The following is a 144,179-nucleotide window of genomic DNA, read 5'->3' as shown; positions in this document are numbered from 1 at the left end:
GCAAAGGATGGCTATTTGAAGAATCTCAAATATAAAATATAGTTTGATTTGTTTAACACTTTTTTGTTTACTACATGATTCCATATGTGTTATTTCATAGTTTTGATGTCTTCACTATTATTCTACAATGTAGAAAATAGAAAAAATAAAGGAAAACCCTTGAATGAGTAGGTGTGTCTAAACTTTTGACTGGTACTTAATATATTTATTTATTTATTCGGGCCATGTGGCCAGTTTTAGACATGTGTAGAGTGTCAGGGTTACAGTGCCTTCAGAAAGTATTCACACCCCTTGACTTTTTCCACATTTTGTTGTGTAACAGGCTGAATTTAAAATTGATTAAATAGCCATCTTTTTTTCTACTAGCGTACCCACAATACCCCATAATGTCAAAGTGGAATGATGTTTTTCCACATTTTTCCAAATTAATAAAAGATGAACAGCTGAAATGTCTTTATTCAACCCCTTTGTTATGGCAAGCCTAAATAAGTTCATTTTTGAATGATTACCTAACCTACAGTTGAAGTCGGAAGTTTACATACACTTAGGTTGGAGTCATTAAAACTTGTTTTTCAACCACTCCACAAATTTCTTGTTAACAAACTATCGTTTTGGCAAGTCGGTTAGGACATCTACTTTGTGCATGACACAAGTCATTTTTCCAACAATTGTTTACAGACAGATTATTTCACTTATAATTCACTGTATCACAATTCCAGTGGGTCAGAAGATTACATACACTAAGTTGACTGTGCCTTTAAACAGCTTAGAAAATTCCAGAAAATGATGTCATGGCTTTAGAAGCTTCTGATAGGCTAATTGACATCATTTGAGTCAATTGGAGGTGTACCTGTGGATGTATTTCAAGGCCTACCTTCAAACTCAGTTTGATTGACATCATGGGAAAATCAAAATAAATCAGCCAAGACCTCTTCTCTGTGTCACAGAGGCTCTCCGCACTGCTAAAGCTAACTCTCTCTCCTCTGCTCTTATCCTTGTAGACCTATCCACTGCCTTTGATACTGTGAACCATCAGATCCTCCTCTCCACCCTCTCCGAGTTGGGCATCTCCGGCGCTGCTCACTCTTGGATTGCGTCCTACCTGACAGGTCGCTCCTACCAGGTGGCGTGGCGAGAATCTGTCTCCGCACCACGTGCTCTCACCACTGGTGTCCCCCAGGGCTCAGTTCTAGGCCCTCTCCTATTCTCTCTATACACCAAGCCACTTGGCTCTGTCATGTCCTCACATGGTCTCTCCTATCATTGCTATGCAGACGACACACAATTAATTTTCTCCTTTCCCCCTTCTGATAACCAGGTGGCGAATCGCATCTCTGCATGTCTGGCAGACATATCAGTGTGGATGTCGGATCACCACCTCAAGCTGAACCTCGGCAAGACGGAGCTGCTCTTCCTCCCGGGGAAGGACTGCCCGCTCCATGATCTCGCCATCACGGTTGACAACTCCATTGTGTCGTCCTCCCAGAGTGCAAAGAACCTTGGCGTGACCCTGGACAATACCCTGTCGTTCTCCGCTAACATCAAAGCGGTGACCCAATCCTGCAGGTTCATGCTCTACAACATTCGCAGATGTCACGCCCTGGCTCTAGGGACTCTTTTAAGTTGAGCCAGGGTGTGTAGAGTTTATGTTTTGTGCTCGTTGTGTCTAGTCTAGTTTTTGTATATCTATGTTGGCCAGAGTGGTTCTCAATCAGAGGCAACGAGTGTCAGCTGTTGCTGGTTGTCTCTGATTGGGAACCATATTTAGTCAGGTGGTTTTCCCACAGTGTTTGTGGGATCTTGTTCCGTGTTGGTTTGTGTTTTGCACCTGTGGACATCACGTATCGATTTGTTGTTTTGTTCGTGTATCATTTAATAAATAAGTATGTTCACCTTCCACGCTGCACCTTGGTCCTCTATATCCGACGATCGTGACAGCAGAGTATGACCCTACCTTACTCAGAAAGCGGCACAGGTCCTAATCCAGGCACTTGTCATCTCCCGTCTGGATTACTGCAACTCGCTGTTGGCTGGGCTCCCTGCCAGTGCCATTAAACCCCTTCAATTTATCCAGAACGCTGCAGCCCATCTGGTGTTCAACCTTCCCAAGTTCTCTCATGTCACCCCGCTCCTCCGCACACTCCACTGGCTTCCAGTTGAGGCTTGCATCTACTACAAGACCATGGTGCTTGCCTACGGAGCTGTGAGGGGAACGGCACCTCCTTACCTTCAGGCTCTGATCAGACCCTACACCCAAACGAGGGCACTACGTTCATTCACCTCTGGCCTGCTAGCTCCCCTACCTCTACGGAAGCACAGTTCCCCCTCAGCCCAGTCAAAGCTATTCGCTGCTCTGGCACCCCAATGGTGGAACAAGCTCCCCCACGACGCCAGGACAGCAGAGTCACTGACCACCTTCCGGAGACACTTGAAACCCTACCTCTTTAAGGAATACCTGGAATAGTATAAAAGTAATCCTTCTTCCCCCACCCCCCATAAAAAAAAAAAAATGCTATCATAAGTTGAATGCACCAATTTGTAAGTCGCTCTGGATAAGAGCGTCTGCTAAATGATGTAAATGTAAATGTAAAAAAATGTGTAGACCTCCACTAGTCTGGTTCATCCTTGGGAGCAATTTCCAAATGCCTGAAGGTACCACGTTCATCTGTACAAACAATAGTACGCAAGTATAAACACCATAGGACCATGCAGCCGTCATACCACTCAGGAAGGAGACATGTTCTGTCTCCTAGAGATGAACGTACTTTGGTGCGAAAAGTGCAAATCAATCCCAGAACAACAGCAAAGGACCTTGTGAAGAAGCTGGAGGAAACCGGTACAAAAATATCTATATCCACAGTAAAACGAGTCCCATATCGACATAATCTGAAAGGCCGCTCAGCAAGGAAGAAATCACTGCTCCAAAACCACCATAAAAAAGCCAGACTACGGTTTGCAACTGCACATAGGGACAAAGATCGTACTTTTTGGAGAAATGTCCTCTGGTCTGATGAAACAAAAATAGAACTCTTTGGCCATAATGACCATCGTTATGTTTGGAGGAAAAAGGGGTACTTGCAAGCCAAAGAACACCATCCCAACCGTGAAGCACGAGGGTGGTAGCATCATGCTGTGGGGGTGCTTTGCTGCAGGAGGGACTGGTGCACTTCACAAAATAGATGGCATCATGAGGAAGGAAAATTATGTGGATATATTGAAGCAACATCTCAAGACATCAGTCAGGAAGTTAAAGCTTGGTTACAAATGGGTCTTCCAAATGGACAATGACCCCAAGCATACTTCCAAAGTTGTCGCAAAATGGCTTAAGGACAACAAAGTCAAGGTATTGGAGTGGCCATCACAAAGCCCTGACCTCAATCCTATAGAAAATGTGTGGGCAGAACTGAAAAAACGTGTGCGAGCAAGAAGGCCTACAAACCTGACTCAGTTACTCCAGCTCTGTCTGGAGGAATGGGCCAAAATTCACCCAACTTATTGTGGAAAGCTTGTGGAAGGCTACCCGAAATGTTTGACCCAAGTTAAGCAATTTTAAAGGCAATGCTACCAAATACTAATTGAGTGTATGTAAACTTCTGACCCACTGGGAATGTGATAAAAGAAATAAAAGCTGAAATAAATCATTCTCTCTACTATTATTCTGACATTTCACATTCTTAAAGTAAAGTGGTGATCCTAACTGACCTAAGACAGGGAATTTTTACTAGGATTAAATGTCAGGAATTGTGAAAAACTGAGTTTAAATGTATTTGGCTAAGGTGTATGTAAACTTCCGACTTGAACTGTACACTTTGGATGGTGTATCCCAGTCAATTAAAAGATTCAGGCATCCTTCCTAACTCAGTTTCCGGAGAGGAAGGAAACCGCTCAGGGATTTCACCATGTGACCAATGGTGAATTTAAAACAGTTACATAGTTTAATGGCTGTGATAGGAGAAAACTGAGGATGGATCAACAACATTGTAGTTACTCCACGATACTAACCTAATTGACAGAGGGAAAAGAAGGAAGCCTGTACAGAATAAAAATATTCCAAAACATGCATCCTGTTTGCAACATGGCACTAAAGTAATACTGCAAAACATTTGGCAAAGTAATACACTTTTTGTCCTGAATACAAAGTGTTGTGTTTGGGGCAAATCCAATACAACACATCACTGAGTACCACTCTCCATATTTTCAAGCATAGTGGTGGCAGCATCATGTTATGGGTATGTTTGTAAATCGGTAAGGACTGGGGAGTTTTTCCAGGATAAAAAAATTAATGGATGGAGCTAAGCAGAGGCAAAATCCTAGAGGAAAACCTGGTTCAGTATGCTTTCCACCAGACACTGGCAGATTAATTCACCTTTCAGCAGGACAATAACCCAAGAAGACAGTGAATGTTCTTGAGTGGCCAAGTTACAGTTTTGAATTAAACTTAAAAATGGTTGTCTAGCAATGATCAACAACCAATTTGACAGAGCTTGAAGAATTCTCAAAATAATAAATGGGCAAATGTTGCACAATCCAGGTGTGGAAAGCTATTAGAGACTTACCCAGAAAGACTCACAGCTGTAATCGCTGTCAAAGGTGCTTCTACAAGGTATTGACACAGGGTTGTGATTGTGAATACTTATGTAAATTAGATATTTCTGTATTTCATTTTCAATCAATTAGCAAACATTTCCAAAAACATGTTTTAATTTGGTAATTATGGGGTGTTGTGTGTAGATGGGTGAGGGAAAACATCAATTTAACCTTTTACTGCAGTGGACTAAATCAGGGTCACAGAGTGTTTCTTGGTAGTCAAACAAATCTACTTGAAACAAAAGTATACACCTCACACACGGTTATGGGCTTAAATAAAGAAGACACCTGTACTACGTCAGATATAGAGTTGAAATGTATTCAATTTCGAGTTTGCGTCCCAATATTGCACTTTATATACATCACAGAAGACTGAAATATAACAAAACCGTTTGACATAGAAACACTGGATTCCTGGCGTTTAATTTTTCTTTATGTTTATTAATTATGAAGTAATGAAAAATATTAATAACATTCCACCCATGAGGAAACTAGAGGGCGATTTGGTCAATTGACTGCAGGAAAAGGTTACGCAATTTTGAATTAATGTTATAACACAGCAAAATGTGGAATAAGTCAAGGGGTATGAATACTTCCTGAAGGCTGTGTTTGAACAGTACATTGTGTAACCACAGTTAGCCTTGTCTTCAGAGTTGAGTCTACTGTACTTGGAGGAGAGGTTTTGGGGACGTCATCTGTGTGAGGACCTCCCCTCTGTGTTAACACCAAGGTGTGTTCTCCTCTGTGATCTGGCATCGTGTCAAAGCAGATTGGGGACAAACCTTGACATAGTAGAAACATCTGTGTGATCTTTCTGGTTAACACATCTTAGCAGTAACATTGGACTGTCAATCGTACAGTTAGTGTGTACAACTTAAACAATACATCTGAAGTACATCTGAGTGTCACATTACATGAACTTTACAGTATCTCGGTTAGTTAGCTTATGTCATTAAAGTTAGTATATTCTGCCCTTCAGTCTAGAAATCAGAATAGGAATGATAACAGTGCCTCCCTTTGAGACTGCAGCATCTTCATGTACCCCGTAAACCAGTCTATATACCACCATCCATCGCCTTTGTCTGCCCTAAACCCTGCCACACTCTCCACACTGAGACACCTGTGCTGTTTTAGATATACAATACTCAGAGATAAGCTTTGTAGTGGTTCTAGAGCAATAGGTGCACATCAAGGCATGCGTGTGATGATGACCACATCTCAACACTCAACATACACTCCACAAAACTAATGTTCCACTACAACAGCATATGCATACTCACAGTACAACACATACACACACACACAAGTGTAAGCAACTTTCACGCTCTACTCACTCCCCCTCTCACACTAATTTTCCTCACCCTCTTTCACTCTCCCTCCAGTCGTTGTCAGTTTGGGCCGAAGGACAAGGAAGAGTTGAAGATCATTGAGCACCAGACCCAGTACCTTAGACTGATGCCTCACCTGGCCACAGCTCTGGCTCTCACCTTCACCACCAGATACTGTTAAAGAGATCTTCCGGTACTTTGTATACTTTTTAGCCAGTATACTTTTTAGCCAAAAGTGGTCCCCGAAAATGGCGTACTCCATCAAATATGTGCAGATATGTGCACCACGTCAATGCTCTCTCTCTTGCTCTGCTGTGGGTGAATCATGTGCTTCTTGCTAGCCGTCACTGAAATGGCGAGGGGCTGAAGCTCATTGGTTGAACTGACATTGCTAGGGGGCTGGCCCATGTGAGAAAGAATCGCTGAAAAAATCTCAGGAAAATGGCGTAGCACAGCTTCCGGAATAACAGTCGCTTTCAAACTAGGGATTTCGTGGCTAATTGAGGTAAGACAATAATTCTGCTTAAACATTATGCATGTATGAACTACACATTGACACATCCAGCCCAAAGCAGGAGGTTGAAGAAATACTTAGTAGTCGCCAAAGTTACGGAGCATTTCTTTAACACCAATATCAGGGAAGACCATCATCATACACCACTTGAAACTGCCTCCACTCTCAGGGCTATACACTGGGCTATATATGACTGACTTAGTGGTGAAAAGAGCACTGGTATCTGATGCCACTAGATGGCAGTCTTGCTACTATGATGATGCATTCTGAAATCAAATCAAATTGTATTTGTCACATGTGCCGAATACAACAGGTGTAAACTTTACCATGAAATGCTTACCTACGAGGCCTTTCCCAACAATGCAGAGTTAAAAAGTACGAAAATATTAGCAAAAAAAAAGAAATAGTAACATAATAAAATAACAATAACGAGGCTATATACAAGGAGTACCGTTACCGAGTCAATGTGCAGGGGTACGAGGTATTTGAGGTAATTGAGGTAATATGTACATGTAGGTCGAGGTAAAAGTGACTAGGCAATCAGGATAGATAATAAACAGAGTAGCAGCAGCGTATGTGAAGACTGTGTGAGTGTGTGTGTGGTGTCAATATGTATGTGTGTGTGTGTTTTGTGTGTGAGCGTATGTAGTGTGTGAGTGTCTGTGTGTTTGTGTGTGTGTGTGTATGTGTGTGATGGAGTGTCAGTGTAGTATGTGTGAGTGTGTGGGTAGAGTCCAGTGAGTGTTCATAGAGCCAGTGCAAGAATGTCAGTGCAAAAAAATAAAAAAAGGGGGTCCATACAAACAGTCCAGGTAGCCATTTGATTAACTGTTCAGCAGTCTTATGGCTTGGAGGTAGAAGCTGTTCAGGAGCCTTTTGGTCCTAGACTTGATGCTCCGGTACTGCTTGCCGTGCGGTAGCAGAGATCACATTTTTAGGGCCTTCCTCAGACACCGCCTGGTATAGAGGTCCTGGATGGCAGGGAGCTCGGCCCCAGTGATGTACTGGGCCGTATGCATTACCCTCTGTAGCGCCTTGCGGTCGGATGCCAAGCAGTAGTCATACCAAACAGTGATGCAGCCAATCAACATGCTCTCAATGGTGCAGCTGTATAACTTTTTGAGGATCTGAGGGCCCATGCCAAATCTTTTCAGCCTCCTGAGGGGGAACAGGTGTTGTCGTGCCCTCTTCACGACTGTGTTAGTGTGTTTGGACCATGGTAGGTCCTCAGTGATGTGGACACTGAGGAACTTGAAGCTTTTGACCCGCTCCACTACAGCACCGTCGATGTGAATGGGGGTGTGCTCGGCCCTCCGTTTCCTGTATTCACGATGAGTTCCTTTGTCTTGCTGACACTGAGCCCTCCGTTTCCTGTAGTCCACGATCAGTTCCTTTGCCTTGCTGACGTTGAGTGAGAGGTTGTTGTTCTGGCAGATGTGTGTGTGTGTGTGTGTGTGTGTGTGTGTGTGTGTGTGTGTGTGTGTGTGTGTGTGTGTGTGTGTGTGTGTGCCTACGTGCAGACGTGTATGTGACGCACATTATTCCAATCTTATCTTAAATACCACTACTCCCCAGTCATCTGCTAACCATGTTGTTTTCATTTAAAGACCCAGGCCCATTGTCTTGTTGTGGATCTTGTGCAGAGGGTTCTTGGACGTCATTTCTGTCTGCACAGTTGATGCAATACTGCTGTTGTAGAGGATGGTTTCATTATATCAAGTCTCTAATAATGTGATGAATAGGTTTGAGTGTTTCTTGTTGAGGTGATGTAAGGGCAACTTGGGAAACCACCTTGTCATGTGGGAGTGCTCGCATCTCTTGAGTGTCTGATCCTACACAGACCGCACTTTGTAGTGACATCGTCTGACATTTACCTGCTCATTTCACTGCTTTCAGTTTTGCTGTTTGATTTATGGTTTTTGAATTATCTGTGAACATGTTTGAGACTAATTTCTCAAAAGTCTGAATATTCAAGGTTGTAATGTTGATCTATTATTTAATTGGTCAAATATTTGTCGACGACCCTGCTGGTCCCTGTACCATGATTTGCTGAATCAGGTGTTCTACTGCTGGACTGGAATAAAAGCCTACATAATCTGTGGCATTTTAGGACCAGGGTTGCTGACCACTCATTTCATTTACGTACTGTACGTGAACAGCTAATCATTGCTACCCGGACTATTTGCACTGCCCCCCCCACCCCCACCCCCCTCTTTTACGCTGCTGCTACTCTGTATATTATTTATGCATAGTCACTTTAACTCTACCAACATTTACATATTACCTCAATATACCTCGACTAGCCGGTGCCCCTGCACATTGACTCTGCACCGCTACCCCCCGGTATATAGCCTCCCTACTGCTATTTTATTTTACTGCTGGAAGTGTATAGGAGATGTTGTGCCCACTGTGAATATTAAAACCTACCCTAACCGTAAACCGTGGATAGATGGCAGCATTCGCGCAAAACTGAAAGCGCGAACCATCGCATTTAACCATGGCAAGGTGACTGGGAATATGGCAGAATACAAGCAGTGTAGCTACTCACTCCGCAAGGCAATTAAACTGGCAAAACATCAGTATAGAGACAAAGTGGAGTCGCAATTCAACGGCTCAGACAGAAGACATATGTGGCAGGGTCTACAGACAATCACGGACTACTGAAGGAAAACCAGCCACATCGCCGACACGACGTCTCGCTTCCAGACAAGCTAAACACCTTTGTCCGCTTTGAGTATAACACATGCCACTGACGCGGCCCACTACCAAGGACTGTGGGCTCTCCTTCTCAGTGGCCAACGTGAGTAAGACATTTAAGCTTGTTAACCCCCGCAAGGCTGCCGGCCCTGACGGCATCCCTAGCCGCGTCCTCAGAGCATGCGCAGACCAGCTGGCTGGTGTGTTTACCGACATATTCAATCTCTCCCTATCCCAGTCTGCTGTCCACACATAATTCAAGATGGCCACCATTGTTCCTGTACCTAAGAAAGCAAAGGTAACTGAACTAAATTACTATCACCCCGTAGCACTCACCTCTGTCATCATGAAGTGCTTTGAGAGACTAGTCAAGGATCATATCACCTCTTCCTTACCTGTCACCCTAGACCCACTTCAATTTGCTTACCGCCCCAATAGATCCACAGACGATGCAATCGCCATCACACTGCACACTGCCCTATCCCATCTGGACAAGAGGAATACCTATGTAAGAATACTGTTCATTGACTATAGCTCAGCATTCAACACCATAGTACCCTCCAAGCTCATAATTAAGCTTGAGGCCCTGGGTCTGAACCCCGCCCTGTTTAACTGGGTCCTGGACTTCCTGACGGGCTGCCCCCAGGTGGTGAAGGTAAGAAACAACATCTCCACTTCGCTGATCCTCAACACTGGGGCCCCACAAGGGTGCGTGCTCAGCCCCCTCCTGTACTCCCTGTTCACCCATGACTGCGTGGCCAAGTACGCCTCCAACTCAATCATCAAGTTTGCAGACGACACAACAGTAGAAGGCTTGATTACCAACAATGACGAGACAGCTTACAGGGAGGAGGTGAGGGCTCTGGGAGGGTGGTGCCAGGAAAATAACCTCTCACTCAACATCAACAAAACAAAGGAGATGATCGTGGACTTCAGGAAACAGCAGAGAGTGCACCCCCCTATCCACATTGACGGGACCGCAGTGGAGAAGGTGGAAAGCTTCAAGTTCCTTGGCATACACATCACTGACAAACTGAAATGGTCCACCCATGCAGACAGTGTGGTGAAGAAGGCGCAACAGAGCCTCTTCAACCTCAGGAGGCTGAAGAAATTTGGCTTGGCACCTAAAACCCTCACAAACTTTTACAGATGCACAACTGAGAACATCCTTTCGGGCTGTATCACCGCCTGTTACAGCAACTGCACCGCCCGCAACCACAGGGCTCTCCAGAGGATGGTGTGGTCTGCCGAATTCATTACCGGGGGCAAACTACCCGCCCTCCAGGACACCTACAGCACCCGATGTCACAGGAAGGCCAAAAAGATCATCAAGGACATCAACCACCCGAGCCACTGCCTGTTCACCCCGCTATCATCCAGAAGGCGAGGTCAGTACTGGTGCATCAAAGCTGGGACCGTGAGAATGAAAAACAGCTTCTATCTCAAGGCCATCAGACTGTTAAATAGCCATCACTAGCACATTAGAGGCTGCTGCTGCCTATTGAAATCACTGGCCACTTTAAGAAATGGAACACTAGTCAAATAACATTTGATTTGATTTGATTTGATTTGAAAATAGCTGTGCAGCGACACTCCCAATCCAACCTGACATAAATCTGAGAGAATCTGCAGAGAAAAATGGGAGAAACTCCCCAAATACAGCTGTGCAAAGCTTGTAGCGTCACACCCAAGAAGACTCAAGGCTGTATTCACTGCCAAAGGTGCTTCAACAAAGTACTGAGTAAAGGGTCTGAATACTTTTGTAAATGTGATATTTCCGTTTTTTATTTTAATACATTTGCAAGAATTTCTAAAAACCTGTTTTTGCTTGGTCATTATGAAGTATTGTGTGTAGGTTGATGAGGGAAAAAAACAATTTAATCAATTTTAGAATAAGGCTGTAACGTAACAAAATGTGGGAAAAGTCAAGGGGTCTGAATACTTTCCGAATGCACTGTACACACTGAACTATGCTCAACTCTGCTGTGCTGGTCCAGCCATCCTTCCAGAAGCTTTGCCTTCACACAGTCAGCCCACTCTGTGGTGTCTGTGAGATCCTAAATCCAGCCAGCCATGCAGAGAATGCAATGATAAAACTGGGGGGGACAAAAATGCCATTTCAGAATGTGGGGGGGACATGACCCTCCTGCGCCCCTGGTGCATGGTGATCTTAGGCTTGTGTGCGGCTGCTCAGCCATGGAAACCCATTTCATGACGCTCCCGAAGAACAGTTATTGTGCTGACGTTGCTTCCAGAGGCAGTTTGGAACTCGGTAGTGAGTGTTGCAACCGAGGACAAACGATTTTTACGCGCTACGTGCTTCAGCACTCGGCAGTCCCGTTCTGTGAGCTTGTATGGCCGACCACTTCATGGCTAAGCCGTTGTTGCTCCTAGACGTTTCCACTTCACAATAACAGCACGTACAGTTGACCGGGGCAGCTCTAGCATGGCAGAATTTTTAATAACTGATTTGTTGGAAAAGGTGGCATCCTATGACGGTGCTCTTCAGTAAGGCCATTCCACTGCCAATGTTTGTCTATGGAGATTGCGTGGCTGTGTGCTCGATTTTATACACCTGTCAGCAAAGGATGTGGCTGAAAACAGTCGAATCCACTAATTTGAAGGGGTGTCCAGGTCCACGTACTTTTGCATATACAGTGTATATTCTGAACCTTTCAATACTGTTGTACAATATGGTCACTATTTTCCTTTGCTTCCTATACATCAAAGATAAGATGTATAGGACATGTAGTGCAAATTCAAGTACGAAAAATCGCAGTAGGAAGGATCGCAGTGTGAACTTGAAGTCAAACATAATGCCATTTGTATCTGCCTGAATCTTGACAACTAAAGTGTCTGTCTGTCTGGGCTGCAGTCACAAGAAGAGCGGAGGCTCTGTCAGCTGAACTCAACTCAACCCTCCACCAGTGTCCCCACTGCACCCCACTGTCTCTCTCCCTAATGAAGATAACAGTCCCCAACCACAGTTAATCAGTTTACTACTGACCTGAAAACATGAATCAGACCACAACCAGACCCAAACAGATCCAATCACAGCTGACCCAAACTGATATTCTGTGTTTGAAATTGGAAGTTCACAACTACTTACCCAAATTGAATCATGAACGGTGTGCCAGATTGTATAGGATCTCTCTTTCACACTTCCAAAAGTGGACTTCCCCCTTTATGACATACATGGCTAGTGTGTCACCTATCATGAGATGGCAATTAACATCCAGCTCTATGTTGAAAGGCATGACTGTCTGGTAATGCTACTGTATAAACAGTTAAACATGTGTGACTTGATGCTTGATATAGAGCGTTTCAGTACAGTTTAGCTTCTCCCAGCCTTGTTTGTCATAGTGAATGTGGACAAGCAGGATATCTATACATTTATCCAGATGAATCCTGATCATCCGCTATTGTCCCCATTTATAAATATATGTAGCTGATTGACAAGTCAGCATTCAAGCACTCAACCTTTAATCTCTGGCCTGCACCAGGTGGTGGTGAAGAGGCTGGGAAACAGTGTGGTGGGCGGACTCATCACAACATGGACCAGCTCAGTGTCTGACAGCCTCAGAACCAGGTCAGTTAATGCCACTCAACGCAACAATGTCAATGGACAGTTATATATTGGCTACACCGAAGAAAATGGGTTAAAAATGTTTACACTGCTTGTTCTGCCACTGTCTTCAATTCTTTGTGCGTCAGACAAGTAAATTCACATGAGCTATTTCTTGCTCGTGGGGACAGTTTAAGACGCACTAAACACCCATTACCCTCTAGTAAATCAGCCCTTTAGTGTTAAGCTGTATTTAATAGCCTGTTCAAACCGAGTCTTCTCTACAACACAAATACCCAGAAATAGGTCCACACTCTCAGCTTCTCTCAAAGACCTTCTTTATTCACATTTATTCTCATATTCCTAAATAACACTAGTAGGGGAAATCACATATATTTTCTCACATGCTAGCACATGAACTCTTTAATCTTATTGTGAAGTGGAACATTAAGATATATGCTCTTCTAAGATGCTACAGTTTCCCAGAATAGTCTCCCCTTCATTTGACACAATCCCTGTTTTTGGCTGGTTATGAGATCATCTTAAAAGTTCATTAGAATTCTTAATGAAAGGGCAAATTAAAGAACATTAACAATGTGGTCAAACGCATCTGAAAATGTAAGGTATCTTGCTATAAGGAGTTAGATCAAATAGGTCACTTGGGTGGGACGGGTGGGGTGGGATGGGATTGGTGGAATGGGGTTTGGGTTTAATTTAGGGTTTATTTTCTAATTCGTTTTTTTGTTGTATGGTGGAATCGATTAGCATAGTATCTATTGTTGCTTGGTAGGGTGTGCATGTATTATGAACTTTGTTTTACTCAATATAATGTGAAAATGTGTTGGAGGTACATTGACGATGCAATTGTTATTTGTCCAATGCTGTTTATTCTGCCTATTTGCTTGAACATACAGTATAATAAAAACTATTAATAAAAAAAGAGCCCCTTTGTGGAAGGGTCAAAGGGTGTGTGTGTGTGTGCTTGCGTTAGTACACTAAAATAGTACACTAACTGCCCCGTTGCATCATGTCTCTAGAATGATGATATAATTTACACTGAGTGCACAAAATATTAGGAACATCTTCCTAATATTGAGTTGCACGATTACGGATAGTGCTGAATGAATCGTGAATAATGATGAGTGAGAAAGTTAGACACACATTATCATACCCCCATGCGTCTGTAATTTATTCACAATTCATTCAGGACTATCCGTAATCATGGTAGCATCCACATTAATGTAGAAGTGTTTAGAAACATATTCTATTCTTATTTACAATAAAAGTGACACTACATTATTTACCATTCATTTCTATTGGGCACAAAATAATCTGAAACACAACCAAAACGAACAGCAAATGCATCAAACAAGTTAATAGAGTCACAAACTTGATGTAATCATTGTGTGCTAGGAATATGAGACCAAATACTAAACTTTTGAATACTTGGTAACGCTTCCTTTTAAGGGATCCTTATACTGTTACAAGTATTGTAGTTAGCAGTAATAACTCATAGTTACAATGTAATAACAACATGTACCTGGTAGTAATTGCAGTCTGTAATTACAGAAGTGTATCAACTAATGTTTGAGACCATGCTTGTTACAAATGGTCAGGTTTTCACTAAATTCATCAACTTAGTGTTTCACTTCTTCTCAGCTGCAGCCGATTTACTAACAACTGAGATTAAGGTTGGGAAGGATCCCTTGTGGATGCGCTGGGTGTCTGAAAGATTATAGCGTATGCTCAATAAGGCTGTAATAACTTAATCATGAATGTGCACTGTTCAAAATATAGCTCCAGTTAACGTTGTTGCTAGTATTGCCCCCAAAATAAAGCGTACCATCTGAGATAACTTGGTTTAGTTTACGAAAACAGATTTAATAGAGTGTCATCCCAGATGAGGAATAAGACACTATTTCAAAGCACATGTAATGTTTGCCAAAGTACAATGTAATTACTAGTTGTTACACAGGATTTAGATAGTTAAAATGAAGTGTATCTTGAGAGGTAATTACTTGTAACTAATGTGTACTTATATAGAACATTACCCATCCTGACAACATGGCCCTCATTTTAAAGCTTGTATAATTTCAGCCAGTAGTTTTGAAAGTGGACCTCATGAGCCAAAAGTGGTCCCCATTTTTTGTGTACTACATCATCAAATTGTGTACTACATCATCCATTTCGTATGATATGTTACGTCCTGCAAAAAATAAACAATATATATTTGTGTGTGCAATTCGGATGATATGTTACGAATGCAATTCATACTATATGTTACAAATTTGTTGCGCTTAAGATCCTGGAGTGCATCTTTAAGTACCGGTACTTTAGTTTAAACCACTGCCGATAGCATCCCAACACACCATATTTCAAACTGCACAAACCCCATGATAAGTGTTAGCCAACTGAGAACCGATCTCCTCACTGACACAACTCTGCTTAGATCGCCAGGTAGTAAGTTAACTTTGGTTGTTTTGTTTACTAGTTCAGCGAGCTGGCTAATGCTGTCGCTGCTGGCAAGTACTGAACTAGCCTAGCTAGCTAGCTAGTTGGCTAATAATGTTAAGTATACATACCTTCACAATCAGTTAAATAAAATGATATGTAGAATTTAAAGCCCTTCTCCAATTTGCTTTTTTGGCACTAATGGGCAAATCTGTGGACAATGTTAACGGTCAACTTCGGCAACTCCTGAAGGCACCGAGAGAAAACCTCTGCCATTTTCACTCACTGAGCGACGACTTCCAGCTGTGCCGGAAAAAGTGGGTACTGTTTATTAAATACAGAAGTAACGTTCTGCATCGAGCCTATAAAGGGCACTGGAGTCTGATTCCCAGGCCCAGGTCAAGCTTTTGTTTCAAATTAATGGACGCGTATGAGCGTAATGGCAAAAACGGGTTCACAAACGGTTCACATCAAAAAATAGTTTAAATTGTTAAATCATTTAACGGTGTATTTGACAGTGGGTCAATTGCTTTACCCATCAATTACATTTTGTTAGACACATTAATACACAGTTATGGTTAAAATTGTGAGATAGTCATTTGTGCTTGCCAAATTGTAAGCTTTGTTGAATAATGGTTTATAAATGCACTTAAAATTGTCATAAGACTCTAATTCCATCATGTAACCTTGCACTGTTGAAGAACATTCTCACTTTTGGATGTGATGCATTTGTGCAATTATTTATTTATCCAAGGAATTAAGGTTTAATGTCTGCCCATCTGCACAACATGCTCGAACAACGGGGTAGAGAAGGTCAGTGTTCAAAATCTAGACATGATAGATTGGCGCGAAAGAAAGAAAGTGTTGTAGCCTTCACAATAAAAGTCCCCCATTGAAAGTGATGCAAACGGAGCACACCCAGTAAGCTAGCTACGTGTGCCAACACACACCATGAGTAACATAAGTTCCTTTTGAATGTAGCTAAACACTAACTAACTTATTAGCGTTAGCACAGATAGAACAATGGCCCAGATCTTTCACCGGAAATATAAATGTGAAGCATCCAGTTGGAGTTTCCTCTCCCCGCCAAAAATGGTGGACAGCGGAAGCTCAGTGGCCGGCAGTGGGAGAGTATGGAGCAAGATGGAACTGAGCTGACATTCTGACGATTTTCTCATCGATGAAACATTTGATCTCAATACAGTATTCTGTTCCCAAAACTAGAATATTTTATGAACAGAGTGGACTCCCTTTGACAAAGTTGTAAAAAATTGCGATGTTTAGAAGGAGTGCAAGGGTGAATTGAGTTATTGCACATGCACACTTCACAGACTAGGCGATCCTTAACGGAAATATGCAAATACATGCTAGAACATGCCAATATGATCTTGCTAGCTCATGCTTAGCTCTGCCCACGTCCTTGCTTGTTCTGCCCACTCGACTCACTAGCTTCCTAATGGAAACAACAGGGTGTGGTCTATTTTGGGTTAGTTATAAAAAATCTTTGGTGTTAGCATGCACTTTTATAGCTATCTGGATAACACAATAACTAGCCAGGTAGCGAGCTAAGCCTAGCTAGCTATAGGCCTAAACTATAGAAAGCATGATGATGATAACTAATATAGGGTAACGTAGTGTCTAATGCTAAATTGTCATACATTCTTCTTCTCTACCACAGGTTTCCACAATGTCTCAGACTCCAGGATGGGAAATGTTTACAAGAAAGAGACATATGAAGACAGAGACAGAGTTGCTGATTTCCATTGTTACTTGTAACGTTAAAAAGGAGAGAAAAAGACAATCCCATTTTTCTAAATTAGCTATCTAGGCTACTCACCATTCTATAGACTACAGTCACCACTAGAATAGCTATTTTTGTTATATCTTTGTTTAACCTAATTAATCACATTATTCATCTAACAATACAAATCCTTATTATTTTGTAAGAAATGTAAGGTCTTTTTACGTTTCAATAAAGTTGACTAAAGTAGAAACTCATCTATTGTTTGTAGGTATTTTCACTTGGTAATGAGTAGGTAATTCGCTAAGTAATTATATAGAAATAGCTAAATCCTGTGTAACACCTAGTAACTACATTGTATTTATGCAGATATTACATGTACTTTGTGGTTTAGCTCTAGTGTGTTTATTTCTCACTTGGATGGCACTTTCAGAAGCTGACAATGAGATTGTCAGGATGGGTAACTATGGTGGTGTATTGCTGCCACTCCTATTTTTATTTATATAATTATTATGATATTGTAACGTATACGCGGGGAGTCAGGAAGCAGGTGCAGAAGGTGAGTTTGATAATAATAAACATTAAGAAAATACCAAACAGGAGAAGCGTACTGAACGTTACCAAAACCAATACTGCCTGACGACAGAGGCTACTGAGGGCTATATGAAGGAGAGTAATCAGGGTGGTGATGAATTCCAGGTGTGCGTAACGATGTGGAGCCGGAGGGAGCAGGAGTAGGCGTGACAGATATAAAGAAAGATAACGTTATAACGAGAAAGATGTCATTATTACAAAATAATCCAGTTGTACATTATTATGACTATAGCCTATGCCTTTATTATGCTCAAACGTTAGCATAGGCTACTTGGCAAGCTTGGCTTCCTCTCAAGCACAGGTTGACATTATGTCCGGTTTCCTTGAGTTGATCAACTTTTATTTTCTCCTTGGTTTGAGCCATGGGGAGATATACAGTATATTAGTGTCATTGAGCAATATAGATGGTGTTGTCATTAGTTACCTACATTGTGGAGAAATCTGAGTTCTCTATGGCTCTACAGTAGACGGAAAAAACGATCAGACCTCCTTGACATAGCGTTATTCCTTCTTGATCAACTGGACGGACATGGAAAGCTTTATGGATACAAACTAATGGATCTTAAATGCATCCAAATGGGTTATGTGGTGACCCAAAACACAGTCAGGCATTTACTTCATATTCTAGACCCCCAGGGACTGCACATTTGGGCAGAAGTCTCTGGAAAGGAGATTAGCTAGCTACCTTACCTTCAAAACCAAAAGGACATAGAGGAACAGCTTAGGTAAGCGTCCTTTCTGTCTTGTAATTTCACATTTGGAAGGAGCACTGAAACAATTAGCTAGCATTATTATATCATTTCGAGCACAACCAACTAGTTAGCTAGCAAGCTATATCTGAATGATACACTGAAATGAGCTACTCTCAAGGGGATCACTATGGTAGCTATGGCTATTCTCAAGTGCACGCAAGCCCCTATCTGAGAAGCATTTCCGACTGATCGAGCGTACTCAATGAGCTCTGGTATCATCAAAAGTGCATTACAGTGGCTTGGAAATACAACGACATTGCAAAATGAGTCAAATAACTAGTAGGAAAACCTTTAGTCATCATTTGGATGTCGCCAGATTGACTTTAGATGCAGTATAACATTGAGGGGAGACCATCTCTGATTTTAGCTAGCTAGCTATTATTGACTAACTTTGTTAGCTAATGACAACATTGCCTGCTGAGGAGTGACAGACTCCATTCTAGCTAGAGGGGTGCTCTCATCGTATCTATCAACATAGACAGGGCTCTAAATCCTCTAGCTCCACAATGAAATAGGGTGCAGGCCAGGCAGCAGGCTGTTAGCCAGCTTGCCAGCTTAGTGGAGTCTGCCACTAGCACAGTCAGTGTAGTCAGCTCAGCTATCCCCACTGAGACCGTGTGTGTGCCTCGATCTAGGTTGGGCAAAACTAAACATGGAAGTGTTCGCCTTAGCAATCTCACTGGAATAAAGACCTCCGCCATGCCTGTCATTATTGAAAGCGATTGTGATATCTCACATCTCAAAATAGGGCTACTTAATGTTATATCTCTCACTTCCAAGGCAGTCATAGTCAATTAACTAATCACTGATCATAATCTTGATGTGATTGGCCTGACTGAAACATGGCTCAAGCCTGATGAATTTACTGTGTTAAATGAGGCCTCTCCTCTTGGTTACACCAGTGACCATATCCCCAGCGCACCTCGCAGAGGCGGAGGTGTTGCTAACATTTACGACAGCAAATTTCAATTTACAAAAAATAAAATGACTGTGTTTTTGTCCTTTGAGCTTCTAGTCATGAAATCTACTCAGCCTACTCAATCACTTTTTATAGCTACTGTTTACAGGCCTCCTGGGCCGTATACAGTGTTCCTCACTGAGTTCCCTGAATTCGTATCAGACCTTGTAGTCATGGCAGATAATATTAACATTTTTGGTGATATTCACATGGAAAAGTCCACAGACACACTCCAAAAGGCTTTCGGAGCCATCATCGACTCAGTAGGTTTTGTCCAACATGTCTCCAGACCTACTCATTGCCACAGTCATACCCTGGATCTAGTTTTGTCCCGGGGAATAAATATTGTGGATCTAAATGTTTTTCCTCATAATTCTGGGCTATCGGACCACCATCCTATTACGTTTGCAATCTCAACAAACAATCTGCTCAGACCCCAACCAAGGATCATCAAAAGCGTTGCTATAAATTCCTAGATGCCCTTCCAGAATCCCTCCACCTACCAAAGTACAAATATCGGTTAACCACCAAACTGAGGATCTACATTTAACCTTGCGTAATACCCTAGATGCAGTTGCACCCCTAAAACAAAAAATATTTGTCACAAAGAAATTAGCTTCCTGGTATACAGAAAATACCCGAGCCCTGAAGCAAGCTTCCAGAATATTGGAACGGAAATGGCGCTCCACCAAACTAGAAGTCTTCCGACTAACATGGAAAGACAGTACCGTGCAATATCGAAGAGCCGTCACTGCTGCTCAATCATCCTATTTTTCCAACCTAATTGAGGAGAATAAGAACAATCCCAAATGTATTTTAGATACTGTCGCAAAGCTAACAAAAAAGCAACATTCCCCATGAGAGGATGGCTTTCACTTCAGCAGTGATGAATTCATGAACTTCTTCAACGAAAAGATCATGATCATTAGAAAGCAAATTACGGACTCCTCTTTGAATCTGCGTATTTCTCCAAAGCTCCGTTGTCCTGAGTCTGCACAGAACTGCCAGGACCTAGGATCACTCAAGTTTTTAAATCCTGTATCTCTTGACACATTCATGAAAATAGTCATGGCTTCTAAACCTTCAAGCTGCATACTGGACCCTATTCCAACTAAACTACTGAAAGATCTACTTCCTGTGCTTGGCCCTCCTATGTTGAACATAGTAAATGGCCCCCTATCCTTCGGATGTGTACAAAACTCACTAAAAGTGGCAGTAATAAAGCCTCTCCGGAAAAGCCAAACCTTGACACTGAAAATGTAAAAAAAACTATTGGCCTATATCGAATCTCCCATTCCTCTCAAAAACTAATTGAAAAAGCTTTTACGCAGCAACTCACTGCCTTCCTTAAGAGAAATAATGTATACAAAACGCTTCAGTCTGGTTTTCAACCCCATCATAGCACTGAGACTGCACTCGTGAAGGTGGTAAATGACCTTTTAATGGCGTCAGACCAAGGATCTGCATCTGTCCTCGTGCTGCTTTTGACACCATCGATCACCACATTCTTTAGGAGAGATTGGAAACCCTAATTGGTCTACACGGACAAGTTCTTGTCTGGTTTAGATCTTATCTGTCGGAAAGATATCAGTTCGTCTCTGTGGATGGTTTGTCCTCTGACAAATCAATTGTAAGTTTCGATGTTCCTCAAGGTTCCGTTTTAGGACTACTATTGTTTTCACAATATATTCTACCTTTTGGTGATGTCATTTGGAAACACAATGTCAACTTTCATTGCTATGCGGACAACACACAGCTGTACATTTCGATGAAACATGGTGAAGCTCCAACATTGGCTACCCTGGAAGCCAGTGTGACAGACATAAGGAAGTGGATTTTTTACTTTTAAACTCAAGACAAAACAGAGATGCTAGTTCTAGGTCCCAAGAAGCAAAGATATCTGCTCTTGGTTCTGACAATTAATCTTGATGGTTGAACAGTCATCTCAAATTAAACTGTGAAGGACCTTGGCGTTCCTCTGGACCCTGATCTCTCTTTTGACGAACATATCAAGAATATTTAAAGGACAGCTTTTTTCCATCTTTGTAACATTGCACAAATCTGAAACTTTTGGGAGCCAGGTCCAGCCAATCAGAATGAGTTTTTCCCAATAAAAGGGCTTTATTACAGACAGAAATACTCCTCAACACCCCCCCTCCCCCTCCCGCAGGTGAAGAAGCCAGATGTGGAGGTCCTGGCTGGTGTGTTGTGTGACAAAACTGCACATTTTGGAGTGGCCTTTTATTGTCCCCAGCACAAGATGCACATGTGTAAAGATCATGCTGTTTAATCAGCTTCTTGATATGCCACAACTATCAGGTGGATGGATTATCTTGGCAAATGAGAAATGCTCACTAACAGGGATGTAAACAAATTTGTGCACAACATTTGAGAGAAAGAAGCTTTTTGTGTGTATGGAACATTTTTGGGATCTTTTATTGTAGCTCATGAAAAATGGGACCAACACTTTACATGTTGCGTTTATACACTGCTCAAAAAAATAAAGGGAACACTTAACCTCTTCATCACTAGGTACCTGGCTAAAGTGCCTGCCTCAAAAGTGCATGCCCAAATTGAATAGAGTATATCTCCAAAACGACAAGGGCTATCAACATAATATTGGTAGCAAAAGAAAGGTAACACATGTGAGATGTATCTTGAAGTGAAATAATTAATGTGGGTATTACTGTGTCAGAGTACGTGAAGCTAGAACACAGCATAAATTGGGAGGTTTTGATTCCGCCTGAAAGTAACTTCAGGTTTTATAGGGAATAATTTATTGGACTTATGCAGCTGCAGCCCCTAAACACTATGGGACCATAGCCCAATATCTGATGAGTACTTATGTGAAGTTTGATGCCAATAAAGTAAAGTAAACCAAAGTTGTAGGGGTTTTAGTTGAAGTATGTTTAGGCGGATTACCAAATGGAGACATTTGGGTAGATTTGGGCACCATCAGTGCCATTTGACTTTTATCAGGTACCAGACAGCAAAAGGCATTTAATTTCACTAACATATCACTATATGTGTACATTCCATCAAAATACAACTGTTTTGATGTTGTTTCCCATGTTCTCCCAGACCTCTATACGTGTTCCCATTAAAATAAACCATACAATGGGAAAGTTTGACTCCAAACTGAGCAGATTTATTCGAAACTATAAACAACCAATTTAAAAACAAAAATTACACACATCCCAAAACTATAAACAATGATATGGTGTCCTTGGGTGGGTTGTCACACAAAATGTAGACCCTTTTTTCTCTTCTCTATTATGCCACCTATCTTCTTCTTCCTCTTCTTCCTCCCCGACTCTTGGAGTGGCAGGCCTACCTCCACCACGCTGACTTTGAGAAAGCTTTTCCTTTTCTTTTGGGTTGAGGGCTCTTTACAGGGGACTCAGTGTCCGATGAAGACCGTGGCCGAGGGAGGGGAGCAGAAGTGCGTTGTCTAGACAAGCGGCCAGGCTGAGGAAGAGGAGGCTCTGCCTGAGGAAGGGGAAGCTGTGGCTGAGGAGGCAGATGCTCTGGCTGTGGCTCATACCCCTATAATCATCTTCACTGTACAAACAAGACAAAAGAGAAAAGAAAATCATGACTAAAACACACTTGTATTCATTCATTGACAAATCTGACTCAAAACAGTCAGATATATAAAATAAATAGTTAGAACTATGAGAATGTTGACTAAAGTGATAATTCAGTGACAAGAAATAATACACATAGTGTTCTATTGTAAGTCAATTTGCGTGTGGGCCTCTAAGCTAAGCTAGCTAAGCTAGCGCTAACTTACGTTGAGCTTCAGTTACTCAAATATATATTTTAGAATGTATGTTTTGTACTCATACAATAAATTAGTAATAGTAGTATTAGAAGTAATAAATAACAATGGGATTACATACTCTTCTGATGCTTGAGTAGGGCCCTGGACACGATAACCTTCGTTCTCGTCGTTGGGGTCTGGTTCGTCCGGTCTAAGCAGGTCCTCATCGTCTGATTCAGAGTCAATGGGGATACATGGAGTCCAACTTTCATCTGTTACAATTAATAACGCCTCTGTAACTGTATATTTGTTACTAGAACCTGCCATATTTGAATAAACTTTGTGTTTTACCTCCAAAATTCTAGTGTTGTGGTGCGCTCTGCGTAACCGTGCGTAATGCAGCAAGTCAATATGAGACAATGGGGTACGCACTAGGATATTTCAACAACCGGTTGGTCGATTTTGACATGTGACCCCTCTATCAAAAGCTCTGGATCTGTAGAATTAAATGAGAACAATGACAAACCACCGGGATTGCATCATATATCCAGAAGATGGCGACAAAACAGTGCCTGTTGTGATTGAACCAAACTACTGACTTCATCTTCAAACACATTGTTGGCCATGTAAAATGATGGAAACTCATTGAAATCGACTCGGAATGAGAGAGAGACCCTAGAGTATCTTTTCAAGTGGTTTTATTCGATCAGACACTACTTTTGGTAACAGAAACAACAAAGGTAAGACGCAGTTTGTTGTTGTAACAAAAAAAATGGAAGTTTGTTATTGACGTTCTTTGATTAATAGTTTAGTGAGTGTTGGTAATAGAGGAACACGGCTATCACTGTTGGAATCTGTGAGGTAGCAGCTTTTGAATGGTGTATCGTTTGTGTAGATAGGTTGAGAAAAATACGTTATCTGTCTACGAATATACGGACATGCACGGTTTCAAAATACAGTACTGGTTTTGCTATATGCTTATATATTTGCTTGGAGTCGGAATATTATTTAATTTGGGCAACAACAGTTTAGCTAGATTCACAGTTGAGACGCTTCTCGTTCCAGTAGTGTGTAACATTCAGGTATTCACACATGTTTAAAAACCGTACTATGCCATTGTTTGAGATTGCGGGAGGAGTACCCCGGATATGGGGAACCTCGTGATGAAGAGGTTAAACAACACAATGTAACTCCAAGTCAATCACACTTCTGTGAAATCATACTGTCCACTTAGGAAGCAACACTGATTGACAATACATTTCACATGCTGTTGTGCAAATGGAATAGACAACAGGTGGAAATTATAGGCAATTAGCAAGACACCCCCAATAAAGGACTGGTTTTGCAGGTGGTGACCACAGACCACTTCTCAGTTCCTATGCTTCCTGGCTGATGTTTTGGTCACTTTTGAATGCTGGCGGTGCTTTCACTCTAGTGGTAGCATGAGACGGAGTCTACAACCCACACAAGTGGCTCAGGTAGTGCAGCTCATCCAGGATGGCACATCAATGCGAGCTGTGGCAAGAAGGTTTGCTGTGTCTGTCAGCGTAGTGTCCAGAGCATGGAGGCGCTACCAGGAGACAGGCCAGTACATCAGGAGACGTGGAGGAGGCCGTAGGAGGGCAACAACCCAGCAGCAGGACTGCTACCTCCGCCTTTGTGCAAGGAGGAGCAGGAGGAGCACTGCCAGAGCCCTGCAAAATGACCTCCAGCAGACCACAAATGTGCATGTGTCTGCTCAAATGGTCAGAAACAGACTCCATGAGGGTGGTATGAGGGCCCAACGTCCACAGGTGGGGGTTGTGCTTACAGCCCAACACCGTGCAGGACGTTTGGCATTTGCCAGAGAACACCATGATTGGCAAATTCGCCACTGGCGCCCTGTGCTCTTCACAGATGAAAGCAGGTTCACACTGAGCACATGTGACAGACGTGACAGAGTCTCGAGACGCCATGGAGAACGTTCTGCTGCCTGCAACATCCTCCAGCATGACCGGTTTGGCGGTGGGTCAGTCATGGTGTGGGGTGGCATTTCTTTGGGGGGCCGCACAGCCCTCCATGTGCTCGCCAGAGGTAGCCTGACTGCCATTAGGTACCGAGATGAGATCCTCAGACCCCTTGTGAGACCATATGCTGGTGCGGTTGGCCCTGGGTTCCTCCTAATGCAAGACAATGCTAGACCTCATGTGGCTGGAGTGTGTGAGCAGTTCCTGCAAGAGGAAGGCATTGATGCTAATGTGCTCTATTAGCATGCTCTAATGTCCAATGCCAAGAGTGTTCAAAGCTGTCATCAAGGCAAAGGGTGGCTATTTGAAGAATCTCAAATATAAAATATATTTTGATTTGTTTAACACTTTTTTGGTTACTACATGATTCCATATGTATTATTTCATAGTTTTGATGTCTTCACTATTATTCTACAATGTAGAAAATATTACAAATAAAAAACAACCCTTGAATGAGTAGGTGTGTCCAAACTTTTGACTGGTACTGTATATGATTTCTAAATATGGTATATTCAAATTATAAAACTACTAACTATAATATTTCACCTTCTTTATAACTGTAAAATAAATATTTGTATGTTTAGTGTTAGAGAAAATGTGCATCTTTTCTAAAGGTCTCTCTTGATCAAAGCATCTGCCCCCACCACTGAACGTCACAAAAAGCTCTAGCTTGGCTTCCTGAACTGTTTAGGATCTCACCTTTCATATCATATTAAACTTGTCCATCTATGACAAACAGAAAGTGTTTTTTCTTTCAAATCTATTAATTATTTTAGATTAATGGCTATAAATCGATCTCTGGATGTGCTATAGTGATGAAACCACACTCCTGCTGCGCTGTAAGGATTGCACTCATGTGTTTTGTCAATGGTTGTGACATAGGGTTCAGCCAGGATTTGATGGACAGTCGGAAAAGCGAATGAAATGGTAGGAGGGACATCCCAGCTTCAAGTTCTTTCAGATTTCACACCCAATGTCACACAGGAGGACAACATATACTACTGTTTCCGTGGGATCCAGTGCTATCGCTCAATGCAAGCCATTTCAAATCTATCTGTCCACAAATAGATTTATAAGCAAAAATGTCAGTCGGAACTGGTTCCAGAAACACGGCAGTCCCCTAAACAGGGGACTTTACATCTATACTTTTTTTTTGTCCTTCTTAAAAAACCTCATCCACTTTAATGGGATTTCTTCAACATTCTAAGGGTCCCATTGTGACATCATGACTTCCAACGTTTACAGTAAACAATGTAACCTTTGACACAAATCAGCTACTTTAACCACTTTCCCAACAAGTTGGACAAAAGGTTAGAGGGTACAGATGCAGGATCTTCATTTGATTAATCTTGTTGCTGAGAATGCAGAAAGTGCAAACTTGTAATTTCCACTTTAAAACTTCAGACTTTATTTTTTCCTAGCAGAAAATGTATCAACACCTACAAAAAAATTCCATTAATTATAATACACATAATAATTCAAATTCCCTGTTGCTGCAGCCAACCAAATAATGTTACCTTGTCACGACGAACTGACGACATAAGCTTTCATACTGGTTTCGTACTAGTTACGCAAGAGCAATACGAATCTTCAAAGTGAAAGACCCATTTTGGTTGGTACAACGTAAGTTGTTTACATTGTAATTTTGTTGTCAGTACGTTGTGACAATGTTACGTATTTAAGGTTGCCTATTCGTCATTTGCTAACCAGCATTGTAGGTATTTGGTTATGCCATATTGGACTGGCCATTTTTGCCATCTCCCGCTTTGTGTTTATCCAACTACTCACCCACAATTCCCTGCTCTCTTAAAGGTGCACAACACATGTAAGTATGATCATCACACAACCCCTGCCCCTTATCCAGATAGCGCTGCAGTTAAAGCTCACCAGTCAAGAAATGTTTTCTTCTAGCAGACCGTTAATTAACAAACACATTTAGCATCTCCTGTATTCCACACATTCCACCACTGATGCAGACCTTTGGAACATTTACATTTTAAAAAGTCTAATAAATCCATGTAAAATAGCCTACACCATCACAATAAATCCATTATTTATTTTAGACAGGTCTGAAGAAACATGATATGAAGAAAATGTAGTCTATTTCAGAAGAACAGAATAGCATACTCTGCATTGTCCTTATGTTAGGCCCTGATCAGTCTATGCCATATGGCTGTGGGCTACACTAGTTCATTTAGCAGACAAGATTTGCTTAGAATTCCGTGGCATTATTTTCTATTATTTTATAGTATGAAGAATAAACAGTCACATGGAATTTGACTGCCATCTTGACTCGTGACCGCCGGTGTAGCGGTAATACGGTCACTGTAACAGCCCTAGGTGTGAGGGAAATTCCCGTCTGACCAAAGAAGACGTGGACCCACCCAGACCAGACTTTTACTGTGAGCTGCCCGGGGGAAGATACCTGATCTGCGAACCTCTGAGGGACACGTCCACTGAATTTCAGTAAGTCAATTTAAATGAATTTGTATGAAATAAAATAAATAAATAAAAAACAATAAAAATAAACATAAAAATGAAGAAAGGTACCATAGTCTTAGAAGAAGGCTAGAGATAGTCTTAGAAGAAGGCTAGAGTGAGGGCAGGAAAAGCCCCACTGACAATTGTCTGTAGACATTTATGACTATTGTCTATGTGGTTTGAGAACCACTGGTAATAGCACAAGGTGTTATTGAGCACAAGGTGTTACTTTATATGTATAGGAAGTAGCGGCAAGAGAATCGTTGAAGATACATATGTATGCATAGGAGGTAATGACAAGAGAATCGTTGAAGATGCATAAGGAGTAATAAGGGAGATTACTGAGTGTGTTTGAGAATAGTACTAAGTAAATATGGATGTGAGTATTATGTGATTGACTAATTGACTGAACAGGGGTTTAGCCCTGGTGTGAGAGTTGTGTGAGTGTGGGATAACGTGTTAAGCTGGAAGTAAAAAAAGTTAAACAAAGGGTTTTATTATGGGAAAGGGAAATAGTAAGAGTAGGATGGAGGATCCGTGCTGGGAGCCAAAACAGCTGTGTAGTGTGATGGCCCAAACATTTGGTAGGGGGGTACTGGACCAAACATAAGACTGGACAAGATGGACAAATTGAGATTTCCCTGCTGATGGGACACTGAGCACAGAAAAACGGGAGTCTGTGAGAGGCCAACTTGAAAGAAAATACAAGAAAGTTAAAGTGAACGGGGGACGATTTCAGAAAGTGGGAGAGAGAAGCAGAAAATTAAAAAGATTAAACTGTAAGACGATTGATGGTAAAGCAAGTGGAACCGGAGAAGAAAGAGGAAGAAGGACAAAATAAAAAGAAGAAGCCTGGCTGGCCTTTCTCCGAGGGGAACCCTTTCATGGGCCCCCCTTACATTTACATTTAAGTCATTTAGCAGACGCTCTGGATATCCGCCACTGCCAAATCCTCCACCAGCAGACAGAGATGGTGGCCTCCCACTCCCTCGTACAGGAGCTGTTGGAGGAGCTGCAGAAGGTGCTGGAGCTGAAGACAGAAAGCAACCAGCCAAGACAAGAACCAGAGCAAACGATCAGAGAGAAAAAGAGGAGAGAGAACGTGAAGAAGAAGAGCACATTTACATTTACATCATTTAGCAGACGCTCTTATCCAGAGCGACTTATAAATTGGTGCATAGAGGAACGTCGAAAAGAAAGAGAGGAACGGAAGAGAGAAGACGAAAAGAGAGGACGGAGAAAAACGCGAAGCCGAACACAGAGTAAAAGTAGAAAGAATGATGAGAGTGAACAGGAAGAATGTAGCAGTCAAGAAGAAGAAGAGGAAAAGAGAAGCAGCAGTGAGGACAGCAACGAAGGAAAAAGCAGAAAAGACAAGAAGAAGGCCAAGGAGAGTGGCCATCCCCACCTGTTGGCGTGCAGGTGGACAACCCATTTGGAAGAGGAGGTGGACAAGTGGGCTACCAAACATAGGATGAGGCGGAAACAGAAGAAGAAACAAATGAAGAAAACAATAATGAAGAAACAGAAGAAACCTGTCAAATGCTCAAATTGACCACCATGTCAACCCAAAACCACCTCATTTACATTTTAGTTAATAAACACAAAATTCCATTTTTGGGCCGCGGTCTCAGTGTTTAAAATGTCTGCCCTGTCTGCCCCCCCCCCGAATAATGTTTGACCGTACCCCTGGACGTGGAGTGAAGAGAGGGCAAATAGAGACACCGATTCCTATACTCCTCTGCCTGCCCAGTACATTTATTAGGAAGAGATTTGATGTGTAAAATGATTTTATCTGTTGCCTGTACTGAAGAAGGCTTGTCATTGGGATCGAGAGAAAATTGAATCTTCCAGTGCCTGATGAACTGTTACTATGCTTGGCACCTGACTGATCAGCATGTTGAGGGGTAGCTGAGAGAGCAATCCCTCTCTTCCCCATTGCATGCTAACTGGGAAGTGTCTGAACACCTACATTGTACTGCTGCTGTTCCCTCATGCGAAGAGGACCCTGAATACCAACAGAGATGGTAAAAACGAAAAGAGAAAGTTGAGATAACCATGAATGGGATATACAGAGGAGAAGACATCGTAGCAGCTGGAGTGTTGCTGATGGATACTAAGATGAGTCTGTATGAAGTCCCTGGCTCTGTTCCCCATTGTAGCTTATCAAAAGCCCCTGGAACACAATGGAAAGATGTGGGTGTTTGGATGAAGAAAGTTATGGAAGCAACTGATTGGGTGGCCTGGGAAGGAGAGGGAAAGTGGTCAGCTTCAACAGCAACTTTCTATTCCCCATACTGGGCTACTGCAATGACAATACCAAGAAAATAACAAATTCCCGTTGAAACCATGCCTGTGGTATTACAAGATAATTCACACATTGATTGGCTAAAAGATACACCTGAAGAACTGTGGACTAAATCAAAGACCGACATTGGACGCATGAAAGGAGCTGCGCCAGTTGTGGTCGTTCCAAAAAGCACTCACAGACCTTACAAAGCTCTTAGCAAAGAAGCCGAAAAGGGTATCATTCCCATTCTAATGCGATACTTGAAAGAGGCACTCTGGTTCCTTGCCCAAATTCGCCCTGTAACAAACCATCTGGTGATTATCGTTTTGTGCAAGACCTTAGAATAGTAAATTATGCTGTATATGCTAGAGCACCCCTGGTGCCTAACACTGTTACCATTTTATCCCAGGTGCCCGTAGGTAGTTGTTTTTCAGTAATTGATTTAGCCAATGCTTTCTTTAGCATCCCTGTGTCTGAAGAGTCACAGGAGTGGATCTCGTTTATATTTCTTGGTAAAAAAAATGCCTCAAGGCTACGTTGAATCACCTGCCATCTTTGCCCAAGAAATGTCTCGAAACCTAGGCGGTTTTGTTGCTCCTGGAGGGAGTATTTTGGTTCAGTATGTTGACGATTTGTTGGTTTGCTCACAATCAGAGGATATATGTCACGAGGACACTCCAGCATTGTTGATTTTTTGGGCAGAAAATGGTCATAAAGCTTCCCCCAGTAAGATGCAATTATGCCAGAGCTCTGTTAAATATTTGGGTCATGACATTACTTCTGAGGGTCGCGCCCTCTCCAAAGATAGATTAGAGGCAATTAAAGCTTTGCCTAAACCTGTTACCAAGCAGCACATGATGTCTTTGTTGGGTGTGGCTGGTTACTGTCGTCCGTGGTTGAAAGACTATGCAGAGATAGTTCAACCGCTGCAGGATTGTATTTATGGGAGAAAGATGGAGGTGAGTGAAGTTGTGATCTGGATTGATGAGGCTGAGGTGGCATAGGTAAAATTGAAACAAACATTAATGTCTACCTCTTGCTTGGGTTTGCCAGACCATACTAAACCCTTCCATCTTTTTGTTTCGGAGACAGGTGGGTTTATGTCAGCAGTTTTGACACAGTATCATGGGGTGGGATATAGACCTGTTAGTTATTATTCTAAAAGACTGGATACTGTGATCAGGGGAATGATTTCCTGTTTGAGATGGCTATTTTGGCATGTTCTGATATTGTGGCAATGTCTCATTTAACCGTACATGTGCCCCATGCTGTGCACGCAATTATTACACAGGAAAGAACAGCTCATTTGACCCCTGCGAGACTATCAGAACATTCTGTTGACAATGTCCCATGTTACTCTGAAACGATGTACCATTCTTAACCCTTCAACTCTTCTCCCTACAGCAGGCCGGTGAAGACCATGACTGTGACTTAGCTATTGAAGTTGACTGTAGCCCCAGGTTGGACTTGAGAGACACCCCGTTAGACAATCCGGACTTGAGTTTTTTGTAGATGAGTCTGCTCAGAGAAATGAAAAAGGGGAACCATTGGTTGGTTATGCTGTTGTGACTGTTTTGGAAACTGTGGAGAGAGCTAGACTCCCCTCACACTTATCTTCCCAGGCTGCAAAACTATTTGGCTTGACTAGAGCTTGTATTTTGGCAAAGGACAGCTCTGTTAACATTTACACTGATAGTAGATATGCGTTTGGTGTAGTGCATGATTTTGGAACATTGTGGAAGAATAGAGGGTTTTTGCACACAGTAATCTTGTTTTGTCTCTGTTACAGGCTGTCCAACTCCTCTCCTCTATTTCTGTAATCAAGTGTCAGGCACAAACTTCCTCTAAAGATAAAATGTCTCTGGGGAACGCTAAGACTGACTGCATGTCACTTTGTATAATGATTAGAAGACAGGCGCAGGAATACGTATTAGGGGTTTTATTTACTCCACCCAACACAAGGTACATAATGGAAAACAACAGGGAAGAAGCCCAAAACAAACATGTACAGTTGAAGTTGGAAGTTTACATCAAATCAAATCACATTTTATTTGTCACATACACGTGTTTAGCAGATGTTATTGCAGGTGTAGCGAAATGCTTGTGCTTCTAGCTCCGACAGTGCAGTAATATCTAACAAGTAATATCTAACAATTTCACAACATATACCCAATACACACAAATCTAGTAAGGAATGGACTTTAAGAATATATACATATATGGACAAGCAATGACAGAGCGGCATGGACTAAGATACAGTAGAATATTATAGAATACAGGATATACATATGAGATGAGTAGTGCAAGATATGTATTATTAAAGTGACTAGTGTTCCATTTCTTAAAGTGGCCAGTGATTTCAATAGGCAGCAGCAGCCTCTAATGTGCTAGTGATTGCTATTTAACAGTCTGATGGGCTTGAGATAGAAGCTGTTTTTCATTCTCTCGGTCCCAGCTTTGATGCACCTGTACTGACCTCGCCTTCTGGATGATAGCGGGGTGAACAGGCAGTGGCTTGGGTGGTTGATGTCCTTGATGATCTTTTTGGCCTTCTTGTGACATTGGGTGCTGTAGGTGTCTTGGAGGACGGGTAGTTTGCCCCCGGTAATGCGTTCAGCAGACCGCACTACCCTCTGGAGAGCCCTGCGGTTGTGGATGGTGCAGTTGCCATACCAGGCGGTGATACAGCCCGACAGGATGCTCTCAATTGTGCATCTGTAAAAGTTTGTGAGGGTTTTAGGTGCCAAGCCAAATTTCTTCAGCTTCCTGAGGCTGAAGAGGCTCTGTTGTGCCTTCTTCACCACACTGTCTGTGTGGGTGGATCATTTCAGTTTGTCAGGGATGTGTACGCCAAGGAACTTGAAGCTTTCCACCTTCTCCACTGCGGTACCGTCAATGTGGATAGGGGGGGTGCACCCTCTGCTGTTTCCTGAAGTCCACGATCATCTCCTTTGTTTTGTTGACGTTGAGTGAGAGGTTATTTTCCTGGCACCATACTCCCAGAGCCCTCACCTCCTCCCTGTAGGCGGTCTCGTCATTGTTGGTAATCAAGCCTACTACTGTTGTTTTGTCTGCAAACTTGATGATTGAGTTGGAGGCGTGGTGGGCCACGCAGTCATGGGTGAACAGGGAGTACAGGAGGGGGCTGAGCACGCACCCATGTGGGGCCCTAGTGTTGAGGATCAGCGAAGTGGAGATGTTGTTCCCTACCTTCACCACCTAGGGGCGGCCCGTCAGGAAGTCCAGGACCCTGTTGCACAGGGCGGGGTTCAGACCCAGGGCCTCGAACTTAATGATGAGCTTGGAGGGTACTATGGTGTTGAATGCTGAGCTATAGTCAATGAACAGCATTCTTACATAGGTATTCCTCTTGTCCAGATGGGATAGGGCAGTGTGCAGTGTGATGGCGATTGCATCGTCTGTGGATCTATTGGGGCGGTAAGCAAATTGAAGTGGGTCTAGGGTGACAAGTAAGGTAGAGGTGATATGATCCTTGACTAGTCTCTCAAAGCACTTCATGATGACAGAGGTGAGTGCTACGGGGCGATAGTCATTTAGTTCAGTTACCTTTGCTTTCTTGGGTACAGGAACAATGGTGGCCATCTTGAAGCATGTGGGAACAGCAGACTGGGAAAGGGAGAGATTGAATATATCCGTATGTTCTGAGGACGCAGCTAGGGATGCCGTCTGGGCCGGCAGCCATGCGGGGGTTAACATGCTTAAATGTCTTACTGACATCGGCCACGGAGAAGGAGAGGCCACAGTCCTTGGTAGTGGGACTCGTCGGTGTTATCTTCAAAGCGGGCGGAGAAGGTGTTTAGCTTGTCTGGAAGCGAGACGTCGGTGTCAGCGACATGGCTGGTTTTCTTTTTGTAGTCCGTGATTGTCTGTAGACCCTGTCACATACGTCTCGTGTCTGAGCCGTTGAATTGCGACTCCACTTTGTCTCTATACTGATGTTTTGCCAGTTTAATTGCCTTGTGGAGTGAGTAGCTACACTGTTTGTATTCTGCCATATTCCCAGTCACCTTGCCATGGTTAAATGTGGTGGTACGCGCTTTCAGTTTTGCGCGAATGCTGCCAACTATCCACGGTTTCTGGTTAGGATAGGTTTTAATAGTAACAGTGGGCACAACATCACCTATACACTTCCTGATAAACTCAGTCACTGTTTCAGTGTATTCGTCTAAATTGTTTTCGGAAGCTACCCGGAACATATCCCAGTCCGCGTGATCAAAACAATCTTTAAGCGGGGATTCCGATTGGTCAGACCAGCGTTGAATAGTCCTTAGCATGGGTACTTCCTGTTTGAGTTGCTGCCTATAGGAAGGGAGGAGCAAAATGGAGTCATGGTCAGATTTGCCAAAAGGAGTGCGGGGGAGGGCCTTATAACCATCCCGGAAGTTCGAATAGCAATAATCGAGGATTTTAGCAGCGCGAGTACAACATTCGATATGTTGATAGAACTTCGGTAGCCTAGTCCTCAAATTTGCTTTGTTAAAATCCCCGGCTACAATAACTGCAGCCTCAGGATATGTGGTTTCCAGTTTGTATAAAGTCCAGTGAAGTTCTTTGAGGGCCGTCATGGTATCAGCTTGAGGGGGGATATACATGGCCGTGACTATAACCAAAGAAAATTATCTTGGGAGATAATACGGTCGGCATTTGATTGTGAGGTATTCTAGGTCAGGTGAAGAAAAGGACTTGAGATCCTGTATGTTACTACAATTACACCATGAGTCGTTAATTATAAAACACACACCTCCGCCCTTCTGCTTTCCGGAGAGATATTTATTCCTGTCTGCGCGACGAACTGAGAACCCATCTGGCTGGACCGATTTCAACAGAATATCCCCAGAGAGCCATGTTTCCGTGAAACAAAGTATGTTACAGGCCTTGATGTCTCTCTGGAAAGAAATCCTTGCCCGGAGCTCGTCGACCTTGTTAACCAGAGACTGAACATTAGCGAGTAGTATACATGGAAGCGGTGCGTGGTGTGCGCGCCTCCTAAGTCGAACCAGCAAGCCGCTCCGAGTGCCTCTCCTCCGCCGGCGATATTTTGGGTCAGCCGCTGGAATCAGTTCAATTGCCCTGGGGAGAACAAACAAAGGATCTGCTTCGGGAAAGTGTTGTGGAAATTAATCACTATACTTTATTAAAAATCAAATATCTTTTTTTTTTGTTGAATCAAGATTTACTTGATTGAATTTCAATAAAAGGAAGCTGGTCTGCAGAGTAGCCCCTCCTCTTCCTCTCTCTCTCCATCTTATATAGTGCCCTCCACACACCCTAGCTTTAAAATCCCTCCTTCTTCAGTTTCCAGCTCTTTTATTGCTCCGCCCACTCCCTTTGTCTATGGTGGCGGCTAAATTCGACTTTCATTCAGTTCAGAATCACATAGTACTACAATAAATCACTCCCCTGTCTTGCAAAAACACTCATGTTTAGTTTAAACTCTGTTCAACCTTGGCTCTCCCGGGCTTGACCTGAAGACTTATTGTTGGACATGATAGGTCCCTACTCTAATCTTTCAACCATACACAAATGCTGTAATCTATCAAGAAGATAGCCAAGGAGAGACAAAGGTCTAGCCCAAACTCCATTCAACCCTGGTGCCACTCCCTTCACTGTGTTTGAAGAGAGAAACAAAAGGCCACAAGCTAGTTTCAATCTCTGATGAGATAAGACAGCCATGGATTTAAGTAAGAGCGAACAATTTGACCCTAGGTCAGATTGCCTCTTTACCCCCACACACACAGTGAAATGACCCAATTAAATTCCTGGCCCAGTAACAAAGAATTCTAACTCTATGTTCGTGATTAACCCAGTTTTATCTCATAGTCCATTAAAAATACACATCAAAAGTCGTATTCCTGGTCGTAATGCTAGTGAGTTACCGCCACTCTGATATCCAATAGTTTTTCCCGGCTGTATGTAATGATACAAAACACTTTCTGAGCTAATAATGTAAAAAATTATACATGAAAAAAACAAAAAAACACAAAGTTTCCTAAGAGCTAGTCGCGAGGCCGCCATCTTCGTCGGTGCCAGGAACACTTAAGTTGGAGTCATTAAAACTCGTTTTTCAACCTCTCCACAAAGTTCTTGTTAACTAACTATAGTTTTGGCAAGTCGGTTAAGACATCTACTTTGTGCATCACAAGTAATTTTTCCAACAATTGTTTACAGACAGATAATTTAACTTATAATTCACTGTATCACAATTCCAGTGGGTCAGACGTTTACATACACTAAGTTGACTGTGCCTTTAAAAAATTCCAGAAAATGATGTCATGGCTTTAGAAGCTTCTGATAGGCTAATTGACATCATATGAGTCAATTGGAGGTGTACCTGTGGATGTATTTCAAGGCCTACCTTCAAACTCAGTGCCTCTTTGCTTGACATCATGGGAAAATCAATAGAAATCAGCCAAGACCTCAGAAAAAATATTGTAGACCTCCACAAGTCTGGTTCATCCTTGGGAGCAATTTCCAAATGCCTGAAGGTACCACGTTCATCTGTACAAACAATAGTACGCAAGTATAAACACCATGGGACCACGCAGCCGTCATACCGCTCAGGAAGGAGACTCATTCTGTCTCCTAGAGATGAACGTACTTTGGTGTGAAAAGTGCAAATCAATCATAGAACAACAGCAAATTACCTTGTGAAGATGCTGGAGGAAACAGGTACAAAAGTATCTATATCCACAGTAAAACGAGTCCTATATCGACATAACCTGAAAGACTTCTCAGCAAGGAAGAAGCCACTGCCCCAAAACCGCCATAAAAAAGCCAGACTACGGTTTGCAACTGCACATGGGGACAAAGATTGTACTTTTTGGAGAAATGTCCTCTGGTCTGATGAAACAAAAATAGAACTCTTTGGCCATAATGACCATCGTTATGTTTGGAGGAAAAAGGGGGTGGCTTGCAAGCCAAAGAACACCATCCCAACCGTGAAGCACAGGGGTGGCAGCATCATGCTGTGGGGGTGCATTGCTGCAGGAGGGACTGGTGCACTTCACAAAATAGATGGCATCATGAGGAAGGAAAACTATGTGGATATATTGAAGCAACATCTCAAGACATCAGTCAGGAAGTTAAAGTTTGGTCGCAAATGGGTCTTCCAAATGGACAATGACCCCAAGCATACTTCCAAAGTTGTGGCAAAATGGCTTAAGGACAACAAAGTCAAGGTATTGGAGTGGCCATCACAAAGCCCTGACCTCAATCCTATAGAAAATGTGTGGGCAGAACTGAAAAAGCGTGTGTGAGCAAGGAAGCCTACAAACCTGACTCCGTTACACCAGCTCTGTCAGAAGGAATGGGCCAAAAATTCACCCAACTTATTGTGGGAAGCTTGTGGAAGGCTACCCGAACTTTTGACCCACTGGGAATGTGATGAAAGAAATAAAAGCTGAAGTAAATCATTCTCTCTACTATTATTCTGACATTTCACATTCTTAAAATACAGTGGTGATCCTAACTGACCTAAAACAGGGAATTTTTACTCGGATTAAATGTCAGGAATTGTGAAAAAACTGAGTTTAAATGTATTTGGCTAAGGTGTATGTAAACTTCCGACTTCAACTGTATTATTTCATTACAAAGGGATGTAACCCAAACAAAAGAGCGATGTGTGACCTCTACACAATACACGGGACGAGACCCGTAATAACAAGAGCACAATACACGTTACTCAGGAGACCAACGGACATGGGACAATAATCGACAAGGACAATGGGGAACAGAGGGCACATACAGTGGGGAAAAAAGTATTTAGTCAGCCACCAATTGTGCAAGTTCTCCCACTTAAAAATATGAGAGAGGCCTGTAATTTTCATCATAGGTACACGTCAACTATGACAGACAAAATGAGAAAAAAAAATCCAGAAAATCACATTGTAGGATTTTTAATGAATTTATTTGCAAATTATGGTGGAAAATAAGTATTTGGTCAATAACAAAAGTTTCTCAATACTTTGTTATATACCCTTTGTTATCAATGACACAGGTCAAACGTTTTCTGTAAGTCTTCACAAGGTTTTCACACACTGTTGCTGGTATTTTGGCCCATTCCTCCATGCAGATCTCCTCTAGAGCAGTGATGTTTTGGGGCTGTCGCTGGGCAATACGGACTTTCAACTCCCGCCAAAGATTTTCTATGGGGTTGAGATCTGGAGACTGGCTAGGCCACTCCAGGACCTTGAAATGCTTCTTACGAAGCCACTCCTTCGTTGCCCGGGCGGTGTGTTTGGGATCATTGTCATGCTGAAAGACCCAGCCACGTTTCATCTTCAATGCCCTTGCTGATGGAAGGAGGTTTTCACTCAAAATCTCATGATACATGGCCCCATTCATTCTTTCCTTTACACAGATCAGTCGTCCTGGTCCCTTTGCAGAAAAACAGCCCCAAAGCATGATGTTTCCACCCCCATGCTTCACAGTAGGTATGGTGTTCTTTGGATGCAACTCAGCATTCATTGTCCTCCAAACACGACGAGTTGAGTTTTTACCAAAAAGTTATATTTTGGTTTTATCTGACCATATGACATTCTCCCAATCCTCTTCTGGATCATCCAAATGCACTCTAGCAAACTTCAGACGGGCCTGGACATGTACTGGCTTAAGCAGGGGGACACGTCTGGCACTGCAGGATTTGAGTCCCTTGTGGCGTAGTGTGTTACTGATGGTAGGCTTTGTTACTTTGGTCCCAGCTCTCTGCAGGTCATTCACTAGGTCCCCCCATGTGGTTCTGGGATTTTTGCTCACCGTTCTTGTGATCATTTTGACCCCACAGGGTGAGATCTTGCGTAGAGCCCCAGATCGAGGGAGATTATCAGTGGTCTTGTATGTCTTCCATTTCCTAATAATTGCTCCCACAGTTGATTTCTTCAAACCAAGCTGCTTACCTATTGCAGATTCAGTCTTCCCAGCCTGGTGCAGGTCTACAATTTTGTTTCTGGTGTCCTTTGACAGCTCTTTGGTCTTGGCCATAGTGGACTTTGGAGTGTGACTGTTTGAGGTTGTGGACAGGTGTCTTTTATACTGATAACAAGTTCAAACAGGTGCCATTAATACAGGTAACGAGTGGAGGACAGAGGAGCCTCTTAAAGAAGAAGTTACAGGTCTGTGAGAGCCAGATATCTTGCTTGTTTGTAGGTGACCAAATACTTATTTTCCACCATAATTTGCAAATAAATTCATTAAAAATCCTACAATGCAATTTTCTGGAATTTTTTTTCTCAATTTGTCTGTCATAGTTGACGTGTACCTATGATGAAAATTACAGGCCTCTATCATCTTTTTAAGTGGGAGAACTTGCACAATTGGTGGCTGACTAAATACTTTTTTTCCCCACTGTATGGTGTTCTTTGGATGCAACTCAACATTCTTTGTCCTCCAAACACGACGAGTTGAGTTTTTAACAAAAAGTTCTATTTTGGTTTCATCTGACATTCTCCCAATCCTCTTCTGGATCATCCAAATGCACTCTAGCAAACTTCAGACGGGCCTGGACATGTACTGGCTTAAGCAGGGGGACACGTCTGGCACTGCAGGATTTGAGTCCCTGGCAGCGTAGTGTGTTACTGATGGTAGGCTTTGTTACTTTGGTCCCAGCTCTCTGCAGGTCATTCACTAGGTCCCCCCCGTGTGGTTCTGGGATTTTTGCTCACCGTTCTTGTGATCATTTTGACCCCACAGGGTGAGATCTTGCGTAGAGCCCCAGATCGAGGGAGATTATCAGTGGTCTTGTATGTCTTCCATTTCCTAATAATTGCTCCCACAGTTGATTTCTTCAAACCAAGCTGCTTACCTATTGCAGATTCAGTCTTCCCAGCCTGGTGCAGGTCTACAATTTTGTTTCTGGTGTCCTTTGACAGCTCTTTGGTCTTGGCCATAGTGGAGTTTGGAGTGTGACTGTTTGAGGTTGTGGACAGGTGTCTTTTATACTGATAACAAGTTCAAACAGGTGCCATTAATACAGGTAACGAGTGGAGGACAGAGGAGCCTCTTAAAGAAGAAGTTACAGGTCTGTGAGAGCCAGATATCTTGCTTGTTTGTAGGTGACCAAATACTTATTTTCCACCATAATTTGCAAATAAATTCATAAAAAATCCTACAATGTGATTTTCTGGATTTTTTTTTCTCAATTTGTCTGTCATAGTTGACGTGTACCTATGATGAAAATTACAGGCCTCTCTCATCTTTTTAAGTGGGAGAACTTGCACAATTGGTGGCTGACTAAATACTTTTTTCCCCACTGTATATACACATACTAATCAGGTGGAATGGGAACCAGGTGTGCGTAATGAGATAAGACAGTCCGGGGTTAGTGTTAATGAACCAGGTCAGTGATGCCAAGAAGGCCGGTTACGTAGACCTCCGGGGCTGGTGAATGCAATGAGCAGCAGTACCGGGGGGATCCGTGACACTGCGCAGCTAAATTATTTGCTTCATCTTCTGTTTCCCCCCTCCTACAGATGGCAGCAGTTCCTGCTTCCACTAACCCAGGGGTGTCAAACTCATTTTAGCTCAGGGGCCACATGGAGGAAAATCTATTCCCAAGTGGGCCGGACCGGTAAAATCATGGTATATATAACTTAAAAACAACAACTTCAGATTGTTTTCTTTGTTTTAATACTATCAACATAAAACATAAAGCTGGAGCCTGAGGACAGTGTGTCCAAAATAGTACAAGCACAACATCACTATTAATCATAAAACACCTCAAGTTTATTTGAAAATTCTAAAGAAAAAGAACACACAAACACACAATGCCTCAGTGATTCACAGAACTGTTTCACAGATCACAGAACTATATCAGGGTGTCATTTCTCAGGCAGAAATGTAGATACAAATAATGAAATCCTGTTCCCCAAATAAGTGCAAGAACCACAGAGTCAAGAATAGGTTAAATATACAAATAAAATAAAATCGATTAAAAACAATAGCACATCAACATAAAAACATATAAACATAAAGCTGGAGCCTGAGGACAGTGTGTCCAAAAGCACAACATCACTATTAATCATAAAACACCTCAAGTTATTTGAAATTCTGAGGACAAACAACACACAAACACACAATGCCTCAGTGATTCACATAAGTATATCACAGATCACAGAACTATATCAGGGTGTCTCATGCAGCACTTTAAGTGGGGTTGCATAGTTTATTTGACTCCTGATACCTGGCAACTTTTAGCTTTCACCAGCGCATCAATATCAGGCGTCACATCCTGAGTGGCAGCCAACTTCAGGATGTGATTCAAGTGCTTGTGCGTGAGCCTTGAGCGCAGCTTTGTTTTATTTATGCTCATTACAGAGAACTTGCTCACAAAGATATGTGGTTCCAAACATGCACAACAGTTTTGCAGCGAGGGCTGTCAAGTTGGGGTAACCTGGCAAGAGATTCTGATAAAATGTGTCCAAGCCAGCTGCGGCAAATTTGCCCTTCAAATCCGAGGGATTCACGGTGAATGGCGAACAAAAAACTTTGAAGTCTTTCTCCAGTTCACCAAAAATCTGAAAGCGTTGCTCAAACTCCCTTAACAGTCCCGTTATTTTATCTTTGAACCGCTTCATGTCTGCCACATGTTGGGTCGCGCACACATTTTTCAGACAGGGGAAGTGAGCTGCATCACCACCGGCGAGTTGCATCTCCCACAATGACAGCTTCAACTTGAAAGAACGTATGCTGTCATAATACTGCGTGGCAACTTTGTTGCGCCCTTGCAGCTGTTTGTTCAAGTTATTCAGGTGCTCTGTAACATCCACCATAAATGCAAGGTCCTGCATCCATTCTGCGGAATTAAATTCTAACACTGGTTTGCCCTTTTCTTCCATGAACTGTTCAATTTCTTCTCGTAAATCAAAGAAACGCCTCAGCACAGCACCTCGGCTTAACCATCTTACCTCAGTGTGGTATGGCAGGCCATAGATGTGGTCTTTCTCTCTGAGAAGGCTGTCAAACTGACGGTGATTCTGGCTTCTGGATCGGATGAAATTAACAGTTTGGATGACCACCTTCATGATGTTATCCATCTTTAATGACTTGCATCCCAAAGCCTCCTGGTGCAAAATACAGTGAAAAGTCCAAAAATCACGTCCTCCATTTGCAGATTGCACTCCCGATAATTGAGGGCGCACCATCTGTAGCCAGGCTGACAGCGCGGGACCAGTCCACTCCGACCCTGTCCAGCGCGCCGACGAGTGCAGTGAAAATATCAGCTGCTGTCGTTGTATCTGTCATCGGCACCAACTCCACGAACTCCTCGGTGACGGTCAATGTGTCATCAACTCCGCGGATGAAAATGGCCAGTTGTGCAACATCTGTAATGTCCGTGCTTTCATCAATTGCAACCGAAAACGCAATAAATGACTTTACTTTTTGCTTCAACTGGCTGTCCAAATCCACTGAAAGATCGGAAATCCTGTCTGCAACTGTGTTTCTTGTCAGGCTGATATTTGCAAAAGCCTGGTGCTTTTCAGGGCACACAATCTCTGCTGCCTTCATCATGCATGTTTTTACAAATTCACCTTCACTAAATGGTTTTGAAGCCACTGCGATTTCATTAGCAATGAGGTAGCTAGCTTTCACTGCAGCGTCACTGATGTCTCGGCTGTGAGTAAACACAGACTGCTGTTTCTTCAGACCCACCAACAGTTCATTCACCTTCTCTCTTCTCCGCTGTCCTTGAAAGTTGTCATATTTGTCGGCATGAAGACTCACATAGTGGCGACGAAGGTTATATTCTTTCAGCACTGCAACATGCTGTGAACACACCAAACATACAGCTTTCCTATTCAATTCCGTGAATAAATAGAAGGATGACAATTTTTCTTGGAACACTCTGCACTCTGCGTCCACTTTTCTCTTTTTTGACAGAGACATATTGGGGCAATGAGGGTGCCAAAGCACATAATGTTAGAAGTATAAGCCGTAATAAATATCGCGGGCAAAACAAAGTAGCTCATCCGGACTGGCTGCACTTGCTTGACATATTTGCTCTGCCCCGGTATAAACAGTTTGCTTGCTTAACACAATTGCTATTGCGCCATCCAGTGGACACAATTGGAACAGCAGTTTCTTTTATTGAAAAATTGCAGCTCATTTTTATACTTTACAAAATCATCTCGCGGGCCGAATTAAACCCGTTTGCGGGCCTGATCCGGCCCGCGGGCCGGATGTTTGACACCCCTGCACTAACCCTTTCTCTGTTAATGACATCGTTGCTCTGCAGGCAATGGCTGATGCATCAGAGAAACGCAAGTGGGGTGGGTGCTGTCATAAGGACACCTCGGTACAGTGAGGGAAAAAAGTATTTGATCCCCTGCTGATTTTGTAAGTTTGCCCACTGACAAAGACATGATCAGTCTATAATTGTGATGGTAGGTTTATTTGAACAGTGAGAGACAGAATAACAACAAAACAATCCAGAAAAACGCATGTCAAAAATGTTATAAATTGATTTGCATTTTAATGAGGGAAATAAGTATTTGACCCCTCTGCAAAACATGACTCAGTACTTGGTGGCAAAACCCTTGTTGGCAATCACAGAGGTCAGACGTTTCTTGTAGTTGGCCACCAGGTTTGCACACATCTCAGGTTTAAGGTCAAGTCATTAAGGTTTCGAGGCTGACGTTTGGCAAGGCCACTCCAGGACCTTAATGTGCTTCTTCTTGAGCCAATCCTTTGTTGCCTTGGCCGTATGTTTTGGGTCATTGTCATGCTGGAATACCCATCCACGACCCATTTTCAATGCCCTGGCTGAGGGAAGGAGGTTCTCACCCAAGATTTGATGATACATGGCCCCATCCATCGTCCCTTTGATGCGGTGAAGTTGTCCTGTCCCCTTAGCAGAAAAACACCCCCTAAGCATAATGTTTCCACCTCCATCTTTGACGGTGGGGATGGTGTTCTTGGGGTCATAGGCAGCATTCCTCCTCCTCCAAACACGGCGAGTTGAGTTGATGCCAAAGAGCTCGATTTTAGTCTCATCTGACCACAACACTTTCACCCAGTTCTCCTCTGAATCATTCAGATGTTCATTGGCAAACTTCAGACGGGCCTGTATATGTGCTTTCTTTAGCAGGGGGACCTTGCAGGCGATGCAGGATTTCAGTCCTTCACGGCGTAGTGTGTTGCCAATTGTTTTCTTGGTGACTATGGTCCCAGCTGCCTTGAGATCATTGACAAGATCCTCCCGTGTAGTTTTGGGCTGATTCCTCACCGTTCTCATGATCATTGCAACTCCACGAGGTGAGATCTTGCATGGAGCCCCAGGCCGAGGGAGATTGACAGTCTTTTGTGTTTCTTCCATTTGCGAATAATCGCACCAACTGTTGTCACCTTACATTTTACATTACATTTACATTTACGTCATTTAGCAGACGCTCTTATCCAGAGCGACTTACAAATTGGTGCATTCACCTTATAGCCAGTGGGATAACCACTTTACAATATGTTATTTTTCTTTCTTTGGGGTGGGGTAAGGGGGGGTAGAAGGATTCTCACCAAGCTGCTTGGTGATGGTCTTGTAGCCCATTCCAGCCTTGTGTAGGTCTACAATCTTGTCCCTGACATCCTTGGAGAGCTCTTTGGTCTTGGCCATGGTGGAGAGTTTGGAATTTGATTGATTGATTGCTTCTGTGGACAGGTGTCTTTTATACAGGTAACAAACTGAGATTAGGAGCACTCCCTTTAAGAGTGTGCTCCTAATCTCAGCTCGTTACCTGTATATAAGATACCTGGGAGCCAGAAATCAAATACTTATTTCCCTCATTAAAATGCAAATCAATTTAAAACATTTCTGACATGATTTTGTTGTTGTTATTCTGTCTCTCACTGTTCAAATAAACCTACCATTAAAATTATAGATTGATCATTTCTTTGTCAGTGGGCAAACTTACAAAATCAGCAGAGGATCACATACTTTTTTCCCTCACTGTATGTCCATTACATGAAATCCAAATAAAATCCATTTAATTACAGGTTGTAATGCAACAAAATAGGAAAAACGCCAAGGGGGATGAATACTTTTGCAAGACACTGTATGTGAGAATGCTGTTCATTGACTACAGGTCAGCGTTCAATGCCATTGTCCCCTCCAAGCTCGTTACCAAGCTTAGGACCCTGGGACAGAACACCTCCCTCTGCAACTGGATCCTGGACATCCAGACAGGCCGACCCCAGGTGGTGAGGGTAGCAACATCACCTCTGCCAGCTGGCATGGGCCCTCAAATCCTCAAAAAGTTATAGAGCTGCACCATTTAGAGCATCTTGACTGGCTGCATCACTGCTTGATATGGCAACAGCACCGCCCTCGATCACATGGTGCTACAGAGTGTGGTGCGGACAGCTGAGTACATCACTTGATATGGCAACAGCACCGCCCTCGATCACATGGTGCTACAGAGTGTGGTGCGGACAGCCAAGTACATCACTGGGGCCGAGCTCCCTGCAATCCAGGACCTCTATATCAGTGCATCAAGTCTGACACCAACAGGATCCTGAACAGCGTCTACCTACAAGCCATAAGACTGCTATGTAGCTAACAGAATGGCTACACGGACTATATGAGTTGACCTTTTTTTGACCTATTTTTACTTTAGCACTGTCTCTATGCACACTGACACTAACACACACATAACATTCACACACATTTATACTGACTCTACACACGCTCACACACACTCAGATAAAATCATCATATAAGCTGTTGCTACTCTGTTTATCATATATCTTGATGCCTAGTCACCTTAGCCCTATACATATCTACCTCTATCACTCCAGTATCCCTGCACATTGTAAATATGGTATTGGAACTGACCCTGTATATAGCTTCTTACTTCTCGTGTTCTTCTTATTTTTATTTATTGTGTGTTTTTGTTCTACCTTATGTTATTTTTAGAGCTACATTGATATTGATTACTGCATTGTTGGGTTTGGAGCTTGCAAGAAAGGCATTTCACTGTTCTTGTGCATGTGACATTAAAAACTTAAAATGTGCATAAAATAACTTCCCAACAGTAACTCTTGAACCATTCAAGCTAGAGACACCATACCAACTTTCACATGTTCAAGCTATCCTATCCACTGCCACAAAAATAATTTCAAAGGGCTGAAGCAAGTCACACAATTTTTCTTCATGGAAAATTACCATCTAGTTTTGCATTGTAATTTCAGAAAATGTCCCTAATATATCTACAGTAATAGTGGAATGATAGTGTTTCACAATATTTTTTCCTTGTTGTCAAATTGAAAGGCTGCACCCTCCCTCTCTTCGATCAGCATCACTCAGACTGGCAGACTGGGGCAAACGTATATGTAGAAAACACTCTGCCATTTCCTGGCTGCTAAAATTCTACACTGTTCGCTGTTTTTCAAAAACCAAAAATATAATATTTTTAGCTGTTTGAAGCTGGTGGACAAAACCAAAAGTAAAAGACTCAAGAGCAAGTCTCCACGAGGTTGCGGGGTAGGGGATGTGGGAGACGTGGAGAGTATATATATATGTATATTGTTTTTTTAGGGGGAAGATCAGCTTTAATATTGCAGATAGATTGTAGCTTCCATCAATGTAATTGTCTGCATCACTTCCAATCCCCCATATATTTTTTGCAAATATATATACATATACAGTGGGGGAAAAAAGTATTTAGTCAGCCACCAATTGTGCAAGTTCTCATCAAAAGATGAGAGAGGCCTGTAATTTTCATCATAGGTACACGTCAACTATGACAGACAAATTGAGAAATAAAATTCCAGAAAATCACATTGTAGGATTTTTAATGAATTTATTTGCAAATTATGGTGGAAAATAAGTATTTGGTCAATAACAAAAGTTTCTCAATACTTTGTTATATACCGTTTGTTGGCAATGACACAGGTCAAACGTTTTCTGTAAGTCTTCACAAGGTTTTCACACACTGTTGCTGGTATTTTGGCCCATTCCTCCATGCAGATCACCTCTAGAGCAGTGATGTTTTGGGGCTGTCGCTGGGCAACACAGACTTTCAACTCCCTCCAAAGATTTTCTATGGGGTTGAGATCTGGAGACTGGCTAGGCCACTCCAGGACCTTGAAATGCTTCTTACGAAGCCACTCCTTCGTTGCCCGGGCGGTGTGTTTGGGATCATTGTCATGCTGAAAGACCCAGCCACGTTTCATCTTCAATGCCCTTGCTGATGGAAGGAGGTTTTCACTAAAAATCTCACGATACATGGCCCCATTCATTCTTTCCTTTACACGGATCAGTCGTCCTGGTCCCTTTGCAGAAAAACAGCCCCAAAGCATGATGTTTCCACCCCCATGCTTCACAGTAGGTATGGTGTTCTTTGGATGCAACTCAGCATTCTTTGTCCTCCAAACACGACGAGTTGAGTTTGGAGGATCTGGTTTTGGTTTCATCTGACCATATGACATTCTCCCAATCCTCTTCTGGATCATCCAAATGCACTCTAGCAAACTTCAGACGGGCCTGGACATGTACTGGCTTAAGCAGGGGGACACGTCTGGCACTGCAGAATTTGAGTCCCTGGCGGCGTAGTGTGTTACTGATGGTAGGCTTTGTTACTTTGGTCCCAGCTCTCTGCAGGTCATTCACTAGGTCCCCCCATGTGGTTCTGGGATTTTTGCTCACCGTTCTTGTGATCATTTTGACCCCACGGGGTGAGATCTTGCGTGGAGCCCCAGATCGAGGGAGATTATCAATGGTCTTGTATGTCTTCCATTTCCTAATAATTGCTCCCACAGTTGATTTCTTCAAACCAAGCTGCTTACCTATTGCAGATTCAGTCTTCCCAGCCTGGTGCAGGTCTACAATTTTGTTTCTGGTGTCCTTTGACAGCTCTTTGGTCTTGGCCATAGTGGAGTTTGGAGTGTGACTGTTTGAGGTTGTGGACAGGTGTCTTTTATACTGATAACAAGTTCAAACAGGTGCCATTAATACAGGTAACAAGTGGAGGACAGAGGAGCCTCTTAAAGAAGAAGTTACAGGTCTGTGAGAGCCAGAAATCTTACTTGTTTGTAGGTGACCAAATACTTATTTTCCACCATAATTTGCCACCATAATTTGCAAATGTGATTTTCTGGATTTTTTTCTCTCAATTTGTCTGTCATAGTTGACGTGTACCTATGATGAAAATTACAGGCCTCTCTCATCTTTTTAAGTGGGAGAACTTGCACAATTGGTGGCTGACTAAATACTTTTTTCCCCCACTGTATTATATGACATTACATTTCATAACACGTTACCCAATACATTTAGTGTGTTCCCTCAGGCCACTACTCCACTATCACATATCTACAATACAAAATCCATGTGTACGTGTGTGTAGAGTGCGTGTCTTATCATGTGTATGTGTGTCTGTGCCTGTGTGTGTCTCTCTTCACAGTCCCCACTGTTCCATAAGGTGTATTTTTATCTGTTTCATCTGATTCTACTGCTTGCATCAGTTACCTGATGTGGAATAGAGTTCCATGTAGCCATGGCTCTATGTAGTACTGTGCGCCTATAGTCTGTTCTTGACTTGAGGATTGTGAAAATACCTTTGGTGGCATGTCTTGTGGGGTATGCATGGGTGTCCGAGCTGTGTGCTAGTAGTTTAAACAGACACCTCAGTGTATTCACCAGCCGTGCTGCCCTGTTCTGTAAAAAGACAATTGTAATTTTCCAAGGTCTCTCCTTGTGGCACCTGACCACACGACTGAACAGTAGTCCAGGTGTGACAAACCTAGAGCCTGTAGGACCTGCCTTGATGATAGCGTTGTTAAAACGGCAGAGTAGCACTTCATTATGGATAGACTTCTCCCCATCTTAGCTACTGTTGTATCAACATGTTTTGACCATGACAGTTTACAATCCAGGGTTACTCCAAACAGTTTAGTCACCTCAACTTGCTCAATTTCCACATTATTTATTACAAGATTTAGTTGAGGTTTATGGTTTAGTGAATGATTTGTCCCAAATACAATGCTTTTAGTTTTTGAAATGTTTAGGACTAACTTATTCATTGCCACCCATTCTGAAACTAACTGCAGCTCTTTGTTAAGTAGTTGACGTGTATAGTGTTGAAGTTAGCTAGTAAAATACTACTTGAGTAAAAGTCTAAAAGTATTTGGTTTTAAATATACTTAAGTTTCAAAAGTAAATGTAATTGCTAAAATATACTTAAGTATCAAAAGGAAAAGTATAATTCATTTAAAATTCCTTATATTAAGCAAATCAGACGGCACAATTTTCTTGTTTTTAAATGTACGGATAGCCAGGGGCACACTCCAACACTCAGACATTATTTACAAAAGATGCATTTGTGTTTAGTGAGTCCACCAGACCAAAGGCAGTAGGGATGACCACGTGTTCTCTTGATAAGTGCTTGAATTTGACAATTTTCCTGTCCTGCTAAGCATTCAAAATGTAACGAGTACTTTTGGTTGTCAGAGAAAATGTATGGATAAAAAGTACAATATTTTCTTTAGGAATGTAGTGAAGTAAAAGTAAAGTTGTCAAAAATATATAAATAGTAAAGTAAAGAACAGATACCCCAAAAAACTACTTAAGTAGTACTTTAAAGTATTTTTACTTAAGTACTTTACACCACTGACAAACACGCAGTCTTACATTTACATTTTAGTCATTGAGCAGACGCTCTTATCCAGAGCAATTAGGGTTAAGTGCCTTGCTCAAGGGCACATCGACAGATTTTTCACCTAGTCGGCTCTGGGATTAGAACCAGCGACCTTTCGGTTACTGGCACAACGCTCTTAACCACTAAGCTACCTGCCGTCTTATAACCTCAACCAGCCCTAAGGCAATAAACAACACAAAGGTCTCTGATGTTTGAAAGATAAGAGTTGTCTAGGGGCTAACTGATACTTTGAGGCACACTCAGTGTGAAAGGGTTTTGTTGAAATATTAAATGTTTATGCCTTAGCAATGTAATGCCTTTGCCCTACAGTTTTAACAGGATTTTGAAAAAAAGTTTCCTCAATTGCACTGTAGTTTTTTCTTTTTTATAGAATATGGTACAGTAGCACATAACCCAGTGTGAGTGGGTTAGTGGTTATGCTTAGTATTACTATGACCAGATGTGATGAGATCCTCTAATATTGTGTGTGGTTGTAGGTGTCGCCACCACAATTGGCCAACCGCCACATACTTCTTAGAAGTTGAGGATCTGTGATTCTTAACAGTGATTCAGGAATGCTCTATGTCATTTACACAATATTTACTTATTTTGTGTGTTTATTGATAGGATTTATTTAGTAAATTAATTCATACTTGTTCATGACTATCTACTGACTATAATGTATCATATGTGCATATGGTATCCTGTTTTGTACTACAATAAGGCAAAGCTACAAACTGTAAAAGAGAACCAATTTAAGGTTTTCATTAAATGTGATTCAGTGTGACTGTCACTGCATGGAGGCTGAACAGTTGTGACCCACTGCCTGGCTGGGTAATAGCACTGTTTGTTTAACCTCACTGGGTTGTTTTGTTTCCATAGTAACTCTAGAGCAGTTTGCTCTAGTTCAAGAGTGCCCAGTCAAAGAAGACCAGACCTTGCTTATGAAGGTATGTGTGAAACCAGTGTTCCACTCTTCTGTCTCTTACCATTCAGTATGAAACCATAAACTCTGCTTTTGAGTCATCAGTTAGGTCCTATGGAAAGTTCTCAGAAACAAAGTTTCATGAGTTCCTTACAAGGTAATGTGATACATTTCGGTGTTACTGTACCATCGCTGAGTAATGACCTCATGAAGTGACATCATCCACTTGAGTCAGCTGTTCCTCTGCCACATGTGGGGGTCCAGCTTCCATTCCCATATATCTGCATCAGCCATAGTTTCCACTGCTCCTAGTATACAACCTACACAGCTATCTACCCATCCTGTGCTTGATTATATTGCTGCTTTGCCTTAGCGGGTCTCTCCGTCTCTCTAACTGTGGGGGTGGCACGAAGATCTTCATTTTAGGATGGAAAGTAACCTCTACCTACCATCTACTGCTCTTAAAATATCATACGTTTTCAAGATGGTATGTTTTTGTCTTTGTGTGATGCTTCTGGTTCTATGTAAACTACTCAAATAAACACACAGTTGGTTTTAGTGCTAGAACATTGTGTAAAACTGGCAGACAGTCAGTCAGATGACAGTGTGTGGATGCCAAGTAGTAGCCTTATGTAAATGTCACACACTTGGAGTCAGAAATGAGGCATCCTATGATTTCCTCTCATTGGACAGACAGGTTGGGCATGGTGAATGATGTCTGTATACAGCTGGTGCTTAGCTACTGAAGCAGAAGCATACTGATGTCATACCTGCTGTCTATTCAATGAGCCTAGCGTTGGAAATGTTGACATTCCAACACTGCTTAAGCATCTCAGCATTGGCACAATATCTATGGTTACAACTAATATCTTTGACAACAAGACTACTTGGAAAACACTCGTAATCCAAAAGGCTAAATAGTTTTTCACGGTTGTATTAATTAACCATGCATGCAGTAATACATTCAAGCACATACAGAAACCACAGCTGTGGTAGATTTTCGATTACTCTGTTAGCATGATTGGGCTAAAACTTGAGCAGTATTAGAACTGTGTAAGTAGAGTAAATACCTCCATTGACTCTCATTGGAATTAAATCGTTATGCTTCTAACAGGCCTAACAGTTTTCTGCTTGCAAACACCAACAGTTGCATCTGCTCGACCAATCGTGTGATTAGTTACCACAATAACATGGCTTGTGCTGTTTTTATCACTTAACCCTTTTATTTTGGGTCAGTAGATTACCAGACACATACTGTATGGTCATAATGTTGGGCAACAGCATGTCATCAGTGGCCTTTTACACATTAGTGCACTACTGAGACTGAGGCTGATATTGTAAACCAATATGCTGTAGCAAGGCTGTGTCCAGAAAACCTGACCATAATCTGACCTCATAGATACTTGGAAGTACTTGGCAGTCGTATAGGGCCACACACAGCAAGTACGTACCCTATGTTAAACTACATGGTTAGTGCCTTACATATATTGGTGGTCCTATCCGATTGAATAGGGCTCAAATGCAGTCTTCTCATGCGGTTCTTATAGTAAGTCTTGAGTTGTTGTTTGACAGGAGTCAATTTCAGATTTCTCCAAGCAAGGTTGCTAACAAGGTCAGATATCCAATCTGATGTTAAATAATCTCTGATGGCCCCATGATGCTCCTATACTTACCATGTAGACCTACCTGCCTTTAAAGAGCATTTGGGGAGGATGGTCCTCGATAAGAAACTTAATGACCTGGTGATAAACCTTTTTCCCAGGTTACCAGTTTTTGCATAAGAGGAAGAGAGTGGGAACAGAGAAAGAGGCCTGAGGCTTCTATGTGCCAATAACACAGCAATGCCAACACAATGGCAACATGGCCCAGACCTCATGTTTGACGACTGCCACAAACATAAACACTCCTCATCCTCATTAAACACAAACACACATCACACCAGGAAATTAGCACTCAGTTCCCTCCGGTTGCCAAAAACAAAAATTTATGTTTATGAACCATGGTTTATGGAACGTGTAATTTCTCATGAACTAATCTAGGTTAACCCAGAATTAGCTTAATTTGTCAGCTGTAGTCTGTCCACGAGAGAGTACTCGGGGACAGACGCAGGTAACATAAATGGTACAGTAGCAGCGTCTGTCAACCATAGAGAATGATAGAAGCCTCTAGTAGCCAAAATGCCATTTTAGCATGGGCAGAGATATTGAGGGCTTCCACCATTTTAAAGTAGTCAGAGTAGTCAACTAGGTGGGGATTCCTATGGGTTGTAGCCTCAATGGCGCTGCCCATGCGATCACAGACACTATAACGGCACAGATAGAAAGATGAGTTCTCTGTCTATCTCTATGCTGTCAAGACTGTGCGACAACTAACAAGGAACTTTGTTCAGGTATGCAGATTTTGTCACTGATCATTTGGACAAATCACGATTTCGCAGGTAAGGGGTGATGCTCAATGTAAAGAAAGATTGCCGGCTCACGCTGTTTTACTGTCACTTTTGGCACATAAGAAAAGCAATAAATAACTTTATTATTGGCGTCTAAATGACTATGCTATATTTTGGTCAGCCTATTCATTATGGAGATGGTAGGCATCTATTTTGAAGCTATTATTTCATGTATTGAACCTAATGAAATCATATAATGACCATCATTTGGAATCTGTGTCTGACTTTTTTCTTCAGGCGCTAGGTCAGACAATTGGGTCAGGCATTGGTGCTACAGTGCCTTGCAAAAGTATTCAGCCCCCTTGGCGTTGTTCCTATTTTGTTGCATTACAACCTGTAATTTAAATGTATTTTTATTTGGATTTCATGTAATGGACATACACAAAATAGTCCAAATTGGTGAAGTGAAATGAAAAAAAATAACATGTTTCAAAAAATTCTAAAAAATAAATAACAGAAAAGTGGTGCATGCATATGTATTCACCCCCTTTGCTATGAAGCCCCTAAATAAGATCTGGTGCAACCAATTACCTTCAGAAGTCACATAATTAGTTAAATAAAGTCCACCTGTGTGCAATCTAAGTGTCACATGATCTGTCACATGATCTCAGTATATATACAGTGGGGGAAAAAAGTATTTAGTCAGCCACCAATTGTGCAAGTTCTCCCACTTAAAAAGATGAGAGAGGCCTGTAATTTTCATCATAGATACACGTCAACTATGACAGACAAAATGAGAAAAAAAATCCAGAAAATCACATTGTAGGATTTTTAATGAATTTAGTTGCATATTATGGTGGTAAAATAAGTATTTGGTCAATAACAAAAGTTTCTCAATACTTTGTTATATACCCTTTGTTGGCAATGACACAGGTCAAACGTTTTCTGTAAGTCTTCACAAGGTTTTCACACACTGTTGCTGGTATTTTGGCCCATTCCTCCATGCAGATCTCCTCTAGAGCAGTGATGTTTTGGGGCTGTCGCTGGGCAACACAGCCTTTCAACTCCCTCCAAAGATTTTCTATGGGGTTGAGATCTGGAGACTGGCTAGGCCACTCCAGGAACTTGAAATGCTTCTTACGAAGCCACTCCTTCGTTGCCCGGGCGGTGTGTTTGGGATCATTGTCATGCTGAAAGACCCAGCCACGTTTCATCTTCAATGCCCTTGCTGATGGAAGGAGGTTTTCACTCAAAATCTCACGATACATGGCCCCATTCATTCTTTCCTTTACACGGATCAGTCGTCCTGGTCCCTTTGCAGAAAAACAGCCCCAAAGCATGATGTTTCCACCCCCATGCTTCACAGTAGGTATGGTGTTCTTTGGATGCAACTCAGCATTCTTTGTCCTCCAAACACAACGAGTTGAGTTTTTACCAAAAAGTTATATTTTGGTTTCATCTGACCATATGACATTCTCCCAATCCTCTTCTGGATCTTCCAAATGCACTCTAGCAAACTTCAGACGGGCCTGGACATGTACTGGCTTAAGCAGGGGGACACGTCTGGCACTGCAGGATTTGAGTCCCTGGCGGCGTAGTGTGTTACTGATGGTAGGCTTTGTTACTTTGGTCCCAGCTCTCTGCAGGTCATTCACTAGGTCCCCCCGTGTGGTTCTGGGATTTTTGCTCACCGTTCTTGTGATCATTTTGACCCCACGGGGTGAGATCTTGCGTGGAGCCCCAGATCGAGGGAGATTATCAATGGTCTTGTATGTCTTCCATTTCCTAATAATTGCTCCCACAGTTGATTTCTTCAAACCAAGCTGCTTACCTATTGCAGATTCAGTCTTCCCAGCCTGGTGCAGGTCTACAATTTTGTTTCTGGTGTCCTTTGACAGCTCTTTGGTCTTGGCCATAGTGGAGTTTGGAGTGTGACTGTTTGAGGTTGTGGACAGGTGTCTTTTATACTGATAACAAGTTCAAACAGGTGCTATTAATACAGGTAACGAGTGGAGGACAGAGGAGCCTCTTAAAGAAGAAGTTACAGGTCTGTGAGAGCCAGAAATCTTGCTTGTTTGTAGGTGACCAAATACTTATTTTCCACCATCATTTGCAAATAAATTCATTAAAAATCCTACAATGTGATATTCTGGAAGAAAAATTCTCAATTTGTCTGTCATAGTTGACGTGTACCTATGATGAAAATTACAGGCCTCTCTCATCTTTTTAAGTGGGAGAACTTGCACAATTGGTGGCTGACTAAATACTTTTTTTCCCCACTGTACACCTGTTCTGAAAGGCCCCAGAGTCTGCAACACCACTAAGCAAGGGGCACCACCAAGCAAGCGGCACCATGAAGACCAAGTAGCTCTCCAAACAGGTCAGGGACAAAGTTGTGGAGAAGTACAGATCAGGGTTGGGTTATAAAAAAATATCAGAAACTTTGAACATCCCACCATTAAATCCATTATAAAAAAATTGAAAGAATATGGCACCACAACAAACCTGCCAAAAGAGGGCCGCCCACCAAAACTCACGGACCAGGCAAGGAGGGCATTAATCAGAGAGGCAACAAAGAGACCAAAGATAACCCTGAAGGAGCTGCAAAGCTCCACAGTGGAGATTGGAGTATCTGTCCATAGGACCACTTTAAGCCGTACACTCCACAGACCTGGGCTTTACAGAAGAGTGGCCAGAAAAAATCCATTGCTCAAAGAAAAAAATAAGCAAACACATTTGGTGTTCGCCAAAAGGCATGTGGGAGACTCCCCAAACATATGGAAGAAGGTACTCTGGTCAGATGAGACTAAAATTGAGCTTTTTTGCCATCAAGGAAAACACTATGTCTGGCGCAAACCCAACACCTCTCATCACCCCGAGAACACCATCCCCACAGTGAAGCATGGTGGTGGCAGCATCATGCTGTGCGGATGTTTTTTATCGGCTGGGACTGGGAAACTGGTCAGAATTGAAGGAATGATGGATGGCGCTAAATACAGGGAAATTCTTGAGGGAAACCTGTTTTAGTCTTCCAGAGATTTGAGACTGGGACGGAGGTTCACCTTCCAGCAGGACAATGACCCTAAGCATACTGCTAAAGCAACACTCGAGTGGTTTAAGGGGAAACATTTAAATGTCTTGGAATGGCCTAGTCAAAGCCCAGACCTCAATCCAATTGAGAATATGTGGTATGACTTAAAGATTGCTGTACACCAGTGAAACCCATCCAACTTGATGGAGCTGGAGCAGTTTTGCCTTGAAGAATGGGTAAAAATCCCAGTGGCTACATGTGCCAAGCTTATAGAGACATACCCCAAGAGACTTGCAGCTGTAATTGCTGCAAAAGGTGGCTCTACAAAGTATTGATTTTGGGGGGGGGTGAATAGTTATGCACGCTCAAGTTCCGTTTTTTTGTCTTATTTCTTGTTTGTTTCACAAAAAATATATATTTTGCATCTTCAAAGTGGTAGGCATGTTGTGTAAATCAAATGATACAAACCCCCCCAAAAATCCATTTTAATTACAGGTTGTAAGGCAACAAAATAGGAAAAATTCCAAAGGGGGTGAATACTTTCAGATATTTTTTTATAACCCAACCCTGATCTGTACTTCTCCACAACTTTGTCCCTGACCTGTTTGGAGAGCTACTTGGTCTTCTTGGTGCCGCTTGCTTGGTGGTGCCCCTTGATTAGTGGTGTTGCAGACTCTGGGGCCTTTCAGAACAGGTGTATATATACACTGAGATCATGTGACACTTAGATTGCACACAGGTGGACTTTATTTAACTAATTATGTGACTTCTGAAGGTAAGTGGTTGCACCAGATCTTATTTAGGGGCTTCGTAGCAAAGGGGGTGAATACATATGCACACACCACCATTTTTTTCATTTCATTTCATTAATTTGAACTATTTTGTTTGTCCATTACATGAAATCCAAATAAAAATCAATTTAAATTACAGGTTGTAATACAACAAAATAGGAAAAATGCCAAGGGGGATGAATAATTTTGCAAGGCACTGTATGATTGTTAATAAAATTGTTCATAGACCAATTTTTTATACCATGTGTATAGGCTGCAAGTACGTTGAAATTAAAGTTGTTTTCAAGTTGTTGAAACAACGAACTGAAAAATATGTATTTTAAACTTTCACTTTCAACCAAAACTGAACGTAAATTGGACAAAACCGAATGTGGATTGGATGTCGCACATAGTCTTCTTTTCAATGTCTCAAAGTAATTTTGCTAGGTGGGATAGCCCAAAGTCAAAACAGTTTTAACGTGTCCAAATCAATAACCAATATGCAGAAACAGTTTGTGAAATGTTGAAAACCTAAACATAAAATGTACTATCGACACAAACAGGTGCCACAATAGTAATCATATTACTTGTATTTTCTTTAATTAGCATGTTGTTTAGACAAGTGGCAATTAAATCACTGATATCGATTAGGGGGGAAATCAGGTTGTGCGTGCTGTTGAAACAAACACAACCACAACAACAAAAACATGGAAACGGGAGATATATTTTACCTCACTGGTTAGAGGACAACCTTCAGATGACAGTCCGCTACATTTTGGAGTAATGCGTTTAAATTTAGGGGTCGCCAAAATGAAGAGAAACACAACACTTTTGTCAACACTCATATCGATATCACGTTGAAATCAATTGCGCGAGAGGTGGGAGATGAGGTTGCATGTCCTGTTCAAACTAACAGCTCAAAAACCACACGGAATCTGGGAAATGTTTACATCACTGGTTAGAGGACATTTTGAAGTGTTGCATTTTTTTTCAAGTGGGTTCCCAATGCGGTAAGTGTAACGCAACACTTTTTCTGTTAATCACATAAATAGTGCTCTTTCAATTCAGAGCCTGGATTTTTGCCCTGATGCGGCTAATATCCATATCACGCTGAAATCAATAGAACAGGGGGCAAACGTTTAGGGTTCTACATTGTGACATTATTAATTACAATATTCCTTCTACTACAATGTTAAAAACATTCTACATTGTGACATTAATTAAAATACTCCTTCTACTACAACGTTAAAAACATTCTACATTGTGACATTATTTCATTGATATCATGAAACAACGTATTCATGTATGTATTTTCTGATGTTTAATCAGAGATTTTCTACCAGTGTATCTCTTCCCACATTGATCACATCTGAAAGGTTTCTCTCCTGTGTGTATTCTCTGGTGTGAAATCAGGCTGTTTGGCTGAGTAAAACTCTTCCCACATTGATTACAGCTATAAGGATTCTCTCCTGTGTGTGTCCGCTGGTGCATAGTCAGATGACTAGATGTAGTAAAACTCTTCCCACATTGATCACAGCTATAAGGCTTCTCTCCTGTGTGTGTTCTCTGGTGTATAGTCAGACGGCTAGATGTAACAAAACTCTTCCCACATTGGTCACAGCTATAAGGTTTCTCTCCTGTGTGTGTTCTACGATGTACCATCAGGCAGCTTGAGTGAGTAAAACTCTTCCCACATTGATTACAGCTATAAGGCTTCTCTCCTGTGTGTGTTCTCTGGTGTGATTTTAAATGTCCTGAAGAAACAAAACTCTTTCCACAGTCAGAGCAAGGGTACGGTTTCTCTCCTGTGTGTGTTCTCTGGTGTATAGTCAGCTGTCTAGATTCAGTAAAACGCTTCCCACATTGATAACAGCTATAACGTTTCTCTCCAGTGTGAATTCTCTGGTGTGATTGTAATGTATGTAATTTTGAAAAGGAAGAGGTGAATCTCCTCCCACAGTCAGAGCAGCAATGAGGTTTCTCTCCAGCCTGAATTCTCTGGTGTGTTTTCAGGCTGATTGGATCATTAAAACTCTTCCCACACTGATAACAGCTAAAAGGTTTCTCTCCAATGTGAATTCTCTGGTGTACTTTTAGTGAATCTGATCTTGAGTAACTCTTTCCACAGTCAGAGCAATGGTAAGATTTCTCTCCTGTGTGTGTTCTCTGGTGTATAGTCAGATGGCTAGAAGTAACAAAACTCTTCTCACATTGACCACAGCTATAAGGCTTCTCTCCTGTGTGTGTTCTCTGGTGTACAGTCAGACGGCTAGATGTAACAAAACTCTTCCCACATTGATCACAGCTATAAGGTTTCTCTCCATTGTGAATTCTCTGGTGTACTTTTAGTGAATCTGATCTTGAGTAACTCTTCCCACAGTCAGAGCAGCAGTGAAATTTCTTCCCTGTGGGTTTCCGCTGGTGTTTCTTGAGGTGTTCTGATGTGGAGAGAATCTTCTCTGACTCGTCAGCTTCATGATGTTGTTGAGGCTCCACAGAGGATCCACGATAGTCAAGTCTCTCTCCTGTGTGAACAACAAAGTCAGACAGATGGTTAATGGCCCACAACAGCAGAAGTCCACTGCTTATTTTAGCTAAAAGGTGATGCCCATGACTGTCTGTAATGAAAGTTGAAATGCTTTTACAAACAAGTGAGCAACAATAGTCAAATTTTGTATTTTTTCCACATTAATAGTAAAGTGGATTATTCTAGGCTAGAAATAAGTTAGACTTGCTGAAACCCTAAATTCTGTGCCAGATTACTTTTTTTCACCATTATAGGCAGGCCCCCTTCTGTGTTTTCTAAAATTGCCGCATGAGGGAGATGTGCACGCAATTTGGTTACAGAAATTGCACCCTGTTAATGTGGTAACCACTAGTTACGGATGTAGTATATCTGCATGGAGCAAAAATGGTGAGCGAAGACTTTATATGGAACAAAAATATAAACACAACATGCAACAATTTCAACGTTTTTACTGAGTTACAGTTCATATAAGGAAATCAGTCTATCAAAATAAATAAATTAGGCCCTAATCTATGGATTTCACATGACTGGGAATACAGATATGCATCTGTTTGTCATATATACATATGGTATTGGTCTTCACAAAGTTTGCTGCATCAGTGTTATGATATATTTTTGTCAGATGTTACTATGGTATACTGAAGTATAATTACAAGCATTCCATAAGTGTCAAAGGCTTTTATTGACAATTACATTAAGTTTATGCAAGGAGTCAATATTTGCAGTGTTGACCCTTCTTTTTCAAGACCTCTGCAATCCGCCCTGGCATGCTGTCAATTAACTTCTGGGCCACATCCTGACTGATGGCAGCCCATTCTTGCATAATCAATGCTTGGAGTTTGTCCGAATTTGTGGGTTTTTGTTTGTCCACCCGCCTCTTGAGGATCGACCACAAGTTCTCAATGGGATTAAGGTCAGGGGGGTTTCCTGGCCATGGACCCAAAATGTCGATGTTTTGTTCCCAGAGCCACTTAGTTATCACTTTTGCGTTATGGCAAGGTGCTCCATCATGCTGGAAAAGGTATTGGTCGTCACCAAACTGTTCTTGGATGGTTGGGAGAAATTGCTCTCGGAGGATGTGTTGGTACCATTCTTTATTCATGGCTGTGTTCTTAGGCAAAATTGTGAGTGAGCCCACTCCCTTGGCTGAGAAGCAACCCCACACATTAATGGTCTCAGGATGCTTTACTGTTGGCAGGACACAGGACTGACGGTAGCGCTCACCTTGTCTTCTCCGGACAAGGTGTTTTCCGGATGCCCCAAACAATCGGACAGGGGATTCATCAGAGAAAATGACTTTACCCCAGTCCTCAGCAGTCCAATCCCTGTACCTTTTGCAGAATATCAGTCTGTCCCTGATGTTTTTCCTGGAGAGAAGTGGCTTCTTTGCTGCCCTTCTTGACACCAGGCCATCCTCTAAAAGTATTTGCCTCACTGTGCGTGCAGATGCACTCACACTTGCCTGCTGCCATTCCTGAGCAAGCTCTGCACTGGTGGTGCCCCGAATCACCCAGCTGAATCAACTTTAGAAGACGGTCCTGGCGCTTGCTGGACTTTCTTGGGCGCACTGACTCCTTCTTCACAACAATTGAACCTCTCTCCTTGAAGTTCTTGATGATCTGAAAAATTGTTGATTTAGATGCAATCTTACTAGCAGCAATATCCTTGCCTGTGAAGCCCTTTTTGTGCAAAGCAATGATGACGGCACATGTTTCCTTGCAGGTAACCATGGTTAACAGAGGAAGAACAATGATTTCAAGCACCACCCTCCTTTTAAAGCTTCTGGTCTATTATTCTAACTCAATCAGCATGACAGAGTGATCTCCAGCCTTGTCCTCGTCAACACTCTCACCTGTGTTAACGAGAGAATCACTGACATGATGGCAGCTGGTCCATTTGTGGCAGGGCTGAAATGCAGTAGAAATGTTTTTTTTGGGATTAAGTTCATTTTCATGGAAAAGAGGGACTTTGCAATTAATTGCAATTAATCTGATCACTCTTCATGACATTCTGGAGTATATGCAAATTGCCATCATCAAAACTGAGGCAGCAGACATTGTGAAAATTAGTATTTGTGTCATTCTCAAAACTTTTGACCACGACTGTACAGTACCAGTCAAAAGTTTGGACACCAACTCATTCAAGGGTTTTTCTTTATTTTTACAATTTTCTACATTGTAGAATAATAGTGAAGACATCAAACCTATGAAATAACACATATGGAATCATTTAACCAAAAACGTGTTAAACAAATCAAAATATATTTTATATTTGAGATTCTTCAAAGTAGCCACCCTTTGCCTTGATGACAGCTTTGCACACTCTTGGCATTCTCTCAACCAGCTTCATGAGGGTAGTCACCTGGAATGCATTTCAATTAACAGGTGTGCCTTGTTAAAAGTTAATTTGTGGAATTTCTTTCCTTCTTAATGCGTTTGAGCCAATCAGTTGTGTTGTGACAAGGTAGGGGGGTATACAGAAGATAGCCCTATTTGGTAAAAGACCAAGTCCATATTATGGCAAGAACAGTTCAAATAAGCAAAGAGAAACGACAGTCCATTATTACTTTAAGACATGAAAGTCAGTCAATCCGGAAGATTTCAAGAACTTTGAACGTTTCTTCAACTGCAGTTGCAAAAACTATCAAGCGATATGATGAAACTGGCACTCATGAGGACCACCACAGGAATGGAAGACCCAGAGTTACCTCTGCTGCAGAGGATAAGTTCATTAGAGTTAACTGCACCTCAGAAATTGCAGCCCAAATAAATGCTTCACAGAGTTCAAGTAACAGACACATCTCAACATCAATTGTTCAGAGGAGACTGCGTGAATCAGGCCTTCATGGTCGAATTGCTGCAAAGAAACCACTACTCAAGGACACCAATAAGAAGAAGAGACTTGCTTGGGCCAAGAAACACGAGCAATGGACATTAGACCGGTGGAAATCTGTTCTTTGGTCTGATGAGTCCAAATTTGAGATTTTTGGTTCCAACCACCGTGTCTTTGTGAGACGCAGAGTAAGTGAACAGATGATCTCCGCATGTGTGGTTCCCACCGTAAAGCATGGAGGAGGAGGTGTGGTGGTGTGGGGGTACTATTGCTGGTGACACTGTCTGTGATGTATTTAGAATTCAAGGCACACTTAACCAACATGGCTACCACAGCATTATGCAGCGATACGCCATCCCACCTGGTTTGCGCTTAGTGGGACTATCATTTGTTTTTCAACAGGACAATGACCCAAAACACACCTCAAGGCTGTGTAAGGGCTATTTGACCAAGGAGAGTGATGGAGTGTTGCATCAGATTACCTGGCCTCCACAATCACCCGACCTCAATCCAATTGAGATGGTTTGGGATAAACTGGACCGCAGAGTGAAGGAAAAGCAGCCAACAAGTGCTCAGCATATGTGGGAACTCCTTCAAGACTGTTGGAAAAGCATTCCTCATGAAGCTGGTTGAGAGAATGCCAAGAGTGTGCAAAGCTGTCATCAAGGCAAAGGGTGGCTACTTTGAAGAAGCTAAAATATAAAATATATTTTGATTTGTTTAACACTTTTTTGGTTACTACATGATTCCATATGTGTTATTTCAATGTTTTGATGTCTTCACTATTATTCTACAATGTAGAAAATAGTTAAAAATAAAGAAAAACCCTAGAATGAGTACGTGTGTCCAAACTTTTGACTGGTACTGTACCTTAAAAAAAAAGTAGGGACGTGGATCAGAAAACCATTCAGTATCTGATGCGACCACCATGGGCCTCGTGCAGCGTGACACATCTCCTTCGCATAGAGTTGATCAGGCTGTTGATTGTGGCCTATGGAATGTTGTCCCACTCCTCTTCAATGGCTGTGCGAAGTTGCTGGATATTGGCGGGAACTGGAACACGCTGTCGTACACGTCGATCCAGAGCATCCTAAACATGCTCATTGGGTGACATATCTGGTGAGTATGCAGGCCATGGAAGAACTAGTACATTTTCAGCTTCCAAGAAATGTGTACAGAACATGGGGCCATGCATTATCATGCTGAAACATGAGGTGATGGAGGCGGATGAATGGCACAACAATATGTCTCAGGATCTCGTCACAGTCTCTCTGTGCATTACAAATGCAAATTTATTTGTTGTCCGTAGCTTATGCCTTCCCATACCATAACCCGACCGCCACCATGGGGCACTCTGTTCACAACGTTGACATCAGCAAACCACTCGCCCACAAGATGCCTTACACGTGGTCTGCAGTGTGAGGCCGGTTGGACCTACTGACAAATTCTCTAAAATGACGTTGAGACTGCTTATGGTAGAGAAATGAACATTCAATTCTCAGGCAACAGCTCTGGTGGACATTCCTGCAGTCAGCATGCCAATTGCACGCTCCCTCAAAACTTGAGACATCTGTGGCATTGTGTTGTATGACAAAACTGCATATTTTAGAGTGGCCTTTTATTGTTCCCAGCACAAGGTGCTCCTGTGTAATGATCATGCGGTTTAATCAGCTTCTTGATATGCCACACCTGTCAGATGGATGGATTATCTTGGCAAAGGAGAAATGCTCTAACAGGGATGTAAATACATCGCTATTCACAATTTCCCCACCATGGGGAAAAACTCAGGGGAGTTATCGTAGGATGCCAGCAAAAATGTTGCTTATGAGTGCATTTCACACTATTTTTGGATTATAATTGTAAGGCTCGTTTGAATGTCCTGCTTAATTTTGTGTCATCGTCGCAAATTAACTGCTTTATACTTAAACACTTCAACCAGTAAAATGCTCTTTGGCTTGCTTTGCTACGAGCCTGTCAATGAGAGTTAGCATTCAAGCTAACAAGTGCTGCATCCAAAATAGGTATTTTGCAACTATCACAACCAAATATTATCATAGTGACAAGCAATAATCAAAACAACAATTGTAAGCCTATGAGAACACCAAAAAGGGTTTATTGTTTAGAAGTAATAACCTGGCAAATCTAGGCTGCTGAATGGGCAGATGGCGAACGTTAGCTGTTTTCCCCCACAGTGTCCCCCCGTACTTGTTTATGACGTGAATCGGCATCATCAGGTTGCCATGGGCTGCATGGGGTGTTTTGGTTTCACTCTGGGTTGAGTAGGCAAACAGAGAGGACAAAGTATCTCCTATTTCAGTGGCTGATAATACAGGGGGTGATCCAGGATTGGTACATCCATTTTTGGACTTTAACACTAATGTACAGTGCATTCGGAAAGTCTTCAGACCCCTTCCCTTTTTCTACATGTTATTATGTTACAGCCTTATTCTAAAATGGATTAAATAAAGTATTTTCCTCATTAATTTACACACAATACCCCATAATGACAAAGTAAAAATAGGTTTTTAGAAGTTTATAAAAAATTAAAAACATAAATACTTTATTTACATAAGTATTCAGACCCTTTGCTATGAGACTTGAAATTGAGCTCAGGTGCATCCTGTTGCCATTGATCATCCTTGAGATGTTTCTACAACTTGATTGGAGTCCACCTGTGGTAAATTCAATTGATTGGAAATAATTTGGAAAGGCACACACCTGACTATACAAAGTCCCACAGTTGACAGTGCATGTCAGAGAAAAAACCAAGCCATGATTCTGTCGAGGCACAGATCTGGGGAAGGATACCAACACATTTCTGCAGCATTGAAGGTCCCCAAGAACACAGTGGCCTCCATCATTCTAAGTTGATGGAGGCCACTCTAAGTTTGGAACCCCCAAGACTCGTCCTAGAGCTGGACACCCGGCCAAACTGAACAATTGGGGGGAGGTGACCAAGAACCTGATGGTCACTGACAGAGCTCCAGAGATGGGAGAATGACAACCATCTCTGCAGCACTCCACCAATCAAGCCTTTATGGTAGAGTGGCCAGACGGAAGCCACTCCTCAGTAAAAGGCACATGACAGCCCGCTTGGAGTTTGCTAAAAGGCACCTAAAGGACTCTCAGACCATGAGAAACAAGATTCTCTGGTCTGATGAAACCAAGATTGAACTCTTTGGCCTGAATGCCAAGCGTCACGTCTGGAGGAAACCTGGCACCATCCCTACGGTGAAGAATGGTGGTGGCAGCATCATGCTGTGGGGATGTTTTTCAGCGGCAGGAACTGGGAGACTAGTCAGGATCGAGGGAAAGATGAACGGAGCAAAGTACAGAGAGATCCTTGATGAAAACCTGTTCCAGAGCGCTCAGGACCTCAGACAGGGGCGAAGGTTCACCTTCCAACAGGACAACGAACCTAAGAACACAGCCAAGACAAACCAGGTGTGGCTTCGGGACAAGTCTCTGAATGTCCATGAGTGGCCCAGCCAGAGCCCGGACATATACCACTCCCTCTCGTGCCTTATTGCTTAAATATACACTGAGTGTACAAAACATTAGCAACAACTGCTCTTTCCATGACATAGACCACTAGGGTTGAATATTTTCCCGGAGAATAAATAATTGTTCTCCCGGGTAACCCTGTATTTCCCGCCAAAACCGGAAGTGTCATTCAAAAGCATTATAAAGCATATAAATAGGCCTATGTCTGCATTTGAAAAATTCAAGCCTGATGCTACCTGATCCTGATGAGCCATACATTAAACAGGAGCCCTACATTAAAGACATTTAATGAGCCCAAACCCAAAGAATCCCAAATGATTGTGCCGTTATCCAATACATATAATGTAGCCTATGATATAGCCTACTGCACATTATGCACGACATAAAAACATAAAAGCCCATAGATGTATCTAGCTATATGCTCTCTATAGTAAATATTTTCTGAACTATTTCTTGAACTGCATTGTTGGTTAAGGGCTTGTAAGTCAGCATTTCACGGTAAGGTCAACACCTGTTGTATTCGCTGCATGTGACAAATACAATTTGATTTGATTTGAAACTAGCTCCAGTAGGCTAATCTTTTTGAGTGTGAACTGTATTACTGTACTGTATTATACTGTATTATATGGACTGGAAATACGTACATCTTTCAAACCATGATAAAGCAGGGAAGAGAACATGTGATTCTGGTGCAGCACATGCTGCCTACAAAGTTACAAGTATAGGCTAGCAAATTTGATTTACATTTTGAAATATAATAGGGCCTATTTGTATAATTAGTAGGCTGACGCATATATACCTTCCATAATATTTCCCCTAATGTTATTTGCCTACCTCCTCTTTCTCTCTCTCTATTGTTGCTTCATTCCTTCCGGGCTTTAAACAGTTAAATGAAATACGTTTTGTTATGCATAACCCATTATTAATTAGCTAAATATAAGGCTAATAATGCATTGAATTTATTATCTGAAAGAGGTAGACTAGGACATCTACACTACATGACCAAAAGTATATGTACAACTGCTCGTCAAATCAAATCGTATAGGCCGCATACACATATTTAGCAGATTGTTACGCGGGTGTAGCGAAATGCTTGTGTTCCTAGCTCCAACAGTGCATGTAGTATTCAGACTGTCAGTGATTTGTACGCCGAGGAACTTGAAGCTTTTCACTTTCTCCACTGCGGTCCCGTCGATGTGGATGGGGGCGTGCTCCCTCTGCCGTCTCCTGAAGTCCACGATCAGCTCCTTCATTTTGTTGATATTGAGGGAGAGGTTATTTTCCTAGCACCACTCCATTCTTCTCTGCAGATCCTCTCAAGCTCTGCCAGGTTGGATGGGGAGCGTCGCTGCACAGCTATTTTCAGGTCTCTCCAGAGATGTTTGATCGGGTTCAAGTCCGGGCTCTGGCTGGGCTACTCAAAGACATTCAGAGACTTGTCCCGAAGCCACTCCTGCGTTGTCTTGGCTGTGTACTTATATATATATATATATATATATATATATACACACATACACACACACACACACATATATTTTCTTTTTTAAAATATATTTCCCTTTATTACTTTCCAACCCCACCACCCCTTCCCTAATTGGAGTAAACTAGTGAACAACAATGCTTAGGCCTCTACTTCCAGGTTAAACATAGTATATACATTTTATGGACACAGTCAATTTTACAATAATTATATTTTGTTTGTTTTTACTCCTGAACTTCCTCTACCCTCAACCTCTCCGATTATTTTCATGATGTCCATCCGGTTTGCTTCTATATGCCATATCTTTCTAACTGTGCTCTTTCACAAAAGCTCTCAACCTATAACCTATATACTTATTATGGACACAGTATGCTTACATTATTAGTTATCTTGTTGTTATTAGTTGTTGTTAGTAGTCCCATCCTTCAACTCCATTCAACACCACCCATCTATCTCTTAACACCATCAATATTGGATTTCTATTTGCCATATCTTTTTCAACTGTACTGTGATGTTTTACAAAAGTTCTGAACCTTTCTATTCTCATTGTTTCTACAGATTGTACATTGAAAATAAACATTTTTGCTAAAAGTATTATTATATTATTGATCGACTGACTATAACTTTTCAGATCACCCAGTAAAGCTATCTGCAGGGTTAGCTCCAGGTAAATATTGCAATCCTTTAGCCATTCCTGGACCTGTGTCCAAAAACAAGCTACAAATGGACAGTACCAAAACAAATGATCTATTGATTCTGTCTCTTCGCAGCAAAATCTGCAGAGCTGGGAAGATTGTATCCCCCATATCAATAACATTCTATTGGTAGGAAGAATTGTATATAATAATTTAAACTGAACAATTCTAAGTTTTGAATCCGGCGTCGTTTTGCGTATCAGTTCATAAACACTATGTCACGGGATTGGTACGTAAAAAATCTCTTCCCAACTATTTTGCAATCTACAGTGGGGAGAACAAGTATTTGATACACTGCCGATTTTGCAGGTTTTCCTACTTACAAAGCATGTAGAGGTCTGTACTTTTTATCATATAGGTACACTTCAACTGTGAGAGACGGAATCCAGAAAATCACATTGTATGATTTTTAAGTAATTAATTTGCATTTTATTGCATGACATAAGTATTTGATACATCAGAAAAGCAGAACTTAATATTTGGTACATAATTGAAAACAGAAAACTTTGTTTGAAATTACAGAGATCATACGTTTCCTGTAGGTCTTGACCAGGTTTGCACACACTGCAGCAGGGATTTTGGCCCACTCCTCCATACAGACCTTCTCCAGATCCTTCAGGTTTCGGGGCTGTCGCTGGGCAATACGGACTTTCAGCTCCCTACAAAGATTTTCTATTGGATTCAGGTCTAGGGACTGGCTACTCCAGGACCTTGAGATGCTTCTTACGGAGCCACTCCTTAGTTGCCTGGCTGTGTGTTTCGGGTCGTTGTCATGCTGGAAGACCCAGCCACGACCCATCTTCAATGCTCTTACTGAGGGAAGGAGGTTGTTGGCCAAGATCTCGCGATACATGGCCCCATCCATCCTCCCCTCAATACGGTGCAGTCGTCCTGTCCCCATTGCAGAAAAGCATCCCCAAAGAATGATGTTTCCACCTCCATGCTTCACGGTTGGGATGGTGTTCTTGGGGTTGTACTCATCCTTCTTCTTCCTCCAAACACAGCGAGTGGAGTTTAGACCAAAAAGCTCTATTTTTGTCTCATCAGACCACATGACCTTCTCCCATTCCTACTCTGGATCATCCAGATGGTCATTTGCAAACTTCAGACAGGCCTGGACATGCGGTGTCTTGAGCAGGGGGACCTTGCGTGTGCTGCAGGATTTTAATCCATGACGGCGTAGTGTGTTACTAATGGTTTTCTTTGAGACTGTGGTCCCAGCTCTCTTCAGGTCATTGACCAGGTCCTGCAGTGTAGTTCTGGGCTGATCCCTCACCTTCCTCATGATCATTGATGCCCCACGAGGTGAGATCTTGCATGGAGCCCCAGACCGAGGGTGATTGACCGTCATCTTGAACTTCTTCCATTTTCTAATAATTGCGCCAACAGTTGTTGCCTTCTCACCAAGCTGCATGCCTATTGTCCTGTAGCCCATCCCAGCCTCGTGCAGGTCTACAATTTTATCCCTGATGTCCTTACACAGCCCTCTGGTCTTGGCCATTGTGGAGAGGTTGGAGTCTGTTTGATTGAGTGTGTGGACAGGTGTCTTTTATACAGGTAACGAGTTCAAACAGGTGCAGTTAATACAGTTAATGAGTGGAAAACAGGAGGGCTTCTTAAAGAAAAACTAACAGGTCTGTGAGAGCCAGAATTCTTACTGGTTGGTAGGTGATCAAATACTTATGTCATTCAATAAAATGCAAATTAATTACTTAAAAATCATACAATGTGATTTTCTGGATTTTTGTTTTAGATTCCGTCTCTCACAGTTGAAGTGTACCTATGATAAAAATTACAGACGTCTACATGCTTTGTAAGTAGGAAAACCTGCAAAATCGGCAGTGTATCAAATACTTCTTCTCCCCACTGTATATGGGATGGCTGTCAATCCTTTGGTCCTTAAATGAAACTGGTATACTTTGTTATTTATCACAGTTTTCTTTAACCAATTATGTTCTTTAATGCAAGGCCGACAGACAAGTTCCTTCCATTTTCCTCCTTCCACTTTCCTCTTCCATTTTTGCGGTAATGCTGCAATTATTTGGTTGTAATTTTGGGTAGAGCAGACTTTCCATATGTTTTTGTTAGCTACATGTGCGACATAACTCCACCAGTCCTACCGATGATATAATTTACGAAGATTATACCTTTTTTAAACATTTTGTCCAAAAAAAATGTTTTTTTTATCAATTAGTATATTTGAGTTTAACCATAATATTTGTTACATTATATGTTCTGTCGTTTCTGGAGGATTAAATTGAAATTGCAACCAACTTTCTATGGCTTGTTTTAGAAATAGTGATATTTGAGAGATGATTTCCTTTTCAAATAACTGAAAGTGTGAGGTTATAATCTGAATAAAGGGAAAAAGGCCATTCTTGAACATTGGGTGAGACAATCTTACTAATTTGCTAGAGAACCAGTTCGGATTTAAGTATAACTTATGTATGACTGAAGCTTTTAGTGATAGGTCTAATGCTTTAATATTTAATAATTTCTGTCCTCCGAATTCATATTCATTATATAAATAGGCCTGTTTAATTTTGTCTGGCTTGCCGTTCCAAATCAAATGGAATATTTTTTTCTCATATAATTTAAAAAACTGTTCGCTAGGCGTAGGCAAGACCATAAGCAAATAGGTAAACTGGGACAATACTTCTAAAGGATAATCAAGGTGATTTTTTCACAAATTGACAGGTATTTACCTTTCCATGGTAGCAAGATTGTATTTTTTAGTGGTCCAATATGTAATCACTAGATACATTTTCTAACCTCTCTGGCTTACAACCAAATTATGACAAATGTACTATATTACGTAGAGGATCACTAAAAACTACAAGTTTTATATTACCATGTAGTTTACCAATAAAATTGTCTGATGGTGATGTGGATATACTCAGAATACATATCCCAAAGGAAATAAATGATCTCACTTCAATAAATTTTAATAGAAAGTTAGCAAGATCTTATCTATTTTTGTTACCATGGAAAGGTAAATACCTGTCAATTTGTGGAAAAATCACCCTGATTAACTCTTTAGTATTATCCCAGTTTACCTATTTGCTTATGGTCTTGCCTACGCCTAGCGAACAGTTTTTTAAATTATATGAGAAAAAAATATTCCATTTGATTTGGAACGACAAGCCAGACAAAATTAAACAGGCCTATTTATATAATGAATATGAATTCGGAGGACAGAAATTATTAAATATTAAAGCATTAGACCTATCACTAAAAGCTTCAGTCATACAAAAGTTATACTTAAATCCGAACTGGTTCTCTAGCAAATTAGTAAGATTGTCTCACCCAATGTTCAAGAATGGCCTTTTTCCCTTTATTCAGATTACAACCACTCACTTTCAGTTATTTGAAAAGGAAATCATCTCCCAAATATCACGATTTCTAAAACAAGCCATAGAAAGTTGGTTGCAATTTCAATTTAATCCTCCAGAAACGACAGAACAAATAATGCAACAAATATTGTGGTTAAACTCAAATATACTAATTGACAAAAAAACTTTTTTTTTTGACAAAATGTTTAAAAAAGGTATGATCTTCGTAAATGATATCATCGGTAGGACTGGTGGAGTCATGTCGCACATGCAGCTAACAAAAACATATAGAAATGTCTGCTCTACCCAAAATTACAACAAAATAATTGCAGCCTTACCGCAAAAATGGAAGAGGAAAGTGGAAGGGGGAGAAAGTAAGGAACTTGTCTGTCGGCCAGCATTACTGGGTGATCTGAAAAGTCATAGTCAATCGATCAATAATATAATAATACTTTTAGCAAAAATGTTTATTTTCAATTCACAATCTGTAGAAACAATGAGAATAGAAAGGTTCAGAACTTTTGTAAGACATCACAGTACAGTTGAAATATGTATGGCAAATAGAAATCCTATATGGTTGGTGTTAAGAGATAGATGGGAGGTGTTGAATGGAATTGAAGGAAGGGACTAATAACAACTAACAACAAATAATAACAAGATAACTAATAATGTAAGCATACTGTGTCCATAATAAGTATATACGTTGTAGGTTGGGAGCTTTTGTGAAAGAACACAGTTAGAAAGATATGGCATATAGAAGCAAACCGGATGGACATCATGAAAATGATCGGAGAGGTTGAGAGTAGAAGAAGTTCAGGAGAAAAAAACAAACAAAATATAATTATTGTAAAATTGACTATGTCCATAAAATGTAGATAGTAAGTATAAGCTGGAAGTAGAGGCCTAAGTATTGTTGTTACTCAAAGTAGGGAAAGGGTGGCGGGGTTGGAAAGTAATAAAGGGGAATATATATATTTTTTAAGGATAAGTATGTGTATGTATGTATGTACAGTGAGGGAAAAAAGTATTTGATCCCCTGCTGATTTTGTACATTTGCCCACTGACAAAGAAATGATCAGTCTATAATTTTAATGGTAGGTTTATTTGAACAGTGAGAGACAGAATAAAAACATAAAAATCCAGAAAAACGCATGTCAAAATTGTTATAAATTGATTTGCATTTTAATGAAATAAGTATTTGACCCCCTCTCAATCAGAAAGATTTCTGGCTCCCAGGTGTCTTTTATACAGGTAACGAGCTGAGATTAGGAGCACACTCTTAAAGGGAGTGCTCCTAATCTCAGCTTGTTACCTGTATAAAAGACACCTGTCCACAGAAGCAATCAATCAATCAGATTCCAAACTCTCCATCATGGCCAAGACCAAACAGCTCTCCAAGGATGTCAGGGACAAGATTGTAGACCTACACAAGGCTGGAATGGGCTACAAGACCATAGCCAAGCAGCTTGGTGAGAAGGTGACAACAGTTGGTGCGATTATTCACAAATGGAAGAAACACAAAATAACTGTCAATCTCCCTCGGCCTGGGGCTCCATGCAAGTTCTCACCTCGTGGAGTTGCAATGATCATGTGAATGGTGAGGAATCAGCCCAGAACTACACGGGAGGATCTTGTCAATGATCTCAAGGCAGCTGGAACCATAGTCACCAAGAAAACAATTGGTAACACAATACGCCGTGAAGGACTGAAATCCTGCAGCGCCCGCAAGGTCCCCCTGCTTAAGAAAGCACATATACAGGGCCGTCTGAAGTTTGCCAATGATCATCTGAATGATTCAGAGGAGAACTGGGTGAAAGTGTTGTGGTCAGATGAGACCAAAATCGAGCTCTTTGGCATCAACTCAACTCGCCGTGTTTGGAGGAGGATGAATGCTGCCTATGACCCCAAGAACACCATCCACACCGTCAAACATGGAGGTGGAAACATTATGCTTTGAGGGTGTTTTTCTGCTTGCCCACTGACAAAGAAATGATCCGTTTATAATTTTAGATGGTAGGTTTATTTGAACAGTGAGAGACAGAATAACAACAACAAAAATCCAGAAAAACACATGTCAAAAACATTATGAATTGATTTGCATTTTAATGAGGGAAATAAGTATTTGACCCCTCTGCAAAACATGACTTAGTACTTGGTGGCAAAACCCTTGTTGGCAATCACAGAGGTCAGACGTTTCTTGTAGTTGGCCACCAGGTTTGCACACATCTCAGGAGGGATTTTGTCCCACTCCTCTTTGCAGATCTTCTCCAAGTCATTAAGGTTTCGAGCCTGACATTTGGCAACTCGAACCTTCAGCTCCCTCCAAAGATTTTCTATGGGATTAAGGTCTGGAGACTGGCTAGGCCACTCCAGGACCTTAATGTACTTCTTCTTGAGCCACTCCTTTGTTGCCTTGGCCGTGTGTTTTGGGTCATTGTCATGCTGGAATACCCATCCACGACCCATTTTCAATGCCCTGGCTGAGGGAAGGAGGTTCTCACCCAAGATTTGACGGTACATGGCCCCGTCCATCGTCCCTTTGATGCGGTGAAGTTGTCCTGTCCCCTTAGCAGAAAAACACCCCCAAAGCATAATGTTTCCACCTCCATGTTTGACGGTGGGGATGGTTTTCTTGGGGTCATAGGCAGCATTCCTCCTCCTCCAAACACGGCGAGTTGAGTTGATGCCAAAGAGCTCGGTTTTGGTCTCATCTGACCACAACACTTTCACCCAGTTCTCCTCTGAATCATTCAGACAGGCCTGTATATGTGCTTTCTTGAGCAGGGGGACCTTGCGGGCGCTGCAGGATTTCAGTCCTTCACGGCGTAGTATGTTGCCAATTGTTTTCTTGGTGACTATGGTCCCAGCTGCCTTGAGATCATTGACAAGATCCTCCCGTGTAGTTCTGGGCTGATTCCTCACCGTTCTCATGATCATTGCAACTCCACGAGGTGAGATCTTGCATGGAGCCCCAGGCCAAGGGAGATTGACAGTTATTTTGTGTTTCTTCCATTTGCCAATAATCGCACCAACTGTTGTCACCTTCTCACCAAGCTGCTTGGCGATGGTCTTGTAGCCAATTCCAGCCTTGTGTAGGTCTACAATCTTGTCCCTGGCATCCTTGGAGAGCTCTTTGGTCTTGGCCATGGTGGAGAGTTTGGAATCTGATTGATTGATTGCTTCTGTGGACAGGTGTCTTTTATACAGGTAACAAACTGAGATTAGGAGCACTCCCTTTAAGAGTGTGCTCCTAATCTCAGCTCGTTACCTGTAAAAAAGACACCTGGGAGCCAGAAATCTTTCTGATTGAGAGGGGGTCAAATACTTATTTCCCTCATTAAAATGCAAATCAATTTATAACATTTTTGACATGCGTTTTTCTGGATTTTTTTGTTGTTATTCTGTCTCTCACTGTTCAAATAAACCTACCATTAAAATTATAGACTGATCATTTCTTTGTCAGTGGGCAAACGTACAAAATCAGCAGGGGATCAAATACTTTTTTCCCTCACTGTATGATCCTTATTGATGTCACTTGTTAAATCCACTTCAATCAGTGTAGATGAAGGGGAGGAGACAGGTTAACCCCCTAGAGTTGGATGTCCGCACCCCCACTAAAATCGAATTAGCGTAATCATATGTTTAAGCTACAGATATCTGTTGTGGTGGACTGGGCTGTGTCTCAATCCATCACATCTGCCGATATCAGCCTTCCGCATCTGCAGTGAAAGGTGGCACAGCTACAGCGGTGTTTGTCATAACATAAAATAGCCCTACTGTAGGACCAATACCTTCACCTAACAATAACATAGATCTACTGTAGGACCCTGTTATGATGTCATTTCATTGTGTTGTAGGAAACAGGTTAAATTTAGTAGATAAGTGATTCTGGGTGCCGCACAGTCTGAATACCACGGATTCCATTATGTCGAGGGAGCTTACTGGGGTTTATCTTAGAATGATTGATGGACATGATATACTGATTTGGGTTACAAGGTAATAACATCAAAGAAGGGAGTGCCAAATGATGGTTAACAGATGTGGTTGAAGAAACGTGTCACATGAGGTATATAAACTGAGAGGTTTTCTTTGTTCAGTAGTTCGAATGGCAAGAGGCGAAGAATGTGCCTTTTGTTGGATGAACCCGGTACCGAATATTAAATATTTGTATGAACTCTCCATCTAAGTGTTAAATATCTTCTTGCATCATGAATTACTTGATACCCTAGAAACTCCTAACAGACCCATAACTTCACCCAACAATAACACAGACCTACTGTAGGACACATATCTTCACCTAACAATAACATATTAGGACCCATTTTGTCATCCAACAAAAACATAGACCTACTGTAGGACCCATAACTTCACCTAACAATAACATATTAGGACCCATTTCATCATCCAACAATAACATAGACCTACTGTAGGATCCATAACTTCACCTAATAACAACATAGTAGAACCCATAACTTCGCCTAACAATAACATAGACCTATTGTAGGACCCACGATCATTTTGTGAATAATCCCACTAGGCTACTCTGTCATTTGTTGTCATTCTAAAATGTCCTGAATAATGGAAATGAAAACAGCGTTGCGTGTTGTGCAAAAGCCTATTCATCAAGGAATAGGCTGACAGAGAATGTCTAACGAGATCCTACTGTAAATCAAGCAGACAATAACACATTATAAACATACATTTGTTAGGGATATTGGATCCAATGTGGAGCACGGCATAACTGTCTCTACCGGCATAACGAATGAGACACCAAAATATTCTGGACAATCCTTTTGAACACCGTTTTTCCCGTACTTTGGCTGTTGCATTGCGTGCTGTATCACCACAGCGGCTTGCTCTTGACTGTCATTCAGAAATTGATTTCCTGGATCAGCTGATTATAGTTGAAAATGTGACTGCGTAACTAAACAGCTACAGTATAAGTATTATGTGCAACTATTGAAGAACCGCGTTAATGACAGTATCGATTTTGGTGTTGTGAATAAGGTTCACAGGACTCGTGGTCAGATGCATTGGATTTTGCAAACTCTGAAATTATTTAGGATATCTGTGCCCATGAAAACTGTTTTCCCAGCGTAACATAAGGAGACACTAAATGTTACGTAGTTAGAGTACATTTCCAAGATCATAATACAAAAAACTGTCCGACAGCAAGATCCAGTATTTAAGTTGAAGTTCAATGTCGAGGCCTAATTTAAACGCTTAATACATCACATGACAAGCTTAACGTTATGACTATATACTACTGTTCCCTGAAGGAGGGAAACTAGGTACAACATACTATTAAATCTGTGCCTCGCATGAAGCCCCGCCTTCCACAGGGGATGAGCGTGAGGCTCGGATTCATATCTTTAATTTAATACCGCTCTTCACCGAGCCCAGGAATGGGCGGTGCGGGGCCAAACAGGTGTGTTACCTCGTTTCCCTCCTTCAGGGAACAGTAGTTCTAGTCATAACATTACGTTCCATTTCAGTCGGTCAACTTCAGTACAACATACAATGGGGAAATAGAATCACGCCTCAAGCCGACCCCAACAGATACTAAATGAAACAGCCCATTGCAGACCACCCAGACCTGACCCCGCAAGATGCAGCAGTCTGGGTATTGCACACATGGTGCACTGCCTAGTGACTTTCCCGTTTCCCAGCTGTAAGCTGTGACATCGAAGCAAATGTGTAATGATGCCCAACTCACCGCAGCACAAATATCTCCTACAGTCAAACCTTTAAATATTGCCCAAGACGCTGCCAGACCCCTGGTGGAGTGAGTGCGTACACCACTAGGTAACCCTTCCTGCTATATGCCAGTGGGAGAGACACTGTTTGGGAGCGCACTACCATGAGCCGGATTATCAAAACAGACAAAAAACTGGTCACATAACCAGATATCCCAGGTCCGTTCAATGTACGTGCGTAACCTCTGTTGCTCTTCAGAAGCAAAAGGAGGAGGCGAAAAGGGAAATCCCTCAAAAGCTAAGGACCTGTAGGACATAGCCATGGCTTTCGTGGGCAAAGGCCACATTTGGATGCAACGTCACCTTAGAGTCGCCCAGGGTGAACTGAGAACAGGGAGGGTGTATGGATAACACGTGGAGGTCCCCAACACGTTTAGCCAAGGCCAAAGCCACAAGCAAGGAGATTCTATAGGAGAGGATCTTCAGATCCACAGACTCCAGTGATTCAAAAGGGGGCCCTCACATAGAGCATCAAAACCAAATCCCAAGCGGGCGCAATAGGTTTACAAACTGTGTGGGACGGCGCACACCCTTTAGGAACCGCACCGCCCAGGCACAAGCCCCCACCTGGCGCCATCAATTCTCACATGACACACTGAAATGATGAGGCAGGTGAATTTGCAACCACAACACCTCAACAACATTTGACATGATATCCTCTCTAAGCTTTACAGGGATATGACTCTGAATATAAACAGCAACACCTCCCCTATATGCATTCCTGGCTTTTCTGTAGATATTACATCCTTGTATTGCTACTGCTGTATCATCAAAGGAATGATCTAAGTGAGTTTCAGAGATGGCCAGTATATGAATGTTATCCGATGTTAGCAAGTTATTGATTTCATTAAACCTTATTTCTAAGGCTACATATATTCATATGGGCTATTCTTAGCCCATTCCTGGGTAGCTTATCGGAGAAAAACAAATTAAATTAAAACATATTTTGGCTAATAGAGCCAGTCAATCAGGCACTTGCAAGTGTCAGTCAGTGTACGTGATTTTGTGTGTGTGTGATGTTGGGTTGAAACTACTGACCCAAAAGCTTGGCTCTCTCACTCATCCCAGGCCTCCCAGGCTTTTGAGAGGGAGGGTGGACAATGAGCTTGTCGTAGCGGATGTAAGCAATGTCCCCACGCTCTCTGGCAGCTTTCATAGCTGGGATAAGTTATTTTGCCTCTGGTGCACAGCTTCAGAAATGTCCTTGTTCAGGAAGATGTTGGTTCCTCTCAAGTTCTTGGCTTTCTCCAGAACAGCCATCTTGTCCTTGAACCTTAGGAACTTGACCACTATCGGGTCTGTCACCTGGGCTGGTTACAGGTTTCCCACCTCAATCATCCTATGATCCATTCTGCAGCTTTTCTGTGATAATTGTTCTCACTTTCTCTTCAGACTCCGTCCATCTCTTATGTCATGACTCTGGTATGCCATCCACAACAATGTTATACCTCCTGGAATGTCCCTGTAGATCAGGGGTGTCAAACTCAGTGCACGGGCCATATTGATAAAACACAACGAATTTGCAGGCCAGACATAGCCTATTATGTTTGTTTTGACAAGAGAATTCACCTACAACTGCGACCCAAACTAGCCATTGTTTTATTAGAATAAATATGGTCCTTTATAATGTCCACTTAGGTACATATGCTTTATATAGCATTTTAAAATAGTAAAACAAAATAGATAAATAATATTTGTCCAGCATTTGCTGCTATGCATGCAGATGTGCATAATATGCTATGACCCTAATCAAAAAAGTATTTAATAACTCAAAATAACAAAAACGTAGCTAAACTTAAAACATGTTTTTCATTTTTTTGCACTGCATGGATCACCGGTGCAGTTGAATGCAGCATTGCTGTATGGTGCACTAAAAATGTATTGTAGTTGAGTCTAAGCTACTGCTCAAATGTTGCTGTAATAGGCCTTCATGTTTCTCCTTTGCATGGTGTTTTGTTGCAAGTTTAGTTTTTTGGTTATTCATTGTCAAGCTTTAAAAACCGAAGCCAGACTGCAACATTTTAGTAGCCTAGGACTGTAGCATGTGTCTGTACACTTTCCCTCCGCTGCGCAATGTAAACGGGGCACACGACAGCATCAGGCTGTAATATCATCAAGTAGATGACTCAACTGTTGACTCAATTATATTTGCTTATGTGTCCCATTGTCCTTTAGTAGTAATTTATACCTGCGTGTGAATCATTTATCTTATAACTTTCTGACAATCAAGATGCAATTTTCTTTAGGCTACAGCAATGACCCGTTGAAACAAAAACTTGGCGTGGATATTTAGCCTACAACACGTTTAAACTTTCGGTCCGGTAGAAGATTCTGTGGTCCTCTGTAGCTCAGCTGGTAGAGCACGGCGCTTGTAACGCCAAGGTAGTGGGTTCGATCCCCGGGACCACCCATACACAAAAAAAAAATAATTATGCACGCATGACTGTAAGTCGCTTTGGATAAAAGCGTCTGCTAAATGGCATATTATATTATTATATTAAGATTCGATCAGTGCCATTTGTGATGATATGAAACAGCTTTTGATTTGTTTAACACTTTTTTGCTTACTACATGATTCCATATGTGTTATTACATAGTTTAGATGTCTTCACTATTATTCTACAACGTAAAAAATAAAGAAAAACCCTTGAATGAGTAGGTGTGTCCAAACTTTTGACTGCTACTGTATATACAGTTAAAGTCGGAAGTTTACATACACTTAGGTTGGAGTCATTAAAACTTGTTTTTCAACCACTCCACAAATTTCTTGTTAACAAACTATAGTTTTGGCAAGTCGGTTAGGACATCTACTTTCTGCATGACACAAGTAATTTTTCCAACAATTGTTTACAGACAGATTATTTCACTGTATCACAATTCCAGTGGGTCAGAAGTTTACATACACTAAGTTGACTGTGCCTCTAAACAGCTTGGAAAATTCCAGAAAATGATGTAATGGCTTTAGCTTCTGATAGGCTAATTGACATCATTTGAGTCAATTGGAGGTGTACCTGTGGATGTATTTCAAGGCCTACCTTCAAACTCAGTGCCTCTTTGCTTGACATCATGCGAAAATCAAAAGAAATCAGCCAAGCATTTTAGACCTCCACAAGTCTGGTTCATCCTTGGGAGCAATTTCCAAATGCCTGAAGGTACCACGTTCATCTGTACAAACAATAGTATGCAAGTATAAACAACATGGGACCACGCAGCCATCATACCGCTCAGGAAGGAGACGCGTTCTGTCTCCTAAAGACGAACGTACTTTGGTGGGAAAAGCGCAAATCAATCCCAGAACAACAGCAAAGGACCTTGTGAAGATGCTGGAGGAAACAGGTACAAAAGTATCTATATCCACTGTAAAAACGAGTCCTATATCGACATAACCTGAAAGGCCGCTCAGCAAGGAAGAAGCCACTGCTCCAAAACCACCATAAAAAAGCCAGACTACGGTTTGCAACTGCACATGGGGACAAAGATCGTACTTTTTGGAGAAATGTCCTCTGGTCTGATGAAACAAAAATAGAACTGTTTGGCCATAATGACCATCGTTATGTTTGGAGGAAAAAGGGGGTTGTTGCAAGCCAAAGAACACCATCCAAACCGTGAAGCACAGGGGTGGCAGCATCATGCTGTGGGGGTGCTTTGCTGCAGGAGGGACTGGTGCACTTCTCAAAATAGATGGCATCATGAGGAAGGAAAATGATGTGGATATATTGAAGCAACATCTCAAGACATCAGTCAGGAAGTTAAAGTTTGGTCGCAAATGGGTCTTCCAAATGGACAATGACCCCAAGCATACTTCCAAAGTTGTGGCAAAATGGCTTAAGGACAACAAAGTCAAGGTATCGGAGTGGCCATCACAAAGCTCTGACCTCAATCCTATAGAACATTTGTGGGCAGAACTGAAAAAGCGTGTGCGAGCAAGGAGGCCTACAAACCTGACTCAGTTACACCAGCTCTGTCAGGAGGAATGGGCCAAAATTCACCCAACTTATTGTGGGAAGCTTGTGGAAGGCTGGCCAAAACGTTTGACCCAAGTTAAACAATTTAAAGGCAATGCTACCAAATACTAATTGAGTGTATGTAAACTTCTGACCCACTGGGAATGTGATGAAATAAATAAAAGCTGAAATAAATCACTCTCTACTATTATTCTGAATTTCACATTCTTAAAATAAAGAGGTGATCCTAACTGACCTAAGACAGGGAATTTTTACTAGGATTAAATATCAGGAATTGTGAAAAACTGAGTTTAAATGTATTTGGCTAAGGTATGTAAACTTCCGACTTCAACTATATATATATATATATATATATATATATGCATGCGACTTTTCGACTAACAAAATCTAGGTCGACCAACAGCCTATCGACCAAACAATCGCCTAAATGGGGTCAGCCCTAATAGCATTGATTCTTGAAGAATATAATTTATAAATGCCTCAAATGTTTCAACTGTATTACCCCATCAGAAACCAAAACATAAGCCTGTATAACGCCACTGTTTGTAAACAAATACCGTATAGCCTCGAAATCTGGTTAAAACAATGATTTTGACCTCATGGGTGGCTAGTCCTTGTATTTATAGTGTAGCGAATTCAGGTGGTAGCCCTGAGCGGGACTCAAACCTGGGTCCAGCGAGTGTCAAGCCAACACCTTAAAACCGTTACCCCAAGGTGTCCGAACTTCTTCACGAGGTCACTAGGTTTTGGGTTAAGGTTGCTACAATAGCTTTCTCTATACATTTGAGAGTGGTTACATTTCTCCAGCTCCCATCCCTCAGACGTTTACCAAACCAAGTCTCAGGGCTGCCATTTTGTTGCTGTTTAAATCCTAGGTTGCCCATTTAAAAAAGCCACACATCAATCAATCAACCAATCTGCAATTCAAGAAATAACAAAGCAGTCATTCCGCCACTGTTTTGGTAATAAGAGGTGGGATGGGCCTGGAGAAATGTAACCACTCTCAAACTCATAGACAGACCTACGGATTGCAAAGACTGACCATCCATTTAATCAACATTATAGTTTTAACCATGTTTTGAGGCTATGCAGTGTTTGTTTACATTTACATTGTTTAGAAACATTGGAGTAAAACAAGCTTATTTTGGGCTCTGATATGGTACGACAGTATTTTATTAGGATCCCCATTAGCTGTTGCGAAAGCAGCAGCTACTCTACTTCCTTGGGTCCACACAAAACATGACATAATACAGAACATGAATAAACAAGAACAGCTTAAGGACATAATTACACACATTTAAAAACGACACACATAGCCTACATATCAATACATACACAGAAAATATCTAGGTCAAATAGGGGAGAGGCGTTGTGCTGTTTTTTTAAACCAAGTCTGCTGTTCATTTGAGCAATATGAGATGGAAGGGAGTTCCACGCAATAATGGCTCTATATAATACTGTACGCTTTCTTGAATTTGTTCTGGATTTGGGGACTGTGAAAAGACCCCTGGTGGCATGTCTGGTGGGGTGTGTGTCAGAGCTGTGTTTAAGTTGACTATGCAAACAATTTGGAATTTTCCACACATTAATGTTTCTTATAAAAAGAAAAAGTGGTGCAGTCAATCTCTCCTCAACTCTTAGCCCAGAGAGACTGGCATGCATACTATTTATATTAGCCCTCTATTTACAATGAAGAGCAAGACCTGCATCTCTGTTCTTGGCCAGCTGCAACTTAACTAGGTATTTATTTGCAGCACTTGACCACATGGCTGGACAATAATCAAGATAAGACAAAACTTTGAACTAAGCTCATTGTGTTATATTCTTCAAGAATCAATGGCTATATATAATGTAAAAGTCCAAATATGGATGTAGCAACTGCAGATTTCCCCTTTAACACCACACATCAATTCAACAACTGCAGAGTTCGTGCATCTGTTTTTAAGACAGTACTTACTAGTGTTAATCAGGGCCCGGTTTCCCAAACGCATCTTAAGGCTAAGTTCATCGTTAGAACCATAGGATGCCTTAAGATCCCTTTGGGAAACCAGGCCCAGATATCCAGTTTCCTCCTCTTCCTCCTCCTTTTTCGATGTGACAGTCATCTCCCCCTCCTCCTCTTTCACTCCAAAAACTCCATCCTTCACTTGTTCTTCTTTCACAGTAACTTCCTCCTCCTCTTTCACTCTGAACGCGTCTCCCTCTTCTTTTACTGTAACTTCTTTCTCTTCTTCTTTCACTGTAACAGCCTCACCCTCTACTTGTTTTTGTATTTTAACAGCCTCCTCTTCCTCCTCCTTTTTCACGAGAGCTTCTTTCTCAGTCCAGCATTCCTCCTCTTCTTTAGTAGGCAGAGAGTTGCTTAGTGAGCTCATGGTCGGGGATGTTAGCTTGCTAGCTAGGATAGTGCTAACTTAACCAGCCAGCTAGCTGACCAATAACAACAACACAGTAAATATGACATTAAATGGGATAACTAACTAGACAACAGAAGTGGGTTTAAAACACAGTGGCTAATATACACGAAAGCGTCTAAAGAGCTTTAATGGTTGGGCTAGCAAGCTACCGAGGTGGCTGACCTGTTGCTACTGCTCAAAGAAGCGTCCCGTCCACTAGATTATACGTCACGTTGGCAGCATCGCCTCAAAGTCCCACATCGCCATCTGCTCACTGGAGTGGGTAACGCAGTTGAGTAAAATTTATATTTTATTTTCAGACAAAAAAGTTAAAGGGTATGAGGAAGCATTAGTTTTTACTCACCAATGTAACAAGCGAGTGTGGTATTTTTTATTTTTTTTGTAGTCTTTTTTTGTAGTCACGATCTGGCTACCTATAAGTACAAACAAATCAAATCAATTTGTATTGGTCACATACACATACTGTATTTAGTCGATGTTATCAAATCAAATCAAATTTAGCAGATGGTATTGCGGGTGTAGCGAAATGCTTGTGCTTCTAGCTCCGACAGTGCAGCAATATCTAACAAGTAATATCTAACAATTTCACAACATATACCCAATACACACACATCTAAGTAAGGAATGGAATTTAAGAATATATACACTGCTCAAAAAAATTAAGGGAACACTTAAACAACACAATGTAACTCCAAGTCAATCACACTTCTGTGAAATCAAACTGTCCACTTAGGAAGCAACACTGATTGACAATACATTTCACATGCTGTTGTGCAAATGGAATAGACAACAGGTGGAAATTATAGGCAATTAGCAAGACTGAAATGCAGTGGAAATGTTTTTTGGGGATTAAGTTCATTTTCATGGCAAAGAGGGACTTTGCAATGAATTGCAATTCATCTGATCACTCTTCATGACATTCTGGAGTATATGCAAATTGCCATCATCAAAACTGAGGCAGCAGACTTTGTGAAAATTAGTATTTGTGTCATTCTCAAAACTTTTGACCACAACTGTACATATGAAATGAGTAAAACAGTTCTTAAACATTATTAAAGTGACCAGTGTTCCATTATTAAAGTGACCAGTGATTCCATGTCTATGTACATAGGGCAGCAGCCTCTAAGGTACAGGGTTGAGTAACCGTGTGGTAGCCTGTTAGTGATGTTACGCCCCTGAAAAAGGGGAGAAATAATCACGAAAGTGACGCAGTTGTTTCCTCACTGAAAACTTTAGTGTAATGAGAAAAAGACCGCGATTTCCCCAGAAAGTTGGGTGGAGACCAGAGCAATCGATCTCAGGCTCATAGATTAAGAGCATTTAGTAGATCACAGATTAACACTTTTACCCTTAAATTAGGCACCACAAAATAAAGTAGTCAATATAACGTTTACACATTCCTCTTACAATATTTACCCTTTTACACTTGACGGATTTTAACACATTTATGAATTTTATCAATCTCTATGAACTAGTACTGGATGCATGATCTTTTTAACCTTAGATATTTTAAGATCCTTACATACCATGAACTTACTAATACTTTTTAGTATATAACAGGCTATGAATATGTCCTTTAACCTGTCACACTCTCCCCGACAAAATAAATGTTGTCCCAACATTACCAACATTGTCTTCTTAAACAGTCTATAAGCACTGGACGTAGAAAATCCTCTTCTGTAAGCTAGTCCTTGAGCAGAGGTCAAAGTTCACAGTTCAAATAGAACCAAGAAGTTATATTCACAGTCCATATCTGTTGACCAGCTGTATAAACAGTCCATAAGCAGTCTTTTCTCATACTATTGTCAACAGTCCATCAGTTTTAATGATCTATATGCATAGTCTGCTAATTGTCTCGTGAAAGTCTGTGAAATCAGTCAGTAGTCCATGGTCAAACATGTCAACTCTGTAGCCTCAAGTTTGCTGAAGTCCATACATGTAGGGTGGCTGAAGGTAATATCGCTGTAGTGATGGCAGCCATGGAACCAGTCCTGGTGCAGGGTAGACAGGGAACAACTGTGGCTGTGGCTGGATACTGTAGCAGGAAGGGATACCAAGCTGATCATAGGTGATACGTCTTGGAGGGTGTCTCTCTCTTTGTGGCAGCTGGTAAGCTGGTTCCTCAGGTTCAGCAGCAGCAGTTAATGAAGGAAAGGCACTTAGTGGACGATCATCAGGCACATTTTCAGCAGGCAAGTTAATCTCCTCAGCAGGCAGTTCTTTAACTGTTGTTTTCTCCTCCAGCTGATTTTCAACAAGAGGCTGTGCTGGTAGCGTATCAGGAACTGGCACCGCAACTGTCTGTTTCACTGGTGGGGGCCTGTTTTCCGACTCTCTCGCTGGTTCAGCATACCTCTCAGGTACTGTAGGAGATGTGGGGACCTGTAGCGGCTCATGATGAAGGTCATATTCATCCCCGCTGTCTTCATCAGAATCTAGAGGCTGTGATCCAGGCTGATGTCACTTTTTCTTACTTTTGTCATCTTTAGTCATTTCTGGTTGTCTCTCAAAAGGTAAGTAGTCACAGGACATGAGCAGGTTTCTGTGCAGGACCCGGGAGCGTCCCCTACCCTTTTCTGGTCTCAACTCATAAATTGGCAGGTCTGAACCCATTTGTCTCACTACTGTGTGAATTTGATCTTCCCAATAGTTACGGAGTTTGCCTGGTCCTCCTCTTGGTGTCAGGTTTTTAATCAGAACTCGCTCGCCAGGCTGTAGCACTGAACTCCTAACTTTAGTGTCATAGTACTTCTTACTTCTTTCAGCAGCTTTCTGAGCATTTTCATTTGCAATGGCGTATGCTTCTTCCATTCCTCGTTTCCAGTTCTCCACGTAGTCTCGCTGGTTACTGGAACCTGCCTCTGTGCACAATCCAAAGAACATATCAACTGGAAGCCTGGGTGATCTCCCAAACAGAAGATAAAATGGTGAATAGCCAGTCACTTCGCAACGGGTGCAGTTATAGGCATAAACCAGTTTGTTTAGAGACTCCTTCCAGTTTGACTTTTGTGTCTCAGTTAGTGTCTTTAGCATTTGCAACAATGTTCTGTTCATTCGTTCCACTTGACCGTTCCCCATCGGGTGGTAGGGTGTTGTTCTGGACCCCGCCATGCCACTGAGTTTCTTTAACTGATGGAACAACTGATTTTCGAATTCTCCCCCTTGGTCATGGTGGATGCGGGAGGGGAACCCAAACTTCAGGGCAAAGTCATTGAAGATGAGATTTGCAGCAGTTTTTCCTGACTTTGATGTGGTGGCGTAGGCTTGAGTGAAACGTGTAAAATGATCAACAATCACGAGGATGTACTCATATCCCCCTTTGCATCTGTCGAGATGGAGGAAATCTATACATACCAGTTCAAATGGCTGTGTTGTCACAATGTTTGTCAGAGGAGCTCTTGTTTCATGGCCTGGCTTTTTCTGCTTGACACAGCTACAAGTTTTAGTCACATAGTGCTCGATGTCAGATTGCATATAAGGCCAGAAGAAGCGGTCACGTACTAGTGATACAGTGCGGTCAGTACCTTGGTGTCCCATGTTATTGTGCAACTCTTCCATCACTTTACCTTTGTACTGCTCTGGTAGAACTAACTGCTTGCGGGCTGTAGTGATTCTGTAAAGAATACCATCACTGTCGATTGTCAATTTGTCCCATTCTCTGAATAGGCATTTTGTCTTTGGACTGAATTCCCTTTGCTCTTTAACTGGCGGTTTGGAACCAGACAGCTTGAAATCGAGCACAGGACGGATGACCGGATCAGACTCTTGTGCCTCTCTTATCCCCTCTTTTGGGATCGAGCTGATTGTTGCTGTAGTTGTCTCACCTTCAGCTGATACTGACATAGATGCAGCTGAAATTGACCAAGGCACAAAAGGCTCTTTCTGTACCTCTACTGCTTGTATAGTGGCGGCAATGGTGTCTGGTGGAAGCTCCTCAGAACATTCTCTCATCAGTGACTCTACATCCAGTGGCATCCTCGACAAAGCATCTGCATCACTGTTCTCTCTGCCTGGCCTGTACTTTATTGTAAAGTGGAAATCAGCCAATTCTGCAACCCACCTGGAAGTGGTTGCGTTCAGTTTTGCAGTAGACAGAATGTAGCTGAGCGGGTTGTTATCACTGTATACAGTGAAGGTCGGAGCATAGTACAAATAATCATGGAACTTATCAGTGATTGCCCATTTTAGAGCTAGAAATTCTAGCTTGCCAGAGTGGTAGTGATAGTTCTTCTCAGCTGCTGTTAAGGTTCGAGAGCCATAAGCAATGACCCTAAGCTTCCCATCTTGCTCTTGATAAAGAACTGCTCCCAAGCCTTGGTGTGACGCATCAGTGTGTACAACAAATGGCTGAGTGAAGTCAGGGAAACCTAAGACTGGTGGGTGAAGCAGACACTCAATCAGCTGTTCAAGTGCCTGTTGATGCTGGTCAGTCCACAGGATTGGCTTGTTTGAGGGCACCACATGACTTACTTTCTTTGTTTTTGCTTTCCGTGGGTGGTCAGGTATTTTCTCTGAATCTGCTTTCAGGAGGTCATACAGACAGCTGGCCCTCCTAGAAAAGTCTTTGATGTACTGTCTGTAGTAAGTGAGTAAACCAAGCATTTTTCTGAGCTGGCCCACAGTCTGTGGTCTGATCTCTTTCAATGCTCTTACTGCTTCAAAATCGGCTGGGTCAACTTTGCTGCCGTCTGCAGACACTATTCTGCCCAAATAACGGACCTGGGGTTTAAAGAGATCACACTTACTTGGCTTGAGTTTGATGCCATACTCTCTGAGACGCTGCAAAACCTTTTGCACATCATTCACATGGCTGTCGAAAGTTTTACTGAAAACTAGCGTGTCGTCCAGATAAGGAATGCAGATGTTGTCCCGGAGCCCTTCCAAACATTCCTCCATACAACGCTGAAAAGCTGCAGGAGCGTTCATGAGGCCGAATGGCATACGTATCCACTCATAGAGTCCCCATGGGGTCACAAATGCTGTCAGTGATCTGCTTTCTTCAGAGATGAACCCTTGGTGATATGCTTTTCCCTGATCTAAAAGGGAGAACCAGGAATTACCACCTAAACTGTCCATGATGTCCTGGACCCGAGGGATGGGCTGGCGGTCGGGATGTGTCTTTCTGTTCAGGTCTCTGTAATCTATACACAACCGGAGGGTCCCGTCCTTCTTCCTAACACACACGACAGGTGAAGAATATGAAGAGTTTGACTTCCTAACCCAACCCTGGGCTATGAGGTCATGAAGGTAACCCTTCATCTCCTGATACAGTGGCCTGGGCACTGACATGTATGTGCGCTTGACTGGTTCAGAGTCCTTTAGAGAAATAGTCATTTTCAATCGTTCAATGCAGCCAATGTCATTGTCTGATCTGGAGAAGGAGTGACACTCTTCTCTAAGCATTTTCCTAACAACCTCTCTCTGTTCTTCGGTTAGGTGACTTAAACCTACTGGTGGATCCCACTGTTCAGTAGCAGTACATGGGGTTTGAACACTGGTGTGATTCACTGTGGCTGGGGTGACAGCTTTTTCAAAGACTTGGGCAGGTAACACAGTCATAATGGTTTGTACTGTACCGATTATGGTGCGTCCTAGCAGGGCAATGTCGTGGTCAGTGGGGTTAGAGACATCAAGCATGACAACTGGAAAAACACCTTTCTTAACTCTGACTAGTGTGTCAAAGAACTCAAGTTCATCTGGCCACTGCGGGTTCAGGTCTGGCTGGAAAAGCATTGTCATGTCATCTTTGAAAGGCTGGGAAGCTACCCGGCACTCAATCTGAATGCTACTGTGTTTTGGTACAGCAACCTTCTCTTTCTTGGTTTTCACTGCGTATTCATCTGTCTGTTCTGCGCTAACAGCCTGTATAAAAGCCCTCACCTTATTTCTTTTGAGGCTTGGGAAAGCTTTTTTCACTGTACTGTACCGTTTAGTCTTTTCGGTCCTTGTCAGGATGTGCTCAATAACATTGAAACCTATGATGGGATGAGATAGGTGACAGCCTTTCATTACCAGCACTGGGATGATCAGTTCCTTCGTTTGGTCAGTTTCAGAGGCTAGCCGAAAAGTTGTTTCGATCCATCCCAGGTACGGCATTTCAGTCCCATTTGCTGCCGTCAATCTTAGATCATCAGGTGAGTCCAGAATTTCTGAAACATCCCTCAGCCTTGCGTTTGGGAGAGATTCCGCTTTCCATCGTTCGTCAATGACCGATACCTGAGAGCCTGTGTCCCATAGAGCTTGGAGGTGGTGGCGATTCAGGTGACACTCAACAAGGCACTGTCTACCGACTAGCGAGGTGACCTTATGGGGGTGGCAACCTTGAGCTAGGGATGGTAAAGAGTGGGCATTTTCTTCTGTACAGGAAAGCTTTTCACAGGTAGAGTCAATTTTCAGGTGAGTGCATTTTTCCTTATGTTTAGTCCAATGTTGGTTTTGACATCCTTTGGAACAGTACAGTGTCTCTTTACATGATGAACATTGTTTCAGGTTCTCAAATGAATCTTCTCTGGCACAATTTGCACATTTCTGGGACTTTTTGGTAGCTACGGTTAACACTTGTCCCTCAGCGGTAACCCTTCCCCGTTTAAAGGGGCCTCTTTGGATGGTCTGACTCCCCGGATTTTACATCCAGCTTGGAAATGTTCTCCACTCCCACATCGGAAGCAGTGTGTGCAGCGTGCATCTGTTCTGGCCTGCTGGCAGACAAAACACCTCCTTGGAGCTTGAGCAGAGCGGTTGGTATACAGGTTAGGTGCATATTGATACTGCGCAGGGTCAGGTGCTTGGGGCTGACTGTAGTTGCTGTAATACTGCTGCTGGGAAACAGGTGGCTGGGGGTCCCTATCTGGCCTCCTAACTGGAAGCGGGGCATGGGCATAAGGCGATGACTGAAACATAGGCTGCTGTAATGTCTCCTTAATCTGAGCAATCTCTGCACTGAGACCTTTTAGGGAAGCTACACCTGTCTTAAGTTCAGCTAACTCTGTTAACAGTTCTGCGGGTATCTTAGCCTTTGCTTCCTTCACAGGACACTTTGCAGATGGTGTATCTTCTAACTGGACTACACTTACAGTTGTAGCAGGCTGTGGGGCATTAAAACGCTTTTTGTTTCGTCTTTCTATCTCATTAGCACAAGCAATGTTAAGCTTCTCTAGCAAAACCTCATCTGATGTTTCGCTATCAAGCAGGAGAGGCTGCATGTCTATCCTGATACTGTCACTCTGGAGACCTGTAAGGACTGTGTGTAAACACATGCGCTGGACTAGAGCAGGGTCATACTTAAGCCCTGATTCTGACTCCTGGGACGCAAATAGTACTTTCTGCCTCAAATCTAAGACGCGCATCAGGAAGCTTTGAGGGGTCTCCTTGCTATGCTGTGCTTCTGAAGCTAGCTGTTTGTAAAGCTCTGTTGCACTCTTCTCTTGGAAGTGGGAACGCAGGATGCATCTAAGTGTGGGAAGAGTTAGCTGGGGTTTACCTTCCAAGTAGCTGCGTAGCTGTGAGCCTGGAGAAATAGCCCTGATTACTGCGTCTACTATTTCTACCTCAGGATAGCCTCTGTTAAGTCCATTCTCAATCTGATGGGCAAGGCTGGAAAAAGTCAGTTTATCTTTCTGGCCCGGTTCACCTATCTGCCCAGAAATTTTTAACTCTTTGCGCCAGTATGAGCCGGGCTGTGCACTGGGTGAGAGCTGCATGCTCCTCTGAAGATGGGCAGGGGGTTGGGGCTGGCGCAGAGAATCACTGGCTTTGTCTGCAGTACTCTGCTCAGTTCCCACCCCTTGTTGTGGGGTTACAGTTCTCAGTCCCTCGATTATGTGATGTGTTCTGGCTGTTTCAATATCATGGTCAGTTTGCCCTGTCTTGCTATCTATGCCACTGATCATCTCTGTCATTTTGTCTTTAAGTAGCAATAATTCCGACATGCCGCCATCTTCTAACTCTGCAACTTCCTCTCTTTCAAGGAACATCATAATGTGAGTCATCAGTGATATGCGGGATTTGTCTTGAATAACTCTTCTCTGTTCGCCTGATATGTCAAGGAAATCACATACGTCTAGTAACTTGTCTTTAGTCAGGGTGTGCAATTCTCCTACTACCTCTTCCTGTAGTTCTTCCAAGGCGGTTGTCATGTTGACAGGACAGGAGGAACCTTTACTGTGCAGGAGTTGACTCTGAATTAGATGGTCCTTACTGTCTCTGATGGTCTCTCAACGGCCTCAGTTGACACGTACTTAACCACCAACTTCCAGCTCCCCTCGAACAGCAACACTTTCCTCACTGCAGCCTGCCTGGGTTGTTATGTAGGGATTTGGCTGGCTCAGAATTCAGCGACCAGGATGTGGAAGCCGGACATCTGAGCAGCAATCTCAGCGGAGCCTCCAAAATGTTACGCCCCTGAAAAAGGGGAGAAATAATCACGAAAGTGACGCTGTTGTTTCCTCACTGAAAACTTTAGTGTAATGAGAAAAAGACCGCGATTTCCCCAGAAAGTTGGGTGGAGACCAGAGCAATCGATCTCAGGCTCATAGATTAAGAGCATTTAGTAGATCACAGATTAACACTTTTACCCTTAAATTAGGCACCACAAAATAAAGTAGTCAATATAACGTTTACACATTCCTCTTACAATATTTACCCTTTTACACTTGACGGATTTTAACACATTTATGAATTTTATCAATCTCTATGAACTAGTACTGGATGCATGATCTTTTTAACCTTAGATATTTTAAGATCCTTACATACCATGAACTTACTAATACTTTTTAGTATATAACAGGCTACTGGGTGGAGGTCGGCTATTGATGGCTATTTAACCATCTGATGGCCTTGAGATAGAAGCTGTTTTTCAGTCTCTCGGTCCCAACTTTGATGCACCTGTACTGACCTTAAGTTTTTGCGTTATTACATATTAACTTATTTACCGATATCTTCTAAACTACCCACAATGCACTATTTCTCAACGTTATATGGATCTAGTCTGTGCTACCCCAAGTTCATATGCTACCTTGGTAGCTAGCTCAAGCTGGCTAACGTTAGCCACACCTCATGCTCTTCACGGACTGTGTGGCCAAAGATTTTTATAACTAACTCAAGATAGACCAGAGCCTTTCGTTTCCATTGGGAGCAAATCAAATTAATCAAAGTGGGCACAACAAGCAAGGAAGTGGGCAGAGCCAAGCACGAGCTAGCGAGATCCTATTGGCGCGTTGTAGCATTTGTTTGCATACTTTCGTTAGGGAACACCTACTCTGTGAAGTGCATGTGTGCAATAACTTAATTCACCCTTGCACTTTTTAGAAACTCGCTCCATTTTCTCCCACTGTCGACCACTGGGCTTCCTCTCATCACCATATTTGATAGCCAAATGGATGCTTCAAATGTATACATCCGGTGAAATATCTGGCTAATTGTTCTATCTGTGGTGTGGCTGTGTTATTAGGTGGTGGGCCAAAGCCGAAAAGAGTGAAGTTAATCGATCCCCGTCGTGGGAGGAGCTGATTTTTTGTATATGACAGTAAAATATTTTTATGATGACTATAACAGTTGTTGGCACCTTCAATTCTTGCAAATTCTCCCACAAAAAGTATATTTCAACACTGTCTGATCAGGCAAATTTGCCAAACTCCTAAACTTGGAACCAATCACAACCCCCGTACATACCCCTTGTGATGAAGACAGCCAATGGCCTGCTTTTATCTACGATGTAACTACAGCCTCTTGTGAAAACGTGATCTGCTGTCTGATGAAGAGAAACTGATATAGCTAGCTCCCAAAGAATGAAATAAGATAAATACATGTTTTTGAGTGCACTTGAAATATGCAGCGTGCAATACAAATTGTCTTGATAGTATGAAGAGGTAACTCCATGGACCATTTAGCCAATTTATTGAAAGCTAGCCAATGTTACAGTTTTAATAGCCTAGCCACCTACTGTAAATGTCACTTTGTGTTTCATTAGCTAGTTATCTCTCTGTCAGTGAATAAACATTTGCTATCATGTTTTGGCATGATTATATGTCTAATTTCAAGTAACTAGCTAAATAAACATTCCAATCATATACTTTGCACAGAAACCCAAATAAAAGCATGTAGATAGAAAGATGTGTGTGTGTGTGTCACGCCCTGGCTCTGGGACTCTGTTATGTTGAGCCAGGGTGTGTTGTTTCTATGTGTTTTGTGTGCTAGGGTTTTATTCTAGTTCATTTGTTTCTATGTTGGCCGGTGTGGTTCTCAATCAGAGGCAACGTGTATCAGCTGTTGCTTGTTGTCTCTGATTGGGAACCATACTTAGGCAGCGTGTTTTCCACAGTGTGTTGTGGGATCTTGTTCCGTATGGTTTGTATTGTAACCAAGGACTTCACGTTTCGTATCGTTTGTTGTTTTGTTCGTGTGGTGAATCCAAAATAAAGGATGTTCACTTATCACGCTGCGCAAAAACCTCTTAAATGTAAAGTTCCCATATTTGGGGACCCTATTTGATATATTTTCTTAAATTCAGTCGGGTATGAGAACGGTAGCCCCTATCTGCAAAAGCAGGGTGTCTGCAGAAAACGGAGTATATTGGCTATTGATCGGTGCCTTCAAATCTTTGGTATGACTTACAACCATATACGGGCATACGAATTTATAAGGGCAGGCCGAGCCGAGGACCTCATTTCAAGATGGCTGCTACCTACAGCGCCTTGCAAAAGTATTAATCCCAATTGGAGTTTTTCCTATTTTGTTGCATTACAACCTGTAATTTAAATGGATTTTTATTTGGATTCCATGTAATGGACATAAACAAAATAGTCCAAATTGGTGAAGTGAAATGAAAAAAATCTGAAAATTCAAAAATAGAAATAACGGAAAAGTGGTGCATGCATATGTATTCACCCACTTTGCTATGAAGCCCCTAAATAAGATCTGGTGCAACCAATTACCTTCAGAAGTCACATAATTAGTTAAATAAAGTCCACCTGTGTGCAATCTAAGTGTCACATGATCTGTCACATGATCTCAGTATACATACACCTGTTCTGAAAGGCCACAGAGTCTGCAACACCACTAAGCAAGGGGCACCACTAAGCAAGCGACACCATGAAGACCAAGGAGCTCTCCAAACAGCTCAGGGACAAAGTTGTGGAGAAGTACAGATCAGGGTTGGGTTATAAAAAAATATCAGAAACTTTGAACATCCCACGGAGCACCATTAAATCCATTATTTAAAAAATGGAAAGAATATGGCACAACAACAAACCTGCCAAGAGCCGCCCACCAAAACTCACGGACCAGGCAAGGAGAGCATTCATCAGAGAGGTAACAAAGAGACCAAAGATAACCCTGAAGGAGCTGCAAAGCTCCACAGTGGAGATTGGAGTATCTGTCAACAGGACCACTTTAAGCAGTACACTCCACAGAGCTGGACTTTACGGAAGAGTGGCCAGAAAAAAATTCATTGCTTAAAGAAAAAAATAAGCAAACACGGTTTGGTGTTCGCCAAAAGCCATGTGGGAGACTCCCCAAACATGTGGAAGGTACTCTGGTCAGATGAGACTAAAATTGAGCTTTTTGGCCATCAAGGAAAACGCTATGTCTGGCGCAAACCCAACACCTCTCATCACCCCGAGAACACCATCCCCACAGTGAAGCATGGAGGTGGCAGCATCATGCTGTGGGTATGTTTTTCATCAGCAGGGACTGGGAAACTGGTCAGAATTGAAGGAATGATGGATGGCGCTAAATACAGGGAAATTCCGTCCCAGATTTGAGACTGGGACGGAGGTTCACCTTCCAGCAGGATAATGACCCTAAGCATACTGCTAAAGCAACACGAGTGGTTTAAGGGGAAACATTTAAATGTCTTGGAATGGCCTAGACAAAGCTCAGACCTCAATCCAATTGAGAATCTGTGGTATGACTTAAAGATTGCTGTACACCAGCGGAACCCATCCAATTTGAAGGAACTGGAGCAGTTTTGCCTTGAAGAATGGGCAAAAATCCCAGTGGCTAGATGTGCCAAGCTTATAGAGACATACCCCTAGAGACTTGCAGCTGTAATTGCTGCAAAAGGTGGCTCTACAAAGTATTGACTTTGGTGGGGGTGAATATTTATGCATGCTCAAGTTTTCCGTTTTTTTGTCTTATTTCATGTTTGTTTCACAAAAGAAAATATTTTGCATCTTCAAAGTGGTAGGCATGTTGTGTAAATCGAAAGTCTATTTTAATTCCAGGTTGTAAGGCAACAAAATAGGAAAAATGCCAAGGGGGGTGAATACTTTCGCAAGCAATTGTACATTCCGGTTAGAGTTGTGAAGCATAAACAAAATAAACCCGGAATACATTGATACACACCGAAAGCCGGGACTCCACAGATCATGAGGATATCTTATTTGTCTGCCTGTGACCTATCGTTATTGATCACCAGCCCAGAGAGTCAAAATGTTTATTTTTTCACCAAACAGCAAATATCTTAAGGTAAGGTAATAAGGTAAGCTTCGATTTGGTCTGTGTTTGAGCTATAGCTACATGGGGGGTATCTAAGTAATCCTAAGGTTGGTAGGAACAAATCTAGCCTATTGCCAATGTTATCTGATGATGTATGACTTAATGGCAACATCTAATGTCCACCAAGTGACTATATCTTTGCGCATCAAAATTATGACATTGTCTGCTTACCATATCCCCTGTATGTCCCCCGACACCACCAAAATGTTTGAGAGAGGTTGGTGTTGTAGAAATTTAGTTTTTATAGTGAACAATAACTTTTAGGCTCATCCAGTGTGCAAAAACAGTGCAATTACCACATTCTTACATTTTGGAGAGGTTGAACGGACACTTTCAATGTACCCTGGATACCCCATAACACCACCACAATGTTTGAGTGAGGTTGATATGGTAGAAATTGTGTTTTTATACTGAACAAATAGCATTTAGGGATTGCAAATATGTAATAGCACTGGAATTATCTAATTTACAGAAATATGCCACTTTTGAGAGGTTTAGGGACACTTGGAAACGTCTCGTGACCACACCTGACACCACTTACTAAAACATCTGCCCATTTCTAGTGATATTTTTCACATGTTGTGGAAGCCATCTGATGTGTTTCCAGTTCTAGTCATCAATAATTCACTTATAGCTTGTCAATGAAAGATGACTTTCAAAATAAAAATAAATAAATAAACGGTTATTTTGTGTGCGCTTGATCTTGTGTATTCTGAAGTATGTAACTCCTATCTATCTTCTGATCATTTCCTCATAATCTCCCAGATATCCTCTTTCCAAATATGCCAAGTTTTTGCATGTCAGAATCATGTAATTACACATGAATAGCAGTTACTTTTGGATATGTCTATTTAGGCGGAAATCTACATTTTGTCATTACATTTAAGACGATAGAAATGACAGTTGCATATGCATATTAGCCAATACATACAGTGGGGGAAAAAAGAAATTTAGTCAGCCACCAATTGTGCAAGTTCTCCCACTTAAAAAGATGATAGAGGCCTGTAATTTTCATCATAGGTACACGTCAACTATGACAGACAAATTGAGAATTTTTCTCTCCAGAAAATCACATTGTAGGATTTTTAATGAATTTATTTGCAAATTATGGTCGAAAATAAGTATTTGGTCACCTACAAACAAGCAAGATTTCTGGCTCTCACAGACCTGTAACTTCTTCTTTAAAAGGCTCCTCTGTCCTCCACTCGTTACCTGTATTACTGGCACCTGTTTGAACTTGTTATCAGTATAAAAGACACCTGTCCACAACCTCAAACAGTCACACTCCAAACTCCACTATGGCCAAGACCAAAGAGCTGTCAAAGGACACCAGAAACAAAATTGTAGACCTGCACCAGGCTGGGAAGACTGAATCTGCAATAGGTAAGCAGCTTGGTTTGAAGAAATCAACTGTGGGAGCAATTATTAGGAAATAGAAGACATACAAGACCACTGATAATCTCCCTCGATCTGGGGCTCCACGCAAGATCTCACCCCGTGGGGTCAAAATGATCATAAGAACGGTGAGCAAAAATCCCAGAACCACACGGGGGGACCTAGTGAATGACCTGCAGAGAGCTGGGACCAAAGTAACAAAGCCTACCATCAGTAACACACTACGCTGCCAGGGACTCAAATCCTGCAGTGCCAGACGTGTCCCCCTGCTTAAGCCAGTACATGTCCAGGCCCGTCTGAAGTTTGCTAGAGTGCATTTGGATGATCCAGAAGAGGATTGGGAGAATGTCATATGGTCAGATGAAACCAAAATATAACTTTTTGGTAAAAACTCAACTCGTCGTGTTTGGAGGACAAAGAATGCTGAGTTGCATCCAAAGAACACCATACCTACTGTGAAGCATGGGGGTGGAAACATCATGCTTTGGGGCTGTTTTTCTGCAAAGGGACCAGGACGACTGATCCGTGTAAAGGAAAGAATGAATGGGGCCATGTATCGTGAGATTTTTTGTGAAAACCTCCTTCCATCAGCAAGGGCATTGAAGATGAAACGTGGCTGGGTCTTTCAGCATGACAATGATCCCAAACACAACGCCCGGGCAACGAAGGAGTGGCTTCGTAAGAAGCATTTCAAGGTCCTGGAGTGGCCTAGCCAGCATCCAGATCTCAACCCCATAGAAAATCTTTGGAGGGAGTTGAAAGTCCGTGTTGCCCAGCGACAGCCCCAAAACATCACTGCTCTAGGGGAGATCTGCATGGAGGAATGAGCCAAAATACCAGCAACAGTGTGTGAAAACCTTGTGAAGACTTACAGAAAACGTTTGACCTGTGTCATTGCCAACGAAGGGTATATAACAAAGTATTGAGAAACTTTTGTTATTGACCAAATACTTATTTTCCACCATAATTTGCAAATAAATTCATTATAAATCCTACAATGTGATTTTCTGGAATTTTTTTTCTCATTTTGTCTGTCATAGTTGATGTGTACCTATGATGAAAATTACAGGCCTCTCTCATCTTTTTAAGTGGGAGAACTTGCACAATTGGTGGCTGACTAAATACTTTTTTCCCCCACTGTATGGCATAGCTGTCACGCCCTGACTCAGGGGACTCTTATATGTTGAGTCAGGGTGTGAATATTCGATGTTATGTTTTCTATGTTTTCATTCTAGAATTGTATGTCTATGTTTGGCCGGGTGTGATTCCCAATCAGAGACAGCTGTTGCTCGTTGTCTCTGATTGGGGATCATACTTAGGCAGCCTATTTGCACTAGTTAGTTGTGGGATCTTGTTCCGTGTGTAGGCTTGTTTTGTGTTTAGCCTTAGGACTTCACGTTTCGTTTGTTTATTGTTTTGTTAGTGTGTTTATCAGTGAAATAAACATGTACGCATTCCACGCTGCGCCTTGGTCCTTAAACGAACGTGACAGAAGATCCCACCAAACACGGACCAAGCAGCGTGCCCAGGAGAACTGAACACCCTGGACACAGGTGGGGAAGATTTGGTCTTGGGAGGAGATCCTTGACGGAAAGGGATCCTGGACATGTGAGGAGATTCAGGCTGGGATGGATCACCGTCCTTGGGAGGAGACAGTGGAGGCCCGGTATAGAGAGGAGCAACGGCAACGCAGAAGGCGCCGGCCGAGGAAGAAGCCCGAGAGACAGCCCCGATATATTTTTTTGGGGGGGCTAAAGGGGTGGTCGGGGGAGCGATGGAGAAGAGCCCCGACCACTGCACTCGTGTGGGCTCAGGGTGGAGTCCTCACGGGAGGAGGACTGGGCGCAGAGAGTGAAAGACTGGTACAGTCGGAGATCTCTGACGTCAGTTCCCAGTCCGGTACACCTCGTGCCTGCTTCTCGCACCAAGCCAGTGGTGCGTGTCGCTAGCCCGGTACGGCCCATTCCTGCTCCTCGCACCAAGCCAGTGGGGCGTGTTCCCAGTCCGGGCCCGACCCTTTCCTGCTCCCCGCACCAAGGCAGTGGTGCGTGTTTCCAGTCCGGCCCGGCCTGTTCCTGCTCCTCGCACCAAGCCAGTGGTGCGTGTCGCCAGTCCGGTCCGGTCCGTTCCTGCTCCTCGCACCAAGCCAGTGGTGCGTGTTCCCAGTCCGGCCCGGCCTGTTCCTGCTCCTCGCACCAAGCCAGTGGTGCGTTTTCCCAGTCCGGCCCGGCCCGTTCCTGCTCCTTGCACCAAGCCAGTGGTGCGTGTTCCCAGTCAGGCCCGGCCTGTTCCTGCTCCTCGCACCAAGCCAGTGGTACGTGTTCCCAGTCCGGCCCGGCCTGTTCCTGCTCCTCGCACCAAGCCTGTGGTGCGTGTCGCCAGTCCGGCCCGGCCCGTTCCTGCTCCTCGCACCAAGGCAGTGGTGCGTGTTCCCAGTCCGGCCCGGCCTGTTCCTGCTCCTTGCACCAAGCCAGTGGTGCATGTTCCTAATCCGGTCCTGCCCCTGTCTGCTCCTCGCACCAGACCTGTGGTGCGTGTGTCGAGTCCAGCACGGCCCGTGCCCGTTCCACCGGTGCCTGGTCCGGCACCGGTCAGCTGCTCCACTCCGGAGCCAGAGCAGTCCGCTCCACCGGGGTCCAGTCCAGCTCCGGTCAGCGGCTCCACTCCGGAGCCAGAGCAGTCCGCTCCACCGGTGCCTGATCCAGCTCCGGTCAGCTGCTCCACTCCGGAGCCAGAGCAGTCCGCTCCACCGGTGCCCAGTCCAGCTCCGGCCAGCGGCTCCACTCCGGAGCCAGAGCAGTCCGCTCCACCAGTGCCTGATCCAGCTCCGGTCAGTGGCTCCAGTCCGGAGCCTGAGCAGTCCGTTCCACCGGTGCCCGGTCCAGCTCCGGTCAGCGGCTCTAGTCCAGACCCATCTTCAGCCCCTCTCCAGGTTCGGGGTCTCCCACACCAGGGTCCAGACAGGACTTGGAGTATCGTGGGAGGAAAGAGAGGGGAAGCAGCGTGCTGAGGTCCAGACCAGACCAGGGGCGCAACAGGGAGGCGGAGAGTATGTGGTCGGCCCCTACCCTGTTATGTAAAGGTTGTGCGGTCGGAGTCCCACCAAACACGGACCAAGCAGCGTGTCCAGGAGGACCGAACACCCTGGACACAGGTGGGGAAAATTTGATTCATCACAAAATACTAACTATCACAATAATACATAAAAACATGTGGAAAATGATTGGATATTCAAAATTGATATCTATCCATCAATACTCCTTTGAGTCTTTGACAAAAGGTTAAACCCTCTTATCGTTTCATTTCATTTCACCTCTTTAAGGAATACCTGGGATAGGATAAAGTAATCCTTCTACCCCCCCCCGCCCTAAAAAAAAAAAGATTTAAAAAAAAAAGATTAAAAAATATATATATAAATATAAAAGTTATAAAAAATATAATAAAAAATAGACAAAAAATATTTAAAAAATAAATAAATGTGAAGTGGTTATCCCATTGGCTATAGGGTGAATGCACCAATTTGTAAGTCGCTCTGGATAAGAGCGTCTGCTAAATGACGTAAATGTACAATTTGCAAAACCCTTCAAAGTATAGGTAATATTATCTATGTGATCTGCCAAAAATGTTACACCATACCATGGTAAAAGTCGAAGTCTCCACTTCTCTCCTAGACTTATCCTCCAATGGTAGGCTTCTAGACTATGACATTTCTCTCTTTCAGAATCAGATGTATCTGTTTCCGGTGCTTCCCCTCTTTTAATGGTAAAAACCTCATATGGAAGCTTCAACATCGACATGTAACAACATCTTTTCCATCCATAGGGTAAGAATATATTCTTTCTCACTGTCACGGTTTCGGCCGAGGCTGCTCCTCCTCCTTGCTCGGGCAGGCTTCGGCGGTCGTCGTCCCCGGAGTACTAGCTGCCACCGTTGTATGTTTTCGATGTTTGTTTGGTTTTGTCTTATTTGTACACCTGTTTCCGTTTAGTGTTAATTATGTGTCCTATAAGTTCTCGTTTTGTTAGTCGTGTGTTGTGTGTAATTGTTCCGCCTGTCAGCAGGTGCTGTGATTGTTTTGCTCCATTGTTTGGAGAGTTTTCGCACTTGTGTGCGCGCTTATTGTATTTTGGTGTTTACGCACGGTGTGCGTAATCGCTCGCCTCCGGGCTCTTTTGAGGCCCGTTTGTATTTCGTTGTCGTCTACTAAAGTCTGTTGGACGAAGCTTCTGTGTCCTGCGCCTGATTCCTGCACCACATCCACATTCAGCATTCTGACAGAATTTCACACCTACTATGGAATCAGCAGGAGCAGCAGCAGCGCCCGAGTCGTTGGAGGAGCGCGTCCGCGGGCAGGACGACAGGATCCATCAAATCGGGACTGCCCTGCAGGACGTGATAAACACTCTGCACCGATGGGAGAACAGAGGGGTACCCACACCTCCACCTACCTCACCACCACCATCGGCCAGTCCGCCCATCCAAGCTCCGGAACCCAGTGGGATTCGGCTCTCGCTCCCGAGGGCGTATGATGGCACCGCTGCCGGGTGTCAGGGGTTCCTCCTGCAGGTGGAACTCTACCTGGCCACCGTACACCCGGCGCCCTCGGGACACGAGAGCGTTTCCGCCCTCATCTCCTGTCTCACCGGCAAAGCGTTGGAGTGGGCCAACGCCGAATGGAGGGGGATAGACGCCGCCACTATCACCTACGCGGAGTTCTCCCGCCGCTTCAGGGCCGTGTTCGACCATCCACCTGAGGGGAAAGCGGCGGGGGAGCGTCTATTCTACCTCCGACAGGGGAAGAGGTGCGCCCAGGAGTTCGCCTTGGAATTCCGGACTCTAGCGGCGGATGCAGGGTGGAATGAGCGGGCCCTCATCGACCACTATCGATGCAGTCTGCGGGAGGACGTCTGCCGAGAGCTGGCCTGCAGGGACACCAAGCTCTCGTTCGACCAGTTGGTGGACATGTCCATCCGTCTCGACACCCTGCTGGTCACCCGCGGACGTCCCGAGTGGGGGCCGTCCATTCCACCCTCCAGCACCTCCGAGGGGGTGCTGGCGCTAGAGAGAGGAGGAGAAGGAGCCCGAGGGGGGCCGTCCCCTGCACCAACTGTGGCCGTGGAGGGCACACTGCGGCTAGGTGCTGGGGAGGGTCTCCAGGGGGACGAGACAACGGGCCACGCACTGGGGAGTCCTTCCAGGTGAGTAGGCGCCCCACTTACCCAGAGCTCTCTGTTGTGCACCTATGTATACCTGTAGGTTTTCCACAGGTTGCACCTCATTCCCAGCATAAGGCGCTAGTAGATTCAGGCGCAGCTGGGAATTTTGTTGATCGGAATTTTTGTGTAAAGTTAGGGATTCCCCTCCTTCCTGTCAATGCTCCCTTCCCTGTACATGCACTAGATAGCCGCCCGTTGGGATCGGGGTTGATTAGGGAGGTCACAGCGCCACTTAAGATGAGTACGCAGGGGGGTCATGAGGAAACTATTCAGTTATATCTGATCGACTCTCCTGCGTATCCAGTGGTGCTGGGGCTTCCCTGGTTGATTACCCATAATCCCTCTATTTTGTGGCAACAGAGGGCTCTTAAGGAGTGGTCTGCCCAGTGTGTGGGGCGATGTCTGGGTGTTTCCGTGGGGGCGACCTCGGTGGAGAGTCCGAACCAATTGCCCGCAATGCACATTCCCCCTGAGTATGAGGAGGTAGCACTCGTGTTTAGCAAGGCGAGGGCGACGCGATTGCCACCTCATAGACAGGGGGATTGTGCGATAGACCTCCAGGCAGGAGCAGCGCTTCCGCGGAGCCATGTGTATCCTCTGTCTCAAGAGGAGAAGGGGGCTATGGAGACATACATAGCCGAGTCTCTGAGACAAGGATACATACGGCCCTCCACTTCCCCTGCGTCCTCAAGCTTATTTTTTGTGAAGAAAAAGGATGGAGGATTGCGCCCGTGTATTGATTACCGTAGTCTCAATCAGATCACTGTGAAATACAGTTATCCACTCCCTCTGATTGCGACTATGACGGAATCATTACACGGAGCGCGTTTCTTCACAAAACTGGATCTCAGGAGCGCCTACAACTTGGTGCGCATTAGGGAGGGCAATGAATGGAAGACAGCATTTAGTACCACCTCGGGTCATTACGAGTATCTCGTCATGCCATACGGGTTGATGAATGCTCCTTCAGTCTTCCAATCCTTTGTGGATGAGATCTTCCGGGACATGCAGGGGCAAGGTGTGGTCGTGTACATTGACGATATTCTAGTGTACTCGTCTACCCGAGCCGAGCATGTAGCGCTGGTGCGCCGAGTGTTGAGGAGGCTGTTGGAGCACGACCTGTATGTCAAGGCAGAGAAATGTCTGTTTTTCCAGGAGTCTATCTCCTTTTTGGGTTATCAGTTGTCCGCGTCAGGGGTGAAGATGGAGGTTGACCGTGTGTCAGCCGTGCGTAATTGGCAAACCCCAACCACGGTTAAAGAGGTGCAGCAGTTCTTGGGTTTTGCGAATTACTACCGGAGGTTTATCCGGGGTTTTGGACAGGTGGCAGCTCCCATAACGTCTCTTCTGAAGGGGGGTCCGGTGCGCTTGCAGTGGTCAGCTGAGGCGGACAGGGCTTTTGGGAGACTGAAGGGCCTGTTTACTTCGGCTCCGGTGCTGGCGCATCCGGATCCCGCTTTACCATTTCAGGTAGAGGTGGACGCGTCTGAGGCCGGTATAGGGGCCGTGCTATCGCAACGGTCCGGCACGCCACCTAAACTCCGCCCCTGTGCTTTTTACTCCAAAAAGCTCAGCCCGGCGGAGCGAAATTATGACGTAGGGGACAGGGAGCTGTTAGCCGTGGTACAGGCCCTAAAGGTGTGGAGGCATTGGCTTGAGGGGGCTCAACACCCTTTCCTCATTTTGACTGACCACCGTAACCTGGAGTACATCCGGGCAGCTAGGAGACTGAACCCTCGCCAGGCTCGGTGGAACATGTTTCTAGCCCGGTTCGTATTTAAAATCACGTACATCCCTGGGTCCCAGAACGGTAAGGCAGACGCCCTGTCCCGGCGGTATGACACAGAGGAGAGGTCCGTTGAGCCCACTCCCATACTACCGGAGTCTTGTCTGGTGGCACCGGTAGTGTGGGAGGTCGATGCTGAAATCGAGCGGGCGTTGCGTACCGACCCTAGCCCTCCAAAGTGTCCTGTGGGTCGGACGTACGTTCCGCTCGAGGTTCGGGATCGACTTATTTATTGGGCTCACACGTCACCCTCCTCTGGACATCCAGGTATTGGCCGGACAGTGCACTGCCTTAGCGCTAAGTACTGGTGGCCAACATTAGCCAGGGATGTGAGGGTTTATGTCTCCTCCTGCTCGGTGTGCGCCCAGTGTAAGGTGCCCAGACACCTGCCCAGGGGGAAGTTACAACCCCTGCCCGTTCCACAACGACCCTGGTCTCACCTCTCGGTGGATTTTGTTACAGACCTTCCCCCCTCTCAGGGGAATACCACCATCCTGGTCGTTGTGGATCGGTTCTCTAAGGCCTGTCGTCTCCTCCCAATGCCGGGTCTTCCTACTGCCCTACAGACCGCTGAGGCACTATTCACCCACGTCTTCCGGCATTACGGGGTACCCGAGGATATAGTGTCTGATCGAGGTCCCCAGTTCACCTCCCGAGTCTGGAGAGCGTTCATGGAGCGCTTGGGGGTCTCGGTGAGCCTTACCTCAGGGTACCACCCGGAGAGCAATGGGCAGGTAGAACGAGTGAACCAGGATGTGGGTAGGTTTCTGAGATCGTATTGCCAGGGCCGGCCGGAGGAGTGGGCGAGGTATATTCCCTGGGCAGAGATGGCACAGAACTCTCTCCGCCACTCCTCCACCAACCTAACCCCTTTCCAATGTGTGTTAGGGTACCAGCCGGTTCTGGCACCATGGCATCAGAGCCAGATCGAGGCCCCTGCGGTGGATGAGTGGGTGCGGCGCTCGGAGGAGACGTGGAACGCTGCACACGTCCATCTGCAGCGGGCCATCCGTCGACAAAAGGCGAACGCCGATCTCCACCGCAGTGAGGGGCCGGTGTACGCACCTGGAGATCGAGTCTGGCTCTCGACCAGAAACCTACCCCTCCGCCTGCCCTGCCGGAAGCTGGGTCGGCGGTTTGTGGGGCCTTTTAAAGTCCTGAGGAGGTTGAACGAGGTGTGTTACAGGTTACAACTGCCTATTGATTATCACGTTAAGTCTCTTCTCAGGCCGGTGGTAGCTGGTCCACTCCAGGACTGTGAGATAGGAGAGACTCCTCCGCCCCCACTGGACATCGAGGGGGCTCCGGCGTACACAGTTCGGTCCATCTTGGATTCGAGACATCGGATGGGGGGTCTCCAATATCTCGTGGAGTGGGAGGGGTACGGCCCGGAGGAACGGTGCTGGGTGCCGAGGAGGGACATCTTAGACCCGTCTCTCCTGACTGAGTTCCACCGTGGTCATTCCACGCGCCCTGCTCCGCGTCCTCCTGGTCGTCCCCGAGGCCGGGGTCGGCGCACGGCTGGAGCCGCGCGTCAATGGGAGGGGGGTACTGTCACGGTTTTGGCCGAGGCTGCTCCTCCTCCTTGCTCGGGCAGGCTTCGGCGGTCGTCGTCCCCGGAGTACTAGCTGCCACCGTTGTATGTTTTCGATGTTTGTTTGGTTTTGTCTTATTTGTACACCTGTTTCCGTTTAGTGTTAATTATGTGTCCTATAAGTTCTCGTTTTGTTAGTCGTGTGTTGTGTGTAATTGTTCCGCCTGTCAGCAGGTGCTGTGATTGTTTTGCTCCATTGTTTGGAGAGTTTTCGCACTTGTGTGCGCGCTTATTGTATTTTGGTGTTTACGCACGGTGTGCGTAATCGCTCGCCTCCGGGCTCTTTTGAGGCCCGTTTGTATTTCGTTGTCGTCTACTAAAGTCTGTTGGACGAAGCTCCTGTGTCCTGCGACTGATTCCTGCACCACATCCACATTCAGCATTCTGACACTCACCACAAACCCCAGATGTTTCTAAAATTCCCAATAGTCACATTACCATGCAAAAGCTGATCTTTCACCATCAAAGTCATTTTCTTCTTACTAACTTCAACATAAAAAGTTACATTATATTTCTCATTACTAACCTTATGCTCATGCTTACCCAAAGTCATCATATAATCATCACCATCTGATATTCCCCTAAACATCCCTTTTCCATCATATGTTTTATTTTAACAAAAACAGCTTTTAGCCCTCACGGGTTTCCCCTCCAATGCTTCATGAAGCGCTGTTAACTGATTTTCCTTCCTATCTAACAAATTCACATAGGGTAATTCATTTAACCAAGAACACTTAAACCTAGGCCTAAACAAATGCTTCCACAACGACATTATTATATCTGTTAATGATTGTTGCTGATACAACAGCCATGATAAAGCATAAGATGTACACATACTTGATAGAGGTTGAGCTACATTCTCTAAGATTCAACCCCATGTTCCTGGTGCTGGAATTCCCAACAGACATGGACCCTCAAGATTCCTCACTGATCTTACAGAATGAGGTAACTGCTGGAACAAAAGATTCCTACCTGCCCACCCATCTTTAATTTGCAAAACAGAAGAATCAAATCCATATGTCTTCCATTTAGTTTCTCTCTTCCCTAACGAGCAGTATTGATCAGATATATCTTCTTGTTTTCCATCAAAATCAAAGAACTCATCCTGTACCTCCCTGATAGTATTCTCCCTGATCTTCCCCTCTAACAGTACGCAAAATAAGTGAGCAATCACTCATAACCCTCTTCCACTTCATATCGTTGTACAAAATATACTTCCTTTGACTAGGTGAAACAGCTTCTACTTCTTGTCCTGATAACAACACTTCTTCTCCATAATTATCTCTCCACTTAACTCTAAATGTCCCTTCACCACTGTTCTCTCTCTCTTGCACTTACATAGAAGCTGAGCTGACTGTCCTAGAGTTCCTTCAACCCTAGTTTTCATAACTTTTTTAGTCTGACTTTTCCCCTAACTTTTTCAAAAACCATTTCACTGATTTAACCACTAATTCCTTTCCCACAAATTTTTTTAAAAACCATTTCACTGATTTATCCACAAATTCCTTTCCCACTAATTTTAGGATATGTGATCGGGAAGTCCCCACCTGCTTATGACTTCTTTACACAAAAACTTGGCTAACGATTGAGCATCTTTTAGCTTAGTTTGTCATCTTATGCACCTCTTGGTGTAGGAATGTAACCAATAATAACAGTCACACCCCTGCAAACATTCTTTTTCAGACAGATTGTGCACCTGCCTATGACATAGTCAATCTGTTCAAGCAAATATGGTTCCCAAAAACCCTACTCCTTTGTGATCTTTCTCCTAACCTCCCCCCTTGCAACATTAGGTAACCCCTAGCTTCCTGAATCATCAGACCTAATAGGTCTAGAGGCGTTACTATCAACCCCTCATGGTTGAGGGGTTGAGAGCTTCAAGTTCCTTGGTGTCCACATCACCAACGAACTATCATGGTCCAAACACACCAAGACAGTCGTGAAGAGGGCACGACAAAGCCTATTCCCCCTCAGGAGACTGAAAAGATTTGGCATGGGTCCTCAGATCCTCAAAAAATTCTACAGCTGCACCATCGAGAGCATCCTGACTGGTTGCATCACCGCCTGGTATGGCAACTGCTTGGCCTCCGACCGCAAGGCACTACAGAGGGTAGTGCGTACGGCCCAGTACATCACTGGGGCCAAGCTTCCTGCCATCCAGGACCTCTATACCAGGCGGTGTCAGAGGAAGGCCCTCAAAATTGTCAAAGACTCCAGCCACCCTAGTCATAGACTGTTCTCTCTGCTACCGCATGGCAAGCGGTACCGGAGTGCCAAGTCTAGGTCCAAAAGACTTCTCAACAGCTTCTACCCCCAAGCCATAAGACTCCTGAACAGCTAGTCATGGCTACCCAGACTATTTGCACTGCCCCCCCACCCCATCCTTTTTACGCTGCTGCTACTCTGTTAATTATTTATGCATAGTCACTTTAACTCTACCCACATGTACATATTACCTCAACTAGCCGGTGCCCCCGCACATTGACTCTGCAACGGTACCCCCCTGTATATATAGCCTCCCTACTGTCACTTTATTTTACTTCTGCTCTTTTTTCTCTCAACACTTTTTTTGTTGTTGTTTTATTTTAACTTTTTTTGTAAAAAATAAATGCACTGTTGGTTAAGGGCTGTAAGTAAGCATTTCACTGTGATGTCTGCACCTGTTGTATTCGGCGCATGTGACCAATACAATTTGATTTGATTTGATTTGGTTTCTCCAAAGACAACAATGGATTGCTACTCTTTTTTTTATTGTCTTCAAAACACCTGCTTTCGAAAGTCCTTCAATTTATGGTTCAATCCCTTGGATTGCTTCATCTTTCAATCGATAATGATTCTTCCAAGGAGGTCTGGCTCCTGGTTGAAGTTCAACTTTCACCTCAATTGGGCTGATTTCACAAGTCCAATATCGGTACTACTTTGAGATCACAAACATTCTTGAACTTTTTGCAACATCTTTTCTTTCATAGAATCTTAATCCATCTTCACACTGCAAATAGATTCATCTGTCATCCGTACAATTTATGACTCTCCTTGTCCTTGAGCCGAAACCATTATTTTGAGAAATCGCTGATCTTCACTCCTCCAAATCCCCCAAATTCTCTTTCATCAGTACAAAAACAGCTTTCTCTGCTTCTGTCATAATTTCTCCTATTTGCTTCTGCTCATAGCCTTCAGAAACCAACTAGGTCACATGTGGCACACTCTTCTCAATCTCAAATTCTTTATCCAGATAATCATCTGTGTTTATCTTCATAGCTGCTCCTTGTGGTCCTAAAACTATGCAACATAAGCTGAGTTGAACTTTCTTTGGTTGATGACTCAACCATTCCTCTGAGTTCAATTGGGCAGCATTCTTGAAATACTTGAGCTGAGTTGAAATGGATATTCCAGAAGCCTCGCATCTGGCATATTTTCCCCGTTAAATTTCTTCCATATCTTAGCCTGCTTCAAAAAATCTTCACTGAGATTTCCAATACAGAATACTAAAGACGAATCCATCTCTGTCATCATCAACAATTGGTAAACCTTTTCCTTTGGCACTTCTACCAGACAGCCGTCTGGTGTACATCTTATTTTACAGTTCAACTTACACAATGCATCTCTTCCCAACAATGCAATAGGTGTATGTTCTGATACCAGTATGGGTATTGTAATTTTCTGATTTTCATAGCAGAGCTCAATTGGTTCCTTAAGAGGAATCAACTGTTTCACTCCCTCAAATCCCTGTCCTAAGAAAAGACGCAACACGACCCAAATACCTCGTCGCCATTAATGTAGTGTCGAGAAAACTATGCTGAGATGCTGTGAGAACAAGGAATCCGCTGACACTGTACTTTGATTATAAAGGTTTATTATATCAAAAGAGTTCAGCGTCAATTTACAGACATCTGCAGACATCTGGAGAATAACCGGCCCCAATCTCTAATATGTTATTCTCCCCTCCTTTGTCCCAAACCATAGTATATATATCCTATGTAACCTGATATGGGTGTTTTCCCCTACAGACCAATCCCAGGACTCCACCTAACAGACTTCCTCTGTTTTAGGGTGCCCCTATAGAAATGCTCTCCAGATGCTTTCACGAGCTGAGTCAACATCCTCTAAGACCATTTGCAACCGTCAGCAAAGTCATAAATTGTTCAGACACTACACATGCGACAACAAAACTCAGGCACAGGGGAAAATACTACCCTGGCAACAACAAGGTAAGGGTAGCTCAACCGAGCTACACACAGCTCACTACAAACAATCACCCACACAGAATAGGAAGCAGAGGGAACACTTATACAATGACTAATTGGGGATAAGGACCAGGTGTGTGTGATTAATTAGACAAGACAAATGGAGTGATGATAAATGGATCGGCAGCAGCTAGTAAGCCAGTGACGACGAACGCCGAAACCCACAAGGAGGGGAGGCAGCCTTGGCGGAAGTCGTGACAATAGCCTACACATATAGCATATAGCAAAGGTGTCTAAGGCAGTATTTTAAGTATCTAAATATAGTGTAAGCTACCAATCAATGTATATCAAGTACCCTGGAATGTTGCAGTCCAGTCTGATGGAGACTGTGGAACTGTCATCAACGCATGCTTCAGTATTCCCTCTTCTATCTAGGAGCATTTGTGTGCCCAGGCCTCATAGGCGTATCGAAAGGATCCCACCCTGCTCTCCAATGTAGCTAACCGATGTAGAGAGAGACAAGTGACTTAGCAGAATGCAATCTAAAGCTTGCGGGGTCGAGAATATTTTCTCCCAAGCGGTGACTTCAGTCCGCCATTAATTCTGAAGTTTTGGGAATTTTCGCTGTGTCACAAGGTGTTAGCTATAGGGGATAGCCTTGGCGAAGGGAACGAAAATGTATGCTCCCATGCGTGCTTTGTTTTCCAGACCTCCCAAGTATGCTTATAGAATTTCCCGCACTTGAAAAATGACAGTGGACTTCTGTACTCGCTATACGCTCTAGATAGAACCCAAGTATGCAATTTGGAATAGACACAATGTTTATTTTCACTAAAATATATTAGGTCTCAATTGAATATACAAATAGTTTGAATTAAATAGAAATGTCTAATTTGAACATTACTTTCTCTCTTTTTTACTTTTAGCTTGCTTGGACAGTTTCACCACCATCACCATGTGGTCCTCTGTGGTCCTCTGTAGCTCAATTGGTAGAGCATGGCGCTTGTAACGCCAGGGTAGTGGGTTCGATCCCCGGGACCACCCATACATAAAAATGTATGCACACGTGACTGTAAGTCGCTTTGGATAAAAGTGTCTGTGTCACGGATTCAGCCGAGGCTGCCCTTGCTCGGGCAGGCTTCGGCGTTCGTCGTCACCGGAGTACTAGCTGCTACTGATTTATGTTTCTGTCTTGATTGTGTACACCTGCTTCCCATTATGTTGTATTGTCTTCCCTATTTAACCCTCTGTCTTACACTGTGTGTTGTGTGTGATTGTATTCGTGATCGGCAGTCGTTAGTGTGCGGGTTATTTCCTCCCTGTGTGGAGATTGTGTATTTTCAGTTTACTTTCAAGTAAAGTACGTTTTCGGATCAGCTCTGTGTCCTGCGTTTGACTTCGCCCAACGCATTTCACTGACGCCTTTGACAGAATCACACACCAACGACATGGAGTCAGCAGGAGCAGCGGTGCCAGCCGGATCAATGGAAGAATGCGTACAACAATAAGCGGCCATGATCCAGGCTCTCGGCACCGCCATGGAACGTGTGGTGAACACAATTGAGCGATGGGAGAGAGGAGGTCTTCCTATACCTCCTCCGATTACACCACCTCCATCATCGATACCCATCGCTTCACCTCCGTGGTCCAGTGGGATTCGGCTCTCGCTCCCGAGGGCTTATAACGGCACAGCTTCCGGGTGTCAGGGTTTTCTGCTCCAGGTAGAACTCTACCTGGCAACCATCCACCCGGCCCCCTCGGGATACGAGAGCGTGTCCGCCCTCATCTCCTGTCTGTCCGGTAAAGCGCTGGAGTGGGCCAACGCCGAGTGGGGGGGAATAGACGCCGCTACTGTCAGCTATGCGGAGTTCACCCGGAAGAGCGTCTATTCCACCTCAGACAGGGGAAGAGGAGCGCGCAGGAATTCGCACTGGACTTTCGGACTCTGGCTGCCAACGCGGGATGGAATGAGAGGGCCCTCATCGACCACTACCGATGTAGCTTGAGGGAGGACGTGCGTCGGGAATTGGCCTGCAAGGACACCAACCTAAGCCTGGACCAACTGGTGGACATGTCGATTCGACTGGATACCCTGTTGGCTACCCATGGACGTCCGCATCCGGGGCCGTCCATTCCATCCCCCAACACTTCCGAGCCTACCCCTATGGAGCTCGGAAGTGCTGCTATGAGGGAGACCAGGAGAGGGGCCGTCCCCTGCACCAACTGTGGCCGCAGAGGACACACTGCTGGTCGGTGCTGGGGAGGGCCTCCTAGGAGTCGAGGCAGTAGGCAGCACACTGATGAGCCATTCCAGGTGAGTAGGCACCCAACTCACCCAGAGCTACCTGTTGTGCATATGTTTATGAATGTTGTGTTTCCCAAGTTTTCTCCTCAGTCCCAGCATAAGGCGCTAGTAGATTCAGGCGCAGCTGGGAACTTTATCGATCGCCAGTTTACCCATAAGTTAGGGATTCCTATTGTGCCCTTCCCTATCCATGCCCTAGATAGCCGCCCTTTAGGGTCAGGGTTGATTAGGGAAGTCACAGCGCCTCTCAGGATGAAAACGCAGGAGGGGCATGAGGAGATAATTAGTTTGTATCTGATTGATTCTCCTGCGTTTCCCATGGTGTTGGGGCTTCCCTGGTTAGCTTCTCATGACCCCACTATTTCATGGCAACAGAGGGCTCTCAAGGGATGGTCTGATCAGTGCTTGCTACAGCTATCCACTACCTCTGATTGCTAGTATGACGGAGTCATTGCACGGGGCACGCTTCTTCACTAAATTGGATCTCAGGAGCGTGTACAACCTGGTGCATATTCGGGAGGGAGATGAGTGGAAGACAGCATTTAGTACCACCTCGGGGCACTATGAGTACCTCGTCATGCGATACGGTCTGATGAATGCTCCTTCAGTCTTCCAATCGTTTGTGGATGAGATTTTCCGGGACCTGCATGGACAGGGTGTAGTGGTGTATATCGATGACATTCTAATATACTCCGCTACACGAGCCGAGCATGTGTCCCTGGTTCGTCGGGTGCTTGGTAGACTGTTGGAGCATGACCTGTATGTGAAGGCGGAGAAATGTCTGTTCTTCCAAGAGTCCATCTCCTTCCTGGGACACCGCTTGTCCGCGTCAGGTGTGGAGATGGAGATTGACCGCGTTTCGGCCGTTCGTAATTGGCAGACCCCAACCACGGTGAAGGAGGTGCAGCGGTTCTTGGGTTTTGCCAATTACTACCGGAGGTTTATCCGGGGCTTTGGGCAGGTAGCGGCTCCCATTACCTCCTTGCTAAAGGGAGGGCCGGTGCATCTGCAGTGGTCGGCTGAGGCAGACAGGGCTTTTAGGCATCTGAAGGACCTGTTTACTTCGGCTCCGGTGCTGGCTCATCCGGATCCTTCCTTGGCATTCCAAGTTGAGGTGGATGCGTCCGAGGCTGGGATCGGTGCTGTACTGTCTCAGTGCTCGGGTACGCCACCAAAACTCCGCCCCTGTGCTTTCTTTTCTAAGAAGCTCAGTCCGGCGGAGTGCAATTATGATGTGGGGGACAGGGAGCTGTTAGCTGTGGTCCAAGCCCTGAAAGCGTGGAGACATTGGCTTGAGGGGGCTAAACACCCTTTTCTCATTTTGACTGACCATCGTAACCTGGAGTACATCCGGGCGGCGAGGAGGTTGAACCCTCGTCAGGCAAGATGGGCTATGTTTTTCACTCGATTTGTGTTTACGCTCACTTACAGACCAGGTTCCCAGAACGCTAAGGCAGACGCCCTGTCCCGACTATATGACACAGAGAAGAGGTCCATTGAGCCCACTCCCATACTCCCAGCATCGTGTCTGGTGGCACCGGTGGTGTGGGAGGTTGATGCGGACATCGAGCGGGCGTTACGTACCGAGCCTACTCCCCCCCAGTGTCCGGAGGGTCGGATGTACGTGCCGCTCGAGGTTCTTGATCGATTGATCTATTGGGCTCACACGTCACCCTCCTTTGGTCATCCTATTATCGGTCGGACAGTGCACTGTCTTAGTGGGAAGTACTGGTGGCCCACTTTAGCCAAGGACGTGAGGGTTTATGTTTCCTCCTGCTCGGTGTGCGCCCAGTGTAAGGCACCTAGACACCTGCCCAGAGGGAAATTACAACCGCTACCCGTTCCACAATGGCCGTGGTCTCATCTATCGGTGGACTTTGTCACGGACCTTCCCCCCTCTCAGGGGAACACTACGATCTTGGTCATTGTGGATCGGTTTTCGAAGGCGTGCCGTCTCATTCCTATGCCAGGTCTCCCTACAGCCCTACAAACTGCTGACGCCCTGTTTACACACGTCTTCCGGCACTACGGTGTACCTGAGGATATAGTGTCAGATCGGGGTCCCCAGTTCACCTCTAGAGTCTGGAGGGCGTTCATGGAACGTCTGCGGGTCTCGATTAGCCTTACCTCAGGTTTTCACCCCGAGAGTAATGGGCAGGTGGAGAGAGTGAACCAGGATGTGGGTAGGTTTCTGAGGTCCTATTGCCAGGACCAGCAGGGGGAGTGGTCGGGATATATCCCCTGGGCAGAGATAGCCCAAAACTCACTTCGCCACTCCTCAACTAACCTTACGCCTTTTCAGTGTGTGTTAGGTTATCAGCCGGTCCTGGCACCTTGGCATCAGAGCCAGATCGAAGCTCCTGCTGTGGACGAGTGGTTTCGGCGCTCGGAAGAGACCTGGAACGCTGCGCATTCACACCTGCACCGGGCTATCAGGCGACAAAAAGCAAGCGCCGATCGCCACCGCAGTGAGGCTCCGGTGTAAGCACCAGGAGATCGGGTCTGGCTCTCGACCTGAAACCTGCCCCTTCGCCTGCCCTGCCGGAAGCTGGGTCGGCGGTTAGTGGGGCCATTTAAAGTCCTGAGGAGATTGAACAAGGTTTGTTATAGGTTACAACTTCCTATTAATTACCGTATTAACCCCTCGTTCCATGTGTCTCTCCTCAGGCCGGTAGTAGCTGGTCCACTCCAGGAGTCTGAGGTACGAGAGGTTCCTCAGCCCCCACTGGACATCGAGGGGGCTCCGGCGTACTCAGTCCGTTCCATCTTGGATTCGAGGCGTCGGGTGGGGGGCCTGCAGTATCCCTCCATGTTGAGGGATTTCCACCAGAGTCATCCGACTCGCCCTGCTCCGCGTCCTCCTGGCCGTCCCCGAGGCCGGGGTCGGTGCACGGCTGGAGCCGCGCGTCAAGGGGGGGGGGTACTGTCACGGATTCAGCCGAGGCTGCCCCTCCTCCTTGCTTGGGCAGGCTTCGGCGTTCGTCGTCACCGGAGTACTAGCTGCTACCGATCTATGTTTCTGTGTTCGACTTGTTCTGTCTTGATTGTGTACACCTGTTTCCCATTATGTTGTATTGTCTTCCCTATTTAACCCTCTGTCTTACACTGTGTGTTGTGTGTGATTGTATTCATGATCGGCAGTCGTTAGTGTGCGGGTTATTTCCTCCCTGTGTGGAGATTGTGTATTTTCAGTTTACTTTCAAGTAAAGTACGTTTTCGGATCAGCTCTGTGTCCTGCGTTTGACTTCGCCCACCGCATTTCTCTGACGCCTTTGACAGTCTGCTAAATGGCATATAAAAAATATTGAGTTCTCTTCATTTTCCTTACAGCTTAGACTACAGGGAGCACACAAAACACACACTCATACCTAGTATTTCACTGTAATTCTTTACCTTAGTTGGTAAGTACATGAGAAAACAATACATTACCTAATTCTGTTTCTGATTCTTTGTCTCATTTGGAGCTCCATTAGTCCAGTAGTCTACACAGTAAATTTGAAAGTGTTAAATCAAAACTTTAAGTGTTAAATTTAACACTGTCAGCGAGTACTTATGGTCCCACTCTACACAGAGTAGAAAGTACACTGATCAAAGTGTTACATTTCTAGTGTTGATTTAACACTGAAGAGTGCAAAAAGTTAACACTACACTACACTGGCCGGTGTTGATCAAATTTAACACTAAGAGGTAATCAACACTTTGAGTGTAATAATGACACTCACTAGTGTTGATCTATGGTGACTCCTATTAGAGTAAAAATGTGTTTACTCTATTCAGTGTTAATTTATTTACTCTTCCCCCAAATTATATTTTGTAAAAGCACTTGGAATTTCACAATAAACTCAAGCAAAGCTGTTTCAACATTCAAATATGTTTATTATGACCAAACCATACGTCTCAGCCCTGGCTTAAACTGTTATCAAGTGACAGTACAATGTAGTCAAAAGAATCCCTTGCTCCATGTGACATGAGCAAATCAAAAGGTTTGTGGTACATGATGTCATTTACATGAAATACCTTGCATGGTGGACTTCACTTCAAAACAACTTTAAATGCATGCAAATGATCACCAAAACATAAGGTTTCAAGAGCTGACCCAACCCAAAACACATTTTCATCTTTCAGAACAATAGCCTTAATTTTGTAAAATACTGGCATTTCAATGACTACTTCACCACATACAACCAAATCAAGACAATATTCTGTACCATGGTGCTTTACCCATTTAACTGACAAAATATTTGTGTGCACTGAGACATTCAACTTGGCAGCAATCTCATGGCCTTCTTTCAGATCATTGAGCCTTGACATCTTTCCTGGACCTATAGCTAGTCTATCCTGGCTGAACGTTTCCCAATTATATGCAATGTAATTTTGGTGTTTCTTGGCTAAGGTCATAGTGATATTCTTAAAACTCTTCAGTTGTTTTTTAAAGAAATTCTGTTTTGCCTCGAAGCGCATACACCACGAGTGAAGAATGGGCCCAATATTCCTTATACAACGAGGATAATGTATCATGAAGTGGTGTTTCGGTAACAGATTTCTATCAGGAAACAAATACTTGAAAAGCCTATGATTGTCACGACTTCCTCCGAAGCTGCCTCCTCTCCTTGTTCGGGCAGGCTTCGGCGTTCGTCGTCACCGGCCTTCTAGCCACTGCCGCTCCTCTTCTCATCATTCCATTTGTTTTGTCTTGTTTTTTTTACACACACCTGGTTCATATCCCCTCATCAGTCCCTGTAGAAGTATTCCCTGTGCCCCCTATGTCTTTGTGTGTGATTGTTTCCATGTGGAGGTGACGATAGCTCGGTGGAGCATTATGTACTTTATCGCCGGGATATTCACCCGTGTGTTTTCTTTTCCCCAGTGCGCCGTTAAGTCGCACTGTAGTTGTTTTACGCATTGCTGCAAACCCCTGTATTGGCCGAATTAACCATTATTCTGTGATTTACACCTCCTGCGCCTGACTCCTTCCAAATCACCCGCTACAATGATGTTCAGCAATTAAGTGCTTCAGATAGATAGTCATGCCCTCTGTTAGTTTAGAAGAAAACACAATATTTACAATTTGTAGTAGTAACAGAAGCAGCTGCCAGTATTTATCAACTTTCTGTACCAGATCACCAAATATCAATGGCAAATTACGGAGAAGACACCAAGACTGAATAGCATTTAGACCCAAATCATTGCTCCCATCATCCTCCTCTCTGTGTAGCCATAGTTAAATGGATTAATTCTACCGTACACATCTTTAGCAGTCACAAAGTTGGCTTGTATATACTGTAACACAAGTTTTACCTCAAATTGTGCAACTCCTTCTAAAATGTCATGCATTATATCAACAGAAAAATTGTCTGTAGTATTGAAGTACTGCAGAGAGTTCAATAAGCAAGCATGCTTCACACCGTACACATGAGGTAGTGTTGGGTTTCACTGACTAGTTTGACAATGGTCTGAGTGCATGTGTTTTGTTCGTAAAGTCACTCTTGGGTCATCCTCAGAGAACAACTCTGCCTAGGTCCGCATCCCGGAGTCGCCTCTTGTCACGATCGTCATTTGAAGAAACGGGCCAATGCGCAGCGTGGAATTGCGAACATCTTTTATTTATATTTCACCACACGAACAAAAACAACAAAACGATACGTGAAGTCCTCGGTTATACAATGCAAACCAACACGGAACAAGATACCACACCACACAAATGCCAAACGACTACCTAAGTATGGTTCCCAATCAGAGACAACAAGCAACAGCTGATTCACGTTGCCTCTGATTGAGAACCACCCCGGCCAACATAGAAACACATCAACTAGATCCTGAACATAGAAACACAAAACATAGACTCTACACACCCTGGCTCAACATAACAGAGTCCCCAGAGCCAGGGCGTGACACCTCTTCACTGTTGACGTTGAGACTGGTGTTTTGCGGGAACTATTTAATGAAGCTGCCAGTTGAGGACCTGTGAGGCCTCTGGTTCGCAAACTAGACACTCCAATGTATTTGTCCTGTTGCTCAGTTGTGCACTGGGGCCTCCCACTCCTCTTTCTATTCTGGTTAGAGCCAGTTTGCGCTGTTCTGTGAAGGGAGTAGTATATAGCGTTGTACAAGATCTTCAGTTTCTTCACAATTTCTCACATGCAATAGCCTTCATTTCTCAGAACAAGAATAGACTGACGAGTTTCAGAAGAAAGTTATTTGTTTCTGGACATTTTTAGCCTGTAATCGAACCCACAATTGCTGATGCTCCAGATTCTCAACTAGTCTCAAGAAGGCCAGTTTTATTGCTTCTTTAATCAGCACAACAGTTTTCAGCTGTGCTAACATAATTGCAAAAGGGTTTTCTAATGATCAATTAGCCTTTTAAAATGATAAACATGGATTAGCAAACACAACGTGCCATTGGAACACAGGACTGATGGTTTCTGATAATGGGCCTCTGTACGCCTATGTAGATGTTCCATAAAAAATCAGCCGTTTCCAGCTACAATAGCCATTTACAACATTAACAATGTCTACACTGTATTTCTGATCAAATTTGATGTTATTTTAATGGACAAAAAAATTGCTTTTCTATCGAAAACAAGGACATTTCTAAGTGACCCCAAACTTTTGAACGGTAGTGTATAAATGATAAATTATGATAATCTAACCGTCAGCATTTGTGTCAGCTCCCTCATCAACTGCAGATTCTGCCATCTGGATCAGCTCCTGAAGTTCAGCTCCCTGAGTGGCCTTGCTTAGGGTCTTGCTTAGCATGATGATCTTTTGCTTGAATGTAGTTGGCCACCTCTCCAAAAACTTGGCTGATGTTCCCTCTCCAAACAGCAGCACAAAATCCTGTTCAATCTGAAACAAATAAGACAAAGAACAAAACATTAGTTTCGTGCAAGTCAGTTTCTTTTTCACAAAACATTCCACTTTAACCTCCAAAACAGAGTTTGAGTAAATCACCAGCATACACATTAATTGAACTACTATTATGGAAGTGTTGTTTTTGTTTAAATTTACTGGCCAACCTGAATTGGCATCTAGAGATTAAACGCAATTTATACAACTTAAAACTGTTCTTTAAAAAAAGTCTTACCAAGCCCTTCACATCCAGAAAGTGTAGAAATTCGGTTAGGATGGTAGAGCATTTACTCGGGTTGTGGGTCATCTTCTTCCTGTACTCAAAGGTCAATTTCATCTTCTGTTTGACTGTTTCTTCATCAGAAGAATGCTTCATAAGAGAAATGGCCTCTCTGCACTGGTCTTCACTCAGGGTAACCAAAGTGGATGGACTGGACTCCCTCTCAGCAGTAGGCCCTCCAGAGTATAGTTGAGTGGGCCGTTTCTCAGATGAAGCCAAATTCCTCTGAATGGTTTTGATTCTATACGAGAGGTACCCTTCTCCATTATTAGGGTTGAAATAATGTTCCTCAAGAAAATGAACATGGTTACTATTCTCGAAAGAAAAAACAAATAACCAAGTCCCATTTGCTCAGATACCATACCAGATTAATTAAATGCAGATGCCCTTTATCAGTTGTAATGTATACTTACATATCCATTTGCGGTGTAGGGATCCTTCAGGTATGGGAACAAGGAGACGATGCCTTGTGCAAACGTTTCTCTCACACTGCGCGGTAGTGATGTCCTGACAAGAATATAATGTTATGTTTAGGCGGCAATCAGAATCTCCACAAGCAGCATTGGTCCCCAGTCAGCTAAATATCAAGTGATTTTTGAAGCAGTATCATGCCCATCGAATTTGATAGAAGAGAAATCTTCTACCATTAGCAGTGGATGGTCAGCAGTAGCCTAACCAATTTGTCACGCCCTGGCTCTGGGGACTCTTTAATGTTGAGCCAGGGTGTGTAGTGTCTATGTTGTATTTTCTATGTTTCGTTCTAGTTCGTGTTTTCTATGTTGGCCAGGGTGGTTCCCAATCAGAGGCAACTGATTCTCGTTGTCTCTGATTGGGAACCATACTTAGGCAGCCGGTTGGCACTAGTTTATTGTGGGATCTTGTTCTGTATAGGTTTGTGTTGGTGAACGTGTAGACTTCACGTATCGTTTGTTGTTTTGTTATTTGTTTAAAGTACTCATTAAAAGATGTACGCATATCACGCTGCGCCTTGGTCCGCTTCTTACGACGATCGTGACAGAAGATCCCACCTCGACTGGATCAAGCAGCGTGACGAGGAGAGAGGATGGACGTGGGAGGAGAAGAGTGAGAGTCTGGCAAGAGCCATGGAGGCCATGTTCACGGGGGAGAGACAAGCCCAAAAAATGTTTAGGGGGGGCTCACACCGTGGACGGCGAGGCAGCGGGAGGCCGCGATAGAGCGGTTCGGCAGGTTTGCAGAGGAGGCCGCCAGGTTACGGGGGCCACTGGTCACGAGGGAGAAGGAGAGTGTAGAGGCACGGCGAGAGGTACTGGGGTGTGTTACCAGTCCGGTCCGGCCCGTTCCTGATCCCCGCACAAGGCCAGTGGTGTGTGTTCCCAGTACGGTCCGGCCTGTTCCTGTCCCTCGCACCAAGTCTGTGGTGCACGTCGCCAGCCCAGTCCGACCTGTTCCTGCTCCCCGCACCAAGCCTGTGGTGCACGTCGCCAGCCCGGTCCGGCCTGTTCCTGCTCCCCGCACCAAGCCAGTGGTGCGCGTCGCCAGCCCGGTCCGGCCTGTTCCTGCTCCCCGCCCCAAGCCAGTGGTGTGCATCGCCAGCCCGGTCCGGCCTGTTCCTGCTCCCCGCACCAAGCCAGTGGTGCGCTTCGCCAGCCCGGTCCGGCCTGTTCCTGCTCCCCGCACCAAGCCTGTGGTGCGCGTCGTCAGCCCGGTCCGGCCCGTTCCTGCTCCCCGCACCAAGCCAGTGGTGCGCGTCGTCAGCCCGGTCCGGCCCGTTCCTGCTCCCCGCACCAAGCCAGTGGTGCGCGTCGTCAGTCCGGCACAGCCCGTGCCTGTTCCAGGCACCGGTCAGCTGCTCCACACCGGAGCCTGAGCAATCCGCTCCACCGGTGTCCAGTCCAGCTCCGGCCAGCGGGGTCAGACCAGACCAGGGGCGCTACGGGGGGGTAGCGAGAGAGTGGTGGTCACACCCGGAGCCGGATCCGCCTCCGAGGCGGAATGCCCACCCAGCCCTTACCCTCTTGAGTTTGGTTGGCGCGGTCACAGTCCGCGCCTTTGGGGGGGGGGGTACTGTCACGCCCTGGCTCTGGGGACTCTTTAATGTTGAGCCAGGGTGTGTAGTGTCTATGTTGTATTTTCTATGTTTTATTCTAGTTCGTGTTTTCTATGTTGGCCAGGGTGGTTCCCAATCAGAGGCAGCTGATTCTCGTTGTCTCTGATTGGGAACCATACTTAGACAGCCGGTTGGCACTAGTTTATTGTGGGATCTTGTTCTGTATAGGTTTGTGTTGGTGAACCTGTAGACTTCACGTATCGTTTGTTGTTTTGTTATTTGTTTAAAGTACTCATTAAAAGATGTACGCATATCACGCTGCGCCTTGGTCCGCTTCTTACGACGAGCGTGACACAATTATGTAACTCAGATACTGATACACAAGTCATTTTTAACAATCAGCAGATATGGGAGCAAGTAATGCTCAACAATTTTCATTATGAATCTTTCCTTTAAACTTACCTGTGAGTCATCGCCAAAACAAGAATGTTGATAATCTTTTGTCTGGTGCAGCCAGTCAGGCTTTTAGTTTAGGAATATTCCTTGATGACAACCTCTCCACCAGGCTTTTTCTTCAGTATGCTCTCTATTAGCTATAAAAAACAGCAGTGAAAAATCTATTTGATGGCAAGTGAATTGAAGAATGAATTACAAACGTACATTTTTTGCTTCGTGATCAGATCTTTGACGCTTTCGTGAGGAGCTTCTGTTAACAAATAGACTAATATGTTATTCAATTGTGTTCTTACACTGGTACAGTCATGCCCTATGAGAGATGTACAACTGCGCATGTCGAAAATAAAAGAAATGGCATTCCCGCGTTCTGGTTGAAACACCAACGATGAACATGTGTGTTTATTCCTCCGTTAAGTAAGCCGGTATTCCTGTCCTGAAGATGACAGCACCAACAGGTTATGGGCCAGGAGGGAACATGGAAGCCGATGGAATAGATTATGTTTCGACTGAGATGAAAAAAACTACGAGTTATGGGAGACAACGTTTTTGGGGCACTTGCGTTTGCTAGGGCTAATGGCCACCATATTGAGCGTGGATGAAGATGAAGAAGACGGAGAGAAAAATGAAGAAGCCAACGCCGAATTGATACAGGTTTTGGATGATAAAAGTCTTTCCCTGATAATGAGAGAAGCAGCAGATGATGGGAGAAAAGCGTTGAAGATATTGAGGGAACATTATGCAGGTAAAGGGAAGCCACGTGTGATTAGCCTCTACACTGAGCTAACTTCTCTTCAAAAGAAAGCCGCTGACGAAAGTGTTACGGATTATATCATTCGTGCTGAGACGGCTATTACAGCACTGAGGAATGCTGAAGAGACTTTAAGTGACGGGCTGTTGATTGCAATGATTCTGAAAGGTTTGCCCGAATCATTTAAGCCGTTTGCCATCCACATAACGCAGAGTGACGAGCCGACAACTTATGGCAAGTTCAAAACCAAGTTGAGGAGCTATGAAAGCACCGAGAAGTTTAGCGACATTTCCACTGACAACAACGTGATGAAGGCAAGTAACATTAAAGTTAGCTGGCCAAGAGGAAGAGATAAAGGGACCGAGATAACCTGCTTCAACTGTGGCCAGTTAAGGGCACAAGGCCCGGGAATGTACCGTTACTGGAGAGCACAGAGAACGGAGACAGTGGTATAGTTTTTGCAAGAGCTCCACTCATACTGACGCAAATTGCAGACGAAAAAGAAGAGACAATGTGAAACAAGCAACAGATGCTGAAGGCCACACATTTGCATTCAGAATAAGTGACTGTCAGGTTCGTGGACTGAAACAAAAAGGGCTGATGGTTGATACGGGAGCAACGTCACATATAGTCACGGACATCGGGAAGTTTAAGGCGTTTAACGAGACTTTCAAACTGGAAAAACATTCTGTGGAGCTGGCTGACGGAACAAGAACGAATGGTGTCGCGGAGAGGTGCAGCGGAGGTTTACCTGAGAGACAACACGGGTCGTCGGGTGAAAACAACGCTGACGAAGGCGCTGTACGTGCCATCGTTTCCACAGGACATTTTCTCTGTTAAAGCAGCGACAGCCAACGGAGCTTCAGTCAACTTTCGACAGGGGTGTAACAAGCTCATCCACAAGAACGGTACCACTTTTGACATCGAGGAGTACGATAGACTTTACTATCTTAACACTGTAAGTGATGAAAATGATGATGGATGTCATGGGTGCTATGATATTCACACATGGCACAAAATTCTTGGCCACTGTAATTTTGAGGATGTATCAAAGTTAGAAATGTGACAGAGGGAATGAAAATCACAGGTAAGATTGACAAATCTACCCTCAACTGTGAAATCTGCACACAGGGCAAATTTGTTCAGAGCAGAAACAGAGAGCCTGATGAAAAGGCAAAAGCAGCTCTAGAGCTTGTGCACACTGATTTGGCTGGCCCTATTGAGCCAGAGGCGAAAGATGGGTTCAGATATACTCTAGCATTTACGGATGATTATTCAGGGGCAGTTTTTGTGTATTTCCTAAAAGCAAAGAGTGATACTGTAAAAGCTACTGAGAAGTTTATTGCTGATGTGGCCCCTTATGGAAAAATAAAGTGTGTCAGGTCAGATAATGGCACAGAGTACACAGCCAAAGAGTTCCAGTCACTGCTCAGTAAGAATGCCATAAGACATGAAACTTCAGCCCCTTACTCACCCCATCAAAATGGGACCACTGAGAGAAATTGGAGAACACTGTTTGAAATGGCAAGATGCATGCTACTTGAGAGCAACCTACCAAAGAAATTGTGAACATATGCTGTAATGACTGCTGCAGTAATTCGCAATAGGTGTTACAATAAGCGTGTACACACTACATGTTTACTGGGAGAAAGCCTGATCTTTCAAAGATGAAAGAATTTGGATCTGTTTGCTATGCATACAGACAGAACAAGAAAAAGTTGGACTCAAGATGTGAAAAGGGTATTTTTGTCGGGTATGATAAAAATAGTCCAGCATACCTAGTCTACTACCCAGACACTGGAAAGTTCTTAAAAACAGATTAGTCAAGTTCGTTACAAAAGGTGTAGTCGAACGCCAAACTCAGACAGATTTGGAAATGAGTGATGATCTTCATGGGGAGAGATTTGAATCCCCCATGCCAAAAGCCAAGATGGCAGATCAAAATTCCAAAGAGACACAAGATGTGCAAATCGAGACTTCAGATAGTCAGAGTCCACGCTATCCAGACAGAGCGAGGAAGAAACCTCAGTACTTAAAAGACTATAAGTGTAAAGTGAAGTGTGATGACCAGATACCACCTAGTGTTGACTACTGCTACAGAGTAATGTGCAATGCACCACAAACCTACAGAGTAATGTGCAATGATTTCACCAAAATCAGAGATTTGGGCTACTGCTATGAAGGAGGAGATGGATTCTCTTAGGGAAAATGATACATTCACATTGACCACACTGCCAGAGGGTAAAAATGCAGTGGGGGGCAGGTGGGTCTATGCGGTCAAAAACAATTCAGATGAGACTGAGACATACAAGGCAAGATATGTTGCAAAGGGGTATAGTCAAGTGGCAGGAATAGACTATAAGGAGATTTTTTCTCCAACTGCAAATATGACATCAGTATGTTGTTTGATGCAGCTAGCAGCTCAGTATGACTTAGAGTTACATCAGATTGATGTCAAAACAGCATATCTACATGCTCCTATTGACTGTGAAGTGTACATGGAGCAACCAGAGGGTTTTGAAGTCAGGTCAGATACAGGTGAGCAACTAGTCTGCAAACTGAACAAGTCACTGTACGGCCTGAAACAGTCAGGAAGGAACTGGAACAAAATGTTGCATGATCACCTTAGTGAAAATGGTTTTACACAGAACCCATCTGATCACTGTGTTTATAACAAACAAACTGCAACAGAAAGGATCATTTTGATAATTTGGGTCGATGATCTAATTATCGCTGCTAGTGATAGTGACTCACTCACAAGTGTAAAATAAATGTTAAGTGAAAAATGTAAGATGATGTCACAAATTCTGCTGAGACTGCTCCTCCTCCTTGCTCGGGCAGGCTTCGGCGTTCGTCGTCCTCGGAGTACTAGCTGCCACCGTTGAATGTTTCGATGTTCGTTTGGTTGGGTCTGTCTGTTACACCTGTGTCCGTTTGGGTCTGATTATGTGCCGTATAAGTTTCCTATGTTGTTTTCGTTAGTTTGTGTGTTATTTTCCGCCTGTCCGTTGGTGTCACCTGTGCAGTACTCTGGACTTTGTTTATTGTGACGCACTGTGTTGCGTTGTCGCTCGCCTCCTTGTTTTGAGGTCCTTTATTTTGTATTGTTTATACAGTTAGTAAAGTCTTGTTTGGCTCAGCCTATGCGTCCTGCGTCTGACTCCTCAACCGCATCCACATCAACACTGACAGAATAACACACCCGCTATGGAGTCAGCAGGAGCAGCGGCGGCACCCAAGTCGCTGGAGGAACGGATCAGCGATCAAGACACCATGATCAGGCAACTTGGGGCCGCCATGAACGAGGTGTCCAACACTCTGCGCCGTTTGGTCACCGGAGAGGTGCCCACACCTTCGCACACCTTACCATCACCATCGGCCAGTCCTCCTCTCCCAGCACCGGAACCCAGTGGCATTCAGCTCTCGCTCCCGAGGGCATATGATGGTACGGCAGCCGGGTGTCAGGGGTTCCTCCTGCAGGTGGAACTCTACCTGGCCACCATACACCCGGCGCCCTCGGGATACGAGAGCGTCTCCACCCTCATCTCCTGTCTCTCCGGCAAGGCGTTGGAGTGGGCCAACGCCGAATGGAGGGGAATAGATGCCGCCACCATCACCTACGCGGAGTTCTCCCGCCGCTTCAGGGCAGTGTTCAATCATCCACCTGAGGAGAAGGCGGCGGGGGAGCGTCTGTTCCACCTCCGACAGGGGAAGAGGAGTGCACAGGAGTTCGCCCTGGAGTTCCGGACTCTAGCGGCGGATGCGGGGTGGAATGAGAGGGCCCTCATCGATCACTATCGATGCAGCCTACGAGAGGACGTTCGTCGTGAGCTGGCCTGCAGGGACACCAACCTATCCTTCGACCAGTTGGTGGACATTTCCATCCGTCTCGACACCCTGCTGGCTACCCGCGGACGTCCCGAATGGGGGTCGTCCATTCCATCCTCCAGCACCTCCGAGCCGATTCCCATGGAGCTCGGGGGTGCTGGCGCTAGGGAGAGGAGGAGAGAGAACCCGAGGGGGGCCGTCCCCTGCACCAACTGTGGCCGTGGAGGGCACACTGCGGCTAGGTGCTGGGGAGGGTCTCCTGGGAGAGGGGACAACAGGTCACGCACTGGGGAGTCATTTCAGGTGAGTAGGCGCCCCACTTACCCAGAGCTCTCTGTTGGTCACCTGTGTATACCTGTGAGATTTCCACAGGTGGCACCTCATTCCCAGCATAAGGCGCTAGTAGATTCAGGCGCAGCTGGGAATTTTGTTGATCGTGAATTTTGTTCTAGGTTAGGAATTCCCCTTCGGCCGGTGGAAGCCCCCTTCCCTGTTCATGCCCTAGACAGCCGGCCGCTGGGGTCGGGGTTGATTAGAGAAGTCACAGCACCACTTAAGATGACTACGCAGGGGGGTCATGAGGAGATCATTCAGTTTTATCTGATCGACTCTCCTGCATATCCCGTGGTGCTGGGGCTTCCCTGGTTAAGCGCCCATGATCCTACTATTGCGTGGCAACAGAGGGCTCTTATGTAGTGGTCTGCCCAGTGTGTAGGGAGATGTCTAGGTGTTTCCGTAGGGGCGACCTCGGTGGAGAGTCCGAACCAAGTGCCCGCAATGCGCATTCCCCCTGAATATGAGGATTTAGCACTTGTGTTCAGCAAGACTAGGGCAACACGGTTGCCACCTCATAAACAGGGGGATTGTGCGATAGCTCTCCAAACAGGAGCGGCACTTCCGCGGAGCCGTGTGTATCCCCTGTCTCAAGACGAGACTGCAGCTATGGAGACTTACATAGCCGAGTCCTTGGAACAGGGATACATACGGTCCTCCACTTCCCCGGTTTCCTTGAGTTTCTTCTTTGTGAAGAAGAAGGACGGGGGTTTGCGCCCGTGTATTGATTACCGTAGTCTCAAGCAGATCACGGTTAAGTACAGTTATCCTCTTCCTCTGATTGCGACTATGACTGAATCATTACGCGGAGCGCGGTTCTTCACAAAGTTGGATCTCAGGAGCGCGTACAATCTGGTGCGCATTAGGGAGGGAGATGAATGGAAAACAGCATTTAGCACCACCTCGGGTCATTACGAGTATCTCGTCATGCCATACGGGTTAATGAATGCTCCTTCAGTCTTCCAATCCTTTGTGGACGAGATTTTCCGGGACATGCATGGGCAGGGTGTGGTAGTGTACATCGACGACATCCTAGTGTACTCTTCTACACGAGCCGAGCATGTAGCCCTGGTGCGCCGAGTGTTGAGAAGGCTGTTGGAGCATGACTTGTATGTCAAGGCAGAGAAATGCTTGTTTTTCCAGGAGTCCATCTCCTTTTTGGGTTATCGATTGTCCGCGTCTGGTGTGAAGATAGAGGTTGACCGTGTGTCTGCCGTGTGTAATTGGCAAACTCCAACCACTGTAAAAGAGGTGCAGCAGTTTTTGGGTTTTGCTAATTACTACCGGAGGTTTATCCGGGGCTTTGGACAGGTGGCAGCTCCCATTACGTCCCTGCTGAAGGGGGGCCCGGTGCGTTTGCAGTGGTCAGCTGAAGCGGACAGGGCATTTGTTAAACGGAAGAACCTGTTCACTTCGGCTCCGGTGCTGGCGCATCCGGACCCCGCTTTACCATTCCAAGTTGAGGCAGATGCGTCAGAGGCCGGTATTGGGGCCGTTCTGTCGCAACGGTCCGGCACGCCACCTAAACTCCGCCCCTGTGCGTTCTATTCTAAGAAGCTCAGCCCGGCGGAGCATAATTATGACGTAGGGGACAGGGAGCTGTTAGCCGTGGTTCAGGCCCTAAAGGTGTGGAGGCATTGGCTTGAGGGGGCTCAACACCCTTTCCTCATTCTGACTGACCACCGTAACCTGGAGTACATCCGGGCAGCTAGGAGATTAAACCCTCGTCAGGCTAGGTGGAACATGTTCCTGACCCGGTTTGTTTTTAAGATCACGTACATCCCAGGGTCCCAGAACGGTAAGGCAGACGCCCTGTCCCGGCGGTATGACACAGAGGAGAGGTCCATTGAGCCTACTCCCATACTGCCGGAGTCTTGTCTGGTGGCTCCGGTGGTGTGGGAGGTCGATGCGGAGATCGAGCGGGCGTTACGTACCGACCCTACTCCCCCAGAGTGTCCTGTGGGGCGGACGTACGTTCCGCTTGAGGTTCGAGATCGCCTTATTTATTGGGCTCATACATCACCCTCCTCTGGACATCCAGGTATTGGCCGGACAGTGCACTGCCTTAGCGTGAAATACTGGTGGCCAACGTTAGCTAGGGATGTGAGGGTTTATGTCTCCTCCTGCTCGGTGTGCGCCCAGTGTAAGGCGCCTAGACACCTGCCCAGGGGGAAGTTACATCCCCTGCCCGTTCCACAACGACCATGGTCCCACCTCTCGGTGGATTTTGTGACCGACCTTCCCCCCTCCCAGGGGAATACCACCATTTTGGTCGTTGTGGATCGGTTTTCCAAGGCCTGTCGTCTCCTCCCAATGCCGGGTCTCCCTACTGCCCTACAGACCACTGAGGCCCTATTTACCCACGTTTTCCGGCACTATGGGGTTCCCGAGGATATAGTGTCTGACCGAGGTCCCCAGTTCACCTCCAGAGTCTGGGGGGCGTTCATGGAACGCTTGGGGGTCTCGGTGAGCCTTACCTCGGGTTACCACCCAGAGAGCAATGGGCAGGTAGAACGAGTCAACCAGGATGTGGGTAGGTTTCTGAGGTCCTATTGCCAGGGCCGGCCGGAGGAGTGGTCAAGGTATATCCCCTGGGCAGAGATGGCACAGAACTCTCTCCGCCACTCCTCCACCAATCTAACCCCTTTCCAGTGTGTGTTAGGGTATCAGCCGGTTCTGGCACCATGGCACCAGAGCCAGATCGAGACTCCTGCGGTGGATGAGTGGATTCGGCGCTCGGAGGAGACGTGGAACGCTGCACATGTCCATCTGCAGCGGGCCATCCGTCGACAGAAGGCGAGCGCCGATCGCCACCGCAGTGAGGGACCGGTGTACGCACCGGGAGATCGAGTCTGGCTCTCGACTCGAAACCTGCCCCTCCGCCTGCCCTGCCGGAAGCTGGGTCGGCGGTTTGTGGGGCCTTTTAAAGTCCTGAGGAGATTGAACGAGGTGTGTTACAGGTTGCAACTGCCTATTGATTATAAGAATATTAACCCCTCGTTCCATGTGTCTCTTCTCAGGCCGGTGGTAGCTGGTCCACTCCAGGAAGGTGAGATAGGAGAGACCCCTCCGCCCCCACTGGACATCGAGGGAGCTCCGGCGTACACGGTCAGGACCATCTTGGACTCGAGACGTCGGAAGGGGGGTCTCCAATATCTCGTGGAGTGGGAGGGGTACGGCCCGGAGGAACGGTGCTGGGTGCCTAGGAGGGATATCCTAGATCCATCCCTCCTGACTGAGTTCCACCGTGGTCATCCCACGCGCCCGGCTCCGCGTCCTCCTGGTCGTCCCCGAGGCCGGGGTCGGCGCACGGCTGGAGCCGCGCGTCAAGGGGGGGGTACTGTCACGAATTCTGCCGAGACTGCTCCTCCTCCTTGCTCGGGCAGGCTTCGGCGTTCGTCGTCCCCGGAGTACTAGCTGCCACCGTTGAATGTTTCGATGTTCGTTTGGTTGGGTGTGTCTGTTACACCTGTGTCCGTTTGGGTCTGATTATGTGCCGTATAAGTTTCCTATGTTGTTTTCGTTAGTTTGTGTGTTATTTTCCGCCTGTCCGTTGGTGTCACCTGTGCAGTACTCTGGACTTTGTTTATTGTGACGCACTGTGTTGCGTTGTCGCTCGCCTCCTTGTTTTGAGGTCCTTTATTTTGTATTGTTTATACAGTTAGTAAAGTCTTGTTTGACTCAGCCTATGCGTCCTGCGTCTGACTCCTCAACCGCATCCACATCAACACTGACAGATGAAAGATCTTGGGAGGCTTAGACATTTCCTAGGCATTGATTTTACACAAAGTGAAGGGAAAATAAAGATGAACCAAACAAGGTACATAACCAAGATACTGGAAAGGTTTGGTATGTCAGACTGTAAAACAAGGTCAACACCATGTGAACAAAAACAAAACTTTGATGGTGATGGTGAACCTATTGATTCAAAAAGGTATCGTGAAGTGATAGGCAGCTTGATATATGTGATGACATGTACAAGACCGGATATCAGTTGGATTGTCAGCAAGCTGTCACAATACCTATCAGAACCAAAAGAGCAACACTGGATAACAGCTAAACATGTGTTGAGGTACTTGAAGGGGACAATGAATCAGGAGTTGTGTTACAAAAAGGGGGTGGAAAAACTCAACCTCGTAGCATATAGTGATGCTGATTGGGCAGCAGATCAAAGTGACAGACGAAGCATAACAGGGTATTGTTTTAGTTTAACTAAATGTGGACCTGTTATTTCATGGAGGTCTAAGAAGCAGCCAACAGTAGCTTTATCTACATGTGAAGCAGAGTACATGGCACTGGCTGCTACTACACAAGAAAGTTTGTACCTTGTACAGTTATTGGGCGAGATGGATAGTGAGTGCCAATATGCACCAGTAACAATCTTTGAAGATAACCAAGGTGCAATTGCTCTGTCAAAGAACCCAGTATGTCGTCAGAGATGTAAACATGTTGACATCAGATATAATTTCATTCAAACTGCACTCAGTGATGGCAAAATAAGTATTGAATATTGTCCAACGGCAGACATGGTTGCAGATGTTTTGACTAAACCTGTAACGAAGTTCAAAAATGAAAAATTATTGGGTTATATGTTTGGAATGGAAACTGACATTTGTGAGATGTATAACTGTAAGCTAAATATGTTGATAGTTAGGTTGAATACGACTTGTACAGTATAAGAGCAAGTGGGGGTGTTAACATATAGACTAATAAGTTATTAAATTGTGTTCTTACACAGGTACAGTCATGCCCTATGAGAGATGTACAACTGCGCATGTGCGAAAATAAAATAAATGGCATTCCCGCGTTCTGGTTGAAACACCAACGATGAACATGTGTGTTTATTCCTCCGTTAAGTAAGCCGGTATTCCTGTCCTGAAGATGACAGCACCAACAGGTTATGGGCCCAGGAGGGACATGGAAGCCGATGGAATAGATTATGTTTAGACTGAGATGAAAAAAACTACGAGTTATGGGAGACAAAGTTTTTGGGGCACTTGCGTTTGCTAGGGCTAAAGGCCACCATATTGAGCGTGGATGAAGATGAAGAAGACGGAGAGAAAAATGAAGAAGCCAACGCCGAATTGATACAGGTTTTGGATGATAAAAGTCTTTCCCTGATAATGAGAGAAGCAGCAGATGATGGGAGAAAAGCGTTGAAGATATTGAGGGAACATTATGCAGGTAAAGGGAAGCCACGTGTGATTAGCTTCTACACTGAGCTAACTTCTCTTCAGAAAGCCGCTGACGAAAGTGTTACGGATTATATCATTCGTGCTGAGAAGGCTATTACAGCACTGAGGAATGCTGAAGAGACTTTAAGTGACGGGCTGTTGATTGCAATGGTTCTGAAAGGTTTGCCCGAATCATTTAAGCCGTTTGCCATCCACATAACGCAGAGTGACGAGCCGACAACTTATGGCAAGTTCAAAACCAAGTTGAGGAGCTATGAAAGCACCGAGAAGTTTAGCGACATTTCCACTGACAACAACGTGATGAAGGCAAGTAACATTAAAGTTAGCTGGCCAAGAGGAAGAGATAAAGGGACCGAGATAACCTGCTTCAACTGTGGCCAGTTAAGGGCACAAGGCCCGGAAATGTACCGTTACTGGAGAGCACAGAGAACGGAGACAGTGGTGTAGTTTTTGCAAGAGCTCCACTCATACTGATGCAAATTGCAGATGAAAAAGAAGAGACAATGTGAAACAAGGCCACACATTTGCATTCAGAATAAGTGACTGTCAGGTTCGTGGACTGAAACAAAAAGGGCTGATGGTTGATACGGGAGCAACGTCACATATAGTCACGGACATCGGGAAGTTTAAGGAGTTTAACGAGACTTTCAAACTAGAAAAACATTCCGTGGAGCTGGCTGACGGAACAAGAACGAATGGTGTCGCGGAGAGGTGCAGCGGAGGTTTACCTGAGAGACAACACGGGTCGTCGGGTGAAAACAACGCTGACGAAGGCGCTGTACGTGCCGTCGTTTCCACAGGACATTTTCTCTGTTAAAGCAGCGACAGCCAACGGAGCTTCAGTCAACTTTCGACAGGGGTGTAACAAGCTCATCCACAAGAACGGTACCACTTTTGACATCGAGGAGTACGATAGACTTTACTATCTTAACACTGTAAGTGATGAAAATGATGATGGATGTCATGGGTGCTATGATATTCACACATGGCACAAAATTCTTGGCCACTGTAATTTTGAGGATGTGTCAAAGTTAGAAAATGTGACAGAGGGAATGAAAATCACAGGTAAGATTGACAAATATACCCTCAACTGTGAAATCTGCACACAGGGCAAATTTGTTCAGAGCAGAAACAGAGAGCCTGATGAAAAGGCAAAAGCAGCTCTAGAGCTTGTGCACACTGATTTGGCTGGCCCTATTGAGCCAGAGGCGAAAGATGGGTTCAGATATACTCTAGCATTTACGGATGATTATTCAGGGGCAGTTTTTGTGTATTTCCTAAAAGCAAAGAGTGATACTGTAAAAGCTACAGAGAAGTTTATTGCTGATGTGGCCCCTTATGGAAAAATAAAGTGTGTCAGGTCAGATAATGGCACAGAGTACACAGCCAAAGAGTTCCAGTCACTGCTCAGTAAGAATGCCATAAGACATGAAACTTCAGCCCCTTACTCACCCCATCAAAATGGGACCGCTGAGAGAAATTGGAGAACACTGTTTGAAATGGCAAGATGCATGCTACTTGAGAGCAACCTACCAAAGAAATTGTGAACATATGCTGTAATGACTGCTGCAGTAATTCGCAATAGGTGTTACAATAAGCGTGTACACACTACATGTTTACTGGGAGAAAGCCTGATCTTTCAAAGATGAAAGAATTTGGATCTGTTTGCTATGCATACAGACAGAACAAAAAAAAGTTGGACTCAAGATGTGAAAAGGTTATTTTTGTCGGGTATGATAAAAATAGTCCAGCATACCTAGTCTACTACCCAGACACTGGAAAGTTCTTAAAAACAGATTAGTCAAGTTCGTTACAAAAGGTGTAGTCGAACGCCAAACTCAGACAGATTTGGAAATGAGTGATGATCTTCATGGGGAGAGATTTGAATCCCCCATGCCAAAAGCCAAGATGGCAGATCACAATTCCAAAGAGACACAAGATGTGCAAATCGAGACTTCAGATAGTCAGAGTCCACGCTATCCAGACAGAGCGAGGAAGAAACCTCAGTACTTAAAAGACTATGAGTGTAAAGTGAAGTGTGATGACCAGATACCACCTAGTGTTGACTACTGCTACAGAGTAATGTGCAATGCACCACAAACCTACAGAGTAATGTGCAATGATTTCACCAAAATCAGAGATTTGGGCTACTGCTATGAAGGAGGAGATGGATTCTCTTAGGGAAAATGATACATTCACATTGACCACACTGCCAGAGGGTAAAAATGCAGTGGGGGGGCAGGTGGGTCTATGCGGACAAAAACAATTCAGATGAGACTGAGACATACAAGGCAAGATATGTTGCAAAGGGGTATAGTAAAGTGGCAGGAATAGACTATAAGGAGATTTTTTCTCCAACTGCAAATATGACATCAGTATGTTGTTTGATGCAGCTAGCAGCTCAGTATGACTTAGAGTTACATCAGATGGATGTCAAAACAGCATATCTACATGCTCCTATTGACTGTGAAGTGTACATGGAGCAACCAGAGGGTTTTGAAGTAAGGTCAGACACAGGTGAGCAACTAGTCTGCAAACTGAACAAGTCACTGTACGGCCTGAAACAGTCAGGAAGGAACTGGAACAAAATGTTGCATGATCGCCTTAGTGAAAATGGTTTTACACAGAACCCAGCTGATCACTGTGTTTATAACAAACAAACTGCCACAGAAAGATGATCTAATTATCGCTGCTAGTGATAGTGACTCACTCACAGGTGTAAAATAAATGTTAAGTGAAAAATTTAAGATGAAAGATCTTGGGAGGCTTAGACATTTCCTAGGCATTGATTTTACACAAAGTGAAGGGAAAATAAAGATGAACCAAACAAGGTACATAACCAAGATACTGGAAAGGTTTGGTATGTCAGACTGTAAAACAAGGTCAACACCATGTGAACAAAAACAAAACTTTGATGGTGATGGTGAACCTATTGATTCAAAAAGGTATCGCGAAGTGATAGGCAGCTTGATATATGTGATGACATGTACAAGACCGGATATCAGTTGGATTGTCAGCAAGCTGTCACAATACCGATCAGAACCAAAAGAGCAACACTGGATAACAGCTAAACATGTGTTGAGGTACTTGAAGGGGACAATGAATCAGGAGTTGTGTTACAAAAAGGGGGTGGAAAAACTCAACCTCGTAGCATATAGTGATGCTGATTGGGCAGCAGATCAAAGTGACAGACAAAGCATAACAGGGTATTGTTTTAGTTTAACTAAATGTGGACCTGTTATTTCATGGAGGTCTAAGAAGCAGCCAACAGTAGCTTTATCTACATGTGAAGCAGAGTACATGGCACTGGCTGCTACTACACAAGAAAGTTTGTACCTTGTACAGTTATTGGGCGAGATGGATAGTGAGTGCCAATATGCACCAGTAACAATCTTTGAAGATAACCAAGGTGCAATTGCTCTGTCAAAGAACCCAGTATGTCGTCAGAGATGTAAACATGTTGACATCAGATATAATTTCATTCAAACTGCACTCAGTGATGGCAAAATAAGTATTGAATATTGTCCAACGGCAGACATGGTTGCAGATGTTTTGACTAAACCTGTAACGAAGTTCAAAAATGAAAAATTATTGGGTTATATGTTTGGAATGTAAACTGACATTTGTGAGATGTATAACTGTAAGCTAAATATGTTGATAGTTAGGTTGAATACGACTTGTACAGTATAAGAGCAAGTGGGGGTGTTAACATATAGACTAATATGTTATTAAATTGTGTTCTTACACTGGTACAGTCATGCCCTATGAGAGATGTACAACTGCGCATGTGCGAAAATAAAATAAATGGCATTCCCGCGTTCTGGTTGAAACACCAACGATGAACATGTGTGTTTATTCCTCCGTTAAGTAAGCCGGTATTCCTGTCCTGAAGATGACAGCACCAACAGCTTCCATCCTCGCTCAAAATGATTGTATCATCCGACTCATGGTCTGAACCACCCATCACAGAACTGGCAGAGACAGGACTCATCAGGGAATATTCTGAAATACACAAAGATGACAGTACAGGCATGTCAAATGTATGGTTATATTGAAAGTGATGCCACAAGTAACCAAGACTTGAAAACCAGCACATACCTTTAGCATCATTGTTCAGTGTGAGCTTGAAAACACCAAGATCTGGCTGTTTCACCACCTCCTCAAACACATCCTCATCAACTTCAGTTCCAGACCCATCATACAGATTTGCCTCTGATAAACAAGTAAGTGGGATCTCAAATTTCAGGAAAGCTGTGACAAACATTAAAACAACAACCTACAATTAGATTTACAATCGTAATGGTAAGAGTAATCAGACTGACTTGTAAATGTATCAAAACAATACATTTATTTCCAATCACAAATTAAAAGTTTACCTCCAATCAAAAGGTTTTCAAGTGTCAGGTCAATGATCTTGACATATTTTTGTTCACCATTGAATTTCACTCTGATCAGCATGACTAGGTCTGAAAGCAATTAATGGTACGAGATAAGGCCAAAATGGATGAAAAAGCATTACATTTGTATTTCAATCATGACACATTATAAGGATGACTACAAACGTTTTCACCAATACTCCTTTACTTAGCAATGCTAATTTCAAAGTATATTATGAAAATATTGGGTCATGACCACAAGTTGTCTGATATTTCTTGAAGCAGGTCCCAAACTACAGCAAACAGACTATTCAACTCACATTCACTGTCCCGAAATATGGACACGGCCTAATTGGTCCAGTAAAATACACTCATAATTCCAGCTAGTCACTACATTATTTACATTTACATTTTAGTAATTTAGCAGACGCTCTTATCCAGAGCGACTTACAGTTAGTGAGTGCATACATTTTCTTTTCCATTTATGCCCTCACTTCCCAGTGTTCCCTTGCTCAGTTTTCTCTGCTAGTTTCTCTATGCTCAGCAGTACTAATCAGTGTCTGATCGGAGAAGTACATACAGGTACTCGAGAAGTGTTCTCCCTGTTTCTTTATTATTTCAGTCGTAGTTACTATTTCGTATTTTGGCTGTCAGCCTGTTTTTGGAGACTTATTTGCTCCACCTTTCTTTTATCGTGTTAAGTCTTGTATCCTGGCATCGGGACCACCAGTAAAGATCCTTGTTTCACCATCTCTGCCTACTGCCTACTGTCTATCCTGCACCGCACCTGGGTCACACCTCACACCAACCCTTACATTCTGCAGCGATACGCCATCCCATCTGGTTTGGGCTTAGTGGGACTATCATTTGTTTTTCAACAGGACAATTATCAACACACCTCCAGGCTGTGTAAGGGCTATTTTACCAAGAAGGAGAGTGATGGAGTGCTGCATCAGATGACCTGGCCTCCACAATCCCCCGACCTCAACCAAATTGAGATGGTTTGGGATGAGTCGGGCAGCAGAGTGAAGAAAAAGCAGCCAACAAGTGCTCAGCATATGTGGGAACTCCTTCAAGACCATTGGAAAAGCATTCCAGGTGAAGCTGGTTGAGAGAATACCAATAGTGTGCAAAGCTGTCATCAAGGCAAAGGGTGGCTATTTGAAAAATCTCAAATATAAAATATATTTTGATTTGTTTAACACTTTTTTGGTTACTACATGATTCCATATGTGTTATTTCATAGTTTTGAAGTCTTCGATATTATTCTACAATGTAAAAATAAGTAAAAACCCTTGAATGAGTAGGTGTGTCCAAACTTTTGACTGGTACTGTATATTCTGCAGGAATCCTGCAGAATATTTCTTGCAGGATTCCTGTAGGACTTTTTTTTGTAAGGGTAATGAATAACGGTTCTCTAACAAGCATGTGTATCTGTAGTGGGTGTTATTCAACTCTAAAATGCATTACACTGCGTATGACAAAACCCAACAAAGAAAAGACAACAAGAAAATAGTGACGGCAGGCCTAGTTCAAACTGCAGTAGGATCGTTATCCTCACAGTAAGTAAATCAGCCCATGCTTGGTGAATAGCACTTGGTTGATCTCTGGGACACAGAAAAGCTGAATAGATCATGTGTGAGACAAAAGTGAGAGACAAGAATGAATAAATTAAATCATCACAGCAAAGGATTGCAGTTTGTGAGCTACAAAATGAACATCCTGACAGTCTGAGGCAGGCTGCTCAGCAAGCATCCTACTATTGACATGGATCATGTGTAATTTCTTATTTGTCAGTCTGAATGAAATTAGTGGGTCCTGCCTTGATGACTGTATTATATTTACACTACTGATAAAGCTATCTGCTTCTGCTAGCTAGCAACAGATCTACTTGTTGTAACTAGCTAGCTAATATCACATACCCAGAAGTAAAATTCTCGCGAAAGTTGTCACTTCCCGTTTAACTTCTGGGGGGAATGACATTAACGATTGTGATTTCCGTTGTGTGAAGGAAGGAAGCGAAGCCTCCTCTCTCGCAAAAGGAAATTCTCAGCCAAATCCCTCCCTTCCGCTAATTTCACCCGTGTTTATGATCTGTGTGGACACACGCACAAAGCAGAAAACATGGAAGATATGAGTTTTCAATACAGCTATTTCGGATCTTAGCAGTCCATTACATCCTGTTGTTTAAGCCACTGCAACAGTTGTGCTTAAAAATGTTGACTGGCAAAGGGGACGTTTTAGCATGCTTACCAACTGGCTATGGCAAAAGTTTAATATATCAAGTGATGTATGTAGAAAGGTTCCTCAAACAACCTTGTTCATCAAGCGGTTGATAGGACTGGCAGTGGACAAAGTGCGCACTGTTGTTCACCGGTAAGTCTACATTTCAGACAAACTCCTGGCTTGCCATTGCCATTGCAGCTAGCTAGCTGTATCATTCATCCTACTTTACTATCAAGTGGCCAGCTGTATCTGGGCTTTAGATGCGAGGGAAACAAATATATTTGCTAGGTATCCATCTGATTGTTGAAGTTGACAAAATGCCATTAACTACACTGAACAAAAATATAAACGCAACATGTGAAGTGTTGGTCCCATGTTCATGAGTTGAAATAAAAGCTCCCAGACATTTTCCATTCTCACAGAAACCTTATTTCTCTAAAATGTTGCGACACAAATTTATTTACATCCCTGTTAGTGAGCATTTTTCCTTTGCTAAAATAATCCATCCACCTGATAGGTGTGGCATATCAAGAAGCTGAATAAATAGCATTTGAACATTCTCGCGACCCCAAGCATATGAGAAAAAAATATGTAACTAACAGCCAATGTTTACTTTTTTATTTGGGGCTATGGCAGTCAATTGCAAAACATCCTAACAGTATTTCTGATTGTCTTCTCAACTCACAATCACATACTTTTAATGACAGTCAATTGCAAATTAGTCTGAGATAATGTCTCTTATCTCACCGCCACTAATGAGATGGGTGTGCTTGATGCATGTCGCGTCTGAGCTTCTCAAAGTCAGGGGGCATGGTCAACAGTGCGCACCTCATCTATGCTGTTACATCTGGATCAATATTTGGTTTTAATGCAGATGAGAATACTGCAGAATCCAGCTTCACACAGATATGAGCTGGCGAAGGTTACCATGAGTTTTATTGCTTTGAGGGAAACGGCAGGGTATTCCATTTGAGTCAGGAACCAAAACTCCTCCGTACTGGCCCGTGAATGCTTTGTCTGCAGCATTCGGTCACATGACAGCTCGAAAGGCTGCACTTGACTGTTGCACTTGAATCTTTCAGATTCCAGCTCCACAACACTGTCTCCATGCATGGAGCCACCATTGGAATACATGAGGAGCTACTCCAGAACCTTACGGAAGGACTCCATACGCTGGCGGGACGCCATGACCAGGGGTTCAAAACATTTACTGGAGCAATTCCGTGGACTATCTATCAGGCAGCATACCACAACGGAGACCTCCCGGACACTCAGTAATCTCCCTACCAGTGGTGATTTTGTGCAGCCTACCCCGGCTTCCCGAGAATCCTGCTTACCTCCTCCAGAGCACTATGCTGGGGACCCTGGAACCTGCCGGGCGTTTCTTTCCCAGTGCTCCCTCATCTTTGAGCTGCAGCCCTCATTGTTCCCTTTGGACCGTTCGAAAATAGCGTATCTGATTAATGTCTGGAAGGGCGCTCACCTGGGCTACGGCGGTTTGTGAGCAAAAGTCTGCCATTTGCCTTCGTTTGGAGGATTTCATGGCGGAGGTGAGGAAGGTGTTCGATTCTCCAGTGTCCGGGAGAGAGGCGGCCCGAAAGTTATTTTGATTACGTCAAGATCCCCGTAGTGTGGCAGACTACGCGGTAGACTTTCGCCCGTTGGCCGCCGAAGGTGCCTGGAACCCTGAGTCTCTGTTCGATACCTTTCTTTATGGATTATCGGAGGAGATTAAAGACGAGCTCGCAGCTCAGGAGTTACCAATGGACCTCGACTCCCTCATTGCCTTAACCATAAGGATCGATGGGCACCTACGGGAACGCAGGAGGGAGAGGTCTGTTTTCGGCCCCACTTGTTCGTCCACGGCTGCTTGCTCGCCCCCGAAGAAACCTGGAAGTCCCCAACGCCTGCATTTCCGAAAAGATCCGAAGTCACCCGAGTCACCTCGGGAATCACCGGGAACGGGCGACTCGCTTTCTCCTGAGCCTATGCAACTGGGCATAGCTAGATTGTCGCCTCAGGAACAATTACCCAGGCTTAACTCCAATAGTTGCCTGTATTGTGGTGCTACAGGGCATTACAAATCCACCTGTCCTGTAAAAGACCAGACTCATCAGTTAGGTACAAGTACAATGGTGGGCCATGCTGGGAGGGTTTCGACTCCTAGTACTTGTATCCCTTTCTATGTTAGCCTGTTGTGGGGTGACCGGTCTAAATCTCTCCGGGTGCTCATTGACTCTGGGGCTGATGAGAGCTTCATGGACGCTACTCTGGTATCTGAGCTGGGTATCTCCACAAAACTCCTCTCCTTTCCCATGAACGCCAGAGCACTGGACGGGCGCTCCATTGCCAGGGTCACTCATAGTACGGTTCCTAATAACCTGCAGGTGTCGGGAAATCACAGTGAGTCCATACAGTTTATTTTTATTCAATCTCCCCATGTTCCTGTTGTTTTGGGATTTTCATGGCTCCAGAGGCACAACCCCCTTATAGACTGGCCCACTGGTTCTGTCCTGGGCTGGAGCCCGTTCAGCCTCTCACATTGCCTTAAGGCTGCGCAGCCTGTCCTGGGACGTCCTCCTGCGGGCTCTAGTAAAGCCTCGGATCTCTCTGCCGTTCCCGCGGAGTACCAGGACCTCCTAGAGGTTTTCAGCAAGGCTCGCGCCACCTCCCTTCCTCTGCATCATCCCTACGATTGCGCTATTGTCCTCCTCCCGGGCACCACACCGCCTCGTGGGCAGCTATATTCCCTTCTGGCCCTGAGACCAAGGCCATGGAGGAGTACATTGAGGACTCTCTGGCTGCTGGGGCCATTCGTCCTTCTGCCTCCTCTGCCGGCGCAGGGTTCTTCTTTGTGGAAAAGAAGGACAAGACCTTGCGTCCATGTATCGACTACCGGGGCCTCAATGACATCATGGTTAAGAATCGTTACCCTCTACCACTCCTCTCCTCGGCTTTCAAACATCTCCAGGGGGCAACCATCTTTTCCAAGTTGGACCTTCGGAACGCCTACCACCTAGTTCGGATACACAAAGGAGATGAGTGGAAGACAGCCTTTAACACAGCTAACGGACACTGTGAGTACCTGGTCATGCCGTTTCGACTCACCAACGCTCCTGTGGTGTTCCAGGCCCTGGTCAACAATGTGCTCCGGGACATGTTGAATCGGTTTGTGTTTGTCTACCTCAACGACATCCTTGTTTTCTCCCGTTCTGCTCAAGAACATGTTCTCCATGTTCGACAAGTCCTCCAGCGCCTCCTGTAGAACCAGTTGTTTGTGAAAGCAGAGAAGTGTGAATTCCATCGCTCCACTTTCTCCTTTCTGGCATACATCATTGCTGAAGAGAATGTTCAGATGGATCCTGAAAAGGTGAGAGCGGTGGTGTATTGGCCCCAACCCACATCCAGAGTGCAGCTGCAACGTTTCCTGGGATTTGCACATTTCTACCGCAACTTCATTCGGGGCGACAGCACCCTGGCTTCTCCCCTCTCTGCACTCACTTCTCCCAAGGTGCCGTTCGCATGGTCCCCAGCTGTTGACAGGGCGTTTTTGGACCTTAAGCATCGGTTTACTACAGCCCCCATCCTCATCCATCCGGACCTGTCCCGTCAGTTCGTGGTTGAGGTCGATGCTTCTGACGTTGGAGTGGGGGCCGTCCTGTCCCAGCGGTCTGCCCAGGACCAAAAGCTGCATCCCTGTGCCTTCCTGTCCCATCGTCTCAACCCCACTGAGAGAAACTATGATGTAGGAAATTGGGAACTTCTGGCGGTCAAGATGGCATTGGAGGAGTTGAGGCACTGGCTTGAAGGGGCGGAATATCCATTTTTGGTGTGGACCGACCATAAGAATTTACGAACTTCTGCCTGCCCCTTGTATTTTAATAAATATCATAGACTCAAACCATCTGCCTCCTGTGTCTGCATCTGGGTCTCACCTGTGTTGTTATAACAATATATTTTTTTCAAAACAATTTGTAAAACATTGTTGGGGGGATTTTGGACATTCTCACTCTACCCCTTTTTCATATCAGGCGACCCCACATGGGGTCTCGGCCCCTAGTTTGGGAACCGCTGGATTATGATATGGGCAGCCATAAGCCATGGACAATGAACACAATTGCATTTTATCGATGGAAATTTGAATGCACAGAGATACCGTGATGAGATTCTGAGGCCCATTGTCGTGCCATTCATCCGCTGCCATCACCTCATGTTTCAGCACGATAATGCACGGCCCCATGTCTCAAGGATCTGTACACATTTCCTGGAAGCTGAAAATGTCCCAGTTCTTCCATGGCCTGCATCCTCACCAGACATGTCACCCATTGCGCATGCTTGGGATGCTCTGGATCGAAGTGTACGACAGCGTGTTCCAGTTCCCGCCAATATCCAGCAACTTCGCACAGCCATTGAAGAGGAGTGGGACAACATTCTACAGGCCACAATCAACAGCCTGCTCAACTCTATGTGAAGAAGATGTGTCGCACTGCATGAGGCAAATGGTGGTCACACCAGATACTGACTGGTTTTCTGATCTATGCCCGTAGTTTTTTTAAGGGATCTGTAGCTCTCTTCACGACAACAGACACAGGTTGGTTCCTTGAAACGGGCGTTTATTGCCTTGCACATTCTTTTTCTTCGATGCATCCACGTCACGCCATGAGAACTATATATTTGAATGAACACAGTAACGTTGATAAATTATACAGTACTGAAACAAAATAATACAAATGGCGCTCGGCGCGACAATACAAATGGCGCTTGGCGCGACAATACAAATGGCACTTGGCGCGAATATAAACAAAGTTCTATAGGTTGAACAAATACCTCGTTGGCTGCTTGTCCTGAAAAGAGGTTCTTGAATCCTTAAAGTCCCTTGAAAGTCCCTTTACTGTCTTTCTTGGCCTCTGCCATCAACAATTATAACTCAGATTAAGATCTGCTTAAATTAGATTGCACACAGTCAATTAACAAATTCCGTAGCAGTAACACAACAGAGAATGTTAGTTCCGGGATGGAACATAAAAACACAAACAATGGCCTAACGTTAATTTTACCTGTTACATCACATTTCAATTCTTACCTATACATCAATAAATTATTTATTTATTTACTACATCAAATAAATCATGAATTATGTATTAATCATGCATCGTGAACACAGCATCTATGTAACACCACTTACAGGATCTGTGACCAACAGATGCATATCTGAATTCCCAGTGATGTGAAATCCATAGATTAGGACCTAATTTATTTATTTCAATTGACTGATTTCCTTATATGAAGTGTAACTCAGTAAAATCTTTGAAATTGTTGATGTTGTGTTTATAGTTTTGTTCAGTGTAGAATTAATAGGGCTGTCACTTAGCTAGCTAGCTACCTAGGCACATTATTCTGACATCACCATCTTTGAGGCAGTTTGGGTCTCAACAATTTACATTTACATTTACGTCATTTAGCAGACGCTCTTATCCAGAGCGACTTACAAATTGGTGCATTCACCCTATAGCCAGTGGGTTAACCACTTTACAAAAAAAAAACATCTGTCTAATAAAAAAAAATATTTTTATTTTTGTTAATTTTTTATTTATTTATTTTTGGGGGGGGGGGGGGGGGGTAGAAGGATTACTTCATCCTATCCCAGGTATTCCTTAAAGAGGTGGGGTTTCAAATGTCTCCGGAAGGTGGTGAGTGACTCCGCTGTCCTGGCGTCGTGAGGGAGCTTGTTCCACCATTGGGGTGCCAGAGCAGCGAACAGTTTTGACTGGGCTGAGCGGGAACTATGCTTCCGCAGAGGAAGGGGAGCCAGCAGGCCAGAGGTGGATGAACGCAATGCCCTCGTTTGGGTGTAGGGACTGATCAGAGCCTGAAGGTACGGAGGTGCCGTTCCCCTC

This window comes from Coregonus lavaretus, assembly GCF_964263955.1.
Source record: "Coregonus lavaretus genome assembly, chromosome: 1".
Lineage (NCBI taxonomy): Eukaryota > Metazoa > Chordata > Actinopteri > Salmoniformes > Salmonidae > Coregonus > Coregonus lavaretus.
Note: the sequence above shows the minus strand (reverse complement) of the source record.